The following is a 144179-nucleotide window of genomic DNA, read 5'->3' as shown; positions in this document are numbered from 1 at the left end:
GATGACCTTGTTCTGTCTGAAGCTAATGGCTTTAATGTATTATATGAGTTAAATCTAAGATGATTCTCAAATGCTTTACCAATAAGCGTTTATAACACAAATAAATACAGCAGACTAGAGTTAGGGCCAGCCGTCAGAATGTTTATTACTGGAGCAATTTCTGTCTTCACATAAATCAAAGCACTCAAAGTGCCATATGATACCAAATGTTCAGTTTAACAGCATAAAATTGAACAAAAATTGTGTACAGTACTTTATAGGGGCTATAAAATCTGCAGGCTTGTAATCACCCTGATCTATCAAAGATCACTCAGCATTCCAGATAATAAATATTCAAGTAAGAGAACTCCTGGAGTTATTTTTTTTTTAAAAAATCATGATTTTTAGTACAGGTGTTGCAAAATATAACAAGCTAGAAATGTAGCAGCAGTAGCATTTTCAAAATATTGAATACCATTTTCTGCAGCTTTATTCAACTTCATTGGACTTTCCTCTGACAGAATGGTAACTATTAGACTGTGCTTAAACATCTGTACTTCTTTGCACTAGCAATTACTTCCATTGACTTGTTTTGTGTTTGAGTAAATGTTTGAATAAGTGTTTACTTATTTTTTAAAATGGATTTATATGTTGTCCCAATCTATTATGCTTCTGGGTTGCTTACAAAATAGCAGTTAAAAACAAAGAATTACACCATCCGAATGTGAAAGTCAGAAAAAAATGCCATTCACAAAAACCTAAAACATTACTCAAGGTCAAAAAGGTCTAAAGTGAAGAACCAGGTTTTAAAGGTTCATTTAAGTAGTGCTAGGATGGAAGCTACAAAACTGTTGTGTTGTGTGAGCCATTTTCTTGAAGGGCAAGCTAAAGTGACACTTTGTATCTGATGAACTACAAGTATTATTTTGGAGGAAGCAACTAGCATAGAAAGAAAGACAGAACGAAAAACGGCCTAATTTTATTGCCAAAATCTCCCTCTCTCCCATTTCCCCCTTAAGCAGTAAAATTGCCTAATTTTACTGCATAAATCTCCCTCTCTTCCCATGCTCTATTTCCAGACTGTTTGCAACTCTGCAAAGGCATAATTATCTGCCTTACATGTGTCTGCCAAATCTGAATGATGGAGAAGGGTAAAACATCCCTTTCATCTCATTCTTTCTTATCTCTCCAGACCTCATTTGCAAGTGTTGTAGTTTTGTGTTGGAAATTTCAACTTCAAGCAGTGGATGGGGGGGGGGCAATATGCTGACTCTGTAAACTGCTTAGAGAGGGTTGTAAAAGCACTGTGAAGCAGTATATAAGTCTAAGTGCTATTGCTAAGAGGAGGAGGAGGAGGAGGAAAAGAAAGATGAGGTGGAAGAAAAAAAAACATGGTTTAAACCAGGGGTCTCCAACCTTGGCAACTTTAAGACTTGTGGACTTCAACTCCCAGAGTTCAATTCTGGGAGTTGAAGTCCACAAGTCTTAAAGTTGCCAAGGTTGGAGACCCCTGGTTTAAACAAGCTAAGGAAACATAATGCAATTATTTGAAAATTCTCTTGATGTATTTTGTTTTAAAAGCCAATCAAATATTATTAAAGAACATACTAAATTAATAAAGTTAATAAAAAAATTCTGCATTAAGAGATGTGTTTTAAGGAAGGGGAAAAGAAAAATAACATTCCATGCTGTCCATCTTTGAATGATAGCAAATGGAATTGCAAATGTGATTCCATACAGATGTTAAAAGGCATAATCCCTGTGGCCCCTCACTTGTCAGAGGCCACAGGCAAATCTCTCCTCTCCTACCACAGAGTGAAACACCCACTGAGCAGAATCATTATGAAACAGTGTCTCCAATCTCTGATCTTTGCAGCAAGAGACCATGGCTGATGATATTGAAAGCTGCTCAGGAGTCTAAGTGGTCTAGGACAGGTGAACTACCATGATTCTGGTCCTGACATAGGACCATAAGGAAGCAACCAATGCAATCTCAGTCCCATATCTGTGCCTAAAAGCTGTCTGTATGAAGTACAGCTGAGTGTCATTAGCATTCTGATGACAGCTTATGCTGAAATTCTGATGCATATCCCCAACAGCTTCCTAGTGGCGCTGATGACAGTGATGAGGGACAAAATAATTTACAGCATAGCTGCTGGAGAGCACGAAAGCAGTCACCCAGTACTGTTCTCTGAACCTGCTCCTCCAGTTGAAGTGGAGCCATTCTAATACAATGACTCTCACTTTGTCAGGTGCAGGAAACCAAGAGCCAGGATAAAGTTCAAAGCACGGCAAGTTTATTCCATGAAACTTGTACACAAGAATCTGATCTACTAAGAGTCAAGACAAATTGGCGCCAGCCTGTTCATTTGTCCAATGAAGGGACTTCAAGGGGGCTGGACCTAGGACTCTTCCAGGGCAGTAGGGACTCTAGAGCAGGGGTCTCCAACCTTGGCAACTTTAAGACTTGTGGACTTCAACTCCCAGAATTCCTCAGCCAACAAAGCTGGGAGTTGAAATCCACAAGTCTTAAAGTTGCCAAGGTTGGAGGCCCCTGCTCTAGACTGATGATGCATTTGACTTTTGGGCTCAGCCTGGTCATCTCCTACATACTTCTAGGCGGGGTAGGCTTCAAAAATTTTAGCAAGAGGTTCTCTGCCTGGTTGCTGGGTGGGCATGGCCTAGTTGGCCTCCTGCACCATGGCAGGGGGGAGGTGTTTTTGCCCTCCTCGGGCTCCGGAGGCTTTCCTTGAGCCTCCGGGAGGATGAAAACAGCCTCCCCAGGCTCCGGAGGCCCTCTGGAGGCCAGAAACAGGTCCATTTCTGGCCTTCCCAAAATTCTGGTAGGCCCGTTTTTCACCCTCCCTGACCCTCCATGCACGCCCTACACTTACCTGCATCCAAAACGGGCCATGTAGGGACTCCTGGAAGGGGAAGGGTGGGTGGGGCCGGCCAGGAGTGGGATTTGGGGGTTCTCTGAACTGCACAGAATCTTAGCTTGAGGTTCTACCGAACCCCTGGAAACCCCCAGCAGCCCACCCCTGCTTCTAGGGATGATCATAATTAAAGGGACCAAAAAGCCAGGATTACCAGACACACAGTCTCTGTTTTACTCCTACAAAAAGCAAAGCAACTACTTTTAACTACACTTACTATACTTTAGGTAGTGTTGGTTTTAATTTATTATTCCTGCTCTGAACTTCAAGCAATAAAGGGGTAAGTACCATAAACTCAGTTCAATAAAAATATGAATGTAAGCATGTATCTCGTGTAAGTTACATTTAAAAGTTCAAGAAAGATTGGATGTCACTATTTGAAAAGAAAAAAAAAGGCAAGCTATCATTTTTCTTAGCTTCCTGTAAATAGATATTTAAAAAAAAACAAAAAACCAGGCAGTAGATATTACTTATAAAGTTAAACAACCCACGATAGTTCAACTAAGCATTCATGAAAGGAAGGTAGGATTCATGATATGTAATTTCTAACCAATCCACAAACCACCTTAAAACCTGCAATCTCCTTTGCAACAGAACAGATTTTCATATTTATTTTCTGCACAGGAAGAAAATGAAAAATATGCTAACAGAGCAACACAATCATAAAATATTTTATTACTCTTAAGGTATGTAATTCGGGGACTGATTTAAAATTTTCACTTCATACAGATTATATTGCTCTACAATATTCTATCTTGGAGTTCATCACACATTCTTTAGAATCCCCAAATAACATAAATATAGTTCATGATTAGAAGGAACGCATTTATGCAGTAATTCTTTATACTAAAGGACAATTAATAAAATAAATCAGACCAAATAAATTAATCAGCACACAGTGTTTCTTTTTAGATGATGGATCTTAGGTTTAATTGCATTATCTTATGGCAGGCCAATAAATATGAAACCAGAAAGCTATGTTTTTCTGGGCAAGATTCTAGAATATATTTTCTTGATGTCCCCACATGAAAGTATTTAAAAATGGAACATGATCAAATAAGCTAATATATTTTGCATCGTCCAGTATGTGTTTTTAATTGCGCAACTACATATCTACTTACTGCTCAAACTGAAAATTTATGTTGCATTGTAACATCATCCTTTGGCCAGAAAGCAGGGGTGAAATCCAGCAAGTTCTGATAGGTTCTGGAGAATCGGTAGCAGAAATTTTGAAGAGTTCAGAGAATCTGAATGGAAATTTTGAGTAGTTTGGAGAACCGGCAAATACCACCACTGGCTGGCCCCAGAGTGGGGAGGGAATGGGGATTTTGCAGTATCCTTCCCCCAGGAGTGGGGAGGGAATGGAGATTTTGCAGTATCCTTCCCCTGGAGTGGTGTGGGAATGGAGATTTTGCAGTATCCTTCCCCTAGAATGGGGTGGGAATGGGGATTTTGCAGTATCCTTCCCCTGGAATGGGGTGGGAATGGGGATTTTGCAGTATCCTTCCCCAGAGTGGGGAGGGAATGGAGATTTTGCAGTATCCTTCCCCTGCCATGCCCACCAAGCCACAGCCCACCAAGCCACACCCACAGAACAGGTAATAAAAAAAATTGGATTTCACCACTACCTGAAAGCTACAGAGATACATAAAAATGGCAAGTCTGAATGATTCCATACATTTGGTGTAGGTTGTTCACTAGGACAAACTTCTTTGCAATGGGATATTTCAAGTTTAGCAGCTTTGGTTCTTTTAATCAAATACTAGCATGGATAGGATCATAGTATCTGGACATTTTAAGAACTGAAGGTGAAATAATTGGGGGATATTAGCATGAAGGACGTATAGTGGGGGTAACTGCCATGGGGTCATTGTTTAGCAACTTCAGTTGAGACCAGCAACTCAATCAGCGGCGTTCGATACCATCGATCATGGTATCCTGCTGCGCCGGTTGGGGGGATTGGGAGTGGGAGGCACCGTATATCGGTGGTTCTCCTCCTATCTCTCCGACCGGTCGCAGACGGTGTTGACAGGGGGGCAGAGGTCGACCGCGAGGGGCCTCACTTGTGGGGTCCCACAGGGGTCGATTCTCTCTCTCTCTCGCCCCTGCTGTTCAACATCTACATGAAGCCGTTGGGTGAGATCATCAGTGGTTTCGGGATGAGATACCAGCAGTACGCTGACGACACCCAGCTGTACTTTTCCACCCCGGACCACCCCAATGAAGTTGTTGAAGTGCTGTCCCGGTGTTTGGAAGCTGTACGGGTCTGGATGGGGAGAAACAGGCTCAAGCTTAATCCCTCCAAGACGGAGTGGCTGTGGATACCGGCACCCCGATTCAGTCAGCTGCAGGCGCGGCTGGCTGTTGGAGGCGAGTTACTGGCCCCAAAGGATAGGGTGCGCAACTTGGGTGTCCTCCTGGATGATCAGCTGTCGTTTGAAGACCATTTGACGGCCGTCTCCAGGAGGGCCTTCCACCAGGTTCGCCTGGTTCGGCAGTTGTGCCCCTTCCTTGATCGGGATGCCTTATGCACAGTCACTCACGCGCTCGTTACCTCTCGTTTGGATTACTGTAATGCTCTCTACATGGGGCTCCCCTTGAAGTGCGCTCGGAGGCTTCAGTTAGTCCAGAATGCAGCTGCGCGGGTTATAGAGGGAGCTACGCGTAGCTCCCATGTGACACCCCGCCCGCGCAGACTGCACTGGCTGCCTGTGGCCTTCCAGGTGCACTTTAAGGTGTTGGTTATGACCTTTAAAGCGCTCCATGGCTTAGGACCTGGGTACTTACGGGACCGCCTGCTGTTACCTCACGCCTCCCACCGACCCGTACGCTCCCATAGAGAGGGACTTCTCAGGGTGCCGTCCGCCAAACAATGTCGGCTGGCGGCCCCCAGGGGAAGGGCCTTCTCGGTGGGGGCTCCCACACTTTGGAACGAGCTTCCCCCGGGTTTATGCCAAATACCTGACCTTCGGACATTTCGTCGCGAACTCAAGACTCATCTTTTTATCCGCGCGGGGCTGGCTTAAATTGGGATTTTAATGTTAAATTTATTAATTTTAAACGGGGTTTTTTAGTATGGTAAATTTTTAATCACTGGGCTAATTTAAATAAGTTTTTTAAATCGTATTTTAAACTTGTATATTGTATTGTCGGTTTTATTATGCCTGTACACCGCCCTGAGTCCTTCGGGAGAAGGGCGGTATAAAAATCAAATAAAATAAATAAATAAATAAATAAATAAAATCATTAATCAGTTGCTAATTGAAAGTGTGATTGTGCTTATGATTTCATTTCAGCTTTCCTTTGCTTTATAGACCTGTGAAGATCATAAATGCAAGGATAGACTGCAAAGTTATATTTTCATCACCATTGTAACTGCAAACAGTCGCTAAATGAGACAATGGCTAAACAAGGACTATAAAGGGCCAGATCAATGGAGGTTACATAAGAGAACAAATAAGATTAAGTCTCATTAAGAAAATCATCTAATTTGCTTCAAATGTCAAGTGTAGAAGATAGGGAAAGTTTGGCAAGCTTGTACAATTATTCTTTCCTATATAAGACCAGCCAGATGGCAGCCCTAAACCCATGTCAGTTGATCTCAAAAGGTTAAGTGGGATTCATCTCAATTAATACCTGGATGGCTTACAAGCCTGTAGGATGGATTAGGAAACTGGAAACAAACCCCACAATAAGGCAATGGTAAACTATTTCCCTACTGCTGACATAAAAATTATGTTCTCTGGGTTTTCAGTAAAAAACAACAACAACATCCACTAATATAATTACAACTTGAATAAAAACATGCAATTGTGCTGTCACACATAACAGTGGTTTAGTGGGTTTATTAATATTCCCCAGCAATTCCTTTCACCAAAAACCCAGAACTGTCTCAATTAAGTTCAGCCAGCTGTAGCCCAATGCCAGTCCGCAGAACAATGGCCAATGCGTCCACAAGACACTTAAAGGTTTCCCAAGATAAATCCACCAGGCAAAATTAAATCCACAACACAAGAGGGTTCACCAGGCAAGAAAAGCCCGGAGTTCACAAGGCACAATCCAAAATAAGGCAGGAATCATAACGAGTAGGAAACACACAGATAAGAAATAAACACATAGTTTCCAGCATCGTCTCCATCCATCTGCTGCGCTAAATAGCCAGCTTTCAATGCAGCCCATCAAGAGGGATGAGGCTGCCTCCTCAAAAGTAGTCGGGATGACCTTCACTGCTCCTGCCTTTTCTCTCCCCTACATGTTCTGGGATCATGTACAGAAGGCAGTTCTTCCTCATCACTGACTGGCTGCAGCCCTGTGCTTTCCCCACCTGAAGCCTCAGGACTGTCTAACTGCAGCTGTACTTCAGTCAAATCACTCTCAGCCAGCTGCTCGTCCAGTTTCTCTCCCATCAAACATTTCCTCTCACTTGGACTTGCAGCCCCTGCCTTGGAGCTATTGGCCATCTCCCCTCCTGACGTGCCTGGGACATCCCCCTCTTCCAAACTGACATCCAGAGAAGCATCTGGGGAAGTGTCTGGGGAAGTCATCACCGCAATATAGGTGGTCTTCATCTTAATTGAATGCAGAATTACAGTCTTAAGTCATAGTGGTTGTTAAGGGATCACTACTTAAGCAACTATGGTGGTCATTAAGCAAACACAGCAGTTGAACCCATTTTTCCCAATTGGCATTTTATGCCTGAAACTAAAAGTAAATATCAGAAACCAGCAAAAAAAAAAAAAACAACCCGTAAAAAATATGGTCATGCAAACTACAGAGTGCTGCAAATGTGAGCTGGTTGCCATGTACCCAAAATGTGATTTACACAGTCATGGCTGGATGGGGGTGGTGGTGCAGCCATTCTAACTTTGAAAAAGGGATGTAAGTAGTACAGGGGAGATTGTCATAACGTCAGTGGTCACTAAGCAGCCAGTTGTTAAGCTAAGACTATTTGTAAAATCATTGATTTGTCTGTTAAGTCACCAAAATTCAAGTTTCACTGGAAGATGTTATCTTTTTTCTCCTATGAGGCAAAGTGGCCGTCATGGATGTGGGGAAGTGAATGATGATAAGCAATTACTTAGTAAATGATAATTACTTGGGGCCTTCCAGATATTTTGAATTACAATTCTCTGAATTTTAAGAGTTATTGTCAGTGCATAACTTGAGCGGCATGAGTGCCTATTGGTGAAGATGCTAGCCTGCCACTCGGAAAATTGAGAGTTTAATCCAAGGTAGCGGCCAATGGTGGGTTTCCCCCGGTTCGGATCGGTTCGTAAGAACCAGTAGTAAAACTGGCGGGACCCGGACGTCATCAGGAAGCTTCTGTGCATGTGCAGAAGAGTGCGCGAGTGAAGCAAACGTGCGTGCACTGTCCCATTGTGAACCGGTAGTAAAGGTAAGTAGAACCCACCTCTAGTAGCAGCAGATGTTTCTCTCTGAAGCGCAAAGAGAAAATATCTGCTCTGCAAACTCCACATAAGCATCAGAAAAGGCATCCAGCTGGTACATTCTCAGCTGCAGCCACTCTCCCTGACTCAATCCTAAATTAAGGGACTACAGGGTCATTAAAAGGGAAAAAACATTGTGCATAACTAAAAACATTTTGCAGATGATTAAAAACGTTTGTAACAAAACTGGAAGACGGAAGGTCTTATATTACTCTCAGCTGGAGCTCAATAGAAGGGCAGTTCCTCAAGTCTCTTGGAAAATATTTTTTGGTTGGACCTCCTCTAAAAACTCTAATCAGTAGAAGGAAGGCAATGCATCAGTTGTGCATCTTTTCCAAGGCTGCCTCAGAGGTCTGGAATGTCTATCCAGGGGGAATTTTGAAGGCATATTAATTTTTGGGAGCCGTGCAAAACAGATCTATTTCATTTGCTATTGTATGTTTTGGAATGAAGAACCTGAATTCCGATCGTTGAACTGTTTTGAACTCGATTCTTTGATATTAGTTGTGGTCTTTGAAATGCGGTTTGGGGTATTTCCTTGAGTCGCTCTGTTATGATTTTCTTTCTTCATCTGTTTGAAGTATGCGAAAGAACAGAATTCTGAAAGACTTAACAGCTGTTTTCTTCCATCTCTTCTTCATTAGTCAGATATTTGAAGAGCAAGACCTCTAGCTGGGGAAAAGAACTACTGCAACTAAGTCATAAAATGAAAAGCCCACACATGAAAATAGCAGGACCTCTCCATCAAAAACAAGGAAAAAGTGAGTTTGAAATTCACCTGACATTGGATAGCCTGCAAGGGGTTCCTGTCTAAGATATTTCAAACTTGCTGTTATGGCAGTATCTTTGCTAGGCTATCTTTTTTTTTTAGAGCAAAATTTTTTATTTTCCATAATAATTCCCACAATTTGACCAGTGTACAATACAATCACTTATCCAACAATCGATCCTATACTCAAATTATACTCCATCAGGGCTGCTCGACCGCCACTCCCTCCCTTAATCCTTTCTACCCTTCTCATCCTTCGACTTTCCCCACCATCCTTCTCCTCGCTTTCCTACTTCCCCACCTCTTTCCCACTTCTCACTACCATCCTTTCTAACCCTCTATCTTCTCCTCCTCCTCCTTCTCCTATCCTTTCTTCTCCCTCCCTTCTTTCCTACCTACCTACCTACCTACTTTCTTCCTTCTTTACTCCTCTTTCCTTACCCTTTCCCTTCGGGAGTGGTTACCGAGCAGTCCCGACTTTACACCATTCCAACTATCTTAATGGTGACAAGAAACCACTGGTGCAAACTCCAGTAGAATTTTATCCACTGTATGCAATCCCTGTCAAAATTGAGATTTTATTATAGGCTCAAGGTTCTGTTGTGTCAAGATATCTTTACCTGAGAATTTTATTATACTTTTATTCTGGAAGTTCGTTGTCAGCCTTAGTCACTTCTCAGCAGTGACGAACGTTGAAGAAATGTCTTCTAGAAATTCTTGTTTTCAGAGTTAACTTTGTTAAGTGATAGTGACAAAAAAGATGTCTATGGTAAATCACCAGTGGAAAATATGGGTGACATAGAATAGAAGCATATATACAATAGTGGTTATTATCTGAAAAATGTGAAAATAACTCTAATCTTTAACCATACAGTACTATCAGTTGTTCCATTGGGGAAGATTTGGAGAGACGTGACAAATCTTGCTTCCCCAGCTAAATAGGCCAAAAATCAGTTCAGATAATAATTTTATACCACAAATTTAAATCCATGTAATAATTCTTTCCCAGATTTCTAAAATATACTGCCAGCATTCCCTTATCATACTTTCATCCCAAATCATATCATCACTTTTATTGATTTCATTCATTCTGCAAGAGGCTTCTTGTTTAGCCCTCTTTAGTCACTTGCAAAACAATTATTTTCAATAAAATCATTCTGCATTTTCTCTGCCTCTTCTCATCTTAATCATTCTTTCTCTGTGACTGCAGTGCATTATTTGCAACTATATTATTCCTTCTATATGTGTTAAATAAAGGACAAATAAGAAAGATTCAAAGATGGAAATCCTGAACAGAAAAAAACCGGATTGGGTGGATTGGAAAATTCTGAAAAAAAGGGATATTTAAAGATCCAAATACAAGCAATACCAAAGTGAAAGAAAAATGGAAAACATACCTATAAAGACTCGTTTTTACAGGTATGGGAAGTAGAGAATAAATTAAGGTTTTCAATGAAGAGCAAAAATAACAAAACAAAAATAACAAAAGGGTTATTTTAATATGTGGATACAAGAGAAAAGCCAAGGAAGGCGTCAATCCAAAGACAGGAGAAGAAAGCAAGATGGTGATGACCATCTAGGAAGAAGGCCAAACTTTAAATCCTATTTTTCTTTCGTTTTGTTTTCAAAAAGTGGTCTAATTATCGGATTAATATCATACTTTTTTTCCCAAACATATGAATACATTAATGTAGTACAACTAAACTTCAGAACGCATTTGGTAAAATTGATGATAACTATATTCTTGACAAAAAGGACACATGTGGGAAAGATGGTCTCACTACCACATAGATTCACAGTTGGTAGAATCATTGGGCCCAATGCATGGTCATGAATGGACCTATTATCTATATGAAGGAAGGTATGCCGCGGGATATATTAAGCTTCTGTCTGAGCCTCATGCTGTTCAACATTTTATATATGTTTTCAATGAGGGAATATAAACAATACTCACCATATTTGCAGATAACAAAAAAGTGAGGGAATTGCTAATACCTCAGAAGACAAGTTTAAGATTCAAAAGTAATTTGATAGACATTGGGTATAGAACATTCAAAAAATGATGTTTATTTAATATAAAAGATTTGTAGGGCTACCCATCTTAAAACAACTCTTGACACATCACTACAATAAATGTATAAAAACCATTATAATTATATTATAAGAGAGAGAGAGAGTGAGTTAACTCAAGATGGTGAACTCAAGGTGGTTAACTCAAAGTGGTGAACATACTTAATACTCCTGCTTCCTATTTTCTCACCACAACTGTGAGGTGGGTTGGGCTGAGACAGAATAAGTGGCCCCAAAATTAGACGCCCAAAGAGAGGCATATTTTTAAATTTATATTAATTATTTTGACATGTGTCCCTATGAATAAACTAATGATTAAGACAGGACTGAATGGCCCAATATTTTTTCTATAATCTCCAATTTTACTAACCTGGAGAAAATGCATGCAGCATTCCCTGCTAAATTAATATAAATCCATTTTGACCAATATCCTACAAGTGCAACCAGTTTGACTCCAAGGATATTTATACTATTCTGTGCAAGATAGCATCTTTCATCTAAAACTTACCTTGCTAAGCAACATTCTGCTGCCTGCTTCTCACCAACTACATATGCTACATACTGATATACAGTCAGATTAAAACAGGATCTGAAACGTGGATGAATGCCCCTTCCATGATTTAATACATTTTAATCATCAATTAAGTTGTATAGCATGTACATTGTTAAATGTCAGGTCAATAAAAACAAATCTTGAGTGTTAAAAATGATTAAGAATTAATTAATAATATAATATATTATTATATTATAATTATTAAATAAATAATAATTAATGATTAATGATTAATTATTGCAGAGTGACTGGCCAAAGCTAAGAACAAGAACTGATGACATTGGGAACTCAATATTTTAATATCTGAATGATGTACTGTATAAATGCTTATTATTTATTAAATTATAATTTCTGCTGGTCAGAACAAAAGTGTGCCTCTTCAACTTGTGTAATTTTTTTTATTGAAAAAGTTTTAGAAAGCTTTTCCTCCCCTTTCTCCCCTCCCCCCTCCTTTCACAAACCCCCCTCCCCCCCCCGACTTCCCGGAACAAACACAAGGTATAGTTAAAGATAAAACAAACATATGCTAAAAAAAATTCCCTTCTAACTCAATTATACTCCTACAGTTATCATCAATTCCTAACCTCCCCCAAAACAATCAGAAATAATACATCCTAATCATTCAAAGCCAGTCTGATAATTCTTAGTCTGATATCTGTTTTGGATATAGTCAATCCATTTTTTCCATTCATTTAAATATCTTTCTTGCATATTGTCTTTCAAAAAGGCTGAGATTTTTGCCATCTCAGCCAAATTAGCAATTTTCAATATCCATTCTTCTATTGTTGGTACTTCTTTTTTCTTCCAATACTGTCCTATCAATAATCTTGCCGCTGTTATTAAATTTAAAATCAATTTAGAATAGAATAGAATAGAATAGAATAGAATAGAATAGAATAGAATAGAATAGAATAGAATAGAATAGAATAGAATAGAATTTTTATTGGCCAAGTGTGATTGGACACACAAAGAATTTGTCTTGGTGCATATGCTGTCAGTGTACATAAAAGAAAAGATACGTTCATCAAGGTACAACATTTACAACACAATTGATGGTCAGTATATCGATATAAATCATAAGGATTGCCACCAACAAGTTATAGTCATACAGTCATAAGTGGAAAGAGATTGGTGATGGGAACTATGAGAAGATTAATAGTAGTGCAGATTCAGTAAATAGTTTGACAGTGTTGATGGAATTATTTGTTTAGCAGAGTGATGGCCTTCAGGAAAAAACTGTTCTTGTGTCTAGTTGTTCTAGTGGATGCCGGCATCCCGGTACAGTCAGCTGAGTCCACGGCTGACTGTTGGGGGCGAGTCATTGGCCCCGATGGAGAGGGTGCGCAACTTGGGCGTCCTCCTGGATGAACGGCTGTCTTTTGAAGATTATTTGACGGCCATCTCCAGGAGAGCTTTTTACCAGGTTCGCCTGGTTCGCCAGTTGCGCCCCTTTCTAGACCGGGATGCCCTATGCACGGTCACTCACGCCCTCGTGACGTCTCGTCTGGATTACTGCAATGCTCTCTACATGGGGCTCCCCTTGAGGGGCATCCGGAGGCTTCAGTTAGTTCAGAATGCGGCTGCGCGGGTGATAGAGGGAGCCCCTCGTGGCTCCCATGTGACACCTCTCCTGCGCAGACTGCACTGGCTGCCTGTGGCCTTCCGGGTGCGCTTCAAGGTCTTGGTAACTACCTTTAAAGCGCTCCATGGCATAGGGCCGGGCTATTTACGGGACCGCCTGCTGCGACCGAATACCTCTCACCGACCCGTGCGCTCTCACAGAGAGGGACTCCTCAGGGTGCCGTCAGCTAGGCAGTGCCATCTGGCGACACCCAGGGGAAGGGCCTTCTCTGTGGGGGCTCCCACCCTCTGGAACGAACTCCCCCCAGGACTTCGTCAACTTCCGGACCTCCGAACCTTCCGTCGCGAGCTTAAAACACATCTATTCATCTGCGCAGGACTGGATTAGATTTTAAATTTTATATTGGTTTTAATGGGTTTTATTATTTATATTGTTTTTTAAAAAATTGGGCCATGTAGAATAAGCTTTTTAACTGTTATTTTATTTTGTATTTATATGTACCTTTTTATTTGCCTGTGAACCGCCCTGAGTCCCTAGGGAGATAGGGCGGTATACAAATATGATAAACAAACAAACAAATAAATAAATAAATAGTGTGCAGTGCTCTATAGCGTTGTTTTGAGGGTAGGAGTTGAAACAGTTTATATCCAGGATGCGAGGGGTCTGTAAATATTTTCACGGCCCTCTTCTTGATTCGTGCAGTATACAGGTCCTCAATGGAAGGCAGGTTGGTAGCAATTATTTTTTCTGCAGTTCTAATTATCCTCTGAAGTCTGTGTCTTTCTTGTGGGTTGCAGAACCAAACCAGACAGTTATGGAGGTGCAAATGACAGACTCAATAATTCCTCTGTAGAACTGAATCAGCAGTTCCTTGGGCAGTTTGAGCTTACTGAGTTGGCGCAGAAAGAACATTCTTTGTTGTCCTTTTTTAATGATGTTTTTGATGTTGGCTGTCCATTTTAGATCTTGAGATATGATAGAACCTAGGAATTTAAAGGTTTCTACTGTTGATACTGTGTTGTCTAGTATTGTGAGAGGTGGAAGTATGGAAGGGTTTCTCCTAAAGTCTACCACCATTTCTACGGTTTTGAGTGTGTTCAGTTGGCTAATCGTTCGACCTCTCGTCTCAATTAGTGTACAGTCCGTGATAATTCCCAGCAGAAAAAATTGCGGCAGGAACTTTATCTTCTTTTTCAGAACATTTTGTAGAATCCACCAAATTCTTATCCAAAAAGCCTTAATATTCTTACAAGTCCACCAAATGTGAAAATATGTAGCGTCATCACAATTACATCTCCAACATTTTGCTTGCATATCTGGATACATACATGATAGTTTCTTAGGATCTAAATGCCATCTATAAAACATTTTATAAAAGTTTTCCCTTAAATTCTGTGCCTGCGTAAATTTAACATTTCTAACCCAATTTTTTCCCAAGTTTCCAATAATATTGGCTCCTGAAAATTTTGTGCCCACTTTATCATACAGTCCTTTACCAAATCCCTTTCAGAATCTATTTCAAGTAATACATTATACAATCTCTTTATATGCTCCTGAGATTGATTTCTAATTTGCTTTACCAAATTTTCCTCATTCTGGACTATACCAATTTTCTGATCTTCCTTCCATCTAGCACATAGTTGCCTGTATTGCAACCAAGTATAATTTTTCCCTTCTTCTTTTAATACGTGCAAGGATTTTAGTTGCAAGCTACCTCTTTCAGTATATAAAAGATCTTTATATGTAATCATTTCCTGACTCTGTTCTAAATTTATATTCTCTACTGTGTGTCTAGGACTTGCCCACATAGGAACCTTATAATTTAATTTATAAAAATATTTCTTCCAGACACGCAAGAGAGCAATTCTTAACACATGATTTTTAAAAGCCTTATCCACTTTTTTATCATAAATTAAATATGCATGCCATCCATATAGTAAATCATAAACTTCTATATTCAAAATTCTTTCCTCCGTTAGATTAAACCAATCACTTATTGCAGAAAGAACAGCTGCTTCATAATATAATTTAAAATTAGGCATTTTTAAACCTCCCCTTTCCCGTGAGTCTTGAATTATTTTCATTTTAACCCTGGCTTTTTTACCTTCCCATATAAATTTATTAATTCCAGTCTGCCACTCCTCCAAATTTTTATCTTTCTTAATTATTGGTATCATCTGAAAGAGGAATAAAAATCTAGGTAAAACGTTCATTTTAATAGCAGCTATTCTCCCCAACGACGATAACTGCAATTTTTTCCAGACCATCAGATCCTTCTGAACTTTTTGCCATAACACCTCATAATTATTTTTGTACAATTTCACATTTGATGGTGTAATATAGACCCCTAAATATTTAACCTTTTTTACAATTTCAAATCCTGTTATTTCCTCTTGTGTAATTTTTGTGGTGGGATTTGAGCTAGAGAGTACATCTACTTGTAATTTGAGAATGAGTCAGAAGAAATTTAAATAGAGACAATGAATTTTCACTTCTGCTTTTTTAGAAGAAAAAAATGCAACATATCCTACCCACAAGAAAGCCAAGGACTAAAATTCTGAAATTTTGTTTTACTTAAGCAAAGATCGCTATTTCAAATGGATGTGGAAGTTTTTTAAAAAAAAGATAATATTCTGTTCTTCTGTATATTTTTTTTCCTCAGCTATTTTCAGCTTTGGAAGTAGTCTTCATTTTTAATCCCAGCCTTTCTGGGAATCCATAATGAGTGGTTTTTCATGGTGTCATATAGCCAAATTTAATTTGGTAGATAATGTATCACAGAACAAAACAACTATCCATGGACAAATGGTTTTATTGCTAGTCAGAATAATGCTTCACCCAGACCGTCCTTAATTAATCACACTTATGCAGAAGAATTGAAGTGAATGTGGATGACTATGTCATATTCATAAGTTAGTTAGTCATCGCCAAGTCAAGTTGAATTCATGCTGATTACATAGATAAATTATAACCCATTTCTAGCAATACCTTGCAGCCTTTTGATTTCTACTTTCCAACCTTCTCCAGTTCTTCTCTTTTTTCTAGTTTCTTCAACTTTGCCAAGCAGACATTTTTTTTCTAATCCATAAACTGTTCATATTACATTCCCCGGTATGCAAGTTTCTGTTTTATTATCATCACTCCAAGATGAATATAAACATGAATGTATTCTCTCTCTTCCAATGTTTCTACGATTTTAAAATCACATTAGTAAAGGGTTTCAATATATTCTTTTTCATTTCCTTTAATTGCATTTGCCTTGTTAGATCTCTTCCATAATTATTTTTGACTATTCCTAACTGAGTTGTACATTTTCCTTTTATTTGTCTTCTTTAAAAGAACCCTAATTTTCCTCTTATTATTATCCTCCCTATATTTATTGACATTCTGGTTGTTTCTTACTTGACACTAAAAGTTTGTATACACTATACTTCTTTCCTATTGCCCAGGCTTTCAGACTTTGCCTTTCCATAGCTATCTTGACAGCTTCGGAAAGCCTTTCAGATATTTCCTACTTTATTTTTTTCTGCTTTGATTTTCACAATGTTTCTTGCCCTTTCTCATACCAACTCAGATTCAATTTTGCATACATTAAGTATATTAAACCCATTCCTTCCTTTGATCTTATATTTTGACTTTAGCTTTTTAAGTTTAATATTTTGACACAAATAATTCATGGTTTATTCACAAAGCTGCGTAGAGAAGTGTCCTGGCTGACTAAATTATAGAACTCAAATGTTCTGTTTCCCACAGAATAAACTAATAGTTTCTCTTCAATTCCAGTGCTGTCCATCTGGTGATGTCTAGTCAGCCCTAACGAGGCACTAGCAAGTGAAATGATTTTCCGCACTTCGCCTGCTTTTCTCATTGCTTCTGTCTCTGACGATCAGCTGTGTTTAGAAACTGGCTTTTATCCCTTATCATGCACCTGTGAGCATAGCAAGTGCGTGCACGTGCTCAAAACCAGCGAACTAATGGGCTGAAGCTGACCAGACTAAGGACGCTACCAGATGAATACCTGGTAGGCAGAATTTTTTTCCCTATTTTCCTCACCAAAAAATAAGGTGTGTCTTATACTACAGTGCATCTTATATTCCGAAAAATGCGGTATATAATAGATATGGATGAATGGATATGGGTATGTATGTATGCATGTTATATATGTATGTATATATTACGTACATGACACTCCATTCCTTTATATGGGCTTATGTAATGAATAATATGTCATGTGTTCTCTTAAACTAGAGGGCCATCTCAGAACACCTAGTGATAAAGGAAACAAGGAAGGGCCCAAAATGATGAAACACTGCTGCGGTAAATTGTGATGAAAACTGATTCCCTTTTGTAGATGTGTTGCAATAGCTAGTACATACAAAAGAGATAGAGCTTGTGTCTTAATAACACAATGTTGCTTTATTATTTAAATTAAAGTAGGAAGCACCTTAAGATGCCTCGTGGGTGTATCTATATTGACCTATTTTTAAAATTCCAATTTTATTCATTTATGCTTTAACTAATTCAAATTTTCCTTTATGCCTGCTTTTCACATTCTATGTGGAATTGTGGGTATCCAAAGGGCTTATTTTTCAATACTGACATCATTAACCAAATAGCTTTCACAATGTCACTTCCAGATTTATTTGTAAAAATTCCAAATTAGAGGAATGTCTTCAGAGCTAAGATCATTCATACAAAATATTACACACACACACACACACACACACACACACAATTTCTGTATTTTTAAATTACATATATATATAAAATTTAAAAATACAGAAATAGTATGCTACTTCCCTTCTTCCAGGTTTGTGGTTCCTTCTTCTAGGTCAATTGAGTTCTCCAATATCTCCAGCGTCCACAATATCTCTTAGTGTTCTCCTTCTCCTTTCAACCTTATACTTACCTTGTCAATCTTCGATTTGTAGAGCTACTGTGAAGATGGTATTCTATAGGAGGGCAACTAATCAAGTGGAAATGATTTGAACAAAACCAAAAATACCTAACTATATGAATAATGAGAATCCTTTGTTAGAAAAAGTTGGACAGTCATCTGTTGGGGTTGTTATAGTGGTAGATTTCCTATTTCATTGAGAATAGGAAATTCTCAATTTTAGACCATTGAGAATGGTCTAAAAAATCCCTTTCAGCTATATTGTGCCTGCATTCACATGAATGGGTTTCATACACTTCCTTAGTAATGTATGAAGAATTATGAAAAAAGTAGTCAGAGATATCATAGGGAAAGATGAAATGGTCACAAGATGCAACCATCAATCTCCGATTTCTTCAATATTAGCAACTTTATTGTCTGAAGAGTTGTTTTGCCTCAATATAACAAACTGGTAATAAATTGAACACTTTGTTATATGATTATTATTTATGAAGTTTAAACTTCAGATTATTTAGATCAGCGGTCACCAACTGGTGGTCTGTGAGAAAATTTTGGTGGTCTGCTTAAAAATTATTTGCATTTTTTACATTGCACTAAATTAGGGGTCCTCAAACTACGAATCCTGGGCCGGATAGGTGCAATGAATGTTTGTGTTGCTGCAGAGAGTCTCCCCCTTTGGAGTCTTTTTGTGCGGATTGGAGGGGGGCAGAAAATCTGACTTGGGGTCTGCTTCAGCCTTCTGCTGCTGGGCTTTTGGAGAAGGATGGAGGGAAGTGTCGCTGGTGGCGAAGAGCTGGAGGGTCTTGTTCCAGTGTGACTGCATCATGACCTGAAACTGGCTGACCATCTCAGCCCACTGAGTCTCCAGGCGCCAGTACCTGGCTTTGCACTCCCACAGGTCTTCCCTCTGCTTGGAAAGCCTATGCTCATAGTCCTCAGTGAGGTGCTTCTGCTGAGACTCCTTCTCAGTCAGATCCAATTTGAACTGAACCAGCTGTTTGCCAACTTTTTCTCGTGGTGGCTGCTTAGCTCCAACAACTGCATTCTGTTGGGGCCCTAAGTAGCCCGGGCAGGGAGGCGAGGAGTGGCCGGCAGGGGAGGGGTGAGTAGAGGGCAGTGAGGCACCCCTTGACATGAGTTACATCGAGTCGTCCACGCCCACCCAGTCACATGACCACCTAGCCACATCCACCCAGTCATTAGGCAGATCATATTAGTAGTCCACGGGATTTAAAATTATGAATGTAGTGGTCCCTGAATTCCGAAAGGTTGGTGACCCCTGATTTAGATGACAGAATATAACAATTTGTGTATTTGAACAAGTGCTTCATACCTTACAGTAAACATCTTGTCAAATTCAACATTCATCATAATTCTGAAAAAATATATCTTACAATATACTTCCCACTGGGCAGACAAAGTACAAGTATGCTGTTATCAAATAAAATAATATTTCAGAATTCTAGGGCCAATTGTGGCTAAGGAATGAAAATCCCAATTCCTGATCAAAAACAATTGTTGAAAATAGTATATTCCAAGTAGATGGATGTTCAAGGAAGAAGTTCTGAGGTCCATTTCTTTCACGTGCCTCTTAGAATATTTGAATGTGGAGCATGGATACTGACTCTGAGTGACTGTCTCCTACATCTTAACTAAACACATAGCTAGCACAATATAACCCAGAGTATTAACTAGTGGCTCACAAACATCAACACTGCTTCCTTAGTGCCAGATTCGTCAGTGATGTCAAAGGCAGAAGTGAAAGATTTAAAAGAAGCAGCATATTAAAAAAGGAAAGTCAAAACCATTAACCTTTGTAAATAAATATTTTTCACCCTTATTTTTCAACTGTTTCAACTCCTACCCTCAAAACAACGCTATAGAGCACTGCACACTAGAATAACTAGAAACAAGAACAGTGTTTTCCCCAACGCCATCATTCTGCTAAACAAATTCCCTCAACACTGTCAAACTAGTTACTAAATCTGCATTACTATTAATCTGCTCATGTTCCTATCACCCATCTCCTCCCAATTATGACTGTATGACTGTAACCTTGTTGCTGGTATCCTTAAGATTTATATTGACTGTTTCCCTGTGACTATCATTAAGTGATGTTCCTTATGAACGTATCTTTTCTTTTATGTACACCAAGAGTGTAGCCACCAAGACAAATTCCTTGTGTGTCCAATCACACTTGGCTAATAAGGAATTCTATTCTATTCTATTTTGCCCAGTTCAGTAATTTCCTAACAGGGCTGGAAAGAGGCTGATGTGATGGATGTTTTGACTGTTGACTAATATAGTTGCCAAAAAGCTGATAAAAAAACTTAGAAAAACAGATGAAGTTCTGGCTGCATATGCCTTGGTCTCAGTCTAAGAGGAAAGGTGGGAGTTTCCTTGGCAGGGAGCAAAAAAATTTCCTTACCCAATGAAGAATGTTGTTTCAGCTGCAAATAGTTCTTTGAAACATAGCCTGCCACTTAGAGGCAACATGCCTTCTGCACCTCTAATATGAAACCCTAGTGGTCATTCTGCTCCCATGATGGAAAGGTCCTAAAGACAATGCAGTGGAAACAGCCTTAGTTCTTCATTAGACCTTCAATGTGACAGGGAAAATCTTTCCCATATGACCCAAAGGTGCTTTTTTCAAAAGGCAACTGGACTTTCTTTGTTTTTGGCTGAAGATGTTTTGCTTCTCATCTAAGAAGCTTCTTCACTTCTGAAGAAGCTTCTTGGATGAAAAGTGAAACATCTTCAAGGAAAAACAAAGAAAGACCAGTTGCCTTTTGGAAAAAAAAACCACTCTTGGGAAAGCCATGACCTGGATTACTGAGAATCTCCATAAACATTCCCTATCTGGCAAAGATTTGGCTCTTGTAGGATTTTTTTAAAAAATGCAAGTGAAATGCCAGTCCCAGTATTTAAAAAAAATACTGGGACTGGCAGGAACTCACCCAGCCTGCTCCATCTATCTGGGATTAGAATTGCCATATTAGGGGACTCCTTATTGAGACAGAGTTATGCTCTTGTAGATGTTCATTGATACATTTATGCACTGACAATCAGTGACATCATAAAAAAACTATAGTTACCTCCCAAAAAAACCCAGCCCTATAGGTCTGACATGTACATTTGTCACCCACTGCTTACTCATCTTCTTTCATACATTTTCATATTTTAACCACTGTTAGGATGAATGAAACATCTCCAATATCAAATTAAAATGTTTAAGATTGGGGTCAACTTTTTAATAATATACCGGAAATTAAAGCATTGCAGTTCACAGTTAAAACTATTACAGCCACAATGCAAAACAAACAAATAAACATAAAACATTTAAAAAAATCATTTCTGTACTTAAGATATTACAGTTTTAACATCTCCTTTAACATCTCTGAAGGTAAACTGGAGTTCTGAATTTTATTCTTTTCTTGCACTGTATGTGACTTTTGGATGTTGCAGTTCTGTCTTTGCCTCTAAATACATTTGCTCTAAATTCTTTGCCTCTAAACGTTTTCAGAATTGTTATTATTTCACAAGGTTTGCTTGTTTCTTAAGAAAATTGTGGCCAGACTGAGTTGTCTTAAAGGAGTAGTGAGTCAGAAGGTTTCACAATGTCATTGGAATGGTTAGTCATTGTTTTCAGGAAATGTCATTAGAAAACAAAGTGGAAAATACAAATAAGCAAAAATTGTGTTCCGGTCATTCAAAAGGAGCCTAAGCTGCTGTTTCAATTTTACTGGAAATTTACTAATTTTGGGCTTTGCATAAATGAAAAGAGATTTCACAAATTTATTTTAGGGGGAAAAAATCAGTGGTATAATCCTTTCTTAGACTAGCCTGCCCCAGTTGGTACTATTCTTCAAGAACAGTATTTTTGGAATATCCTGTAACCAGTGGTGGGATTCAGCCAGTTCTCTCCGGATCGGGCAAACTGGTAGCGACTACTGTGGGAGGCTCCACCCACCAGCCCGGACGTAATGCGCGAGCACTGCGTATGCACAGAAGGTCATGCGCATGCGCAGATGCGCACATGCTCACATTTGCAAATTGGTAGGGAAGGTAAGTGAATCCCACCGCTGCCTGTAACTTTGTAGAACAGAATTTGGGAATTTCTGTTGTAAGGCGCAAGAGGGGCCACTATGTGTATGAATGGAAAATCTGTGGCAATTTTCCTGCCAATTTTGTACTCCCGGATTGCACTGCCAGCTTAATTTCACCTCACCCAAACATTCTAAACATAAGATGCAAAGCGAAAAAGAGCTCTGCCCTTATCCACTTTTGTCATAGCCCACCTCATCCTTGATTTACAAACATTCGTTTACTGACAGTTCAAAGTTACAACAGGACTGTAAAAAGTGACTTACAACCAGTCTTCACGTTACAACTATCTCAGCATCCCATAATCATGTGATCAAAATTCAGATACTTGGCAACCGGCTTGTATTTACTGTATGTTGGTTGCAGTATCCCGGGTTATGTCATCATCACCATTTACAACCTTCCCAGCCAGCTTCTGACAGGCAAAGTCAATGGGGGATGCTGGATTTGCTTAATGACTATGGATTTAACTTAATAACTGCAATGATTCGCTTAGCAACTGTGGCAGAAAAGGTCATAAAGGCAGGCAGGAGTCACTTAACCACTTTGTTTAGCAACAGAAATTTTGGGCCCAATTGTGGTTGTAAGTTGAGAGCTACCTGTAACTCAAGAAAGTGTCCTTTAAGAAGGCAAATGGCAAAACCTTTCTGTGTTGTTGCCGAGAACATTATATGGATGAGTCAAATTTCAAATTCAGCTAGAAGGAGACCTTGTTTACTTATCAATTTATGTTATTCATCTGAATTGTGTTAATTCACTATAATTCTTTTTTCAATTTGCACTCACTGGAAGAAGAAACAGGCTGGTTTTTTAAAATCAAACATGCACACATGTTTGTGAATGTAGTAAGAGCAAAATAATACATCAGTAGGTACAGTCTACTCTCTTGACATTCTCATGCTGAGAAAACTGCTTACTAATCCATGCATATTTCTCCAAAGGTGAAATTAGTCAGGTTGGTATAGTGGTTAAGGTGCTGGTCTGGAAAGCAGGAGACTACGAGTCCCAGCTTAAATATGAAAGCCAGCAAGGTGACTTTTAGCTAGTCCCTCTCCCCCTCCCTCTCCCCTCCTTTCCCCAATCCACCTCACAGAGTTATTGTTGTAGGGAAAATAGGAGGAGAAAAGAGTATTATGTATAGAGTATATGTTCACCATCTTGAGTTACATATAAAGATGGGAGAAAAATCAAACCAGTAAAGGAATGATAAATATCTTTGTAATGGTATACGTAATTGAGAGTGGGAAAGGAGCAGAAATGTATTTGAAGACCCTCGGCTCTGAGATACCAATATATTACCAATATATTAAAATGAAACATCTTCTCTGGCCATTCTCAACCGGTTGCTAAGGGAAAGGTCTTGTTTATGCCAAACTTCAGAGTCAATCACAAAGTTCCTATCCTTTTCCTCTATTGCTGTCTCAATGGATACATCACCACAAAACTTGCTGACAGTTGCTTCCCCTTTTCTTTTGGCAAGCAACACTGTGCCTCACAGACTGTGTGAAAGTGTTGTCACCAGGTTCTTCTTTCACTCCACAGAACCTTTTCTCTTCTATTTGGCATTCGGCCCTTCCCAAATTTCATTTGTCTTATCAACAGCACCACACAACCCATTCATTTAGACAAATGCTTTTCAGAACCGAGTACAATGGCTCCTGACAGATTATTGTTGCCATGTCTGTAAATAAATTGAAATGTCAACGGCTCAGGTTTGCTACTATCCAGAGTTTTTAAAGAAAAAAAAAACAGTTAATGCCAGGGAGCACCAAATTAATATTTAAGAGTGTTAGATTCAGGCAATAACGAGGCAGGAGACCAGATGAATGACAACAGCTCTTTAGTTTATAGTGAACCCAGCAAAAAACATCCGGCAAAACCCCTCTTTATATACAGTTCTATGGGAAGCTTTAACCAATCAGCAACGTGCATTTTCCCGCCCAATTTTCCCTCCAAAAACCTTAAAGATACATTACACTCCTTCCCTCCCAGAACGCATTGTACCATATTTACATAAACATTTACATCTTATTTTTCTACGTAATCACGCAGGTAGACAGGGCGTCTTCTAATTTGTTCAGACCTGCGCACTTCATTTTCTGGGAGTGAGTCGAGCTGGCCGGAGGGATTGTTAGTTCCTTCCAGCTCCTCCTCCTGGCCATCCGGCCCTGGATTATTTGCAGAATTTTCCCTGCTTTCCTCAGAAGGAACCAGTGGGCATCACTGGACTTCGACGGACTCAGCTAAGTCCCCCGTTCGCCCCGGGTTTGAGTCAGCTGTGAATTCAAACATGTTATAGTCAGGGCCTGGCTGATTTGTCTCTGTTGTATTTGCAATGCGTTTTCTTATTTGGTCTATGTGGCGTCTCCAAACCCGGCCATCCTCCATATCTACCAGATATGATTTTGGTCCGGTTACTCCAATGATTGTTCCCTTTAACCATGTTGGGCCCTCGCTATAATTGTGTGCCCACACCGGGTCGCCTTCTGTCATTTCTCTTGTTTTACTGTGTGCCCCCTTGTACCCATCTGGGGTGTATGTTGGATTTAATCTGTCTAGTGGGCACCTGAGTTTCCGCCCCATCAATAGTTCCGCCGGGCTGCGGCCAGTTGTCACACAGGGGGTTCTATGTTGGACTGCTAAAAATGTATCGATTTTAGCTTGCCAATCGCCTGGCCTTATCCTAGATAACGCTTCTTTGGCGCTCCGGACGAAATGTTCTGCAAGTCCGTTCGTCGCTGGGTGGAAAGGCGCCGAGAGGACATGTCTGATGCCCTCCTCTGCTAAATACCCCTCAAACTGGGTTGCCGTGAATTGCAGGCCATTGTTGGAAACTAGGGTGTCGGGCAACCCATGGGTTACAAATAGGTGTCTCAGGACTGAGATCACGGACTCGGCTGTCGTGGATCTCATAAGAATGATTTCCAGCCATTTGGAGTAGGCATCTACTACCACTAGAAAGGTTTGCCCGTGGAATGGGCCGGCAAAATCTATGTGTATCCTAGACCATGGCCCTTGTGGTTTCTCCCATTCTCGAATTGGGGCTGTAGGGGGTAGTGGTCTTGACTCTTGGCAGGGTTGGCATTTCCCTACCGTATCACTAATTTCCCTGTCCATCAGTGGCCACCAAACATAGCTCCTCGCTAGACTCTTCATTCTGACAATACCCGGGTGGCCCACATGCAACAATTCTAACACACTTTTTCGCAATTTCTCGGGGATAACCACCCTATCCCCCCATAACAAACACCCCCCTTGAACCGACAGTTCCTCTCGTTTCTTTGCAAATGCGTTAAAACGCTCGCCCGGCGCAGCGGGCCATCCCCTTTGCACCCAACCAATTACAGTTCTTAAGATAACGTCCTTGTACGATGCCCTAGCCACCTCCTTAGATGTGACTGGGCCAGAGTCCAAAGAGTCAATTAGAAGGACGGGTGTCCCCGGGGTTGGGTCCTCAATAGTCTCTGGTAACGGGCATCTGCTCAGAGCGTCTGCATGCCCCAGTTCTTTTCCCGGCCGGTGGAGCAGTCTGTACGAATATGCCGCCAGGAAGATAGTCCATCGGGTCAGCCTGGGTGACAAGGCAGCGGGTGTTGGGCGGTCGCCCGCTAGGAGTCCTAACAGGGGTCTATGGTCCGTTACGATTTCGAAATCTCGTCCGAATACGTATTCGTGAAATTTCTTCACCCCTGAGACTATGGCCAACGCCTCCCTATCCAGCTGGCTGTAATTTCTCTCGGCCGAGGACATTGTGCGGGAATAATAAGCTATGGGGGCTTCCCTTCCGTTCGGCAACCTATGGCTGAGCACAGACCCCACCCCGTAGGGAGATGCATCGCAGACTAAGACCAATGGCAACGTTCCATTGTATTGAATGAGTAGACTGTCACTGGACAACAGGTTTTTTACTCCTACGAATGCCTTAGCTTCCACCTTTCCCCAGGACCAAACAGCTTTCTTTGTCAGCAATTTGTGTAGCGGCTCGGCAATTGTTGCCTTGTTCTTTAGGAACACCGCATAGAAGTTGACCAGACCCAAGAATGCCTGCAACTCTGTTCTATTTTTGGGAGTAGGGGCCTTTCTGATGGCCCGTACCTTGCTCTCCGTGGGGTGAATTCCGTCCCTGTCTATTCTGTAGCCCAGAAATTCTACGGACTCAACCCCTATCTGGCATTTATTCAGCTTCACTTTAAGTCCGGCAGACCGGAAAATGCCCAAAACTTTTCTTAGTCGAATTCCCAATTCCTCTAAATTTTCCGCTGATACCAATACGTCGTCGAAGTATGGTACCACCCCTGGCAGGCCTTGCAAGAGTCACTCCATTAGGTTCTGAAATAACCCTGGAGCCACACTCACTCCAAACTGGAGCCGGGTGCATTTAATTGCCCCCCGGTGCGTTACAATTGTCTGCGCCTCAGCTGTGCTGCTATCTACGGGTAGCTGTTGATAGGCTTGAGCCAAATCAAGTTTGGCGAAAACCTGCCCTTGCCCTAACGAGTGCAGCAAGTGTTGCACAACTGGGACGGGGTATGCACTCTTCTGTAGTGCCTTGTTGAGCGTTGCCTTACAGTCAGCGCAAATCCGGACCGACCCGTCCGGTTTGACAGGGGTGACTATAGGTGTCTCCCATCTTGCGTGATCAACGGGCACTAGTATCCCCTGGCTTACTAGTTTGTCCAATTCCCGGTCAATCTTGGGCTTTAGGGTGAATGGAACCCTCCTAGCCTTTAATCTGATAGGGGCAACTTGTGGGTCTAGATTGAAGGAAATAGGGGTCCCCACATACTTGCCCAGGCAATCTTTGAAAACGTCCTCGAACTCCTTCAGCAGTTCACTCTTGAGGTCGGTTTCATTTCTAAAGACCCCGGTCACTCCCATGCCCAAAGCTCGGAACCAGTCAAGTCCTAGTAAACTTGGTAAAGTTCCATCGACTATGGTAATCGGCAGGGTCTTTTTTAATTGTCCATACTTGACGTGGACTGACGTCACCCCTCGAACAGGGATTCGATTCCCTTGGTAGTCTTGCACTCTCAGCTTCTGGATCCTTAGCTGGCGCTTCGCGACGGCTGGCAAGTCTTTCACCAGGGTGTCCCAGGCCATAATTGTAATTGAAGAGCCGGTGTCCACTTCCATTTTGCATGGCACCCCTTCAATGTGTATCTTTGTAAAAATCTTTTTCTCGAGTCGCGTCGATGCGAGGCCCACTCTCACAGTGGTCTGATTTAGTTTCGCGCCCTTTTTGAATTGACCAATCCCGGGCCGCCTCGCGGTTCCCGCGCTCTGATTGGTCGGTTTGAATTTTTGGCGGGAAGGTTGGGGAGCCCGACAGGCCTGCGCTATGTGACCCTTCTTCTCGCACCGCCGACAAATCGCGTCCTTAAATTTGCAGTATTGTCGTTGGTGCTGGCCCCCGCAGCTCACACATTCAATCCAGTCCCCTCTCTCCGGCCTCCCGGTGTGGAAAACCTCTTCCTCTTCCTCACCGTCCGATTCGGCCTGGACTTTCTCATTGTGGACCGGTGTTGTTTTTGCTCCGGCACTTGGGGCGTTCGGCTTCTGCAACGTCTCTGCCGCTTTGGTGGACATCTCGTGAGCCCTGGCCTCGATAGCAGCCGCCTTTGCAAACGGATGTCCCTGACCCCGCAAATAAGTTGCTCGAGTAGGGAGTCTTCCAAATCCCGATACTCGCAGTGGTTCGCGGCTTTCCTCAGCGCAGCCATGTATTCACTGATCGACTTGCCCTCACGCTGTACCCTCTGCCTCAGCTTGAACCGCTGGACGAACTTTGAGGGCACCGGTGCGTAGTGTGCCCGAAGTGCCGTTTGTAGTGTTTGCCACGGTACCGACTGTACCGGTGTTGGCTCTGAGAGCGACTCTGCGGTATCGAACACATCTGGACCGCAATGGCTCAGGAAGTACGCCCGCTTCCTATTATCTGAAACTCCTTGAAGTTTGTTTGCCTCGAGGAAACACTCGAAGCGAGCCATGTATGACCCCCATTTCTCTTTGGCTGGGTCGAATGGTGCTGGCGGCGTGTAGCTGGACATCGCTGACTATCCGCCCTTGAACTGGCTGGGTTCGTGCCTTCTTTTCCCGATCTCACTACCTCAATATCCCATCCTCATCGCCAATGTTAGATTCGGGCAATAACGAGGCAGGAGACCAGATGAATGACAACAGCTCTTTAGTTTATAGTGAACCCAGCAAAAAACATCCGGCAAAACCCCTCTTTATATACAGTTCTATGGGAAGCTTTAACCAATCAGCAACGTGCATTTTCCCGCCCAATTTTCCCTCCAAAAACCTTAAAGATACATTAAAAAGAGGGCAGAGATGCAAATTTGATGTTGGGAATTGGCAGATTTGTACTTGCCAGGCAAATGTGAATATGTTGCACAATGAGGCCATGATGTTTTTGATTGGAAAGTTTGCCAATCCATCTTTATTTGCAATACTGAAACCCTCTTGGGGGATGTGTAACAACATTTCATAATAATCCCCTTCCTGCTCCTTTTCAACATATTTCTGTGTTGGTGGAAATGAGCTTTAGTCATGCAGAGCTTTTTTTTAAAGTATCTGTTATACCAAAAAGAACACAATCACAGCAGTCTAACAATTCTTATTTTTTTTTATTCAGCATCTTCTCTATAACAGGAGGCTGAGAAGGAAACTTCCATTGTTCCACTACTGTGTCTCATCTCTCAAATGAGTCCAGTTATCAAGTTTTCTCCATGCACCAAATTGTACTTTGACTTTGGCCCTGCTGGTTGGGGATCATGAATTTAAAGTCGAACACTAAAGGATATCAAGTTGGAAAAAGTAGCCTTAGACACTTCTCCTTCCTCTAAGTAGCACATATCTAGCTTAGTTCTTTTAATTGCACCTTAATTTTGCCAGATAAGTTAGGCTGATGTCTCAAGATCATCACCGTATTTTAGAAATAATAATAGGAGATAATATACATAATTTGATCCATTAAGATTTCTAACTGAAATTCTCTTTCTGCCTTTCTGTCTCCCAACCATCATCTGTCTGTCTGTCTGTCTATCATCCATCTATCATCCATCTATCTATCTATCTATCTATCTATCTATCTATCTATCTATCTATCTATCTATCTATCTATCCTCTATCTATCTGCCATGGTGGTGCAATGGTTAGAATGCAGTATTGTAGGCTAATTCAGCTCACTGCCAGGGATTCGATCCTCACCGGCTCAAGGTTGACTCAGCCTTCCATCCTTCCGAGGTGGGTAAAATGAGAACCAAGATTGTTGCAGGCAATAGGCTGACTCTGTAAACCACTTAGAGAGTGCTATAAAGCACTATGAAGAGGTATGTAAGTCTAAGTGCCATTGCTATTGTTATCTATCTATCTATCTATCTATCTATCTATCTATCTATCTATCTATCTATCTATCTACCTACCTACCTACCTACCTACCTACCTACCTACCTACCTATCTCTATCATCTATCTGCAGTGTGATAGCATAAAGAAGAAAGTCAACAACTTAATTATTGAATTAAATAATTATGGGTTGAGAAGAGACAAGGAAGCTCACAGCTCATCAATGCATGACTTTGCAATTGTGTGAAATAAGCAACTATTGGGAAAGGAATTGTGATGGCTTATACCAAAGTCACCAAAGCTGAACAACCAAAAACTGTAATTAAAAAGGAAAGCAAGGATGATAAAGTACAGTAAGACCTTGATAAAACAGATGTTGGGAAGAAAAGAAGGGGAAAGAAGAGGCATCTATTTAAAGCAGGATGTCATTAAGTTGGAAATAATCTTTTGAACTTGCATAAAAAAAGGTTTTCCATTTTGTACATCTGTAAAAATATTCAGCTCTCTCTCTAAGCCCCACTCTCTAAGGAGATCCTTTTCACCCCAATATTGCCACCAACATGCCCAGGGTGATACTCCTATGTTCTTCCTGACAATCTTTTTATGGATCTGGTAACTCCCCAATCTTTCCAGCCTTTTCCAGAAAAACCCTGGTTAAACAAACCTTGTCTTTTATTTGCAGAGGATACCTAGCTTCAAATGTTATCTGTGGCATCCAAAAACTGTTCTATAGAATTGTCCATTAAATCAATATAGAATGGAATAGAATATAATTCTTTATTGGCCAAGTGTGATTGGACACACAAGGAATTTGTCTTGGTGCATATGCTCTCAGTGTACATAAAAGAAAAGATATTTTAAGGCAATAGCTGTAAAACCTATAATCTGCCCTCAATTATGCTGGATTCAGCATAATTGTACAGCATAGACAACAGATTTGAAATAAGGTAATGAACACATTTTTTTATTACAGATGTGTTTCACTATGTATCCAAATTGTGACTCTAAAGTAGGGTGGTGGGGTTTTTTGGGGGGTCTTATCATAACCCTGTGAGTTAAAGAGAGACATGGTATTACTCCAAAAAACCCACAGTTTTAGATTTATGGCTAAGTCTGGATTTTGTACATCCAAACATAAATGTAATCCCTACAGTAAAATACACTACTTTCCAAATACAAAATTAATATATGTAAGAGTCAGTTATATCTGCATCTGTAAATCAGTTTTACATTTAAACTTCTTTACCCACAGACTGACTTAACGGCTCTTAATCTTTGTCTTAAACTGTCCTGACACCCCTACAGGGGAGATAGCAACACAAAAATTCAATAAATAAGTAAAACCGAATAAAAGAACGTTACTGGATTGTATATGTGATTTCTATTAAAAAAACATGTTTCCTGAGGAAAATTCTGTTATTCTTGTAAATGTCATGGAGATTCTCAATCGTCCAGGTCATGTTGTCCTTTTTCAAAAGGCAATTGGACTTCCTTAGTTTTTTTCTTCTTGATAATGTTTCACTTCTCATCTAAGAAGTTTCTTCAGATAAGAAGTAAAACTTTTTCAAGAAAAAAAAACTAAGGAAGTCCAGTTGCCTTTTAAAAGTACTTTTTCCAAAGTCTCAACATCTTTTTTGTAATATGGTGACCAAAACTCAATGCAGTATTCCAGGTGTGGTCTGTTCTGTTCCCCCACCTCAGTCCGGGAGACACGTGAACTGACTCAATTAGCCGACAATTTAGTCCACGGCAGCTATCAGCTCTGGCAGCAAACCAGTGATCGTCTGCCAAGGTTTTCTTTATCTTCCTTGATGCCGGTATGTCAGAAGCTTGTTACCGGAGCAACCAGGAAGTCAGGAACAAACAGCAATCCAAGCCAAATGCTCAGTCAAATAGTTTAGCTCAAGTTTTCTCCAGTCAGTTTGCTTTGTCCATCACGAAGTAGTAGAGCAGCCCCTCCTGCTTTTATACCCTGTGGGGTGTGACTCCGTGACTCAGCACTTTCTAGGCCTGCTCCACCCCTTCTTCTGTTGTTCCCGCCTCTCTTTTCTATGAAACCGGGGATCTAACCAGGACTGATTGTCCACAGCTGGGTCTGGAAGTGTTGCCTGGGCGGGGGGAGATACAGGAGACAGAGGCCTCGTCACCTCCTCCACCTAGCCTGCCTCTGGCTCCTGGAGTTGAGCTACAGAGGCTGGCCCTGCAGAGGGGAGCCCTGATGGCCCTTCCCCCTCACTCTCTGAGTCACTTTCTGGCAGGGGGCCAGGCCTGGGCGGGGGGCCGGAGCCACAACATGGTCTCACGTTATAAAGCAGCACTAATACTTTGTGTGATTTTGATTCTATGCCTCTGTTTATACAACCAAGGATTGTATTGACTTTTTTGGCTGATGCCGCACATTGCTGATTCATGTTTAAGTGATCGTCCACTAAGACTCCAAGGTCCCTCTCACAATTACTGTTTTTGAGCCAGGTTTCACCTAATCTGTACTTGTACCTTTGGTTTTTCCTGCCCAGGTGTAAAACCTTGCTTTTCTCCAACTTAAATTTCATGTTGTTGGATAGGACCCATTATTTAAGTCTGTCTAGATCTTTTTGGATCCTGAGCTTTTCTTCTGGGGTGATGGCTATTCCTGCCAGTCTAGTGTCATCTGCAAATTTGATGAGTTTTCCTTCTATTCCATCATCTAAGTCATTTATGAAGATATTGAAGTGAACTGGGCCAAAGACAGAACCTTGTGTAACTCACTGCTTACTTCCCTACATGCCATCTCATTGAGTATGGTTTGTCAGCCAGTTTCAAATCCATCTGGTGGTGATGCTGTCTATCCCACATTTTTCTAGCTTACCAAGTAGTAGGTTGTGGTCTACTTTGTCAAATGTCTACTTTGTCTGCTTTGATGAAATCTAAATATACTATGCCCACAGCATTTTCCTGGTCTAGTAATTTAGTCACTTTGTCAAAGAATGAAATAAGATTGGTTTGGCATGATCTGTTTTAACAAACTTGTGCTGGCTACTAGTTAGAATTTTGTTTGTTTCTAGATGTTCGCCAATCCGTTTTTTGATTGACCTCCAAAGTTCGAATTTTGTGAAATAAGGAAGTGCATGGAGAGACACCAGGGCAAAAATAGCTGGAGAAAGAGGCAGATTCGCCTTGATTGTGCAACCAGTGAAGTTGTACAAAGGGAGAACTGAAACTGACCATCTGCTAAGCAATCAACCACCAGTCTTACTTCAGGAACAGAATCTGATTGAAAAATGTGAATACAAGGAAATTAGCAAATAAGCACAAGCACATCTCTTTTCTTTCTCAAATAAAAAAGTGGAGCTCTGCTGTTTTCTCCTCTTCCTTGGTCTCTAAAAGAATAAAAATAGGTGATGAGTACAAAACTCATGAAACAAACTGCTGATGGGGAGGGCAAAAGCTGACTGAGGAATGACTATACTCAAGGCTGATTATTAGTGAGGAGAGGGAAAGACTACATCAAATACATCTCTGACCATCCAACTGGTCATCGGAGTCAAAATTAAGCAGGAAATGCAGCATTTACTGTAAACTATTTAAAACCTATTAAGAACATAAACCAATCTCATCATGAGTTGAGAATGAGATGAAAGACTCGGTCTTTCGGTTGGAGAAGACTCGGTTGGAGAAAAAGCAGAAAGCTGTTTTGGGGCTAGATTGTCCCATGTCAAGTAGGGTGTTCACCAAAAAAAGGTACATATTTAACAAGCCTGGCAATTAAAAGGAAAGTCTTCATACCAGGTTGAGAAAAATCACCGGAGAAGCTCCTTTGTTACTGAAATTCAAGCAAGACAAACCTCAAGTGAAGGAGGGGCCAAAGGGAGCTTTATTGTCTCTTGCAGTAGTTCCATCCTTCTCCATTGCTTACACAAGGGGAACAGAGATACCCAGTTTGGTGTTGTGGTTAAAGTATCAGCCTAGAAAAGCAGAAGACCATGAGTTCTAGTTCCAGATTTTAGGCATAAATCCATCTGGGTGAGCTTGAGGCAGTCAACTTTCTCTTAGTCTTAGGAAGGAGGCAGAGGAAAATCACGTTCGTAATCTTGTCAAGGAAACTGCAAGGGACTTGTCCAGACAATTGCCAAGAGTCAAGAGTCAACACTGACTCATAATCACCAAGTGCTCCCGGTGCTGGAAGGATAACTTATCAGTTAATTATGTTGCACAGATGTATGTACACTGACACAACTAATCTTTTCCGATTCTTCTGGTGCTGAATTTGAATGAATCTTGACATACCAGATTTTTTTTTTTTACTTCTGAAAGAATAGTTTATCTGATTCTTGCGGTAAAGAGGATAATCTTTGTGAGTTCCGTCTCTCATTGATCTTAAACCATGTATGTTGAAAAGATCCTCTAGTCCTTCCCCTTTCCCTTAGTTTCCTCTTATCTTCTTTCTACTGGTACCTTTTTTTTAGTGATTTCAAAATCTTAATGAGGCATCCTGAAGTGAGAACTTGGTTTTCTTTTCTTTTTTTTAAATTTATTAAATTATGCAATTACAATATTAAAAAGTGGACTGGGTCCATTCCTTAAACTCCTATGGCTCAACATTATACAATCTTCAATATGTGTCTGCTCCAATGATGCATATGGAATGTGCCTAATTTTAGATAAATAAGTGTAATTTGCAAAGGGACGTTGCCAATACTCAGCTAAATAAAAGCTCCCTGATAAAAATGTTTTCAAAATATTCTCTGTGATTCACTATGGAAGCAAAATGTGAACTTAAAAGAAAAGAGTTATAGGAAGAGCCATTGATACCTTTGAACTTTGGTGTTGGAGGACTGTCCTAAGAATACTGTGGAAAACAAACCAATGGATCATTGAATAAATCAGTCCAGAGGTCTCACCTGAGACACATTATTTAAAATAGTAAATGCTATTTGAAAGCTGATTCATCCTGTTTAAAGAGATCTTCCTGGAACTCTTGAGTAATCTTTTTTTACATGTGTTAGCTGATCAATGTGGTGTTCTAATCAATGCTGGGACTCTTCCTGCCCCCAAGATCCTTTAGTCTGTTTTATGAGTCCTTTTGCATGTAGAAGCCAATATATTTTCCAGTCTTACAATGGATGTGTTGAAGTGTTGCATCATAAAAATGACACTAAATTCAGAAATATTTTTGTTCTTGGATCGGAATTTGTACAAGTTGTCTCATAAAAACTAGATGTTTACACGATCATTTGAGGAACAGCATGAGTAAGTAAATTCTCCTCTCCTCTCCTCTCCTCTTCCAAATTCTATTCTTATTGAAGTCTTTCTTTTTAAATGTAACAATGCAAATATAGTTTGAATGGCCACAAACTTACTCTATATGTAACACCATTTCTCTGTTCTTTATTTCCAGGATTTGCTATTCAAAAATGTAGTCATTTTGAAAATGAAAGGTCTCTTTAGTTATAACGTATTTTATGTTTAAAATATGTAAGCTATCCTTCAAAGATGGATTAGTGTCTGTTCTTCTTTAGAAAATTAAAAGAAAATTTTGATTCTGTTTGTTATCAGTAGAAAGAAAAGCAGGCATCTTGGAAAGAAGTTACGAATGAGGGAAGTTACGAATGAGGGAAGTTACGAAGAAGACATTGAAAAAACATTATTCCGCAGAATCCAGTTATGAAATGACGAAGAATGCATGAAAATGTTGGATTTTGTCCAAATAAATTCTGCAGAATTAGAAAAACATGTGCTAGCCATTATGGGGTAAGCTGCTTGTCATAATATTGTTAAATATTTTTCTTAGAAGGAAGGAAAGGGAATGAAAAAACAGAATCAAAACTTTCAAGTGGGAGTTAAACTTAATTAATCATTGGTAAACAAATATATACAGTACTGTATTTTTCGGACTATAAGACGCATTTTTTGTCTCCCAAAAGAGGGCGAAAATGTCTATGTGTCTTATGGACTGAATATTGCCAAAGCCCCATCAATACGCCAGCCATTTTTTGGCCTCCACACGCCCTGTTTTTGGGCCTCTTTTCGGCCTTTTTCAGGCCTTTCTTTTGGCCAATTTTTGAGGCTTCTTTCGGTCTGTTTTTGAGGCTTTTGTGGGCCCATTTTGGAGGCTTTTTCAGCCTATTTTCGAGGCTTTTTATCCCATTTTCAAGGCTTTTTCAGCCCATTTTTTCCTAAAAATGGGCTGAAAAAAGTCTTAAAAATGGGCCAAAAAACCTTGAAAATGGCCCCAAAAAAACTCAAAAACGGGCCAAAAAGCCCACAAAATGGGGCAAAAAAGCCACAAAAAAAGCCAAAAAAAGCCCTGGAAACAGGGCAAAAAAAAAAAAAGACTGGAAAAGGGCTGGAAAAATGGCCTGAAAAAAGGGAGGTCAAAAACTTTTTTTGTTCTTTTACTCTTCTAAATTTATTTATTTATTTATTTATTTATTTATTTATTAATCATATTTATATACCGCCCTATCTCCCGAAGGACTCAGGGCGGTTTACAGGCACTTAAAAATACATAACACAAATACAATATAAAAACAATTAAAAAACTTATTCTAAAGCCCGTTATTAAAATATAAAAACAGAACCCAATTAAAACCCATAAATTTAAAATCTAGTTTAGGTGCGTTTATAGTCGGATGTGTCTTATATTCTGAAAAATATGGTAAGTATGAGACCATGTGCAAAAGAATCATAAAATAATTTCCAGAAGCCCAAGCTGCCGATCTTGTATAGGTATTTGTTGACCTATGCAATAGGAAACTATTAAATGGGCCATTGACTTGATTCATCTTGTAGGTCACGTAAAGCTTGAGTTTTCTCCTTGGTTCTCTGGAGATCTCTATATAGGCAGGAAACAGCCAGACAGAAAATATGGAAGATCTTTGAGGACACATCTGTATCTCTTGCATGGAGTCGATAAGGATTGTCAGTCATCCAGGTAAAGTTGTCATGGCAATTGGACTTCTTGTTGATTAAAAATGTTTCACTGCTTAACCAAGACTGAAGAAGCTATTTCAGAACCAACAAGAAAAAAAGTCCAGTTGCCATGACTCAACTTCCAGATTCTTGCATGGAGATAACTGTATCCTCATCCAACAGGACTCTTCACACACTTATAGTCAACCGCCCCAGAAAAGTAATTGTTGAAGTCTTCAAATACCAGCTGTGATGAGACTGTGAGGCACTTTGACGATAAAATGGTTATGATTTTTGGCCAAACAGAAAACAGATACAATATATACAATACACTATCTGGTCCAATTGTATATAATCAGTTGAAAAAGACCAATTTCATGCTCAAGGTCATTAGGAAAGCAACTGAAAATCAACTGCACAGCCAGTAATCTTATATAAATCTATAGTACATTAGATACACTAGAGAACCTCAGCTGGGTTTTATTTCAAACTAGATTTTAAATCATCATCGTCACCATCTTTGGGAAAGACTGAATACATGGATAAAAATACCAAATCTAGTCTAAGCATGTGGCTGCCTGTGCGACACAAATCCTAATACAACAGTTCATTTAGTGACCATTCAAAGTCACAACAGATCTGAAAAAAGCAACTTATGACCATTTCTCACACTTACGATCTTTGTAGCATCCCCTGATCAGTGGTGGGTTGCTCCCGGTTCAGTCTGGTTCTATAGAACCGGTAGTAAAACCGGCAGGAGACTCCGCCCACCTGCCATGATGTCATCATGAGTGATCTGTGCATGTGCAGAAGCATGCACGCGGTCCGGTTGCAAACTGGTAGTAAAGATAAGTAGAACCCACCCCTGTTCCTGATCATGTGATCAAAATTCAGATGGTTGCAACCGGTTCATATTTATGACCGTTGCAGTGTCCCGGGGTCATGTGATCAGCTTTCATGACCTTCCGACAAGCAAAGTCAACAAGGAAGCCAGATTCCCTTAACAACCATCTTACTCACTTAACAAATGCAACAATCCACTTAACAACCGGGGAAAGTAAGAAAAGTCCTAAACTGAGGCAAACTCGTTTTAACAAATGTTTGACTTAGCCACCTAAACTTTGGCCTCAATGGTGGTCCCAACTCGAGGACTACCTGTAATAAACCTGGAAGAAAATAGAAAAGATGAGAAGAAAAAGAAGGCCTATTTGAAGTTTTTAAAATTTTCTTTTGGGGGAAAAATGAAAACACTAGAACCAGGCAGGTGAGCCTCTGACACCCGGCTAGTGGCACTTTCAAGCAGGGGCGAAGGATAAATGGCACCTGCTTTACCAGGCTATAAATAAATAACAGTAACAGAGTTGGAAGGGACTTCGGAGGTCATCTAGTCCAACCCCCTGCTCATGCAGGAGACCTGTACTATTCCAGGCGCTGAACTTTCTGATCGACAAGCTCAGTGCCTTGGCCACCGAACCAGGGTTAGGGTTCAATACGAACCTCGGCCATACGAATCTCACACATCTGGACAACATCTGGCCGGGGAAGTCAGCTGAGGAAACGAAAGCTAACTGCCTCAGCCGATCTTCTCCATTCCTGGGAATAGAGGGGTGGGGGAGAGAAATGGGGATGATCGCCCATTGGTGGAGAGCCGAGAACTCGGTTTGGCTCGGGGGTTGGAGCAGCAGCGAAAGGGCAGCGAAGGGCCAGAGGAAGGAGTGGGCGCTACCCAGAAGGGCGCCTCCTCGCCGGGGCGGGAGGCTGGCCAAGGAGGGGCCGACCCTCTGGGGCGCTACTTGAATCTGGGTGGCTTCCGCGCCGGGTCCAGCTCCGCGTCAGCCCCTCACCCGGTCTCGTTGCTAGGATGCCTCGGATGGCTGCGCTCGTTCTCCTGCTGCTGTTGGCCGCGCTCGGCTCGGCTCGACCAAGCGCCGGTCGGGAGCCGGAGCAGCTGCTGCCTCTTTCCCGGGGCAAGCTCGATGCCTCCGAGTTGCAATTCTTGCGGGTTGCCCAGACGGCCGTCCAGTACCTCAACTACCAACAGGGCTCGCCCAGCTTTCTCCGGAGGGTCGTGCACCTCGGGAAGACCTCGGTCAGGGTAGGTAAAGGGAAAAAAGATATATATCCTTGGATCCTATGGCTGCGGGGAAGGAAATCCTCCCGGCACGTGTTTCCCACTGGCCCTATCCAATTTCTTTACGCACAACACTCCCCATCCAAAAAAAAAAATTCCAAGTGGGGGCTGCGAAAATGACTGCACGTCTCTCTTAAAAGACTGGGTTATTGTCCGGAATTGTATCAGTTCTCCTGCTTCCGCGGGGGGTTGAACTAGAAGACCTCTTAAGGTCCCTTCCAATTCTTGTTCTTCTGGATTCCGCTTCGAGGAATTTACAAGGGGAAACAAAGCTGCCAACGTTGCTTCAGCGTCTTGCTGCGTACGAGGCAGCTTACAAACTAGTTAGACCAGGGGTCTCCAACCTTGGCAACTTTAAGCCTGCTTCGGCAGGGGGTTGGACTAGAAGACCGCTTAAGATCCCTTCCAACTCCTGTTCATCTGGATTCTGCTTCGAGGAATTGCAAGGGGAAACAAAGCTGCCAATGTTGCTCAACAACTTACTGCATATGAGGCAGGGTATAAACTGCTTAGACGAGGGGTCTCCAACCTTGGCAACTTTAAGCCTGGAGGACTCCAACTCCCAGAATTCTGGGAGTTGAAGTCCTCCAGACTTAAAGTTGCCAAGGTTGGAGATCCTTGAGTTAGACTGTAATCCTTAGGAAAATTTGTCTCTTTAAACCTCTCCCTCTCCTCACTCTCCCGAAGTCCTTCCAACTTATTATTCCATTCATTGGCAAAATTCTGTGTAAAAGTTTGCCTGCGTGAAAAAGACAAACCGCATCTGACTAGCCTGGCCTCAACTTCTTTTGGGGTAAGGCTAATCTGACAATCTGATACCCTGAGGAACTATGAGAGTCCCACACGCAGGATTGGGATGGGGCGCAGATGGCTTTGGGGAGTGTGGCTGGGTTGAACTAGTGACAGCAAATCCTACCAACGCCAACTCAATACAAAGGAAGAATGACTTCAGTCTTGGCTCCTTGAGGGACTTTGTTGTTAAAGAACAACCTGCCTTCCATTGAGGACCTGTGTAATGCATGAGTCAAAAAGAGGGCTGTGAAAATATCTACAGACCCTGCACATACTGGACATAAATTGTTTCTTCTACCCTCAAAACAACACTATAGAGCACGGTACACCAGAACAACTAGACACAAGGACAGTTTTTTTCCCAAATGCCATCACTCTGCTTAACGATTAATTCCCACAACCCTGTCAAATAATTTACTAAGACTGTATTACTATTATTCTTCTCTTCCTTACTAATATCTATCTCTTTCTACTTATTATTATAACCATGTTTCTTGTATCTTTCAATGTATATTGTTTTTATTTCCTAGTATGATTTGATAGCTTATTAGTAACCTTGACTATCACTAAGTGTTGTATCTTTTTATTCTTGATGAATGTATTTTATTCTCCTTATGTACACTGAGAGCATATGCACCAAAGACAAATTCCTTGTGTGTCCAATCACACTTGGCCAATAAAGAATTCTGTTCTGTTCTGTTCTGTTCTGTTCTGTTCTGTTCTGTTCTGTTCTATTCTATTCTATTCTATTCTATTCTATTCTATTCTATTCTATTCTATTCATTTTTCCTGTTAGAGATTGTGATTGGTTATGTGCGGTCAAGTTGGTGTTGATTCCTAGTTACCATGTAGATGGATTTTCTCCATGAAAATCTGACCTTAACTTGGTCTTTCAGGTTTTTCAACAGTATTGTTGCTGGTTGTAATAGTCTCTCCTTTCACTCTTCAAAGCATTAAATCCTGTTCCTAGAGAACTAGATCTTCACATTGTGTGTCTGAAGTAGGATAATTTGACCCTGGTCATTGATGCCTCTGGGGTGAGGATCCATTTGTTTTTTTAGCTGTCCAAGTATTCTCAAGAATCTTCTCCAACACCAAAGGGCCAAAACTCATCCTATCCTGCTTCTTCAAAGTCCAATTTTTGCTTCCACATGAACTTCCATTTGCACCTGTCAGTGTCACAGAAAATACCATCGCTTGCATGATTCTGATTTTTGTAGATAAAATTTTAGTACATCATGGTATCTAAATATCTTCTCCAAGGCTTCATGGCTAGTCTACCAAATGGCATATCTATGGCTTATTTCTTGACAATGTTTCTTGTTCTTTTCTTTTGATGTCTATGGAGATTCTCAGTCATCCAGATCATGGTTGTTCCAAAGATGCTTTTTCAAGAGGCAACTGGACTTCTTGGTTTTTCTTTGAAGAAATTTCGCTTCTCATCCAAGAAGCTTATTCAGTTCTGTTGATGTTCTTCAGACTCTGTTTTCTGTTGATGGTTGATCCTAAAAAGTTGAAGTTATCAACACTTCGATAGCTCCATTTCAATTCTAAGGGTTGTGGTTCTATCTGTTGCCATTAGCTTGGTATTCTTCAACTTTAATTTTATTCTAATTTTTTTTACTGTGCTCCTTGACTTTTATTACTAGAGCTTGCAGATCCTTTGCATTTACAACTATCCAGACAGTCTCTTCAACATACCACAGGTTGTTTCTTCCTTCAGTTTTAAAACCATGTTTATCTTCTTCCAATCCACTTTCTCTTAATATGTAAGATAACCATGGGGTAGACTGCCTACTGCTGAAGAGAATGCAGAGTGCCCTTGAAAAGAATTGTATCCCCTAATCCTCTTGTTTGACTTTTCATTTGCAAGTCTTAAGCAACACAGTTCTGTAAATGGAGAGTTAGGCATGGATGATGGGGAGAGAGTGGCACATCTACTTATTCAAATAACTGAGTTCTTACACAAAGAACATTGTGATGCCCTTTCATTAAACTCACTTTTGCAAACAACGTGTTTGGAAATGAATGTGGCTAAGGTAGAAACGAATACCGTACTTTGTGAGACTTAGTGACTTTGTCACCTGATGAAAAACATGCTTAAAATCTGAGTCCCGTGTTTGGCTTTTAAGTGGCTAACATTGCTAACAAAATAACATCAAAAATAGAATAAATGTGCTAACAGCAGTGATTGCAATAATTTACCATCAACTTGTGCAGTAATATTAAAAACGACACCATTTTTTTAATGTTTTCCCTAGTTTTGTACCCTGCCCACAAGCCACTGGAGTTGGTGACCAATAAATTTAAATAAAATGTTGATACTCTTACAAATAACCACCCCTCATTTAACTGGAAAAAAGAGAAGTTTTTTTTTCTTGAAGGTATTTAATCATCAAATCTTAAGAGCTATCTTGCTTTCAGCAGATTAGAGATAAGAAGGCAAACAGGGTGATTGTTTCTAGCTGATTTTCCACCAAACAATCTGGAAACTCAGATAAAATCTTAAGACTATCAAAATCAGCCAGCATCCTTTGTGGTTTTTGTTCTTAGTTGCAGCCCCATGGACAAAGTTCCTCCAGGCCTTCCTGTCCTCTACAATCCCCCAGAGTCCATTTAAGTTCACGCCGACTACTTCAGTGACTTCATCCAGCCACCATATTCTCTGCCGTCCCATTCTTGTTTTGCCCTCAATCGTTCCCAGCATTATGCTCTTCTCCAGTGGATAAGCCTTCATGAGTTCAGAGAAGGTCTGCTCTCCTTGGTCCAGAAGCAATAAGCACAATCTGATGGCATTTCTTTCATTCTGAGCTTCATCTCTAAGAACTCAATTCTTTCTAAGCATTAGTAATACTACTGACCTATAAAGGATCCTTATGGCCATATTATTTTAATTCTAAATGGGTGGGCTTTACCATAGACTTTTACCTATGTAAAAGTGACCACAAGCTCTAGACAAGTCACTTTAGGACCAGTTCCCACAGCTTATTAAAAGCTAGATCACCAAGTTGTTAAATCTGAATTCATTCCTGGTTGGCTACACTGTTTGAACTCTTCCCACTCATTTTAACTTCAGAATTCCCAGCTACCCTAGCCAAAGGGAATTGTAATCTAATTAACACAGTTGGCCTAACACATTCTAACAGAAATGCTGGCTAGGGAATTTTGAGAGTTAAAGTCCACAAATCTTAAAATTGCTGAGGTTGAGAAATACTGATCTAAAAGTGACTAGTTAGAAGACTGAATAGTGTGGCTAGCCTTTCAGCCAGTTAGTCACATTTTTTCTTCTTCTTTGCTGATTAATTGATGATTAAACAATACTTGGAACACAGGGAAAAATTAAACTTTAAGCATTAAACTTGGTTTGTGGGAATGTAATTAATGCAGTGACTTATTCTGTCCAGGAAAAAATACGTTTTCTTCTGTCTAGAAAAAAATACGGTTTTTCTAGAAGCAGAATAAACCAGCACTCTATCTTTTTGGGATTCCGTAAACCTAACAGTTAAGAGACAGCAAATTTGTACCACCTATGAAGCTGTCATCTAGGCTTACACGTTGTGTTTATTCAACAAATTATAGTAAAGCAATATTGTGATGTCAACAGAAAGCAGATTGTCCCTGGTGTTTCTTAAATTTTCCATGTTGTAATTTGACAGGTTTAGGTTCACATATAGTGCTAAGCTATGGTTTGTTTAATCATGATTTTAAACAGCTACTGCTTGCATTCAAAAATACCAACCCCAGACTAAGCAGACTTCATTATGGGTTAATGCAGTATGACCATGTTTCACATAATTGTGAATTTTAGTCATATCTCCTCATATCATATCTCCTCATCCGTCATATCAAGCTTCGTGAAAATATCAAAGTTTGAGTGCCTACCTTATCGAGAAATGCTACATTTAAAACCACTTTCAGGTTGTACCCTCTGCCTGTGTATCTTTTCTTATTTGCAATAACCTGCACAATATTATATAAATTCTCTGTAGAAACATTTTTGAAGCAGGCAGCAAAGACTGTGAGGTATTTTCTTTTTACTTTTTACATTTACAGAAGAACAAAAGATAAAAGTAAGCAATCTCTGAAATGTTTTACAAAACAAACCAACTGGCTGGCCAAAACTGAAAGAGAATATTTGTTAACATTTCCTTTTCAACAGATGTGTGCTTTTGAATGCAATGTGCACTGAAGTTATTCTTCTAAGGAAAATGCCATTCCTTGATTTAAAACAAAAAGTAAATGCACCACAGTTTTATGGATTCAAAACACTTTTTGAGTTTCAGCTACTTCTTTGATGCATGTTCTGCATAAATTGTTGAGAACTATAAAAGTTCTGTATCTTTTACATTTGCTTGGCGTAGAAAAACTTGGGACGTCTGTTGGCTGAGCCTTGCTTTATTTTATGTTTCTTGGCTGTCCAGGAAAGGATTTGTCCAAAATATTATTCACAATACTATTCAGCTCATTTCATGGATTGAAAAAAGTTGTTTTTGGTTACTACTGGGATTTATTTTGGTGCATTTACTGACTTCAAACAAGGAGCCCAGTGGCTTACGTGGTTAGGACACTGGGTTGACAAGCAGTGAGTCTTTCTTTGAGACCCGAGTGCTGCCATGGGCAGGGTGAGCTCCTATCCTTCGCTCCAGCTTCTGCCAGGTACATGAAAGGAGCCTCCAACTGGGTGTCCCCCAGGTAATGATGATGTCAATGGCTTATCCTTTTACCCTGGAAGTAACTTGGTGCTTCTAACACGAGTGTGATGTAACCAACATCAAAAACCCCATACCGTAATAATAAAAGTGTTAACGTAGGTGTTTCCAACCTGTGGCCCTGGACAGCTAGTAATGCAGCTTCTGCAAGACCGTAAACTTTTAGCATCATTATGTGATTTCTAGCAATATTTATATACATTAATTATATATTTTAATATGCTGCCCGAGACACGTCCTCTTCATTCAGTGCAACCCAGGCAAGCCAAAAGGTTACAGCCCTGTGTTAATGTTTAAGAGCCGCGGTGGTGCAGTGGTTAGACTGCTGCCTGCTGGTTGCAATTTGGCAGTTCAAATCTCACCGGGCTCAAGGTTGACTCATCCTTCCGAGGTGGGTAAAATGAGGACCCAAATTGTTGGGTTGCAATATGCTGTCTCTGTAAGCCGCTTAGAGAGGGCTGTAAAGCACTGTAAAGCAGTATATAAGTCTATGTGCTATTGTTATTAAGTTGACTCAAGGCCTTGGACTGATTTTGCCGCAACAGACTAAATCTGCTGCTTCTATTTAATCTGGGCAGGGTTTCCCTCAATTGTTTCCACTGGAGGAAATCTGATTGCATAAGCCAAAATCACTGTATTACCACTAACAGTTTCCTTCACTTTTCTCTGGAGTTAAGCAGAGGTATATTTGGGTATAGAATAGAATAGAATAGAATTTTTTATTGGCCAAGTGTGATTGGAAGGCACACAAGGCATTTGTCTTGGTGTATATGCTCTCAGTGTATATAAAAGAAAAGATACGTTCACAAGAATCTTAAGGTACAACACTTAATAATAGTCATAGGGTACAAATAAGCAATCAGGAAATAATATAAATTGTAAGGATACAAGCAACAAAGTTACAGTCATACCAGTGGTGGGTTGCTCCCGGTTCATTCCGGTTCTGTAGAGCCAGTAGTAAATAGCCGGATAGCTCAGGCTGGTAATAGCCTGTTATTAAGAACACCGAAGCCTGCAATTATTGCAGGTTCGAGCCCGGCCCAAGGTTGACTCAGCCTTCCATCCTTTATAAGGTAGGTAAAATGAGGACCCAGATTGTTGGGGGGGCAATAAGTTGACTTTGTAAAAATATACAAATAGAATGAGACTATTGCCTTATACACTGACTTCAAACAAGGAGCCCAGTGGCTTACGTGGTTAGGACACTGGGTTGACAAGCAGTGAGTCTTTCTTTGAGACCCGAGTGCTGCCATGGGCAGGGTGAGCTCCTATCCTTCGCTCCAGCTTCTGCCAGGTACATGAAAGGAGCCTCCAACTGGGTGTCCCCCAGGTAATGATGGCCTTATACACTGTAAGCCGCCCTGAGTCTTCGGAGAAGGGCGGGGTATAAATGTAAACAAACAAACAAAAAAAATCTTCTGGCGTTCGGAGAACTGGTAGTAATGGCTGGCTGGCCACGCCCCCAAACCAGTTCCCCGATCATCAGAGGTTTGGGTTCTTTTACTTTTCTTTTTTTTTTTATTTGCATTTATATCCCGCCCTTCTCCGAAGACTCAGGGAGGCTTACACTATGTCAGGCAATAGTCTTCATCCATTTGTATACTATATACAAAGTCAACTTATTGCCCCCCAACAATCTGGGTCCTCATTTTACCTACCTTATAAAGGATGGAAGGCTGAGTCAGCCTTGGGCCTGGTGGGACTTGAACCTGCAATATTGCAGGCAGTTGCTGTTAATAACAGGCTGCATTAGCCTGTTGAGCCACCAGAGGCCCTTTTAAAAGCATCTTTTCTTCAGCCCCCCAAAAAAGGCTTTTAAAAGTTTAAAAAAAACCTCTGATGATCACACAGCTGAGCAGGGATCATCAGAACCCTTTAAAAGTTTTTTTTTTAACAACCTCTTCGGCTGAAGTGGTTGTTAAAACAAAAGGTTTTAAAAGGCTTCTCTGGCGATCCCAGCTGAGTTAAGAGCTTCTGGGCTGCCATTAGGCAACTTCAGCTGGGATCCTCAGAGGAGCCTTTTAAAATCTTTTTTTCCTCTGGCCCACTGAATCCCTCCTCCTCACTTACCTTATTACTGTTCCTTTTGGGCTGGCAAAGCCATGCTTTACATCAGTTGCATCAGCTAGCAACTGAATCTGCCTGCCTGGAAACCATCTCCTCAGTGAGCAACTGCTTTGCTGGCTGAGGAACTCTGGGAATTGAAGTCCACAAACCTTAAAGTTAATAAGGTTGGAGACCCCTGATTTAAAAAATATAAATAAAATAAAATAATAAAATAAAATATTTGTGCAGTTTTCTGAGATTTGGTGTGTTTCTGTAGTGTTTCACTCTAACTACACAAACACACAAAATCTCACAAAGCTGTATGTGGCATTTTGTGTGTGTGTGAGAGAAAGAGTCAGTTGTAATGTTTGTGTGTAAAGTGTGAAAGTTGGTTTTTGAGCTTTTTGTGGCTGTGTGAGGTTTCTGCTTGTTGTAGGGGCCATTTTGGGTGAAGTGCAGCTGCTTTTACATTGTGTTTGAGTCAGTTGTGTTGTGTTGTGCTGTGTGTGTATAAAGTGTGAAAGTTGTTTTTTGAGCTTTTTGTGGCTGTGTGAGGTTCCTGCTTGTTGCAGGGGCCATTTTGGGTGAAGTGCAGCTGCTTTTACATTGTGTGTGAGTCTGTTGTGTTGTGTTTTGTGTGTGTGTCCCTTCGCAAGGACTTGGAGGCAGCTTCTCTGAGGAAAAGAGGAGGCGGCGAAGCTCTGGCTGTCCCCTGGGAGAAATCGCCTTGTCTCTGCAGCACTAGGGCTTACCTAGTGGCATTGAGGGAAGCGAGGCGTAGCTACGCCTCCTCCCTCATTGCATCGGCAGATAACCGCCCAGCCGCCCTGTTTCGGGTGACTCGTTCCCTCCTTCATCAGGGGGAGCGGGATGACCCGTTGCAGGGACGTGCTGAGGAGTTTAACGGTTATCTATACGATAAAATGGTTCAGCTTCGGGACGGTCTGGACCAGAATTGCGGTGACTCAGATGAGGCGTCTGAGGGTGGTCTTGATGACATTTTGTGGGATGAGTTTGACCCTGTGGCTCCCGAGGACATGGACAGGTTGTTGGGTAGGCTGAATGCTACCACGTGTTTACTGGACCCGTGCACCTCCTGGTTGGTACTGGCCACTCAGGAGGTGACACGAGGCTGGCTCCAGGCAATTACGAGCGCTTCCTTGGTGGAGGGAGTCTTCCCGGCCGCCTTGAAAGGGGCGGTGGTGAGACCCTCCTCAAGAAGCCTTCCTGACCCGCTGTTTTAGGTAATTATCGTCCGGTCTCAACCTTAAGCCGGCGAAGGTTGTAGAGAGTATGGTGGCATATCAGTTTCCTTGCACCTGGAGGAAACTGTCTATCTAGACCTGCTCCAGTCCGGTTTCCGCCCGGTTACAGCACTGAGACGGCTTTGGTCGCGTTGGTGGATGATCTCTGGAGGGCCAGGATAGGGGTTGTTCCTCTGCCCTGGTCCTATTAGACCTCTCAGCGGCTTTCGATACCATCGACCATGGTATCCTGCTGCGCCGGTTGGGGGATTGGGAGTGGAGGCACCGCTTATCGGTGGTTCTCCTCCTATCTCTCCGATCGGTCGCAGACGGTGTTGACAGGGGCAGAGGTCGGCCCGAGGCGCCTCACTTGTGGGTGCCGCAGGGGTCGATCCTCTCGCCTTCTGTTCAACATCTATATGAAGCCGCTGGGTGAGATCATCAGTGGCTTCGTGTGAGGTACCAGCTGTACGCTGATGACACCCAGCTGTATTTTCCACACCGGGCCACCCCAACGAAGCTATCAAGTGCTGTCCCGGTGTTTGAGGCCGACGGGTCTGGATGGGGAGAAACAGGCTCAAGCTCAATCCTCCAAGACAGAGTGGCTGTGGATGCCGCATCCCGCACAGTCAGCTGAGTCCACGGCTGACTGTCGGGGCGAGTCACTGGCCCCGGCGGAGAGGGTGCGCAACTTGGGCGCCCTCCTGGATGAACGGCTGTCTTTGAAGATCATTTGACGGCCGCTCCAGGAGAGCTTTTACCAGGTTCGCCTGGTGCGCCAGTTGCGCCTTTCTAGACCGGGATGCCCTGTGCACGGTCACCACGCCTCGTGACGCCTCGCCTGGATTATTGCAATGTTTCTACATGGGGCTCCTTGAAGGGCATCCGAGACTGCAGTTAGTTCAGAATGCGGCTGCGGGTTATAGAGGGAGCCCTCGTGGCTCCGTGATGACACCTATCCTGCGCAGACTGCACTGGCTACCTGTGGCCTTCCGGTGCGCTTCAAGGTTCTGGTAACCACCTTTAAAGCGCCCATGGCATAGGGCCGGGCTACTTACGGGACCGCCTACTGCTACCGGATACCTCTCACCGGCCCGTGCGCCTCACAGAGAGGGACTCCTCAGGGTGCCGTCAGCTAGGCAGTGCCGTCTGGCGCCCAGGAAGGGCCTTCTGTGGGGCTCCCACCTCTGGAACGAACTCCCCAGGACTCCGTCAACTTCCAGACCTCCGAACCTTCCGTCATGAGCTTAAAACACACCTATTTATCTGCGGGACTGGACTAGTTTTTAAATTTTAAATTTTAAATTTTAAATTTTATAGGGTTTTAATTGGTTTTAATATTTATATTATTTTTAATAATTAGGCTTTCTGAATATGTTTTCTTAATGGTTTTCTTAATTTGTATATATATGTTTTTTTATCTGCCTGTGAACCGCCCTGAGTCCTTCGGGAGATAGGGCGGTATATAAATTTGAATAAATAAAATAAAAATAAAATAAATAAATTGGTCATGTGACTGAGTGGGCGTGGCCAACTTGATGTCACTCACAGCAAGGTGCTGTCCCACCTTGCCCTGAGTGACTTCAAGTTAGCCACGCCCATCCGCTCACATGACCACCAAGCCATGACCACCAAATAAGCCATGGCCACAGAACCAGTAGTAAAAAAAATTGGAACCCACCCGAGTCATACAGTCATAAGTGGAAGGAGATGGGTGGTAGGAACGATGAGAAAATTAATAGTAGTGCAGACTTAGTAAATAGTTTGACAATGTTGGGGGCATTATTTGTATACACAGATAGGAAACCATATAGAAGTTCCAGGGTTTAGATGAAAAATATAAAAGATAACTTTTGCGATGTGGTCACCAAGACACAAGCTTGACTTGAGACTGTCTTTACATTTTTAACTAAAATTTTAATTTTAATTTTCAAAAGCAACTCTTGCAGTTGTGTGTATTGTTTTAGAACACACAACAGGACTGTCACATAAAGCAGGGGTGAGAAGCCTAAAATTTTATTAGTTATATGAAAAGGCAGGCCTGAATATTTGACAAATACCATTTTCATTTTAATCGATCAATTGCTGCAATGATCAATCCTGAGTCCACTCCTCAGTATTTTCGAATTCAAATATCAACTAAAGTTTAATAATGAAAAATAATAATTCTGCTTTGATCATCATGGTATGTGAAATACCATGCCCAGATCTAGTACTGCACTGTAGGAAGAATTCGGGGAAATCTGGATCAGATTAGGAAAAGAGAACTGAAAATGATTAGGGAACAAAAATATAAGCCTCCTGAACAGAAATTGAAGAAATGGTTTAGCCTGGAGAAAAGATAACTGAGTGAGGACTGTTTATTTAAAATATTTATATACACTTTCTGTTTAAATAAAGAGTTTAAATAAACTGCTTAAATAAAAATTACTTTTATGGTTTAAAACAATAGGTTAAAACAATTAGCATATATTAAAATGTTCCAAAAAATCAAACGCACCATCCCAGATAAAATCAGCATATTGAACAATAACAGGCTTCCACTGAAGAAGCCTGCTCTGAGATAGACCCTTGTTGAATTCAGCATAAAGGAGGGAGGATTATACTCAAATATTTGAAAAGCTGATCCTTAGATGGCTAGGACCTGTTCTGCAATTTTAGATTACATCTAGAATTGTGGAATGATTTTGAATTAGAGAAAAGCAGAGTTGGATGCAATCTTAGCAAAAACTTTTTGACAGAGCAATTTGACATTGGGATTGAGATAGGCATAGACTTCCCTTCTACAGATATGCTCCAAGAATGCTAGACAGCCATCAGTCTGGCTTCCTGCACTGAGCAAAGCAGCTAGATTCAGTTCACTTGACTACTTTAACATAACATAACATAACATCAGAGTTGGAAGGGACCTTGGAGGCCTTCTAGTCCAACCCCCTGCCCAGGCAGGAAACCCTACACCATCTCAGTCAGATGGTTATCCAACATTTTCTTCCAGATGTATGTTTCCAAGATAGCAATAGCACTTATATACCACCCAACAGCACTCTCTAGGCAGTTTACAATGTCAACATATTGCCCCCAATAATCTGGGTCCTCATTTTACTGACCTGGGAAGGATGGAAGGCTGAGTCAACTTAGAACCCATCAGGATCGAACTCCAGGCTGGGGGCAGAGTTAGCTGCTAATCCCTGTTACTAACCCTTGCAAAAAAAATTAACAGCTCTTAGCTGCATTTGACAATACAGGTAGTCATCTACTTATAACTGGTTGGTTAATATACTGGTAAATGACTGCTCAAAATTACAATAGGCCTGGAATGGGTGTTTATGGTTCTACAACACTTCTGGCCATCCTAAAATGTCATGCCACACAAACAGCCCCCCAAGTACCCACATATGCATGATTGTATTTGAGTACTTGACAACTGGCTCATTTTAACAACTGGTTGCAGCCTCTCACAGTCATGTGACTGCAACTTGCTATGTTTTATGACTGCAATCATTCACTTAACAACTGCTATAAAAATGACATAACATCAGATCTGGGTGCATGATTTATGTCCATAATGACTTCTGGCCAGAAATCAGGTCCAATTGCTGTTGTAAGTCAAGGACTATCTATACTCTAATGCTAAAGCAACCCTAAATATTACATGAGTCTGTAAAAATGAGATCACTTCCGTAAATACAAAGTCCCAGGAATTTTTCAGAAGGAAAAACTAGTAGGGAACAAATACAAGATGGCTATTCATTACATAGAAGTAAGTGCTTAATGTTAAATATTCGTCATTTGAGCTTCATTATAAAAGTAATGAGTGACTTGTTTCAGAATACTGAAATATATTTTTCTAAGAATGATAGGTACAAAGCAGAAAAGACTCATTACATCCCAACCGTGTACAATTTTGCTAACATTCCTGAAATGATGGAAAAGGCATACACAACAGGACTACTGCATAAATGCTATATTGTATTTTAATGATCTGCCACTTTAAAAGGTGTTTGTGCGGGGTGTGCCATACATATTGTGAAGTGTAACTTTAGCTTCTATGTCTTGCAGAATATCCCAGGAGTTGGACATGAGTACTCCGTGCGGTTTTATACAAAACACATTCAAACTGGGGTAAGTGGATTGTTTTACTTTCTGTAGAACGATTTCTGTAATAGATTTTTTTTTTCTGGCATCAATGCACCAGAAACCAGCTATGATACCTGCTCTCTTCAGCAGCATATCTAACAAATTACGTAGAGTGCTTGGATACAGTGGGCTCCTTATTGTATGGCTAAGCAAAGTCCATCCATCCATTCATTCGATTTATATAGTCACACACCTCGTATAGCAACTCTGGGAAGCTTACAGTATGTAAAAACAATGCAAAACATGATATTAAAAAAAACCTGGCTCTGCCAACTGGCCTGTGGCCCTATGTGACATTATGGAGGTGGCTAATGGAGTAGAGAACACCCCACCTCCTTTCTGTGCCCTCTGTGCCCTAGCTCTCCATCCTGCTTAGTTTTATTTTCATTCAATTTTTAAAATTTAAGATCTTTATTTCTTGTTTTATTCTGCATTTTACTCAATGTCTGTAAGCTTCCTAGAGTTGCCTCTGGCGAGATGGGCAACATGCAAGCTTGATAAATAAATAAAGCACAGCAACACGGGTAGCAGCTGAGAAACTAAATCAATGTAAACTGTGTAGTACAACCCAGGTTTTCATGCTTGGGAATACAACCATGTCTTAATGGCCACGTGAAAACCTGAGAAGGTTGAGAAAAATCTAATCTTGGGAGGAATGGTGTTCCAAGTGACAGAATCCCCATAGATAACCATTTTTAATAACAGGACCTGCAGAATGCCTTCTCTGTTGGATCTAGTAGGGTGAGAAGACACAAGTGGGGGAGAGGTTGTCCCACAAATAACTTAATTCTGGGCCCCGGAAGGCTCTGTTCATGACAACCAGCACATATGTAACAGTGGTGGGTTCTAACCGGTGTTACCACCTGTTCACTTCGTGCACACACTTTGTGCATGATCGGCTTTGTGCACAATAAACTTTGCACGCGCTTTGCATGCGATAAACTTACGCTTTGCGCAAGCGCATTGACTGGCTGAACAGCTGAGGCATTGCAATCGGCTCTGCCACACCTTTCAGCAGAGCTAAAAACGGAGGAGGTAGGTATAGCGCAGGGGCGGGCGAGAGGGCCCAGATGATGGTCAGAGCGAACCAGTTTGCTGTCACTGCAACATCTCCGTTACCGGCCCTCCCGAACCGGGGAGAACCGGTAGCAACCTACCACTGATATGTAACTAGAAGCACATTGGCAAACGATTTAGCTCATAGAGCAGAGCTTTAAGATGCTCACGCAGAGGCATTTTCATAGTTTTTTTTAATTTATTTACATTTATATCCCGCCCTTCTCCGAAGACTCAGGGCGGCTTACAGTGTGTAAGGCAATAGTCTCATTCTATTTGTATATATACAAAGTCAACTTATTGCCCCCCCAACAATCTGGGTCCTCATTTTACCTACCTTATAAAGGATGGAAGGCTGAGTCAACCTTAGGCCTGGTGGGACTAGAACCTGCAGTAATTGCAGGCAGCTGTGTTTTAATAACAGGCTATCTTACAGCCTGAGCCACCACGGCCCTTGGTATAGTTATCTATATCACAACATCTGCATCAACTGCAGCAGTGCCACGTGGAGTGCACTGAAGTCGTCCATATGAGAGGTGATTTTGAGCAGAAACTCGGGCTAAGAAAGGATACATAAGTTGAAGTTGTACAAGAAGCTTCCTGGCCATGGCTGGCAGCTATTCCTTAAACAGGAGCTGCAAATCCAGGAGAATACTCAGAATGTGCAATCAGTTCTGTTTCGGGCACTGGAACCTAATCCAGAACAAGAGATGTCAAATCCTTGGCTCCATGGGATCTTAATATCCAGCCACAGTCTTGCTAGGATTGAACTGAACCTGTGTCGTCCCCCCCACTCGCATACAGATCCCCATAGCCTCTAAACACTAAGGTAGGACCTCCAATGCATCATTTGGTCAAGCCAAGGGCAGAGATGTGATGCTGGGTATCATTAGCACTCCGTTGGGTCCTGAGACACCCAGCAAAGCGAGAGTTGTGGGCTAGATAAAGACTATGGAATCACTTCACATTGCCCCCCCACTCCCAATTGAAGGGGCAGAAGACATGGCTACCCACATTCCATGTCACTACTGGTCAGAGGAATGCAGTGCCAAGCATCAGTGATTTATACCTATTTAGATGCCTCCATTAAATGGCTGTGTGGAGGTACTCTTATAGCAATATTTGCTTCCCTGATATATGGGATTGCAAATGGAAAAGTTGTAGGGTTTAATTCTATGAAAGCTTACCTTCCTTTCCATGTATCTACCTCTGACCAAGCTACATTTTTCTCACTACATTATGCTTGAATGTCCCATATCTTTCAGATCTCTTCAGAAGAGATAAAGTGCAGATAGACCTTCTGGTTACCCCTGGCAATAGCTTCTATACCTACAGCAGAGAAATATTTGTGTCAGAAATATTGTGTGTGTGTGTCAGAAAATAGCAGTGAAAAGGACATCCAAGTCAGAGCAGTGATAATATAAATACTGATTCTTTTTTCTCTCTGCAACATTCGCTTCCATTGCCCCTCAAGTTCCACTTTAGAAGTGGCATTGTCCATTCCGTAAACAGTTTTTTCTTTTTCACAGTCTGCTGCTAGATCCAGGTAAGGACAACATAGCAAGGAAGTTTGGAAGAAAACAACCCCTTATGTTATTTTCTTTTGTTTTAAAGCAAAACCTAGGAAAATGCAGTGCAAAAGTGCTCTATCAGAAGAAAACTTCTAAGCCAATGATTGAAATCAGTTGCACAGACAACAAAGGTGCAGACCAAATCAGGAAGGACGACTTCAACCTATATAGAAAACTTAAAGGTACATCCTGGGCAGGGAATCTTTTTCACAACCACCCAGGACTGCATGCCTCTCCCCTAATTAACCAATTTTTAGATTTGCACAATACATTGAGCAGTGAATTGACCCAACGATCTGGTTTTGCAGAATGCACAAAGCTGGGGGAAAAAATGAGGCAACATTAAAACTAACCAAATCTAGCATGTTATGTCTTCCACTTATTTGTGTTGTATAAAACCAGGCAACAGATTCTAGATCTATGATGCTTCCTTACTTTCAGTGTTGATCTGCCAAATGTAAATATCCAAAAGCTGAATGCAGGTAGCGTTTGAGCTTGGTTGTAATGGAACCTGCCGATTATGGTCAGGAGGGCCATTAAGTGAACTGTCTCACTTAATGACCCCAATCCCTGTTCTCCCCAATGTATCTGTTAAATGAACACACATGTGTTAAGTAGAGCCTGGGGTGTCTCAGGTGGGAAAGACCCTGAGGAGCCTAGTGCTGGCACAAGCCCACCTACCTGTGGTCTCCCAAGGCGGTTCCCTACCCTTTGATATAACCCATGCTCCACTTCCCATCCCTTGGGGTCCCTACAGCTATTTGGACTTCCTCCCCATCCTCTGTCACCAATTGCTCAGTTATTTTTCAAAGTTCTCCAGAGCTGTGAAGATTGGGCTGGGGAAGGAGGACAGGCCAGTCTGTTCCTGGGCCACGTGGCACAATCCCACAAACAATAATCTTTTCCTGAGTGAAAAATAATGCTGGAGGAACTCTTGGTTTTCTTCACTAACGCTAGCCTTAGCCTTGCCAGCCTCACTCAGAAAAAGCTGGCCACTTGTGGGATTGTGCCACGTGGCCCAGCAATGGATCTGTCCTCCTTCCCTCAGCTCTGGAGATCTTCAAAAAGGTGAGTGATCAGTGATGGAGGATGGGGAGCAGCACCAACGGGGTATCGAAACCGGCCCAATGCATTTGGGGACCTGACAGGCCAGGATGGGGTCATGGAATATGGCGAGGTGGGGGGAGTGCAGCATCTATGCAGTCAGTTGTAAGGGTGAATAACCACAGGATTCTGCAATGAACATAATTTTGGGATTGGGTTGTAGGTAGCTTTGGGGAGGGTCTGTTGTAAGATTGAGCAGTCGCTAAGTGACTGGTTTTAAATCGAGGACTTCCTGTACTGGATTATTAATTTGATTAGCAATCTAGCCTTTTAAAAACAACACACATATAGTGACACAACCACATCTATGTGTTTAATACTTTGACTCTGTACCCAAATAATGAACAGTTCTGATTTTTTTTAAAAAAATTACACTTTTCCATTGAGTTTTGCAAAAATGACACTTATTGGAGATGATATAAATGCTAACTAAGAATGTATCTCCAACTTCCATCGAAGGGCTGAGTGGGTGTTTGCAAATCAGATGTAGCACATCTGCCTCTTAATAAAACATATTAATGATAGATAGAAATAATCTTTGGACTCTGCATGAGAAAACCTTGAGCTTGTATAAAACAGGTAACAACCCCCTCAAATCTAGTTTGACTCCTAATAAGGCAGGGTTATTTATAGAAATATTACTTTATTTATTAGTTTCTGTCCCTCTTTTGTTACCTCTCCTCCCCCCCCCACCCCGCCGCAGCCACATCATCATCAGATGAATTAAAATATTTCGCCAACATTGGCAGCAGTTACATTGCATGGAAGCAATCAAGTGAATATGTGGGTTATGCCATGAAGGAAATCAAAGATGCAAAGAAAAGGGTAAGTGGCAAGAAAAGCTATATTTAAGAACCACCGGCCAAGTTCATCAACAGTTAACACTGAACAACAATCACATTTTAGCCTACCGTGTTTAAGGTGAATCTTTATGTTTAGTTTGTGGTTCAATGTGTTTCAGGGAAAACTCCCGTTAAAATAAACGCCTAAATGAAAAATGTATAATAATAATTTGTATGACTAAGAACTAGTCAGAGATTAGAAATTCATTTTTTAAGACGCTGGTGGCTTATTAAGTACAAAGGCTTCATAATCTTAATCTCTGGCCTGGTTCAGATTTAACACCAAGGTTTTCAAGAATAGATTGGACAACTGCTTGACCAGGACAGTATAAGGTCTCCTACCTTGAGCAGGGGGTTGGACTAGAAGATCTCCAATTGCCCTTCCAGCCCTATGATTCTATGTTCTATGAAACACATGTTTTGAGAAAGCGAAGGACATTGACAGTGGAGGGGTAAGGAAAGGAAAAGAAGACACTGGGAAAGTTTATGAGTTGATGATGGGCCAGTTAGATAACTACTGTTAATGTCTTTGGCTTCAAGCACAGCGTATCATACTCACCACATGTTCCCCTGCTCCTCCAAGCTCCCTAGGGCAGCCTTCCTTAGCTGCCAGTGTTTTTAGCTTGAAGCACAACATTAAGAGAGAGACAGAGCTAGAAAGACCTGAAGAGAATGATGGTGCAAGCTCACAGATTCTGTGGAAAAAGAGGGAAGGTACCAGCCCTACTTGCTCCTTAAGACACTCTGGGTTTTGTTCTGGCCCAAACCTGGAAAAACCAAAATGATCCAGGCTTCAGGTACTACCAAACCCATAGCCCGCTTGGGATGGTTTGGCAGAACTTCTGTGGTACACCTTCAGTGCTATGGGACATTGTAAAGAAAAGATGGTTTTACTAAAATATCAGGAAACGTCCAAAGAGCATAAGCCATTCTGCACACTCAATACAACAGGGATCTCCAACCTTGGCAACTTTAAGATTTGTGGACTTCAACTCCCAGAGTTCCTCAGCCAGCAAAGCTTCAACTCTGGGAGTTGAAGTCCACAAGTCTTAAAGTTGCCAAGGTTGGCAATACAACATTGATCTCAGCATAATGCCCGAATGCTAAAAAGATGCTGTTTAAAATATAATTATCTTGTCCAGCCTTTATTCCAACCATGGTTTTTTTTCCCTTCCTACCCAGGTACGTGGTAACACACTTGAATTTGACTATACCGTTTTGATTGGTAGTGATGTCTCAAAGGTATGGAAGCTTCAGTACTCAACAGTTTTGTTTTTATAAAATAATGAGCCTTTTATTTTATTTTTGCAGTATTGTTTCATTAGGTGAGTTAAGCCCAGTGACTATATAATAATCATTCCAATCTATTTTGTAAGGGAAGAAATGTATAAAAATAATTTATTAAGACAATTCTATACATGCTTATTCCAAGGTAAATCCTGCTAAATGCAGCAAGGTTCATACCCAAGGAATTAAGTTTAGGATTGCAGCCAATACATACCCACTCTGAAATATTACTGGAATCAATGGATTTCCTCCAAGTAGACTTACTCCTGTCATTGATTATTTTTACAGGATCTTTACTGTCATATGAATATTACCTGGAACCTGGAGCTGCCAATAAAAGTGAAATATGAGTGTTTTACAGAAGACATTTCTGCAGAATCCGCAGATGGCTCTGGGGAAGAGTCAGGTTCCTATGATTATTTCTTTGAATCTAATTTTTAAGTAGGGAGGAAAATCTTTCCATCTGATGCAGTTGTAAACATTTTTGCAAAGGTGTAACACATCTTTTGTTAATATTCCAAATTCAGTATTGAGAATCTTCTATCTAAATCAATGCAATTTGTCTGGAAGCTTTGCACTTGTCACTTCTGATCTATCGTAAATATCTCTTTGCTAGTTAATTTCATAGAAATATTCATTTTTACAGATATTTCTATTATATGGAAAAACTGCTGATGTGTCACTAAGTTTCTGGCATTAGAAGTAACTCATAAGGCATTTTTTAAAATTTATATGAACGACGGTCTTTGAAAATTTAAAAACTGCCATTTTAAATAAATATTTGATAAAATATTTTTAAATTTTGGGAAATATTTGATGCTGAGATTTAATTTATCTTTAATAAAAGGACAAGAATGTATTTTGTCTGTGTCATGTCATGTTGTACCACCTGAGCTACAATATTTCAAAATTTCCTTTCAATGCTTTATATAAGGATGTTTAAACAGGGTAAAAAGTGAAGCTTGATTACTTCAAGTTTTTCTGAGATATACGAGTCCAAAGCAAACCTCTGCCAGCAGCCTTCTAAGTATGTAATTTTAGGGAGGTTAAACTAAAATTTACTATACATTCTTCACCTAATTGAACTAAAATTTACCATAAATTCATCTCTAATAATTATTGTGAAACATACAGGAAAAAGAACTTACAAGTAAATTTTGCAGAGCTGAATGCCTTAGCTAGAAGATGGGGAAAAAAGCTAATAAATAAAATGTCAGTGTCAATTACATAATATTTTGAAAGACAGATTACATCTGAATCTTTGTGTAAGCAATTAAGACTTTTAACACAGTCCCACAGCTCAGCTCCAATCTTCTGCATCTACGTGCATTTAGAAGTAAGGTGTCTGATTGCAAGTGGTACTTGCTTCAAATGCAAACTGCAGCTGTGCACAGCCTCAGCTCCACTGGAACAAAAGGTGTAGAGATCATTGAAACGCATACATTACAATTTGAATCCTACAGTCTGAGGCTGGTTAATTTTTTTTAAAAACCACACATTTGTTAGTTGCAGAAGCTCTATTCCTACTTGGACTGAAAGCAACCTAACTCATGCCCTTAATTGCAATGGGGATTTGTATACAATTCATTTCTTAGATCAGAACAAATAACTGATTTTAATACTTTAATTTCCATCGAATTTAACCTGGAATAATACTTGACCATCGTTTTCCCTTGATTATCTGTGGAATCATATTCGCAGGTAGAAGCGGAACGCTACCCGACTTCCAATCTTTGCAATTTATCATGGTCAATGGTGTCAAATACTCACATTTAGATACAGGCAGTAAACCACCAAAGCAATCAGTTCAATTTCCATCTCATTAACAGTTCCAAACAAGGAATACAAGGGTATGAATCCCTGTTAGGGATTCAGATAATCCATTTTTGATACAATTCTTATAGTTGGATACCTAGAATCTTTTCAACAATCATTAGCAGCAGCAGCATTTAACGACCTCATAATCCTTTGTGGGGTGGAGTCTGGGCAACTGAATGGAGCTAGCAGAGTGTTTACTGGCCGGATGCCCTTCCTGATGCCAATGCGGAGATTTGTTCATATATTCTCATTGTGCCCAGAGATAAGTATCTGCCTCTACCTAGGATCGAACTCGCAGTCTCCTGATTTTGAGGCGGAGCTCCACCTCTAGGCCATCGCATCACTCCTAGAATCTATTCCCCAGAAATAGACTGGAAAAATGGTCAAAAACAGTTGGATTCAGAGAAGGCTTAAGAAAGGGTGTACTACCGCTTTCTTCCAGACAGGCAAGCGGTATAAAGAGATTTTGACCATTTCTTAATCCAGACACTCCCAGCTCACAGGACTACCCAAAGGAGATAGAAGGCACCTGATCTAAATCAAAGGTGTCCAAGTTCATATCCTAGACAATCCTAATGATTTTTTTGGGGGGGGGGTTAGGGAGTTTTGCTTTACTTTCAACAGCTGAGAGAATAGGGAAAATTCAAAAGGAAAAAAAATAATTCAATAAGGAAGGACGATCAGTTCAAAATGGATTGCTAGGGTGGCAAAAACAAACACCCAGAACTGTACCCGGTTCTTGTAGCATATGTGAGATGGGGTTTCCATCAATCAGGGCTATCTGCAGACTCATAAATGATGTGTATTTATTTTTTATATCCCGCCTTTATTTTTTTTCACAAATAACTCAAAGCAGCAAACATTTCCAACACACCTTCGCCCTATTTTCCCTACATCCACCAACCTGGGAGATACCATGGTCAAACAGAAATCAGATGCTAGAAGGTAGTGCTGGCAAATCACTGCTCTACTATTACCAGGAAATGATATAGATATCTCCTTATGGCCCCCTGGATACAAGTTACTTCATATGAAGCCAAAATTATTCATTCTCCTTGCATCACATTAGGATAGTTATGAGAAAGCTTCTTGCTCTTAAGATTTTAAGAGACAGATAAAATGTCATTTTAAGCACTTAAGTTTTATTCAGATGGCCCTGCAGGCCTGTACAGTCCACCATTCCTAATAACTGAATATGTAAGTAGATGTAGAAATTGCACGGTTCTCTTCATATGGGAGGTATTGGGGAGGGACAAAATTCCCTTTGTACAAATAGGCTGAATTTTTGGGTGGGTGTTCCTCCGAGAAATCAGACATGTTTCTTCGTAGGCAACCGGCATTTTAGCAATAGCTAACATATGGCAACTGAAACAACACACCCTTAGGCTGCCTTGAGCTCATTTCAGTCAGTAACTGATGTGTCTGGCTGTAGAACAGGGGTGTCCAAACTTGGCAACTTTAAGACTTGTTGACTTCAACTCCCAGAATTCCTCAGCCAGCAAAGCTTCAACTTTGGGAGTTGAAGTCCACAAGTCTTAAAGTTGCCAAGGTTGGCAATACAACATTGATCTCAGCATAATGCCCGAATGCTAAAAAGATGCTGTTTAAAATATAATTATCTTGTCCAGCCTTTATTCCAACCATGGTTTTTTTTCCCTTCCTACCCAGGTACGTGGTAACACACTTGAATTTGACTATACCGTTTTGATTGGTAGTGATGTCTCAAAGGTATGGAAGCTTCAGTACTCAACAGTTTTGTTTTTATAAAATAATGAGCCTTTTATTTTATTTTTGCAGTATTGTTTCATTAGGTGTGTTAAGCCCACTGACTATATAATAATCATTCCAATCTATTTTGTAAGGGAAGAAATGTATAAAAATAATTTATTAAGACAATTCTATACATGCTTATTCCAAGGTATGGAAAAATAGTCAATAATATTAAAATATATTATTTGCTGCGCAATGTCTAGAAGAAGGGAAAGGGGGAAAACTCACTCTGTTTCACAATCTATCTTCACGTATATTAGAAAATTAAACTTATTACATATCTTTCAAATGTTCATGTTACATTACAGATTTGCCTTGTGTACTCAAGTTCAGGGAAAGGTTATTTAGTCTTCTTCCAATTCCGACTCGGTAGCAATTATCAAAAAACTTGGGTAGAAATCTGCTAATTCTCCTGCATTTGATTCTTTGATTAATTAAGGGAAGGCGTCAAAAATTGGAAAGAGGTATGCAAAGAGCATTATGGTGAGGTTGAAGGAGACAGAAAGATGAAAAGAAAATTTTCAGCTTAATTTAATATCAAGCCCCTAAAACAAAACATTTTAATATAAATTAAGATGGTGATTCATTCATGGAATTTCTGTACAAACAACAGTCTTTTCATGACTTTTAATAAAGTCAAAACTGATTCAGGATGAAATTGCTCTGAATTTTCTTCATTTGTTCAATTGTAAGTCTTGTAACAAATACAGCTTGTGGGCAGTTTCTTGTATAGGACCGATCTGAAGGTGCTTTAACCTTTGACCTTGCCTTTTTTCCCAGGAAGTTGTCCTGTTGATTCAAGGTATTGGTTAATTAATTCTTCCTGTGTATTGAATGAAGAGGCTTGGTATTTAGTGTATTCCATTGTGTATTCTCCTTTTCCCTAAAGAGAAAATATTCTCATATTATGAATAATTTAAACAATTTATCGATTGTCAAATGGTAAAGTGCTAGTTTACATGCATTGCATAGTGGAAGAAATTTACAAGTGTAGTTTGACACAGTAAGTAGCTGATAACTAGACTAGCAACTGAGTTTACAATTTGAAAAGGCACTGCAATTCTTTGAAATACATACACTTAGAGATAAAAGCTAGATTTTCATATCAGCTTCTAGCCTTTCTCTATTCACATCTTTGTGTCTGCACTCCTTTTCCTTCACTTTCTCTTCTCATTCCTTTTAACTAAGGGTGATAAAAAAGATTTAAACCATAGGCAGAGTCTAATTATTTATATATATATTTATTTATGTGCTGCTCATCTTGTCTAGAGGCCACCTTGGATGGCTTACAAACATTTATCTGCTCTGGTGGATCATCTGGTACAGATAGTTGTGTTTTAAATGAACCAACCAGAGCTGTCCAACTAGCACATACACTTCTTCACCAGGAGTCAACACAAAAGGAAAAAATAGGTGTAGGCAAAGAAAGAGCTTCTGCATGAATACAAAATCTGTTTATGCTACTTTTGCACAAATCCAACTTTGTCCTTGAAGTTCAAAGGAAAAATATGTTTAAAGTGGCTAACAGTGACAGTACTATTAGTCAAGCACTAATATCTGCAGCACTATTAATCAGATGGGTTTGTTTAACAGACCAGATGAAAATCTCAGGGGGGCAGAACTTAGGGTAAAGACTCATTATCTCTTCTATAAATTATTCAGTCTCATTCCCTAGCTATTCCTTTTTTTTTTTTTTTTGCTAGTTTCCTTTCCTTTCCTTTCCTTTCCTTTCCTTTCCTTTCCTTTCCTTTCCTTTCCTTTCCCTTCCCTCCCATTTCCCCTTTCCTCCACTCCCTTCAGGTTCTCTTTCTACTTTGTTACTTTAAACAAGATTAATTATTCATTTTCAGAATCTGCATCTATACCAACACTGAAAAAAATGGCATGTCCTATAGTAAAAATGACCTGAATGAGATAATGATAAATGCTGAAAAACTATAACATAGCTTTGACAAATTCAGAAAGTATCTGCTCACTTACCTCTGTACACGACCTTAGTTCTGTAGCATATCCAAACATATTGTTCAATGCCACCTAAGGAAAAAGTGAGAGAGAGAGAATTAGTAATAATTGTTTCTCTTAATTTAAGAAACATCCACAAAATTACAAATTGGGGTTTACAAGTCACTTACACACCTACCACTAACTGCACAGTAAAAGTTAGCTTCTTAGGATGAATTCAAGGTATGGAAAAATAGTCAATAATATTAAAATATATTATTTGCTGCGCAATGTCTAGAAGAAGGGAAAGGGGGAAAACTCACTCTGTTTCACAATCTATCTTCACGTATATTAGAAAATTAAACTTATTACATATCTTTCAAATGTTCATGTTACATTACAGATTTGCCTTGTGTACTCAAGTTCAGGGAAAGGTTATTTAGTCTTCTTCCAATTCCGACTCGGTAGCAATTATCAAAAAACTTGGGTAGAGATCTGCTAATTCTCCTGCATTTGATTCTTTGATTAATTAAGGGAAGGCGTCAAAAATTGGAAAGAGGTATGCAAAGAGCATTATGGTGAGGTTGAAGGAGACAGAAAGATGAAAAGAAAATTTTCAGCTTAATTTAATATCAAGCCCCTAAAACAAAACATTTTAATATAAATTAAGATGGTGATTCATTCATGGAATTTCTGTACAAACAACAGTCTTTTCATGACTTTTAATAAAGTCAAAACTGATTCAGGATGAAATTGCTCTGAATTTTCTTCATTTGTTCAATTGTAAGTCTTGTAACAAATACAGCTTGTGGGCAGTTTCTTGTATAGGACCGATCTGAAGGTGCTTTAACCTTTGACCTTGCCTTTTTTCCCAGGAAGTTGTCCTGTTGATTCAAGGTATTGGTTAATTAATTCTTCCTGTGTATTGAATGAAGAGGCTTGGTATTTAGTGTATTCCATTGTGTATTCTCCTTTTCCCTAAAGAGAAAATATTCTCATATTATGAATAATTTAAACAATTTATCGATTGTCAAATGGTAAAGTGCTAGTTTACATGCATTGCATAGTGGAAGAGAAATTTACAAGTGTAGTTTGACACAGTAAGTAGCTGATAACTAGACTAGCAACTGAGTTTACAATTTGAAAAGGCACTGCAATTCTTTGAAATACATACACTCCTAGAGATAAAAAGCTAGATTTTCATATCAGCTTCTAGCCTTTCTCTATTCACATCTTTGTGTCTGCACTCCTTTTCCTTCACTTTCTCTTCTCATTCCTTTTAACTAAGGGTGATAAAAAAGATTTAAACCATAGGCAGAGTCTAATTATTTATATATATATTTATTTATGTGCTGCTCATCTTGTCTAGAGGCCACCTTGGATGGCTTACAAACATTTATCTGCTCTGGTGGATCATCTGGTACAGATAGTTGTGTTTTAAATGAACCAACCAGAGCTGTCCAACTAGCACATACACTTCTTCACCAGGAGTCAACACAAAAGGAAAAAATAGGTGTAGGCAAAGAAAGAGCTTCTGCATGAATACAAAATCTGTTTATGCTACTTTTGCACAAATCCAACTTTGTCCTTGAAGTTCAAAGGAAAAATATGTTTAAAGTGGCTAACAGTGACAGTACTATTAGTCAAGCACTAATATCTGCAGCACTATTAATCAGATGGGTTTGTTTAACAGACCAGATGAAAATCTCAGGGGGGCAGAACTTAGGGTAAAGACTCATTATCTCTTCTATAAATTATTCAGTCTCATTCCCTAGCTATTCCTTTTTTTTTTTGGCTAGTTTCCTTTCCTTTCCTTTCCTTTCCTTTCCTTTCCTTTCCTTTCCTTTCCTTTCCCTTCCCTCCCATTTCCCCTTTCCTCCACTCCCTTCAGGTTCTCTTTCTACTTTGTTACTTTAAACAAGATCAATTACCGTATATACTCGAGTATAAGCCGATCCGAATATAAGCCGAGGCACCTAATTTTACCACAAAAAACTGGGAAAAACTATTGACTCGAGTATAAGCCGAGGGTGGGAAATGAGGCAGCTACTGGTCAATGTAAAAAATAAAGATAGAGCCAAGTAAAATAACATGAATATTTATTTGAACGAAAAACAATAAAAGTGCAAAAGGGGGAAGGAGGATTCCCAGCTTTAGAAAATTTAGAACTACGCCGCCTTTGGTATGACCTGAGCATAGCTCATAAAATTATCTGCTACAATGTACTTCCTATCAATGACTACTTCAGCTTCAACCACAACAATACACGAGAACACAATAGATTCAAACTTAAAAGTGAACCTCTCCAATCTAGATTGCAGAAAATGTGACTTCAGTAACAGAGTTGTTAATGCCTGGAATGTGCTACCTGACTCTGTGGTCTCTTCCCAAAATCCCCAAAGCCTTAACCAAAGACTATCTAGTATTGACCTCACCCCATTCCTAAGAGGTCTGTAAGGCGTGCATAAGAGCACCAGCGTGCCTACCGTCCCTGTCCTAATGTTCCCTTTAGTTGTATTCCTTTTATGTATTCAATTCATGCTTATATTTATATAATTATTTAATATGTATTTGACAAAATAAAATGAATGAATGAATGAATAGAATAGAATAGAATAGAATTTTATTGCCTAAGTGTGATTGGACACACAAGGAATGAATGAATGAATGAATGAGTGAGTGAGTTACTTCAACAACATTGTCTCACAGAAATTGACAATACAACTGCAAGCATGAAAATGAGTCCTCCTTTAGCTTCCAAGGGACCAGGGTGCCTCTGAAGGTCAGTGCTCTAAGCACTAAGAACCCAGCACAAATCTAAGCCTGTATGCACACCAATAGTGAAAATACCCTGCACAGTGTCTCTTGGCAGAGAAGGTTAATTTTCATAGGCGTTGGGGTGGCTCTTTTTTTTTTGGCAGGGCAATAAGGGTCTCTAATATCATTAAACCCAAGTGTGAGGAAAAAGACAGCAGCTAAAATGTTAAGGCCAGTTGTGTGACCTTCTCCAATACAGTTGGCCTGGCTGTTTGCCAAAACTTAAAACACCCTCCCATCCCCCCCTCCCTGCTAAAGCTTCTTTCTTAAAACAATTGTGGTCTTTGCCTTTCATGTCGCTCAACCTTTCACCTGCCAGGTTCCTAGCCCTTCACCCTTGACCCACTGCTGTGTTTGCTTAGCATTGTGCCAATCGACTTTAGAAGTCTGTGTGTGTGTGTGTGTGTGTGTGTGTGTGAGAGAGAGAGAGAGAGAGGGAGGGAGGGAGGGAGGGAGTGCAAAAGGGGGAAGGAGGATTCCCAGCTCTAAACAAAGGGAAATCCCGGAATGCCAGCGCGAAAGGCGGTGCTCGCGTTCCTCCTCCCTTGCTCAAAAGCCCCAATAACCTTCACCAGCAAGGCAGACCCCCACGGAAGGAAGGGGCAGGCTGACTCACCGAGCATCTGGCTGAAGAGCAGCTGCTCCAGGTCGCCCAGCACGGTGAAGCACGGAGGAGAAGAAAGAATGAAAGAAGGGAGGAACGGCCTCCTTTCTCTCTCTCTCTTCCAGCGCCAAGAGAAGGGGACTAGGCACAGGCGCGCACACACACGCCCAGCTTCTGAAGCACGGAGGAGAAGAAAGAATGAAAGAAGGGAGGAACGGCCTCCTTTCTCTCTCTCTCTCTCTCTCTCTTCCAGCGCCAAGAGAAGGGGACTAGGCACAGGCGCGCACACACGCCCAGCTTCTGAAGCACGGAGGAGAAGAAAGAATGAAAGAAGGGAGGAACATCAAGTTATTTATATGTCCTGCTGTATGAACTCTAAGATTCCATAGTTTCCTCTTCCAAGGATTCAGACTCAGAGGTGTGTGAACCAATCCTGGAAATCTAGATTTCCTGTATTATAAAAATATAACCCTGATGCTCTCTTCCACACATCATTCATATGAAAGCATTAGCAAATGAACTTTAAATAATAAAAGTGCCAAAATGAACAGTTAATGTCTAATTTTAATTGAAGTTTACTTATTTAGCATATGGCAATGTAAAGAAAGCCAGGTCTTCTGCATCAAAAGCAGTAGATGTTCGGCAGCCAATGAGACCTGGAAGCAGCCACCAAGGTACTTCCTGGCTGAGACAAATTAGCCAGTGAATTACCATTGCCCAAGAGATGCCCAATGGAGGCTCCCCTCTTCCGTCCAGGTTCCCACCAAAATGGTAACTATTTATCTACTCGCATTTTTCATGCTTTCAAACTGCTAGGTGGGCAATTGCTGGAGCACCCCACTACTTAGTTCCCAGGTCTTAAATCCAGGCCTGATGATCATCAGACCTCCGTTCCAACCACAGAGCCACCACACCCATTTTTAAAAAGTTTTTCATAAGCATAGTAAAAACTACCATAAACTAACAAGAAGGAAAAAAATTTTTTAGAAGGTGTAGGAAAAAAATAGGAAAGAAAAAGGCAACACCCTCCACCCCCAATAATAAATATATGGCTTTCAATCTTTACACTAAGCATAAGCTAACACCTTTTCGCTCGCTTTGAAAGTTACAAATAAAAAATAACACTTCTCCTCTAGCCTAATTTTTACCTATATGAAATCCAGAAATCATCTTTTTAGTCCTGATTCAGAAAAAAAAAATCCACTAGGAATTACCAGAAATATAAAATAAATAATTTAGCTCTGATTAAATAGTCCAACTTTATATTCCTTCATTTCGTTCTTCACAAATCTTAATTTTTAAATCATTCCATCATCAATCTTCAGTATTCAAGTAGGATTTTCAAAGTTTTCATGAACTTACTTTAAAAAATAAGTAACTCAGCATCATCCAAGATTTTTCCCCACAACTGTTCCATATCTAGAACCTTTTCTTGATTTGTCTTTTGAATTCACGTTTTGGTATACATTCCATACATTCAAACTCTAATGTCTATGTCAAATAAAAGTTTAATTTTTTCATCATCTTCTTAAAAAATGCATTGTATCCAGTCCGAGATATTAATTATTACCATGTTTCCTCGAAAATAAGACCCTGTCTTATATTTTTTTGAACCCTGAAATAAGCGCTTGGCCTTATTGCCATGCGCTCAAAAGCCCAATTGGGCTTATTATCAGGGGGTGTTTTATTTTGGGGGAAACAGGGTAATATCTCAGTCCAGTTATCAAAAAACCTTTCAAGGTAAGAAAAAGTTATAACTGGCTTAGCCATTTTAATTCTTTTCTGCCTGATTTTCCCTCAAGTGTCAATCTGTAACCTTCATTAAGCCATATTCCTATATGGGTTTAACTCCATTTCAGTAGTTTCCTATAGCTATATGATTTTCATATGTTTTTCAAATCTTTCAGGAAAAATAACCAATATTCCAAATATCCCTGGTCTCTCAATCCATTTAAAACTTTTTAAAATTAATTTCCTCCCCTTTTACCAATTATATATTTTAAATTCTTGGTTTAAAATTTCTTAAATCCAAAGAAGATAAAAATTGACCCTGCCATTTTGAATGTCTCAAATGTTGATAAGATGGTTAAATCGAACATTTCCAAATGTGATTAGAAAGTAAATTGGTATGGCTTAATGTACTTATGTAAATGCTCTGCTACCGGTAAGAGTAAAGACATTGTCTTCCTTGCTTCTTGGCACTTAAACTCACAAGAGACTGCTGTTTATGGTCTCCTCACAAGAAGCTGCCATGAGAGCACTCAAGACCGATCTCCCGTTCTTACTCTCCAGAGTGCTTCAAAGGACCAGCTTACTCAACTGGTCTTTCATTCTTCACAGCAATTGTTGTTTCTGCTTATTCATGGAGATGTCTTGAGTGAGCCATGACGCATAACAGAAGCAATAGCTAATATTTTAATAACTTAACTGTTCAGTTTTGTTACAGAAAGTGTTCTGGTAAATAGATATGAATAAAATCATTATTTGAACAGTAACTTTAGATCAGAGGTCTCCAACCTTGCCAACTTTAAGGCTTGTGGTCTTCAACTCCCAGAGTTCCTCAGCCAGCTTTGGGAGTTGAAGACCACAAGCCTTAAAGTTGCCAAGATTGGAGACCCCTGCTTCAGATGACAGTAGTATACACATACCTCAGCAGTAAGAATAAAATAGTCTTCAGCCGCCTCTTGCCCCGTGATAACACCATGACGGCGATTAATCCCAGCCATGACTGGTCCTTGGAATTCAGCTGGTGCTACGACTTCCACATCCATAATGGGCTCAAGAATACACATTCTTGCCTCTTTCAGAGCTGAGTTAAAAAGGAAGACATGATACAACACCTATACCAGTGATGGTTAACCTTTTTGGTGCTGAGTACCCAAAGTGTGCACACACGCATGTGAATGCATGTGCCAGAACCCCCAAAATGCAATGTGAGTGCTCCCCTGTGACTGTGCCCCACCCTATCTGCACTCTGTTTTGGCTTCCAGGTTGGTGCAGGAGGCTTTCCTTTCTGGAATGCTGGAAAGCCTCCTGCACCAACCTGGAAGCCAAAATGGGGCATGGGGGATGTGAGAGGCTCCCCCATGCCCCATTTTGGGCCTGAAAAGCCTCCTGTACCAACCTGCACCCCCATGCATGTGCCCCATGCATGCGCACGCATCCCCCATGCATCCCACCCCCCGTGCATGTGCAGCAGAGACCCAAAGACCAGCTGGTTGGCGGGAGGTGCCCACGCATGCACAATGGAGCTGGGATGAAGCAACAGCTGGCGTGCTTGCACAGAGGACTCTCTGTGCCACCTGTGGCACACGTGCCATAGGTTTGCCATCACGGACCTATACAGTCAAATGCCTTTGATATTTACTATATAAAATCATCATCACAGAAAGTCATCTTGTAGTGAGAAAGGCGGCAAGTAAATTTAATATCATGAATGGATATCTATATAGAACGGTAGTATGTAAAGACTTGTTTTCACATCAAGTTGAGTAGTAATTAAAAAAAACCCATCATTTGTAAAAAAAACAAAAAAAGAAAAACAGTTGCATGAAATACCCCAAGACAGGAAGTTTTATGGCCATGCCAGTTGGAAGAAGCAGAATATAAACAGTAAACTGTCCTACTTAGAATCAAGAGCAGAAGTGGGTTTTAGTAGTTTCTGATCAGTTCTGGAGAACCGGTGGCGGAAATTTTGAGTAGTTCGGAGAACTGGTAGTAAAGATTCTGACTGGCCCCAGCCCCATCTATTCTCTGCTTCCCAAGTCCCAGCTGATCGGGAGGAAATGGGGATTTTACAGTAACCTTTCCCTGGATTGGGGACGGAATTGAATTTTTACAGTATCCTCTCCCTGCCATGCCCACCAAGCTTGTTAAAGACTGCTTAGTGGATTCCTATTTCTTTACAGGGCTGCACTAGATGATCTACAAACTTTCCTAGCACATTCAATCATTCATACATTCAATCATTTTATGGAACTTACATCCACTTATTAATATAAATATGTTTGCAACAATAAGACGGGGGAAATCATGATAAGCAGATATAAATAGGAAAGAAATGAAATTCTTCAAAACATAAAGACAAGTCTAAAGTCATAATTGGTGGATAGCAATAAAAATAAAAGAACTAGATGCTTGATGTGTGGGGTTGGTTTGGATAGAAAGAACTATCCTGTTTTTAAATATTGATATAAAGATATAAATTGGGACTGGAACTGTTGTTGCTAAGCAATGGAGTTAAGTAAGTCACATCCAATTTTATGACCTTTATCACAATCACTAAGCGAAACACATGGTCATGAAATGAATCATAGTTGTTAAGCAAATCCAGGTTCCCCCATTGGCTTTGCTTGTTGGAAATTGCCTGGGAAGTTGCAAATGGCCATCATCCAACTCTTAAGATGCTACCACCATTGTAAATACATGCCAGTTGCCAAGTGCCCAAATTTTATCACATGATGATGGAGATGCTGTGATGTTCATAAGTGCAAGGACCAGATGTTTTTTCAGCACCCTTGTAACTTTAAATAATCATTACATGAACGGCCATAAGTTGAAGATTACCTGTATAAGTATTATGGATAAGTTATAAAGAACAGTAAAAGAAGAAGAGAAAGCATTTGAAAGAAAACTTCTTAGTACCTTGCCTCATGGCACCTTCAGCAGCTCGGATGAAAGACATTTCATTAGAATCCACCATGTGAGAAGCTCCATCCTCCAAGACAAATCGGACCCCTGAAATCTTGTGACCTATCAATGGGCCTTTCTCACATGCATCACGAAACCCCTATAAAACAAGACTTGGCCATTAGTGATTTCTGACCCAAACGATGCTGTAGCTCAGGGGTCTCCAACCTTGGCAACTTTAAGACTTGTGGACTTCAAATCCCAGAGTCCAGGAGTTGAAGTCCACAAGTCTTAAAGTTGTTAAGGTTGGAGACCCCTGCTGTAGGCTTTAACAGGCTGAATGTTACTGAAAATATACATATAGAAAATACGATTCAAAGCAGTGATTTGCAATCAGAACATAATTAGGCTGAACATCAATGTCCAGCACTGAAAATAAAATGAAACCTTTAAGAGATAGCGACATACTGTAAATTAAATCACTATGTGCCATCAAGTTGTTGCTGATTCTTAGAGACCACGTACATATTGTAAAATTAGGTTATTGTTAAAAAAAGAAATGAGACATTTGAAGATGCCCTTGCATGGTTTTAAAATCCTAAGAAGTGAGGGATGAACTCAAGCACTATAGTGGTCTCCCCAGATATCTACAACTTCCAAAACTGCCAGTGTTTGCTTAAAATTTGCATCTAATTCATCATTCTGACTTGAAAGGAAATCTCACCACCCACTAGAATTGTACCTCAAAGTAATTATGCTCTAAAAGGAAAACTATAACAGTATAGGGGCCTGTCTGCAATCATATTTAATGTAATAAAACTAAAATAAATATACATTACCTTTTCAATACACGGAATAAACTGCTTTGGAATATTTGTCCCAATTGTTTTGTCAAGGAATTCCACTTTGGTATTATTCTCTGGTTCTAGAGGCTCCAGATACCCTATTACTTTTCCATATTGGCCTGCCCCACCAGACTGCTTTTTGTGAGTATAATCAAACCTGCAAAAAATGAAAATATTATGCTACAGGGAAATCACATCTGTTCCTGTTGTTTAATGTAATATAATGTAAAGTAATACACATTACTATGTGTAATGGTTATGAAGACAAACAGCATTGTGATCCGTCTGTGTGATCTTCAAACCTGCAGGCAATTTTCAAATACAAACTTCTTATACAAGTGAACAGTCCAGGCTCCCTCTCTGGGTGTGTCAGTGTTGCTGCACTTAGTACTCATGTATTTTTATTATTAAGACATTTCATTTTAAAAAACTTGTTTTAGGGGGCCATCTAAATTTTTATATATAGGTTATTATAACCTGTAAATAACTACGCAATAGCTTTACAATGACTTTGGCTTATGTGAGAAGCTAACAGGGAATTAAGCAGATTTTCTCTCTTTGCACACAACGTAGAATTGAACAGAAGGATGCATTAAATGAATGCATTGAAAGTGTGACTGCAATTTGCAGTAACTTTCTGGGGAAGCTTCGGTCAAGAGCAAATCCTGCGTCCAGATGCCTCAAGGAACAAGCCAAATCAACGCAATCCTAAATTGCATTAGCAGAGGAATACAATCAAGATCAAGTGAAGTACTAATACCACACTACAAAGCCCTAGTAAAACCGCACCTAGAATACTGCATCAAGTTTTGGTCAGCACACTATAAAAAAGATGTTGAGACTTTAGAAAGAGTGCAGAGAAGAGCAACCAGGATGATTAGAGGACTGGAGACTAAAACATATGAAGAACAGTTATAGGAACTGGGCATGTCTATAGTGAAGAGGAGGACCAGAGGAGACATGATAGCAGTGTTCCAATATTTGAGGGGCTGCCACAGAGAGGAAGGTGTCAAGCTATTTTCCAAGGCACTAGAAGACCAGACAAGGAATAATGGATGGAAACTGATCAAGGAGAGATTCAACCTAGAAATGAGGAGAAATTTTCTGAGTGAGAACAATCAACCAATGGAACAGCTTGCCTTTGGAAGTTGTGGGAGCTTCATCACCTGACGCTTTCAAGAAGAGACTGGACTACCATTTGTCAGAAATGGTGAAGGGTCTCCTGCTTGGGCTGGGGGTTGGACTAGATCAGGGGTCTGCAAACTTGGCTCTTTTTAAGACTGGTGGACTTCAAAGCTGGCTGAGGAACTCTGGGAGTTGAAGTCCACAAGTCTTAAAAGAGCCAAGTTTGCAGACCCTTGGACTAGATGACCTATAAGGTCCCTTCCAACCCTGTTAATCTAATCTATTTGCTTTTCTCTGCGAGATAGGTCGGGCTATGCCCCGCCCAAAGCCCCTGGTTGAGGTTGGCTCGCTCCGTTCGGTAAATAGCTCAACGGTGGCGGGGGGAGGGAGGAGGAACCACCGGCCAACCCTTTCTCTGGATTGCCAGCGAACTCTGTTCCCTAAGTAAACGTTCTCCGGGACGGGACGGGACGTGCTTCTTTGCCCTCGCTCTCTCTGGCTGCAATCCCTTTTGGAGGCTCTTTCACGGCCGGGAAGACCCATCGAAATCCCCAAAGCCGGAACGGATCGCCTTGTTTTTCTTCCTAGAGTCGACGCCGCCCAATAGTTTGGCGGCAGAGGGAATCCGAGCCCCCCCCCCCCTCCAAAGGACGGTTTCCAATGGTTTCTGAACCTCTTTCCTAGCTGAGCTCCTGCAACTAAGCCGCGCTCGGATCAAGCGCCTTCCTGCAGCTCCGCGGAGATGCGGCTCCTTGGCAGCCCAGGAGCCCCCGTTCGGCTCCTCCAGCTGCTGCTTCCGGCTTCCCTGGTGCTCGCCGACCCGGACTGGCCACTGCGCGCCGCAACCGGCTCCGCCCAGGCGCTCCTCGGGAACTTTGCTTTCGGCGGCGGCAGCGGCGAGCAACTCTCCTCCGCAAGCGCGATGGAGATCCCGGTCTCTCATTACCCGGCCAACCGAGCCGCCGGCGTGGTGCTCCATTACCTCACCTATCAGCGCGGGAGCCCGCACAGGCTGTTCGAAATGGGGCGAGTGAACCAAGCCAGACTGGAGGTGAGCCCCGGAGGGAGGGAGGGAAGGAAAGGCGCGGGTTCGGCAAGTAAGCGCCGCGTCTCCTGTCCGACTAACCTACTAGGAGCACCAAAGGCAGCGGTTTGGTTTGGCAAGACCTGCAAAAAGCAGGCGGGAGAGACCTGGAAAAAAACAAAGGGGGGGGGGAGAAATATTGGACTTTGATCCCGAGGCGCCTCCCTTCCTGCTTACCAACAAAACAAAACTTTTCCCTCGTCCGAACTTGTCTCCTGGTCCAGGGGTCTCCGACCTTGGCAACTTTAAGCCTGGCGGACTTCAACTCCCAGAATCCCCCAGCCAGCAAAGCTGGCTGGGGGATTCTGGGAGTTGAAGTCCGCCAGGCTTAAAGTTGCCAAGGTCGGAGACCCCTGTGACCTAGTCCAGGCTGCGAATCACATCTGCAATTTTTAAGCGCCTTCCCTTGCAACTCAGGATGTCGTCCCTTCAATGGGATTTCCAGAGCTAAGGTCAATAGCGATAGCACTTCTATTTATATACCCTTTCTATACCGCTTTACAGCAGGGGTGAAATCTTTTTTTTTTTGTGCTCCCGGTTCTGTGGGCGTGGCTTGGCGGGGCGTGGCTTGGTGGGGTCATGTGACTGGGTGGGTATGGCTATGTAACCATGTGACTGGAGAATCAAAGGACAGAAACTCACTAACCATGTCCTGCTGAAGCAGAGTTGGACTAGATGACCTCCAGGTCCTTTCCAGCCCTGGATTATCTTCTGAAGCTGGGTCTAGTGCCAGGTTTGTAGTCCTTCCTTCCTCTCCTTTTCCTTCCTCCTTCCTTCCTTCCTTCTCTCTCTCTCAAATGAATCCCCCACCCCCCCATTTTTTGCCTACACCCCCCATTTTTTGCCCAGCAGGCTTCAGCTTTTTTATCTTTTAAAAAATGCTTTTAAAAGTTAAAAAACAACAACAACAACCCTCTGATGATCCTGTGGGTCAGCTGGACACGGGGGGGGGGCAGGGATTTTTGCTACTGGTTCTCCAAACAACCTGCTGCCATTGGTACTGGATCAGCCGATCCAGTCCAAACCAGGAGTATTTCACCCCTACTTTAAGCCCTCTCTAAGCAGCTTTACAGAGTCATCCTATTGTCCCCAACAATCTGGAGCCTCATTTCACCGACCTCAGAAGGATGGAAGGCTGAGTCAACCTGGAGCCGGTGAGATTCAAACTGCCCATCTGCTGGCAGTCAGCAGAATTAGTCTGCAATATTGCATTCTAACCATTGCTCCGCCAGGGCTCTTAAAAGTGAAAATAACAATGGGAAACCATTAAAAAAAAGATTGTTACAGTTGTTTGCATTCCACAAATAACAATATTGATCTGGTCAAAATAGCAACTGAAAATCACTGAAAATGTTGAGACTATACCCTCACAGCCATGATCATACATACTGGGTTATGGGACTTGTAGTCCTCAAAACACCTGAACACAAGCTGGAAAGAATGAAATAAATGTACCATGTGCTTACCCTTGCAAGGTTGCCACACTATGAATTTCATAAAACACATCAGAGTCACTTCATGACAATATGACAGTTCATTTTGTTTTTCAGTAAACAGCTTAAATTAAGGCTTTACACCTTTCCCTTCCTGTTTTCAGTAATAAATCCATACAGATAAAGAATAGCAACCTCTACCAAAATATTCAAGGTAAGCAATGTAATAATTCTCTTTTTATTTTAGGACATTCCAGGTACTGGGCATAAATACCACCTTAAGTTTGAAGTGAAACAAAGTATTCAGAATGTAAGTTTGGATCTTGTATTTTCTTTAGTATAAGCTGAATGACGTTTGGGGACTGATGTAGACGCTGGAGGCCCTAATCTGCATCCCCACCCCAAATAAACATACATAATGTGGGCAGCTGTGTCCCAAATCACTATTTTGAGGCTACTATTAGGAATGAGGAAAGCTGTTTTGAGAAAGGCAAAGGGAAGGCAGGCTGCTGGGATGTGTGTTTATGGATGCATATCTGTAGGGGCTGAGGTTAAAACCTTTCCTCTTTTCTAAGCCAACTTCCTCCTAATCATACCTTAGAAATGTCTTTTAATCCAACTACCTGCCTAGAGCAGGAATTCCCAGATCATCCACCCTCTCGTGGTTGCCGATAGCAATAATGGTGATGAAAAATTGTTTCTGAGAGACAGAAAGCAAATTTAAAGGTATTGTCATTTATTAGTCATGTTTTATGGCTTAAGCTCACTATGTACCCAGCAACTGTGGTTTATTATATAATGGCAATTAAAACCAAAACAAAGTTCATTGTTCTTCACAATCTAGGAGTAAAGGCTTAAAGCCACTCCACCCTCTCCAAATCTCTGTTCCCATCTAACACACACACATACATGGATTACCTAAGAAGAGGACAAAGCATACACTGACTCAAACAAAATATAAAATCACTTTAAAAAACAAGGACTTTCTGTGATATGATCTCAATTTTTTTTTAATGGGGACCTTGCATACTATCAAGTTCTTGCTAATGAATTATCCCCACAATATAATGCGGAGGATAAATATGAGATGGTATCTATCTTTTCTACATAAATGGTCCTGGTGACATGATAGAGCAGAAAGAAATAGCAGAACAGAATCCATCATCGAAGGGCGTTGTAAACCTTTCAGCCATTATTATTGCCCACAAACCTTAAAGTTGTCAAAGCTGAGCAACACTGCTGTAAAGCAAGACTTGATCTATCTCATTCAGGTGGCATCAGGTTTACTGTGAATTAAAATAAAGCCAAGTGATAACTCCATGCTGCTAGCAATATCTACAGAAGTTTTAAACTGGTCCAATTATTTCTGCAACAGGGCAACTCCCTGAATTGCACAGCCGAGATACTTTATCATCATGGTGGCACAACTGTCGCTCCTGAAATACATTATGCTATGGAAGGGGAGTTTGAGACACATTTGAAAGAAGCAGACAACGTTTTCTACAACAGAATTCAGCACCTGTCTGAGCCATTAGAGACTAAAAATATACCAGGTAAACTAAATGTTGCCATTTAAAGTGTTGCATTCTGAAGTTAAATAACATCTATTTATTTTTGTTTTCAAATAACCAGTGAAAGAAGACCCTAAACGTAAATTATTACAGTATATCTTCCTACCTAACAGCTGATAGGAAGTTCCAAAGATTCTTCCCTTCCTCTTAACGGCAGGTTTTGCATTTTTCTTTTCCAACATACAAAGATCTAGAGGCCTGACCATATTCCTATTCATTAGGATGTGCACCTATTTTAAATATTTTTATGAGATCTTTGCATGTACTGATACTTTTCCTTTCCTGTTTTATTTCATTTCTGTCATTCACCATTTAAATAAGGTGAGAATAAGATCTGACTTTTATTTGAACCAGTCAGTCATCATGATTGTTACTTTGAAAACTGTGTTTTGATATATGGGAATACAGAAAAAGCAAGGTTTGCACTGTGATATCATATCTCATCCTTTTCATAAAATCCATAAATAAGCAATGATATATAAATGTATTACTTGCATTTCTGACTGCAGTGTTTTTATTTTTTTTCTTGGAAACACGTAATGATAATGAACCAGGAGTCTTAAAAAGTAAATCCTAATCTATTACTTTAGTATAAAACACCATGTTTTTTAAAAAATTCCAGAATATTAACATGGGTACACACTATATTGCCCAACTTTGTCAGATGTTTCATTTTTAAGGGGGTAGCACTTCCCGGGACAAAGTTAGTGCACTATCTGGGGGCCCTTCTCTTAAATCAGTGGTCCTCAACCTTTATAGTGCTGCGACCCCTTTAATACAATTCCCCACGATGTGGCGACCCCAACCGTAAAATTATTTTCGTTTTGAATTTATCATGCCTGAAGCCGTATTTGCTAGCGATCTGAACTGCTTGCGATTGCCTTGAGGACGGAGGCATTAAAGCGGAGACTCCTTCCCTATTAAGTTTATCGCGCCTGAAGCCAGATTAGGCTAGCGATTGAGGGTGATTGCAGCTGGCTTGAGAGGGAGACATCAGAGCAAAGATTTCTCTCTCTTTTAATTCATCGCGCCTGAAGCCGAATTCAGCTAGCGATTTGACGAGCCTGCAGCTGGCTTGTGGAATCAACCATTGGAGCGCGATTCTTCGACTCGCAAGTATACTTCCCATATTTCCGATGGTCTTAGGCGACCTCTGGCAAATCATCATTCGACCCCCAACGGGGTCGCAACCCACAGGTTGAGAACCGCTGTCTTAAATGCTAGTGGCAACCCTGACCAGAGGGGCCTTTCAAGGATTTGTCTTGTGCAAGCTGAATCTACTCCTGGATCAAAGTGGGATGTGTTGTGCTCACTGTCATTCCTGCCTTAATCATTTCCCAATTGGATTACTGCACTGTGCTCTATGTTGTGTTGCCCTTGAAGCCACACCTGACATGGGGCCAGGTTACTTGCTGGACCACCTGGTCTCTTTAAGGTTTCTGGCTGTTCCAGATCCAACAGAATAAGAATGACTGAAATCTCTTCTAATGAACATTATAATCTTACAGGACCTTCTTCGTCATGATTGCTGCCCTATAGAACAATCTTGCCCTTGAGATCCGAAGAGCCCTCTCAGATCTTTCAGAAGGCTGAGAGGGCTTGGTTTTTTTCCTCAGGCATCCCCAGGATGTATGTGGGGTGGGTGCCCATAATATATCTTTGTTTTGTGAAATTGCTATTATGAAATCTTTGGATATATTTTTCTCTCCACTGGATTTTTAAAAAACTTATATTGGATTTTTAGTAAGGTGCTCAACACCCAGAGTTATATATTTAAGATGGGCAGCCATATAAAATTTCTAAACAAATAAATAGAAATTATTTATGGTCCCAACAATGATGCCAAACAATAATAATATTTGGCTATAGGATGCCTGTAGCTATTAGAATTATAAGTACCTCCAATATGGATCTTAAGAGTAATACGTGTCCAGTGTTGCCCACATAGTGTTGTGGCATCCAGACTTAGGTTTCTTCCCCCTTTTTTTCAATATTTATTTCAGCTACACGGCTACTAGATCAAAATCCAAGTTCCAGATACACAAGAAAGAATGCATGTTGCACATACCCAGATGAATGTTACTAAAACATGCATATTCACAATACTGCACCTAGCCCTGCATTCCTCTGTCTCAAGATTTATTTCTGTACAACTTTTACTTATATTTCCAGATAGTTATGGAAATATGCCAGCAGAAATGAAGCCTATTTTCAACTTAGCCAAGGTTGCCTCTGGATATATAGTATGGCAGAATTCGACAGAAAACACCTGGTACAATATGATTCAAATTCAAAATGTCAAACAAGTGGTAAGTCAAAGTCTTAACTGATTTCAATTAGAGTTTCTTCCCCCCCCCTCCAAAAGACACCTTCCCACTTCTACATTATGACTGTTTTAAAAACACCAACCTCACTATTTATGACTCAAAAATCACTAACTCATTTCCCCAGAGCAAAAATAATGCAATTGTCCAGCCACTTGACAGTGAGATGGGCAGCATAATAAATTTAATAAAATAAACACTAAAGACCTACAGAGTCAAAGAATAACAGAAGTCATGCTATTTGGCATTCCCCTCTTGAAAAATCAGGGATTCATAAATAACTCAGGAAAGACTAACACAAATGCCAGAGATGGAAAGGTGAAAAGGGGGAGAGACATCTATTTTAAAGGTTAGTTACTTGAAAACTTGATTCAGGCCATAGCCCAGACATTTCCACCCCAGCTTAAAAAGAACACCTCTGACTACTCTGCTGCATTTTATTTTTAATTTTGTTTTGTTCTTTTATAATACGGCTGAACAATTTTTCTGGACTGATGGTTGCACTTTTTTTTTTTTTTACAATTTGGTAACAGGTTATTTGAGGTTTGGGATAATACCAAAAACAATCATGAGATTATAGCACAGTCTAGATTAGTTCCTGCAGTATGCTGCCTTTAAAAAAAACAACAGCCTTCTATTCTGTTTTTCCCTGAAATTATAAGGAATATGAGGTCACAAAAATGCAATAAGCCAAGGAGTCACTCCCTAATGATTTAATATTATGAAAAAATAAGTAAAGAGTCATAAAATAATAAGCAAAAATAAGAAAACCATTTGCTGAGATAAGACAAGTATGTTTCTCCTTAAGAGAGAATATAACCCTCTGGGTTTTTTAAAAGAAAAAAGTTGCAAACTGTATAGTTGCTTGAGCCAGTAGAATTTTTTTTTTAAACTTGAGGGCTTTGCATCTAGGCTTATATGATTAAAAGAAAGGAAAACTAAATCTCTTCTGATTATTCAGTTCTCAAATATATGTTCTGCATATTATATAAAATTAATTATCTGTACTTAACCAAGACCTGTAGTTGCTGAATTGATTTTCCTTTTTTATGGTTTCAGAAAAGAAATGATGACTATCTTGAATTTTCCTACGAGGTTTTATTCCATGATATTGCCTCCCAGGTAAATAATATTTAGTAAAAGGGTTTTTTTAAGCGCACAGCAGATGTTATACATCTTACTTTCATATAACAACAACACTAGTGTCAAGGACACTAAACTGGATATATAAGAAATGGTTCCAAAATAGGGAGTAGTGTTGTACAGACAGCTCTCAACTTGCAATAGCAATTGCAATAGCATTTAGACTTGTATACAGCTTCACAGTGCTTTACAGCCCTCTCTAAGCAGTTTACAGAGTCTCAGCATATTGCCCCCAGCAATCTGGGTCCTCATTTTACTAACTTTCGAAGGATGGAAGGCTGAGTCTACCTTGAGCCGGTTACAATCAAACTCCTGGCAGTGAAGAGTGAGTTCTAACCTCTGTGCCACCATGACTCCTACAATCACAACTGGAAGCAGAATTTCTGTTGTTAAGCAAGGTGGTTGTTTAATGAGTCATGCTCAGTTTTAAGACCTTGTTGCCATGGTTGTTGAGTGAATTACTGCAGTTATTAGGAGACTCACACAGTTGTTAAGCAAATCCAGCTTCTCCCATTGATTTTGCTTGTTGGAAGTCAATTGGAAAGGTCCCAAATGGTGACCATAGGGCCCTGGGATGCTGCAACATTGAAAATTCATGCCAGTTGCCAAGCATCCAAATTTTGATCATTTGACTGTAGAGAATGCTGTGATGGTCGTAAGTGTGAGGATCGCTCATTAGTCATATCTTCAGTCCTGTTATAACTTTGAATGGTCAAGGACTACCTGTAGCCTGTACTCTTAAGTGCAGCCTGATCTGATTCACGTCCAGCAAAACATAAGAACAAGATAGCCCAAAGAACAAGATAACACTCTTACTTAGTCTAAGCAGATCCCAGCTTTTGCTTCCAGAATGGGAATACGGCTTAATGCTATAATTCAATGGGAGGGCAAAAAAAGCATGGAATATTTTGGCTTTTAAACCATCTGTATTATCAAAATAAAACCCCACAAGACCAGAGCCGTGAGTTATATGGTAGCAAATCTAAATTTGAAAGGGAACTCATAGTAAATATTGGGAAGAACAGCAGGGATTGAATAAGATGCCCAAGCCCAGAGAACAGTCAAACGGAAAATATTAACGTCAGATTCAAAATTCTTGGTAGGGAATCTAAATGCCTGTAAGGGTACCATTTTTCAAACTAGCAGTTACAATTGTTCTTTTACAATAGTATTTAGTATTGAAAGAAATGATGAAGACTTCACAGATGGCCATTGCTTTTTTCCTAAGCATACAATAGTTCTTACTAAAGGGAGCGGAAATGGAATTATCATTTCCTTTGAACTAGATGCCACCTTTTTTATTTAGCTAACAACTTTGGATATCCAGTACAAGTAGTCCTCAACCTATGACCAAAATTTATGATGCTGAGTGAAACACTTGTTAAGCCAATTTTGCCCCATTTTACAACTTGTCTTGCCAGAGTTGTTAAATAAATCAGTTAAATGAATTTGGCTTCCCCATTGACTTTGCTTCTCAGAAGGTCGCAAAGGGTGTTCACATGATCTGGGGACACTGCAACCTTCATAAATACAAACCAATTGCCAAGCATCCAAATCTTGGTCACATGACCGTGGGGATGCTGCAATGGTCACAAGTGTGAAAACTATGTTAGTAGTATAGCCTTTATTGTCATTGTACATCATGTATACAATGAAATTAGTTTTAGCCTCAATGGTACAATCCATGACAAAAAATAAAAACAACATAAATAGTATAAAGAATAATCCCTATGCAAGTAATTGTGGGGGGGGGAAGAAAAAGAAAAATTAGTCATACGTTTCTGCGTGTACGTGGAGTGATTGTGGTTGTGTTTAAGAGTCTGACAGCCCAAGATACCCTGTTTCCCCCAAAATAAGACATCCCCTGATAATAAGCCCAATCAGGCTTTTGAGCGCATGCACTAAAATAAGCCTCCCCCCAAAAATAAGCCCTCCCTGAAAATATTTAAACACACAGCTGAAAATCAGGTAAGATGGCAAGAGGAGCCCCATCTTGCTCCACGCATTCCAAAATAATAAGACCTCCCCAAAAATAAGGCCAAGCACTTATTTCGAGATTCAAAAAAATATAAGACAGGGTCGTATTTTTGGGGAAACTATTTTAAAAGCTATTTGTTTGGCTGGCTCTGCTTCAATGTCTTCTGCCCAATGGTAGAAGTGCGAAGAGACACTGACTAGGGTATGAATCATCTCTGAGTATCTTCCTTAGTCTGCTAAAGCAGTGAGACCTGGTCATAAGTCACTTTTTTTCAGTGCCATTGTAACTTCGACTGGTCATTACATGACCTGTTGTAAGACAAGGGCTACTTGTACATACTTTTAAGAAAATAGGGGTCACAATACTATCCCAAGCTTTAGGGCTGACCTGAAGACCAAAGAGGATCTCAACTGAGTTGAGGACCAAAATTTAACCAAACATGAATATTGTTTATTTTCCTGAACTGAATCTCAGAAACGATAAATTCTATATATCTGTCCATTTGAGGGTTATTTCCCCCTAGCTAGAAACAGGAATTCACTGTTGAATGTTCCCATTGTCAGGCCATTTCCCTGGTACAATGAACAGAAAAGTGTGGTCTCTTCCCTGTTAGAATTCTAGTAGATTACAAAGAACTGGGTATTTCGAAGGGCTTTTATGATGATGGTGAATACAGGCAGTCTTCGACTTAACGACCACAATTGAACCCAACATTTCTGTTGCTAAGTAAAACATTTGTAAAGTGAGTTTGCCCCATGACTTCGGGACATTGCAACGGACATAAATATGAGTCAATTGCCAAGCATCTGAATTTTGATCATATGACCATGGGGATGCTACAATGGTTGTTAAGTTTGAAAACTGGTCATAAGTCACCTTTTTCAGTGCCGTTGTAACTTTGATCGGTCACTAAACAAACTTTTGTAAGTTGAGGACTACCTGTACTTGACTGACTCCTCAAGATGTAGGAACAGGTTGTGGCTGGGTTATGTTAGTTACAATCCTGCCAGCTGGATATGCTTATATGTTTTATCTAAGTATTACCATTTGGCTCCATCATTTTTCTTAAAAACTGAGTGAGACTGAGTGCTGCTACTCAGAGTTGAACATATTAGAATGGCACATAATTCAGAGTAATCAATCATTCTGCTGGATTTAGCCCAATATTCAAGCCTGTCAAGGACATTTTGAAATGTGGCTTTGCTCTCTAAAGCTTTAGCCTCTCACTACATTTTAATGTCATATGCAGGTGGAGTCCTTTTGTACGATGTGAGTTAATTGCAAGGTTACAGCAAAGTCTACCTCCTACGCTTTTCCTAAAAATACGATAGCACTACAAGATAAGTGCTAGCCAGGGAACCCACTTTCAGGCAAACCCGAGATATGGGAAGACTCAGCAGTAGTACAGCATATCGTTCAGAAAAGGCAGTGGGGGAACTGAAATAGCAGAAGTACAAAGGACAAGGTTGGAGATACATACACAAACACAGGTGCACATTTTCACTCAATTTTTCATGATCCGCAAAGTTCAACTTACTAGGGCGTTGATGGTTAACCTTTTCTGGACCGAGTGCCCAAAGTGTGCACATGCCCGAATGCCCAAAACCCCCCAAAATACAATGCGCGTACACCCCCCCACGCAAATGCCTCATCCCCGTATGCACCCTGCGCACGCGACCCCCTTGCACGCCACACATGCGCGGCAGAGACACAAAGACCAGCTGGCCAGTGGGAGGTGTGCGTGCATGCGCGACAGAGCTGAACTGGGGTGACAGCTCACGTGCCCACAGAGAAGGCCCTGCATGCCACCTCTGGCACACGTGCCATAGATTCGCCATCACGGTACTAGGGGGCTGTGAAGTTCCTCTCTTATTTTCACCCTGGAAGCAATTACAGCAGCCTTGCAAGCTTCTTGTTTCACAATTCAAAAACATTACAGATGTAGCTTTCAAATAAAAGTATATCAGACTATGTTTTAGGATTTTTTTCTGTGATCCATATTCTGATTTGCCTGGTCTATAGATCAATAACCTTTATGAATAGGAAAAGAGAAAAGAAACGGAACGTGGCATAAAGTACCAAGAAGAAAAAGAAAAAAAAAAGGAGCAGAACTTTGGTTTTGGTGCTATACTCAGAAATAAAATATACTTCTCAGATTTCCCTAAAACTTTAATATTTTTAATATTTTGTGTTTTTTATTTGCAGGAAATTATTCCTTGGCACATGCAAGTTCTATGGCATCCACAGCATGGAGTGAAAGTAACACAGAATAGTCGCCAGTCAAAGTGATATTAATTAAATCTTACATGTCCTTAAACTGATGAGGTAAAATAACTACATATACAGTAACTATTAAAAATATTACTTGGAGGTTTTAGATACCTTCCAATTAGACTGAATACTTACGGTACAGTGGCCTCAATGCTCTCTCTGAATGCTACTTTAGGCTTTCCAGTCACACAAGGACAACCGTATTCTCTTTCCATTCTCTAAACACAAAGGACACAAAGTTTTTATTGATTTAAATGCACTGCCAAATAGATACATCTTGACTAAACAGCCTAATTTAATGCTATTAAAGCAGTAGAATTCCAACAGTGCTACCACTGAAACAAATGCAAGCCAAGATTGGGGAGGCTGAAGATACTTCGATTTCTCCCTAAACAGAATATCATATGTAACAGATGCAACCTTGTCTCATAATGTGTAAGTGTAGTTTTTTTTTTCTTTAGTAAAAATGCATTGCTCCAAAAATTGAAACCTGGACTTCAGATATCGTAATACAAGAAAATGCTAGCAAGGGTTACTGAATGATTTATTTGGTGAGATATGGAACCAGTCACTGTACTTGGTTCCAACAGGCCAGATTAAAGAAATATTTTTGTCAAGTGACAGCACAACAGAATCATTCCCAGTGTAAACTTAATACTCACCTGAGCATAGATTTCCAGGTGTAGTTCTCCCATTCCTGAAACAATTGTCTCTTTGCTCTCAGTGTCAAAATGGACTCGGAAAGTGGGATCTTCTCTTACAAAACGGTTAATGCCTTTTGCAAACTTGTCATCATTCTAAAAGGAGAGAGAATATTTATTCAATTTTATAGGGTTACCTAATCAAAGTGACTCAAAGTACTACATAGTGGATTAAAAACATGATTTAAGAAGTCCCACGACCAAGTTCACTAACAGTAGTGCAACAAAAGTTAAATACTAAACGATCAGGTGATTTACTAACTGCCTGCCGAGAAAACATTAAAACCAATCATGAAGGTCATCAGAGAAACCTCACAGGGAATGCTGTTTTAAATTTAGGTGTAGCACTAGAGAAGGCACACCCAAGGGATGAAGGCCTGTGGAAGGTTCATAGCTGTCATGATGGCCATGAAGAGCCAAGCTACTTCAGATTCTGGACCAAACATGGGCAAGTTAGTCTCCTAATTCCACGCATACGGCAGATTTCACCATCAGCCTTAAGGAGTTTAGGCAGAGAAGCCATTGCACGACAGGAAAGCCAACACAGCAGTAACAATCTCAACTGATAAAGAATCTGGCTATCTGTGAAACACTCCTCTTCAATACAAAATCCAAAAGAATTCACATTTTTCCATTCATTGAATAAATAACAATTCAAAAAGCTGAATTTCAGTCAAGGCTTATTCTGGAGAAGGACATAAACATATTTGCTACAAATGGAGAACTACTTACTCAGGGTCATGTTAACTTATCTAGGAACACGATCAGGAATGTAAACAAAAATCTTATACTGATATTTACGATATCAAGCCTATCAAAAGTTTATAGAGCGGGGGTGTCAAAATGGCGGCCCACAGGTCGGATGTGTCATGCACAGGCCACGCCCACTCCAGCTCTGCAAAGGGGAAAAACATCACAATACGCTATGTGATGGCAATGTGACGCCATGAGTTTGACACCTGTGTTTTAGAGAGTACTCAAAATGACCCACTTATCACTGAAGTTATGGCACTCGAGTGGTACTTTTGACTGATCCTCCAAATTCTGGTCAAAGCACTCTTGTGGTCACATGATCATGAATCAGGTGTTTGACAACTGGCTCACACTTGAGACTTGCAGCATCCTGGAGTCATGTGATCGCTGTTTGCGACTTTCCCTGCTGACTTCCCGCAAGCAAAATCAAAAGGGAAGCCAGTAGTAAAAGCTGCAAGCTCTCTGTTGTGGTCCACCAACAGTGGACAGTGAGGAGGCTGAGGAGGACAATGGGTCAGTCCTGGAGTCAGGGGAAGGCGTTGGAGGGGGCCAGGTCCATCTGGGAGTGATGCGTGGATTCCAGAGCCTCCAGAGGTGGACAGCAGAAAGGAACAGGAGGAGCCTGTTTCTAGTGCATGCATGCAAAGAGCTACCAGAAGGCAAGAGCAGCTAAAGCAAAAAAGATGACTCTGGAGTAAGGCCAGGAGATGACTGGTCCCTCCCATAAGGCTTAGAAGAGCAGCAATGGCTCTTGGGTGCTTTGTAGGAAAGCAACATTGCTACAATTGTTTCTTGTCTCCTGTTTCTGAACTTCGTGGGGTTCTTGCCAAGAAAAGCCTTTGGCAGGGTGCCAAAGAAGATAAAGGTTTGTGATAAGGCTGAAGGTCTTTTTATGAAGGACTTTGTTTTGGACTTAATTTGGACTAAGCTAAGAATGAAGTTGTTGTGACTCGTCCTCCCTCCTCTCCTCAGCCGGGCCCCTCCCATTTCCAACCAGGCCTGTTATCAGACTCCAAGTCTGATAATGAAGATGAACGGCCTGTCATACCTCCAGCCCCCGGCCCTGGCCCCATGCCCGGAGAGGATGCCAGGAGTGAACAAACAAGCCCAATAAACTTCACTCCTACAGCGTGTGTTCCTTTGGCTCAGCCATCAGAGCAAGAAGGCAGCCAGGTGCAGGAATTACTCGGCCCTACTCTCTCTGACCCCTCCCTTTCCCAGAAGCTGCCAGCAGATCCAGAGTGGTAGGACTCTCGCTTCCGGAGAGCTGAGAAGCGACACCAGCAGAAGGAGGGGTGGGGCAGGCCTGGATAAATGCTGAGTCATGGAGCCACACCCCACAGCCTATATAAAGGACCTGCTTTTGGCATTCCAACCTTGAGTCAAGCAAGGCCTTAGCTAGTTTGCTGATATCGGACTCTATCGCTGAAGTCACAACTTGGACTCCCTGCTCTGATAAACCTCGAAGGGACTTGGCAAGCTGCAGAGGCTTCATTGCCAAGTTTGCCACGGACTTCCTTGACTCGTGCGTCGGAGTGGGAGTGGGACACGACAGAACTAATTCTCAGCTGTTCTAATGAAATATTTTTGTTTAGGACTAATAACTACTTGGGCCTGGGTCACAACATTCTCCCATAAGTGATCCTGCTGCTTTTTCTATTAAGGAACTCTGCTATGGAGTACATGAGCCCAGAAATCTCATATTCTGTAATGTGCAGCTCATCGCAGCAGCACCACTCTGCCCACATGCCTGCCCACACTGCAGCAACCCCTCTGCCACCCAGACATGCTCACACCAGATTGCAGCACCTTCTTGCACTTCATAGCACTCACCTGCCTGCTGGCCTGCTTGCAAGGCACCAAAAGAAAGGTGACCAGAGCTATGGAGAGTCTTAGTTGTCCAGGTCATGGTTGTCTCAAAGGTGCTTTTTCAGGAGGTAACTGGACTTTGGGGTTGTTTTTTTTCTTTGAAGATGTTTTGTTTCTCATCCATTATGCAGGTGACACAGAGGATACAAGTGGCCTCAACAACTCTCTAAAAAGATGCAAATGACCAGCTGTCTGCCAGGAATATAAATCTTTCCATTCCCCACCATCCAGTCAGAGCTGAAGAAGCTTCTTGGATGAGAAGTGAAATGTCTTCAAAGAAAAAAAAAAACAAAACAGTCCAGTTGCCTCCCGAAAAAAGCACCTTTGGGACTTGTGACCAGGATTTGTAGCTTCCTGCTGGCTTTCCCATTGCTTGTCCTAGTCTATGAGGTCCTCACTTAAGGAACTCTGATCCTCATAATGACAGCAGTAGGGACTGCCAGGATTGATGTTGCTAAGCAATGTGGTCACAAAATGTTGTGCTTTATGACTTCACTGCTTTAGCAATGGAAATTCCACTTGCAGTTACCATTGTTAAGCAAGGACAATCTGTAGCAGAAAAAGAGCTTCCACGCTGAAATGTTTTAATTACATTTGAAGACAGAAGGGCCACTATACTCTTGCTTACTGCTATCAAAAAGCCCCAATCAGATCACATAATTTATTCCACTAGTTTTGTTTTGTTTTTTTACTTCAGATCCCTACCTTGTTGACTGGCTTCATTGTTATGGAAACAACAGGATCAGGTACATGAATGGGTTCCTATAAAGAGAATCCATAGAAACAATTTCTTAATATAAATTTTTGGGAAGTCATCACTGTTGTTAGACTAGTCTTTCCAAAGATTAAAAATATAATAAAATCATTTATAAGATAAACATGCATTTTCTTGAATATATTTCATACCCATTATATTGTACTAACAGGCTAGTTTTAGAATATCACTGTACTGTCTTCCTGCATTTCCTATAATTCAAAATGTCCAGTGTTAGATCCTTATTATTGCAGGACTATGTAATGTTTGAAGAGTTGGGCCCCACTTGATGATTCTATATTATCAGAAACAATAGGGCTAATAATTTACATCTGTGCTTTGGGGAAGTTAAGGTGAAAGGCTTCTAAGATACAAACTGCTCCAACTCCAAATATTACATAACTCCTTAAAACATGAAATCATGCTGCTGAAATGCAACTATTTTGATGGGTGTGCTTTGGGATTCTACCCCACTTGCGTTACAGGATCAAATCTGAAGACTTCAGGGAGGGAGAAATGGGAAAAATCTAATTAAATAGACACCAAAAGCTTTCGATTATGGCATGCATGAAGAGACTGGATGATTTTAGGTTACTAGTTTACAGCTGGCCATGAATGTATCTGAACACATCCGATAGTTCTGGTCTTTTTAAAGTCAATATCGTATATAGACAGACAGAATCAGCAAGATCCTCCACAAACATAACATCAAGACAGCATTCTGCACAAACCAAAAAATATCCACCATCCTAAGAAACCCCAAAGACAAAATTGAGTTAGAAAATCAAGGAGTATATGAAATCCCATGCACCGCCTGCCCCACCACATACATCGGACAAACCAACAGAAGAATAAGTGCACGCATTGAAGAACACAAGAACTCAGTCAAAAAAGAAGAACCAACTTCTTCCCTGGTCCAACACCTTAAAGCCACAGGACACGATATTGACTTAAAAAAGACCAGAACTATCGCCAAAACTGAACACTTTAACAACAGAATAATCAGAGAAGCCATCGAGATAGAAAAACGCCCACACAGCATGAACAAACGAGATGATACCTCCCGCCTACCAGCCATTTGGAAACCCGCCCTTATTGACAAATGAGTCCCTAACACGAGGAATGACACCAGACCCACACTCACGAGGTCCACACAGGATGTCACCACCACACATCCACCCAGAAAGCAGACCCAAACCCACACTGATCAGGAAGCACGACCAAGGACCAGAAGCCAGACCGCAGCTGCAACATTAGCCATTTCAAACCCCTCCAATCCATACATACAGCAGACAGACACCCACTATGAAGATGTAGCACGACCACAAACACGAAGCCAAACAACAGCAATGCAACTCACCAGCTCAAATCCCCCTGCAATTCAGATTAATCTGAGCACAACCAAGCCCCCACCCAAACAGGACACACCCCCAGCCAATCAGAGCACAAAAAAACCCCCATCCAATCAGAGCACAGCCAAGCTCCCACCCAATCAGTTCAAACCCCCACTAGCAGTTAAAAAGGAAGAAACAGCTGCAATCACACATTGCTCCCAGAAGCACGAAGCTGAAGCCTGAAGATGACGAATGAGACTTCGTCGAAACATCGCCAAGACACTTCCAATTTTACGCGGGAGAAAACCCGAATAACCAAAGACCTACATATATATGTATATATATGTGTGTGTGTGTGTGTATATATATATATATATATATATATATATATATATATATATATATATATATATGTATGTATGTATGTATGTATGTATGTATGTATGTATGTATGTATGTATATATGTATGCACAACATGGTTAGACATGGTCATATTTGGACATGAGATTGTTAAGAAAAAAAAATCCCAAGACTACAGGGGAAACATGAAGATTAAACAAAATTAGTGGAAGAAGACAATGGCAAACCACTCTTGTTGCTATGAAAGTTACATGAATATACTGTTGTCAGGAAATCACTGGGAATTAAACTCAACTCATTGGAAAAGTTAGTTTTTATGCTATTGAGAGAGAGTTGTGATTAACTGAACATATGCTGATAACAGGGGAAACCTAACTGGTTTACGTTTAAGAGCATTCATAAAATGATTTCAATTGTTATCAGATATGGATTAATTTCTTCAGGGGCTGTGTCGGTGATTGTTTATTTACTGGACTTTAGTTAAGGTGTGGGAAGAGGGAGAAATGTGACACAGGGAGCATGCTCCGGGATTTTACTTCCCAACTTCCTTCATTATACAGGAAAAGCTCAAAACAAGACTAAGAATAATAGAATAAGCAGAATAATTTGAGATGTCCCTTGTTTCACAAGGAGCTCAGAGAAAACTCTCAAGCCTCTTTCCGAATCTTGGGAGATTCCAAACACTTTCCTTTTAGAGGAAGTCGTATTACCCTATATATAAACATGGTTTACATTCACCTATATATTTACCTTATTGAGTTATAGCCTACTTTTCCTCCAGAAACTCAATAAGGCAGTAGCTCCCAACCTTGTGGGCACCAGGGACTGATTCCATGGAAAGAGGTTTTTCCACGGACTGGAGGGGGCATGGTTTTGGGTGCTGCCTGCACTCTATGGATGGGGCTTCGCTTGTTTGTGCAGCCTGTTTCTAGCGCGTCATGGCCCAGTGCTGGTCCACAGACTGGGGGTTGGAATAAAGAACTTCCTCCTTCTCTTACAACCACCCTATGAGTGGTTGGTCCAAAGATATCCAGTGAGTTTCCTTGAGTGAAGGTGGATTTGAATGTAGGTCTCCTTGCTCCTAATCAAATACTTTAACATCTACACACTATTATAACTGTTTTTAAGAAAAAGATGCAAGAAAGAGTGACTGCATGATTTGTTTCTTCTTATTCCTACTTGACCAGAGGGCAGGACTTCTGTTTCTATAAGCTTAATGTGTTTATAAAAGCTTGTATATAGCAGGCTAATATATTGATAAATGCACGTACACAAATATTAAGAAAGGAAAGACACACACTCGCCACACGCACAATTTGAAATATTCAAAATATCTTTTGAAAAATTCACATTTATGGATAAGAGGAAAACTGGGACTAAACATTTAAGACTTTAAAAAGCTGCAATAGTCCGGCTAACAACTTACCATAGAAAAATCAATATTGTCTTTCTCTGTGAATGTATCTCCACTAGCACAATCAATGCCAAAAAATGCACAGATATCCCCTGCGTAAATCTCGTCCACATCCTAGTAAAATAAAGCAATGTTTTAGATACTTATTATAGTAGGCATGTGGCATGAAATAGTGTTGGCAAACAATAACCTTAATAAACAGATTATATATATAATCTGTTATATATATATATGTGCACTATATATATATATAATCTGTTATATAGATATAGATATATGCACTAATTTTATATAATATATGCACTAATATGTATAATATATGCACTAATTTTAGTGCATATATATAAAGTTACATAATTCAACATGAAATAAAATTTCAGAATTTCAAATTCATTTACATAGGTAAGTGCATTGTTTCTCCAGAACAATGAAAAAGTGTACTGCTATATCAGAGAATCTGGATGATTTTGGCTAGTGGGGACATTACGCCTTTTGAAACCCTATTATGGGCCATCTTAGAAACCATTTGCCATGGGGAGATGGTGGCCTGATCATAAACTGGCTGCCATGGTATCTTCAACCAGCCATAAATGATCTGTTTATCAGCAGAAAATCTGGTAAGATTGAAAAAAGTGGCAAGCAGCTCCCAATAGGGTGATTACCATTCTGGATTCATGAAAAAAAGTGTTCAAGATAAACTAAGTTAAGCGAGACTCCTACTCTGTAACATATTAAGGTGAAGAATTATGGGTTATATTTGTACTTCCAAAAGTACAAGATACTTCTCAAATTTACGTTTACACTCCTCTAGCCATATAAATGTTGTTCCTCTTTCCTTTTTTTCTTTGTAAAGGCCCAGCAATTTAAATGAAAATGGTCTTGCATTCCAACGGATATTTGCTATTTCTTGAAAGCTGTTCTGTTTATTTGCTGTACAAAGAAAATGGGAGTCACCAAGAAGAGAATGGGGAGAGTGCATTGGCATAGATCAGGGTTGGGGAAAGCACAGGACAAAACAGAATGAGCCAGGCAGATGATAATTCTTAAGTCTTCAAGAGGTCACATTCTTAGATAGGCAACTTCTCCATATTTTGAATGGAGACTAGACAATGGAACAGACTCTGTTGAAGAGTGATGAACTCTCCTTGGAAAAAATAGGACAATCACTGATGAAGCATTAACTGATTTTCTAGAGTAGCAGGAAGCTATGTTAAATAAATAAACTCAAAGCTCTTGCCAACTCTCTGATGAATCATCTCCTCCTCCTCCTCCTCCTCTATTCAGCTGAGAAATAAAGTGCATTTGAATCATTCCACTCCATGGAGAACAACTGAGGCACCAAAAAGGCAACTATGCAAATTAGAGCAAAAGAATTTTACACCCCACACAATGTACATAATATACAGCTTGCTTTGTGTTTTTACATTTTGAAATCTCTTTTGACTACAATACAGTGGTGAAATGTAAAATTTGTTACTACCGGTTCTGTGGATGTGGCTTGGTGGGGGGGAGGGTAATGTGACTGGGTGGGTGTAGCCAACTTTTTTTTTTAACTTTTATAGCATTTTTTCTACAACCTCTTCAACCGAAGAGGTTGTAGAAAAAATGCTTTTAAAAGGCTCTGACTATCCCAGCTGAGCCGCGCGATCATCAGAGGTTTTTTTTTTTAACTTTTAAAAGCATTTTTTTTGGCCAAAGAAAAAATGCTTTTAAAAGTTAAAAAAAAAAAAACCACCTCTGATGATCGCATGGCTCAGCTGGGTATGGGCGGGGGCAGGGATTTTTGCTACTGGTTCTCCGAACCACCCGCTACCATCGCTACTGGATCGGGCGATCCAGTCCGAACCGGGAGCATTTCACCCCTGCTACAATATATATGTAAAATAATAGATTATTTGCACTGGGGAATAGCTTAGAAAGAGGTGTCCTTCCTTTTGATCAGAAGCAAAACAAGGGTGCAGGAGACAACTAAGGGAAAGCCAAGTGATTCTCATCTTTCAGGATACTTGCTGTTTATTACTCTATGACAGAAGTGACCAGAGGAGAAACAGAATATTCCACATACCGTATATACTCGAATATAAGCCGATCCGAGTATAAGCCGAGGTCCCCAATTTTACCCCAAAAAACTGGGGTAAACTGGGGACTCGAGTATAAGCCGAGGGAGGGAAATGAGGCAGCTACCGGTCAGGGAAAGCCTCCCTCCCTCAGCCGAGAAGGCTGGCGGCTCCCCCGCCCTGCCCTCTCACTGCACCGGCAGGGCTTCCCCGCGCTAATGCAAAAGCCCGCCAAGTTTGCACCATCCGGTATAATGTGAAAAAAAGAAGAAAAAAAAAAAACTCGAGTATAAGCCGTATATACTCGAGTATAAGCCGAGGGGACGTTTTTCAGCACAAAAAACGTGCTGAAAAACTCGGCTTATACTCGAGTATATACGGTAGTTAGAAAATGTAAGGTGAGTTTTATAAGAACAGAGTCCCCCATTGTGCAGATAAGGGACTCTTCTCTTCAATACCCTTGCTTTGATACAGACTCAATGCAACAGCATCCTGAGTTACTTCTGCTTATTAAGGAGGAGAGTTTCACTTGCTGAAAAAAAGTCTGCATAAATTAGAAAAGGCATGTCCTAACACCTCACTCACCTCCAGCTTGTCTGCATGCATGCGGGCGAATCTTTGTACCCGCGTCTTTTTCTGAGTCCTGGTGTTATAGATATAGCTACCTTTCTTTAGCATCCCTTGATAAACACGAACATATGTCAGCTGCCCAAAACGTCCAGCCTGGAAGTAGCAAAAACCAATCGCGTAGAAGGTTAAAAAAATGTAAGACTTTCGCTCCAAATAATGTAATGTATCCTTAAACATCTACTAGGTGTAACAGCCATACTGATTTTCATAGAGGAAATACTTTTCTGATAATTGTATATTTTATTTTATTAAATAAAAATACAAACTTACCTCAAGTTTAAATGCCAGGCCCAAAAATGGCTGGGAATCATCTCTGGAATTACCTAGCAAAATCCTGGATTTTTCCGGATTATCCCTTCAGCAAAATAAAACTTAGTTTTAATGCCAGTTTTTTTAAAAGTATTTTATCAATCTGTTATTATTGTGGAGCTTTAATGTACATAGTAACTTAATGCACATTATCACACGTTATGAAGACCTATGTAAGATAAAGAATTAGCATTTGAGCACTACGTAGTTTGGACTATCAGGTTCTGTGGAGTTGGACAATAGTAGCATAAGAGAGCTGGAGATGGTATGGAAGAAGCATTGTCAACAGACACCAGTTATTCTAGTGTCTGAAAGACCCTGCATTTGAAAGAACTGTGAAAAACTATAAAGCCAATGTTCAGGAGATGTCCTCCCAAAACAATGCCTTTATTTTATGCACATCTGCAAGTGCTTTACATTGTAACCATAGAAAGAACATCAACACAGGAAGTTTAATATAATCAACTCTCGTGGCCAATGATGAACTATTATAAAAAGCTTCATCTATACTAGCTACCATTGCAACAGCAGATGAGATGGCTGTTTGAATGGGCTGTGCAATGCTTTTAATTTGATTCAGAAGGGCTGCTTCCAATCATACAAGAGTATAAATACAGAACCTGCCTGTCACTCCTTAAAGCAGCTGCATCTGTTTCCAGCAGGGTATGGCTACAGCAGAAGTCCAATGTGTTGCTTTAATGAATGAAGGATGGTGTTGCATTTATCTTCCCACATATTCTGAATCAAATCCAATCTGAAGCTCTATATAGCCCTCTTCACTTCACAAGTTCCTGACGGAGCTTGGGCCGTTTCCTGAGGATCTTACCCACGGCACGACTGAAGAACTGGTTGCGGCTTGGGAACGGGCCGCGGCTGGGGCTTTGGACCGTGTCGTGCCTTTGCGGCCTCTGACCCGGCGTAGATCTCAATTGGCTCCCTGGTTTTCCGAGGAGCTGAGAGAGATGAAACGCCGGAGAAGACGCCTAGAGAGTATCTGGAGGTCCAGCCGTTCCGAGGCTGATCGGACACTAGTGAGGTCTTTTACTAAGGCCTACCTAGTGGCAATGAGGGAGGCGAAACGTTCCTACGTTTCCACCCTCATTGCATCGGCAGATAACCGCCCGGCCGCCCTGTTTCGGGTGACCCGTTCCCTACTTCAACAGGAGGGACGGGATGACCCCCTACGGGGACGAGCTGAGGAGTTTAACGGTTATCTATACGATAAAATCGTTCAGCTTCGTGATGGCTTGGACCATGATTGCGATGATCCAGCCGAGATAGCAGAGACACTTGTTGAGGTTATTTGGGATGAGTTTGATTCTGTGGCTCTCGAGGACGTGGACAGGTTGCTGGGGAGGTTGCATGCAACTACATGTTTACTGGACCCGTGTCCTTCCTGGTTAGTGCTGGCTGCTCAGGAAGTGACACGAGGCTGGCTCCAGGGGATTATAAATGCTTCTTTGGTTGAAGGGGTCTTCCCCGCCGCCTTGAAAGAGGCAGTGGTGAGACCTCTCCTGAAGAAGCCTTCCCTGGACCCAGCTATTTTGGGAAATTACCGTCCAGTCTCCAACCTTCGCTTTCTGGCGAAGGTTGTAGAGAGTGTGGTTGCATGGCAGCTCCCCCGGCACCTGGAGGAAGCTGTCTATCTAGACCCGTTCCAGTCCGGCTTCCGACCCGGCTACAGCACGGAGACGGCTTTGGTCGCGTTGATGGATGACCTCTGGAGGGCCAGGGACAGGGGTTGCTCCTCTGCCTTGGTCCTATTAGATCTCTCAGCAGCTTTTGATACCATTGACCATGGTATCCTGCTGCGCCGGTTGGAGGGATTGGGAGTGGGAGGCACCGTTTATTGGTGGTTCTCCTCCTATCTCTCCGACCGGTCGCAGAAGGTGTTGACGGGGGGCAGAGGTCGTCCTCGAGGTGCCTCACTTGTGGAGTACCTCAGGGGTCGATTCTCTCGCCTACCCTGTTCAACATCTATATGAAGCCGCTGGGTGAGGTCATCAGTGGTTCGGGGTGAATTATCATCTGTACCCTGATGATACTCAGCTGTACTTTTCCACCCCGGACCACCCCAACGAAGCGGTCGAAGTGCTGTCCCGGTGCCTGGAAGCTGTACGGGTCTGGATGGGGAGAAACAGACTCAAGCTCAATCCCTCCAAGACGGAGTGGCTGTGGATGCCGGCACCCCGGTACAGTCAGCTGCACCCGCAGCTTACTGTTGGGGGCGAGTTAGTGGCCCCAAAGGAGGTGGTTCGCAACTTGGGCGTCCTCCTGGATGGACGGCTGTCCTTTGATGAACATCTGGCGGCCGTCTCCAGGAGGGCCTTTTATCAAGTTCGCTTGGTCCGCCAGTTGCGTCCCTTCCTTGACCGGGATGCCCTATGCACAGTCACTCATGCTCTGGTTACGTCTCGGCTGGATTACTGCAATGCTCTCTACATGGGGCTGCCCTTGAGGTGCACCCGGAGGCTGCAGTTAGTCCAGAATGCAGCTGCGCGAGTAGTAATGGGAGCCGCTCGTGGCTCCCACGTAACACCACTGCTCCGTAGTCTGCACTGGCTTCCTGTGGTCTTTCGGGTGCGCTTCAAGATTCTGGTTACCACCTTTAAAGCGCTCCATGGCTTAGGACCCGGGTACTTACGAGACCGCCTGCTGTTACCGTATGCCTCCCACCGACCCGTACGCTCTCACAGAGGGGGTCTCCTCCGGGGGGCGTCCGGCCAACAATGTCGGCTGGCGGCCCCCAGGAGTAGGGCCTTCTCTGTGGGAGCACCGACGCTCTGGAATGAACTCCCCCCTGGCCTACGTCAAGTGCCTGATCTTCGGACCTTCCGTCGTGAGCTAAAAACATATTTATTTACTCAAGCGGGACTGGCATAATAGTTTGATTTTATATTGGGGTTTTATTAATATTTTAAATTTTAAATTCATTTTTAACTATCAGCCGTTTAGTAATTGCTATATTTTAATTCCTTTTAATTGTATATATCTTGTATTTTATTTCTGGCTGTACACCGCCCTGAGTCCTTCGGGAGAAGGGCGGTATAAAAATTTAATAAAATAAATAAATAAATAAATAAATTCACTAATTTATCACTAAGCTCAATAACCACTAGCAATCCAGTTTTTTTAATTTGTTGCCACCTACAGGCTACTGCGATGTATCTATTAGTTCAGGATATGATTGTATAGGTATTCTTAACATGAAGCATACTTCACAGTATTTTGGCTGGGTTTTCCAGGTTTCCACTTCAGTTTTAAACTGGGATCACTTTGAAGTTTCACCCAACAGCATGCTTTAAATCTGGATTAGCCACCATGTTAATGAATCTCAAATTTACTTTTTAAAAAACATGGTGACAAATCTAGCCTCTCCTTATTTCCTGCTAAACTATCCAAGTCACACCCTCTATCTATAGGCAAGAAATTCTGCAGTAGTACAGATCTAAGGATATCTCTCATGTTTTATATTCAACAGGAAGAGAGAGAACTATAGGTACTACAGTACTGGCTGGAATTTCAGGTTCTTAACTTTTTTTCTTAGTTTTTGAGCAGCTGGTAGAGTCAAGATCATGCCCTGCTTTCAGTGTATAGGCATTTCTTAGGGTAGGATGTTCTACACCCTGGGATATCATAAAATGACCATATCTCTATGCCAAGGAAAATGATTTTGTGAAACAAAGATTTGTAATAAGTGATTCTATGCCATGGACTTCTTAAAGCCTGAGAAAATAGATAGTGCTTTATAAAATAGCTTTCCCCAAAATTTGAGTTGGAAAATAGCTTTATATGTATGAATGTCAATGATAACTGGAGTAATATATTTTAGATTAAGTAATATTAATAGTCCCAAATCCTATAAGAAAGCAAACTGCGTTATCTAGTTTCTATCTATCATCTCCAAGGTGCAGTGGTATATAGTCATTGGCGGTGATGTTTGTTCGTTTAGGAAAAGGTCTGTAAAAACTAGAGTAGCTTTCCATAATCTGGTACTCTCCCAGATGAGCTAGAATTACAAATTCCCAGATTCCCAACCATGTAGTCCCATCTTAGGGGAACCATATCAAGAAATATAACATCCATTCATTCTTAGGACTTACTTCTGGTTCAATAATGCATAATTCTGCACTTCTGATGGATTTGGGAGATATGCCAGAACAGCATCCAATAGAGGTTGCACCCCTTTATTCTTCAGAGCACTTCCAAGCAGTACAGGTGTGAAGGTCTTACTGAGTGTCGCTCTTCTTACTGCAAGCTAGAAAGTATCACAACATTTATACGTCATTATTAACAATTGTTTGCAGCCACTTGTCCCACCAAATAAAAAATCTGAGTCTTGGCATATGAAAAATATTGCAGAAATGTTACTTCATTCACCATGATTGGCAATAAGTTCATCTTTTAAATTGGGCATATCTTCATTTTAAAAACAAAAAAACTTCCCTGAGGTGGTGTTTTCCCCCCCCCATTTCTCAAGATGTAACTAAGTCTATTCAGAATACACTTACTACCCTTTTCTTCTTCTTGATGGAATTGCCTTTGGGTTGTACAGATAGTCATCGACTTACAACAGTTGATTTAGTGACCGTTCAAAGATACAATGGCATTGAAAAAAGTGACTTATGACCGTTTTTCACACCTACGACCTTTGTAGCATACCCCCTGATCATGTGATCAAAATTTAAATGTTTGGCACCTGATATACTTATGACCGTTGCTGTGTTCCAAGATCATGTGATCTTTTGCAACCTTTTGACAAGCAAAGTCAATGGGGATGCCCGATCTACTTAACAACCGTGTTACTAACTTATCGACTGAGGTGATTCGCTTAACAACTGGGACAAGAAAGGTCATAAAATGGGGCAAAACCCACTTTAACAAATGGTTCACTTAACAACATAAATGTTGGGCTCAATTGTGGTCATAAGTCGAGGAACACCTTTAATAGGAAAATCTGATTAAAGATGGGGTGAAGGATGAAAAAAACATAGTAAGCAAAAAGAAGTTCTGTACAGGAGTTCTGGGCTTCAATAAGTTGAACAGAGGACAATAAAAGTTGAAGAATGAGCTCAGCTTCAGCTCAGAACATTGCTGGAGTCATGACTCTATCAACTGAGCGGATGTGGGTTTCAGCGCAAGATATCCTATCTTAATGGCCTACGACAGTGATGGCTAACTTTTTCCTGACTGAGTGTCCAAAACGCATGCATGCACCTGCAAATGCACACACAAATGTGCCTGCCCCCCTGCTCCCCCAAATGCAATGCACGCACAACTCCTGTACATGCGCACCCCCGCGCATGCGCTGCAGAGACCCGAAGACCAGTTGGCCGGTGGGAGGCACACGCGCATGCGCTGCAGAGACCCGAAGACCAGTTGGCCGGTGGGAGGCACACGCGCATGCGCGGCAGACGGTTCGCGTGCCCACAGAGAGGGCGCTGCGTGCCACTTCTGGCACGTGTGCCATAGGTTCACCATCATGGGCCTATGATATAAAGGAGGCTGAAATGAAGCAAGAGTCAGTTCAGAAACTCAAAATCCTACCCACTGAATCTAGGCTTGTTCAGTCCTATGATTTGATACTGTTTATCAATCATGGGACCCAATGATTCAGTTCCAAAGTTGGAGAATGAAGATTCTGAATGCCTGTTAGTTTACTAAAGTTAGCATCTTTAAAGCTTCAAAATATAAAGCCTTGTCAAGCTTCTCCTGACAGCTTGGTTGGAACCAATTAAACAAGAACACAATAAATTAGGAAGTTTTGGTAAGTATTTCATTTGTTGAAAGGCTAAGAAGTTACTACAAAAAATTCCAACGACTCCAGTATATCAAATTCAAGACCTAGTTATGGTGAAATCAGTGTTCAGATTCTTGCATCTCTTTCTCCTGCATGAACTATGCAGGTCCCTCTTTCAAATAGGAGGCCTGATTTTCCACCTCTCTCTTCTTCCAACAACAGATATATCAGATATCCATTGTTTTCCTCTTACCAGGAGAGCTAACTCTCAGAACGTCCAGGTTAAGCTCTTAAATTTCAAACCTCTTTTTGCCCCTTGCATAGGGTATCTATGAAAGAGACAGTTCTCCCAACTAAAAACATCTGTTCCTATTCCATCCATTTCAACTTCCCATCCTTGCCCTTATACTTTGACAAATTACTTTTGTTACTTTCCATCTCAGGGTGTGGCACAATAGCCAAACTTTCATTTCAACAGCAAATTATATAATATGAACACAAAAACAGTAATTTAAGCATTTGCCCTTTAATAAACAAGGAGAGCTTGATTCTTGGTGACTAAGTGGCCATGTTACTTTCCAGGCAGTAATGCAGAATTGTTTCTACTGCCTCAAAAGATTTCAGTTTTTATTTTCCAAATTTGGTCTATAGCCCTGAAAATTCCTGCTCAGCTTTTTTAGATCAGCCAAAATTGTTTTAGTGCTGCCATCTCCTGTGAGGCTTGCTAAAAATAAACATCCAGCAAGTTTCTCCATAAAAATAATCTAGATCACCTGGCTGCCTGCCATGGTGTAAACATTAATCACTGTGAACAAATTAGCTCAAACAAGCACAATCTTTGGTCTTTCTCAAATCTATTAAACAATGTAAAATCAGCTAGCCATGGTATATGCTGTGATGGGGGAGACCCAAGTATTTTTCATCTATTAAGCAGGAAAATATAGATGACTATAATACTTCAAAACTCAGGCTAAAATAATGTACACTTTTACTTTAATAAACTGATCTGAAAGAAATAACTGCATAAAATAAGAAATGCTCCTGTTCTGAACAACAGTTTTAAGTTACCTTCCTATACCCTACATCTATGATGCTACAATTTATAAATACAGCACAAAAGGCTGTAATTTTGCTTTGATTTTGTTGCAAGCATTGTAAGACGTGTGAATGTGGAAGTCTTATTACAGCACCCAGGTAACAGGAGTAGACACAAACAGCATGAAGCCATAGCAAAATGTTTATCTCCTCTAGCTGCCAAGAGGAACAATCCTGCTAAAGGCTTCATCTGGAAAGGAAGATGAGACATATGGTCCTATTCAGGCCATAGCTGTGCTAAAAGTAGCAAGGATCAGGTGATGAAAAGGCTGTATTTAAATAATGGAGAGCAATTACTAGTCAGAGCTGAAAATAGACTAGATAATTTTAATTATATAATATCAAGTTTCAAGTTTATGATTACCACCACCAAATAAGCAATGACAACGCTGGAAAGTAGGAAGCAGAAAATGGTATTCTATTTTCTTACTTTCCTTCTGAAAATTGCCTACGTGCTGAAGAATAGTAGAACATCTTATTTTAAACCAATACTGGACAATTTCATTTTTTTATTCTTGCATCTTCTTGGTGTTTTCCTATTTAATTATTTCACTGTCAACTGGCAGTTCAACATTCTTTGCAATGTGAAAGTTGACAGGCATTTACTGATCCCATGCTTAGAACTGAAATGATGTAATTTACAAATTTATATAATCCTGAGATTTACAAAATGATCTGAGTTTGTAGAAAAACGGATATTTGAGTGAACCCATTTTCCTTCTAAATTCATAGGCATCTAGTCTCCATAAAATCATTTAAACTCTTTTTAATGTAACCTAATTAAATCATCCATTTCCGACTTTGTGGTTACAAATTCTATAAGTTAGTTGTGCATTATGTGAAGAACCAAAACATGTTTAAAACTGAAATAGGCTGAAGAGAATTCATCCTATTTTGTACTAGTTTTAGTTTTACATAGATGAAAAGGCACAAGTAATTTACTTGAGTGGGATGAACATGTGGACATTTTCCAAATTAAGACGAAAGACTTCAGCCCATTGAGGATTTTACTGAATTTAAGTAGTTACTTTAACATTAAAATGTTTAAGATCAGCCTGTACATATTTCTGCTAGATTTTCGAAGTATTCAAATATTGAAGTATTCAAAGAAGTTTAGTAATTCTCAACTGAGGTGGACATTCCAAATTAATTCTCCAACCGAAATCCTGGAAATCCTATAATATGATCTTGGGACCAAATGATTATGTAAGAGCACTTAACATGGATCGTAACCTTTTAACTGTCATGTCAGAGACAGGATCAAGCAGAAAATTGAATAACCAATAGCATGCAACAGTTTCCCAGACTATAAGTCATCAGAATTCTAAGAAGGATAACAGGAGATGACTTCCAAATACCAGAGCCTCTATTTTCCAGGCTCATCAAGTCTTTCAGCCAAATCAGTCCTAAACTAAGCGAGTTCAGCTGTGGTGACACAGTTTCCATTTACACTACTCAATTTATGCATTAGAGGAAGCAATTAAAAGTAAACTGTCAAGAATAAGCCTGCAATAAAATATAGTCTTTCAGCAGAACAGTATGTGTTTTCTGGGAAGCAACTATCAATAGTTAAGTCCCAATATCACACCCCTACTCATTAGACAGAAAAGCAAGACTGGAAATGATGACCTCTAAGTTCTGTCACAACCTTGTCTATCACACTAAACAGCTGGTTTCCTTCAGGCAGCTTCCTTACCCTCCAGTCATTTGTAGCTATTAATGACTGGTTGCAAAAGCTTAATGCTTCCATGGATAGCAGCAAAGTGTCATGAGAAAGATATTGCAGACATATATATTTTCTAATGCTGCAACTTAGTTCAGCTCTTAAAAGTAATAAAATACAATATTTCTACATTCAAAGTAGTAACAAATGAATGCTGGCTGCCTCAATCTCCCACAGTATCATATGAAGTGTTAATACCAGTTTATAATGCTTTGGTAAAACTACTCTTGGAATACTGCATCCAGTTTTGGTCGCCACAATGTAAGAAAGATGTGGAGACTCTAGAAAGAGTGCAGAGAAGAGCAACAAAGAGGATTAGCGGACTGGGGGCTAAAACATATGAAGAATGGTTGCTGGAATTGGGTATGTCTAGTTTAATGAAAATAAGGACTGGGGGAGACATGATAGCAGTATTCCAATATCTCAGGGATTGCCACAAAGAAGAGGGAGTCAAGCAATTCTCCAAAGCACCTGAGGGCAGGACAAGAAGCAGTGGAAGGAAAGTAATCAAGAAGAGAAGCAACCTAGAACTAAGAAGAAATCTCCTGACAGTTAGAACAATTAATCAGTGGAACAACTTGCCTACAGAAGTTGTGAATGCTCCAACACTGGAAGTTTTTAAGAAGATGTTGGATAACCACTTGTCTGAAATGGTATAGGGCTCCCTTTCTGAACAGGGGGTTGGACTAGAAAACCTCCACGGTCCCTTCCAACTCTGTTGGATTCTATTCTGTTATTTATTGCAGTATTAGTCAGTTAGTCATAACTTTCTGCTAAAAATTTTCAGAATTTTAAAACTTCTCATATATATTCCCTTACAATTAACCTGCAGGAAAAGTGTTAAACTTTTCAAACATCAATCCCAGTCATGTTTCCTCTTGCTGATTGATCAATTCATGGTCTAACTCGGCAACCTTAATTTATAGCTGAAACTAAGATAATTATTTACTCAATATAAACAAGTGAAGCAGATTAAATTTCAAATGGCAGGTAGAGCCATTCTGGATTATGGAATATCACTGGGTATCACCAGCATTAGTGCAACAACTTATTATCACCATGTTGCATTAATATCTTTCTCTTTGAGTGGAAATTTAGGATAGTGTATACAACTGGAAAGAGGGGTATCTGACTGAAATTTTAACTGGTAATCAAGAGACATGCCTGGATTCTACCACAATAATACTGGCAGCTGTTGCTCTGAGTAACTATACAATTTCACATATTTTCAGGACAGTCTGTCACAAAAACAACAACAAAAACAACAAGAACCCACAATTGCAGTTTCAGGAATTTAAAAGACTATTTTAAAAATGCTTGTTTTTGTGAACACTCTAGGGTCTACTCCAAAGCAAATGAATTTCTCAAGCCTGAGCATTGGTATACAAATCTTATAGTTTTCTATTCAAAATATGCATTTGGTCTATCTAATCTAGTACTGTCAACAGAAAGTTAAGGAGCAAAGCTGAAGTCCTTGTCAGCCTTAACATTTTGAAGAATCTGGGCCTGGCTGCAGGTAATCCATGATCTCCATCCAATCCAATCCAATCCAATCCAATCCAATCCAATCCAATCCAATCCAATCCAATCCAATCTGATTCTTTATTTACCATCAGAGATCAGCAATAGATAAAATTGATAAAACCAGATAAAATCCAACAAATAAAAGAAAGATTGTCCCACTATATTTAATATTAGTTGTTGCCTTATTTTAACCACTTTGGTTATTGTGTGGGTGGTTTAAGTCAGACCAGATGGGTTATAATAGTCCTTTCTCTCTGATACACTTAGTAAAAGGTTTTGATGTCCTTTGAAGATCCTTCTAAAAGTTACAATAAAAAAGGACATGTTAAATTTTCGTGATCTCATTGGTATCATAAGGGCAAGAATGCCCAGTTATACTTGCCAAATAATAGCAGGGAATTGAAGGATGTTATGCCTGGCTCTGAATGCATCCAATTTCAAAGTCCCTGGTGTAATTCAACACTTTCCCTGTAAGTATCCTGGCTCTCCACTCTATGTAAAAATATAATTTAGTCCAGACATAGCTCAAACATACCCACATTTTCCTTCTTCCTCCTGTCAAGTTTGCCTCATAACAATTTGCTTCTGCCTGGTGAAGATTCATTAGAAACTCAATTATCTTGTAAACTTTCCGATAATGTTATATGAATTACTACTCTCTCTATTCTTATGTTTCAACGTCAAACAAAAAACTGTTTACCTTTGTTTTAAAAAAAGAAGGAACCTTTTTCTAAATGGCAACGAAATGGCTGAAATCTCCAGCAGCAGAGACCCAGGAAAAGTTCATCCACAGAGTATATATATCATTTCCCCAAAACTTTATATCACTACAGTTATTTGAGTGCCTGTGTGTATTGATTCAAATATTATTGAGATTAAGAAAATACAAACTATATCAAATACTCAAATCGTTCTATGTTATCACTGTTTTAGAAAGTATTACATTTAAGTAAATTGTAGAGTATGAAATCATTTTTACCCTTATTCTTCAATGATTCCTATGAAAGTACCTATTTTGTTTTGCTTTTGTCTATGCGTAATGCCACTCTATACTAATAGTAGAAATACTTATTACAAAGGCCTTTCGTAAGTTTTCAAAAAAGAAAAGAACGATTAAATTCTCTTACTTTCAAATCAGTCACTGTTGGGATTTTCTCTTCAAGAAAAAGCTCTCCAAGTTTTTCATCGCTGTTTGCGACACATTCAATCAGTTCCTGGCGGCGATCTGAGGACTCCGCTCTGAACTCAGGAGGGATATCATCATATTTAACAACCTGGCTACAGAAACAGGAAAAATAAAAAGGTCATTAATATTCAGCTTCCGACTGTACAATCTGGTATTTTGGACAGCTGGCTTGAAAAGATTTATGGTCCCTAGCAACACACATACTGATAAGTTTTAATTTTCATCTTCATTTAATTTCTCCAGTTTAGGAAACCTCAGCCCTATGAAAGGTGATTACCAACTATTCAAATCTACAGCTACCTTTGGTGATTTTATCTAAAGGAAATGAATAGCAAGCTTTAGATCTACAAACTAATTTTTGCATTCTCCAGCTGTGCTACTCTTCTGATTTCCTGCAGCTTTTTTGTTAGCCAGCAACAAGAAACCATTATTGAGTACCCAAATCCAGTATTTAATCAGTAAGACATCACAGATCTTGAAGCCAATATGGATGCAATGCACCAATTTGTTATAATTAAGACATCTAGAACATGGGTTAATCTGCTTTCTCCTCCCAATGTCTCACTTTTCCAAAGATAAATGGATTATGGATTAGATCAAAAGACATTGAACTATATAATGAGCCATGACTAGGTCCATATCCCTCTTTCAATGAAGAATCTGGAATTATTTGTTTTTGCTAAACAAGGTTTACTGCATTGTTGAGATCTTTAATATTAATTTTGATTTGTTTAAAACTAGCCATAGTTAATCCATTGGTCAGCATTAACAATGTAATAAGGTAACAAAAACATTTTAACTCTTCTTTCTCAATAGAAAAAGAAATGGGGAAGCACATAACTATGTCTGAAGATTGAGTCATTGCAACTAGAGTTGTGTTTTTTTTTAGACTTTTTGCTGTTCATCCAAGCAGCTTCACCAATCAGTGCAAATTAGTTGGGCAGAGATCCATTAGAATGCACCAACTCCTCCCACACCAACCTCAGGGGTTCCCTTCCCAAAATAACTTGCTCTGACAGATGAAACTGCTTGGATGAGCAGTGAAACGTCTCAAACTAATAAGAAAAATAAGTCCAGTTGCCATGACTCAATCTTCAGACAACTTTACCCTGATGACTGAGAATGTTCATTGACACATAACCCATTAGCTTTCCTAAACCTCAATTACGTCATGCTAAAATAAGGTTTAGAGCAAAATCCAAACAAAAGCATTAGACACATACTAAATTTAAACTGAATAATTCTATTGTGGCCTGTTGGCTGCCAGCAGAGCTAGCTGCAGTCAGATGTGGAGGAGGTGGAGGGAGAGCCTGGGCCAGCTTCAGAGTCTTTGGAAGGCTCTGATAAGGAAACAGCATCAGATAGAGGCAGAGCCGGGGCTTTCCATCCTTCTTCCCTAGGTGGAGAGGAAGCTGTTTTCAAGGCCTGAACTGAGTGAGGGTGAGGAACAGATGGGGCCCATCCCAGATGCACTTATGTGCAGAGAGGAAAGGAGAGGAGAGCGAAGGAAAACAGTAAGCCAGCTCTCAGGGAAAGGCAGATGCAGATGATAGCCAGCCCCTCCCTGGCTGGGAAATAAATAGGGAGGGGTTTGTGAGTGGCCAGTTGTCACAGACAACCATTTGTTTCTAGTCTACCGCAAGCAATTTGGATTTCTTGGCTAAACCCAGGTTTGTTGGGACTACTTACGTTTGATTTTTTTGTTTATCCATGTGAACAAAAGAGTGTTACTGTACTGTTCGTTTTACTCGTGAGTACAAAAGGGGTTTTACTCGCGAATAAATATCTTATCACTACTTGCGAAGGCTGGGTTAGAACAAATACAATTGGAGCTTGCTAACAGACTTTCTAACACACTTCAAAATCTGATTAAGATGAGGATCCTTCTTGATGTTGGTTACCCATAGAAGGTTCCAATGCAACCTCCTGTGATGGTTAAAATCAACATCAGAAAATCCCAATGACAGGTGGACAGGAGGAAGTATGGCCAGGTTCAATCGAATACAGAGTTTATTTTAATCACCCGAATGGCAAGCTTCACATTCAATCTTAAGCTACCCCATCACAATAGAAATCACAATATATGGATTCTTGCTTAGGCAAAGCCAAACAAATTACACTAGAGCTCAACTCAGTGTGTGAACCCAGATAATACATTATAGTTAAGAGATAAGAAATATTATGCTGTGCTATTCCTAGCTTGTCGTTCCTGAATAATCAAAATTACTGAAGTTTACTTCTAGAAGTAAAACTCTACCTGAAGGACATGAAACATGTCCCTTGCATTAGGAAACTTTAGCACCTTACCCAAAGTCACCATCGAAGTATATAGCCTTTTCTTCAATTAAATCAATAATTCCTCTGAGTTGCCCTTCCAGTCCCATGGGAATCTGAATAAAAGCAGCATTCTGCTTTAGCTTGGATCTGTAAAAATTAAAAATACATACAATTTCTATACAAACCGCAAGCATAAATAGTCATGAACTCTATTTCTCCCATTATAAGTCCATCGAGCCTGGAAGAATGATTGTGGAGGTCTATAAAAATTATAAAGTTGAAGATGAAAAAGGTAGAGATAATCTCTGACCTCTCCATCATGACTTGTTCTCTAGCTTTTGACAGCAGCTGAGCAATCTCTTTGGTACAAATTCTGCATATCTGGCATGAATTAAGAATCTGAGATATATCTAGGAAGAGACATGCACAAATGATGATAGGCTTTTATTTTAAAACTGAAACAGGATATATTTGCATTCTTCAATTTACAGTCTTCAATGTAAATATCTGCAAAATTCTTGACTGATAGAACATTCTAAATGTTTACATATTTTATTCAGAAAAACATAATCACCTGTTAGTGGAATTGTAAAAGTCAGATGAGCAAATACTACTATTACTATTAAATTTGTACACTTCCCAATTCTCAACAAGTTTCAAACAATGAAACCATCAAAGGTCAAATCATGGCTGAGAAATTTAGGATGTTTCCATTATGATTTTGTGGCATTTATATCAAGTGATCATCAGCAACCTTATTTCACACAGCCTTGGCAGAACTAGAGAAACTGTATTTATATTCACAGAGAAGTTCTGATCTCAAAGACACAATTTTGTCCAGCTGACTTCATAAAAGGAACAAATGACTGCATTTGGTGATCATTAATTCAAAATGATTATCTAATTGCAAGATTTAGACAGTGAAATTAAGCAGCTGGCTTTAAGGGTCTTTTCATAGTTTATAATGAAATTATTTGTATACAATAATGAGGAAATCATTTCTGTATCAACTTACAATAGCCTTGATACGAATCAGCAGTGATTTCTAATCATTTCAACTACTAGAGTTTTGAGAAGGCAAATCACAAGTCTGGTGACAGACAGGTGGGATGCATTTAAATTTAGAAGTTCCTACCTTAATTGTTGTATGGCTCTGTTTGGATTTGAGCCCGTGCGATCCAATTTATTGATAAAGGTCAAAAACGGAACATTATATCGCTTCATTTGTTTGTTCACCGTCATTGTCTGGCACTGAACCCCTCCAACAGCACACAACACGAGAATGGCCCCGTCAAGAACTCTCAGTGACCTTTCCACTTCAATTGTGAAATCAACATGCCCTATAAGTGAAATAATTGTATATAAGACTTTTAAACCACCTTAAGATTCACTGCTGTTACTGACTTCACGCCACGTTTCCTATTTTTCATGGTTTTCAGAAATGGCAAGAGACCAATCCAAGCTAAACCAACATTTAATTGAGCATGTCACTGACTGACTTCCAAAAAACTTCCATAAAACCATACTCTATTAACAGCAGATTTTAATTTCCCAACTGGCTGAGAGACTTGAATACTATTGGCTAATTGACAAAACCATCAATCAAATGCCAAGACAGCTTTTCTTGGAATAGATTATATCCTGCAATTGTACCTTTAACATTGATAGAGAATATTTGTAACACAGGGTGGAAATGAGAGGTCCTTGGTGCTCTCTGAACTTGGTTGTTTTCTTGCAGATGTTTCATTTTACCAGACAAGTAACATCATCAGTCCTACTAACTAAGCTCAGAAGCACCAAGTACCCCTCACCTTCAACACCATCAAATCTGCCTATCCCAGGTCCTTAAGGACTCAATGGGTGGATATAAAAATACCAAACCCAATCTGAAAACCTGGATGGCTATGCGACCAACCGTAATAATGTACTTCAGTAGGAAGTATTGTATATGTGCTACCAATGAATTCGAAAGGGACGCGGTGGCTCAGAGGCTAGGACGTTGAGATTGTCGATCAAAAAGTCGGCAGCTCGGCGGTTCAAATCCCTAGTGCTGCCGTGTAACGAGGTGAGCTCCCATTACTTGTCCCAGCTTCTGCCAACCTAGCAGTTTCGAAAGCACGTAAAAATGCAAGTAGAAAAAATAGGGACCACCTTTGGTGGGAAGGTAACAGCGTTCCATGTGCCTTTGGCATTGAGTCATGCCGGCCACATGAGAGACGTCTTCGGACAGCACTGGCTCTTCGGCTTTGAAACGGAGATGAGCACCGCCCCCTACAGTCGGCAACGACTAGCACGTATGTGCGAGGGGACCTTTACCTTTACCTTTACCAATGAATTCTGATATCTAATTTTCAATGTAGTAAGTGTCTTAGTGCTGCTGGAAAGGGGAGCATAGATATGCTGAGTAAAATTGAGAACAACCCAAATCTAAACATATAGGTGCATGTCAGCATGTGCTCATTCATATTCACTAAAGTTAAGAATACATTCAAAATCCCTTTCACAATTATCTTACAATATAATTACTCCAAACTGATGCGCTTTAAATATAAGAATGTATTTATTAGACTTCTATTCCACCTTGCATTTGAGAGCCCAAGAAAATATATATAGTATTTTCTCCTTTTATTTTTTCCCACAATAACTTAGTGGGTAGGTTGGACCAAGAGTGTCTGACTGGCCCTAAGTCATCCAGTGAACTCTGGGGCTAAGAATGGACTAGGACCTGGTCCTGTCTGCTCCTAAACAATATCTTAATCATTGCATCACACTTTCTAGACCACAACTCTTAAATTCTCAGCCAGCAATTTAGAGGAAATCAGATTGGGAAAGATTGCTGAATGACATGATGGCCATATAAGTTTATCACAATCAGCCTGATGAGCCAGGCAATACAAAACTGAAATGAATATGAACACGGCTAATCCAAATTCCACTTTATATATTTAGAAGAATTCTGTTTAAAAACAAGACTAGCGTGAAGTTTCATACTGCCAATCCTATTTGCTAATCAGTTGGAAAAAAAGATCGCAAACTAGATTTGCAAGTTATTAAATAGGTGTTCTTTTTTTTTACAGTAAATAGAACTGAAACATGTGAAAAATTAATATGATATGCAAGGACAACGCTACCTGGGGTATCAATTATGTTAATATTTGTGTCTTTCCACACGGTGTATGTAGCAGCAGATTGAATAGTGATCCCTCGCTGTCGTTCCAATTCCATGGAATCCATCACTGCACCGATCCCATCTTTCCCCTTTACCTAATAGGAAAGAAAGCAAATCAATTTATCTGCATACGCACTGCTGTACTTTATATAGAATAAAGCTGTTGAAGTCACTTGCTTTAGCCCTATTTTGATTTTCCAGATCAACATCTAATACTAAATACAAGAGAGGGAGGGAGGGAAGGAGGATATATATTTTTTAAAAAATCACAAAAGAGAATTGCTTTTAAATGATATTTAAAATGACAAAAATTGATGAAGAGTTTGTGTCTGATTTTAAGCTAACAAGAAAATGTGGTACAATGATTATATCAGCTTTTATACATCCCCAAAATACTTTATGTCTAAATGGGGAACAAGCCAATTAAGCTTGAAACCTTCATACATTTATTCATAATAGCCAGATTATTAATAGGAAATGGAAGTATAACTCAAGCCATGTAAGATTTTATAGACTGAATTGGTCTTGCAAGTAAACAGGTCATTAGTGTTACTATTTCTAGACAGCCTGGATAATCTTGTCTGAAGTTCAGATGCCCACAAAACATTTTTTTTCCTTCAAAGTCAATCTTTTCAGCTCATTCTTGAAGTTGGGTATAAACTTCAATTTAAATGAAAAAAAAGAATACCCAGAGACAATTAAATGCACTTCGTTTTCATATTTTCAGGTAGTAACATTTTTTCTATAATAGTATAAAACATATTAACTCTTTTGGATTTTTAGAATTTGCCACTGAATTCTGGCTTAGTAGGTAAGAGACGCTGAGCTTGTTGATTGAAAGGTTGGCAGTTAGGCGGTTCGAATCCCTAGTGCCGCATAACGGGGTGAACTCCTGTGACTTGTCCCAGGCTTCTGCCAACCTAGCAGTTTGAAAGCATGTAAAAAATGCAAGTAGAAAAACAGGGACCGCCTTTGGTGGGAAATTAACAATGTTCTGTGCGCCTTTGGTGTTGAATCATGCTGGCCACATGACCACGGAGATGTCTTCGGACAGCGCAGGCTCTTCGGCTTTGAAATGGAGATGAGCACTGCCCTCTAGAGTCGGGAACGACCAGCATGTATGTGCGAGGGGAACCTTTTACCTTTACCATAGACATATGAAAGGAGTCTATGTGAACAACAGGATCAAAATTTGATGCCCATTTCATTTATTTCATAAGCAGCCATCCAAAATGTAATCTGCAAATCACCCCCTCTACATTCAGTGAGCAGCCTATCCCAATATTGTCTGTTCCCCATGTTGAACTGCTTCAGTTCAACAGCAACTGAAAATTTTATAACACAAAATACAAAATGTGTTGAAGTGCTGCTACACATCTACAAAATTATGATCTAGGCCTTTGGGGGAAAAAATATTTGTACTTTTTAAATCCATTTTCTTATAAATGTACCATCTACACTTCAATTTTAGCTGGTACACAAATGGGCTGATAGTTATCTATAAAGTTATCTGGTTAAAAAGATGAAATTATTTATTCAACTGTGACAAATCACCTACTGAACCACAATATCATATTAATGCTCTCTTCATATTTGACACTTGAAAAATCATGAATGCAATGTTTGGTTTCTGCCAGATTTTACAACATCCTATGCAGCTTCTCTTCTCTCAAATTCTACTTCTGATTCATTTGTCCAAAGAAAAATTTATCCAGCACTCTAAAGATCCACATAACAAGCATCAAACTTCGTAAACAATGGTTTTTATACATAGGTTTGTTTTCACCCAGGAATTTCAGAAAAAGGAGCCACAAATACTGATTATAGCCAAGGAGACAAAAGTCCCTGGATGTTGCTGTAGGGTTCTGACTTCTTGGATAGCCTTATACCATTTCCCTATGATTCCGATAGGCAACCATGCTTGGAAAGATCCATTCTTGTTCAAAATCTTCTCCATTTAAGACTAATTAAATTGATAGAGCCCCAGATCTATAGATATTATTTATTATCCATCTTTGTTATATTTTTAACAATAGAGAGTCAACTATTGCCTCCAACATTCCTATATGTTCTGTTTATTTCATGCCCCCTGCATGCATGTCAACTTACATTTTATACAGTGTTCCTGAAAGTTGACAATAAAACAGATACAATGAAATTACGGAATAATGCCAATCCTCCCCATTGATACCAATGTATTCATAAATACCTCATGCATTTCTGCTATCTTTCCTGTGTAAAATAGAATACGTTCCGTTAATGTAGTCTTTCCTGAATCAATATGTGCAGAAATGCCAATGTTCCTAATTTTTTCATTGGGAAAAATTCCTGAAGAACACCATCTGCAGTTGTATAACATGAGCTGGGGGAAAAAAGCATGAGCTGTAAGCAATAATGTAATATATATTAAATACAAAATAGGATTCATATACATTTTCAATGTAATCGCGTATTCAATAGTTCTGGTATGACAGCTCCCACCCTTACAATGAATAAAACTAATAGTTTCATTGGGGTTAGGGCTGGGCAAGAAATTAATATACTGTCATTCATCCATTCATTTAATCAATCAATCAACCAATTTCTATAGCTGTCCATCTCAGTCAATGACTCTAAATGGCATACAATTCAAAAAATTCATTATAATTAAAAATACTAAAAATATTTTAAAACACCAAAAATATCCAGATTAAATATACATAGGAGCAAGATACTTGGCCTGTTAGCAATACAGCCAGGAATTATTTTTAACCCTTATACCAATAATTAATTATCAAGTAAATTTTACAAATTTTATAAACATTTTATAAGATTTTTTCATTGAAAATGAAATTTTTTTTTTTTTTTTTTTTTTTACATTTATATCCCGCCCTTCTCCGAAGACTCAGGGCGGCTTACAGTGTGTAAGGCAATAGTCTCATTCTATTTGTATATTTACAAAGTCAACTTATTGCCCCCCCAACAATCTGGGTCCTCATTTTACCTACCTTATAAAGGATGGAAGGCTGAGTCAACCTTGGACCTGGTGGGGCTTGAACCTGCAGTAATTACAGGCAGCTGGTTTTAATAACAGGCTTCTTATAGCCTTGAGCCACCACGGCCCCTAAATAAATTTAAAATCTGCATTTTAGTGGAAAGGATGAAATTGCTGAATTTTGTGTTACTATTAAAATTTATATTTTTGAATACTGTTACTCTCATATTTCCCCCCACATCTCTTCTGGATCAATATTTGCTCTTTGTAATGGCAACTCTGGAAAATCCTGTTGGCTTATTCAGCCTAAAAGGAGCATGTTTTGATAGCAACAAGTTTTGTTTACACCAGGGGTCTCCAACCTTGATCCCTTTAAGACTTGTGGACTTCAACTCCCAGAGTTCCTCGGCCAGCTTGGGAGTTGAAGTCCACAAGTCTGGGAGTTGAAGTCCACAAGTCTTAAAGGGACCAAGATTGGAGACCCCTGGTCTACACAATCTATCAGATTGTTCATGTAAAGAAGGAGTCCTATCTGAACACAAGCAAAGCAGGAATAATTTCTGGCAATGATCCTGCTTTGCATGCCCAAGTCCCAAAAGATTTATGACAACCTTCAAATTTGTTCACAACATCCTGGAGGGCCTGTAATCTACAGTTTGAGAATTTGGCTCAAGTGTAAAAGTTATTTTAAAAAGCATTTGGTAATTTACTAAATTACAAGCGGAATGGTCTCAGGTACAGTAGCAATGGATACATCACTGAAAGGTCCAAAGAACTTGAAAATGAATCATGAAAAAATGATTGCTAATATTTGACCTAAAGTTGACAGGCTTATTCAACTAACATACTGTATTAAACTTGGACCCGCTGAAATCAATGGGACAAATTAATCATGATTTATTACAGATATTACATTAGGAACTATGCAGCCATTTCTAACCACCTTTCAAATTATATGCAGGGAGTATCATTACAAGATACTGTATGGGGGGGGGGGGGTGTGGGGTGTGGGGGGGGGTGCATGTAATTTGATCCTCTGATCAAATGGAGATGTAGTAGGCAAACATATACTTATTCAAATCCAAGATGCATTTCAAAAGTTTTTTGAGAAAGAAGGAAATTTCCTAGATTTTGACAATACAAAGCTCAAATCCTCTCTATAGCTATACATTGCGTCAGCTGTCCAAACAGGGAGACATTAAAAGTGTGAGAATGATTGCAAAATATCATCTGTGTTAAGAGCAAAAAAGCATTAGGCAATGAAGATGTTCCGGCATTCTTATGTAAGGGTTAAAATATACCTTTTCCATCTGCACTGAAGCATGTTCAATTTGCTTTTAATGGGGGAAGATAAAGAATTCATATTTGTATATACATTAACAAATAATAAAAGCCTAGAAAACATATTATAACATTAAAAGATTTCCCATAATGAAAGCTTTCATGGAATTGTGACCTACTTATCAGATTAATCCAATAATGGATAATGTACACTGGGTAAAAAAAGATTAATAGCCACCTTATAGACCTATGATGGTGAACCTATGGCATGCGTGCCACAGGTGGCAGGCAGATCCCTCTCTGCGGGGACACAAGTCATCACCCCAGCTCAGCTCTGCCGTGCATGCGCATGGGCAGGGGTCATGCAGGGGACGCATGTGCATGTGTGGGGGGTGGGGTGCATGTAAGGGGAGCACTTGCATTGGATTTTGGGGGTTCGCACATACTTTGGGCACTTGGTGCCAAAAAGGTTAGCCATCACTGTTATAGAACAAGAAAAATTCTTGCTGCGCAGCATTTGTTAAGAAACATTGCTAGTGGTATAAGAGAAATTCAAATTTTAAACCTCTTAATTACGAATACGCTTCCGAGTTAATTTTGGCTAGAAAAAAGTATTTTCAGGCACATGAGAGATTTAAATTTATTTTTAAAATCTGAATATGTCATTTCAACCATTTCAGGCAATACTGTAACAGTCATTCCTTACAAATCAAATACTGTGTGTGGCAAGAACTGTTATGTTGCAACAATAAACAAATGCCAACAAATGTTAGCAAATAACTTTAAAGTAAAACTGAAGTTGCAAGTTCAAAATTGCACAGTCCATTGAAAAAAGGTGAATATCATAATTTAAGACTTTAGATAAGATCGATTTTAGAAGATGAAATGGAAATGGTTAAAAGTATTCATTCAAAACTAAGTTGCCAACTCACTGGTTAGTTTGGAACAATTCTTGCTACAGAACTGGGGGGAGGGAACCGTTTCATATTGTGTAGCTAGGCCTTCTACATTGTTCCATTCCTGTTTTTTCTTGTTTTAATCAATTTGCTTGTTTTAATCAATTAGGCAATAGGTATTATCTGTTATATAACAATGTTCCTGGCATGTTTGAATACTGTTAAAGAATATATCAGAGTGGCATATTCTTTATATTAATTGTATTAATGATAACCAAATGCTGGCTACCTTATCTGGAATAGCTTACCTTCAAATACTCAAACTGTATTAATTAATTAAGCTTTCAAAGAACTGTTAAAACAAGGCTCCTCCAAAAAGCATTTAGGGATGAGATGGAAGATTATCGATACTATGATCTATTTTGGTAGGGACAGGATTTTATTGTATTTTAACTGTTCTTTGTATCTTTGTATCAGCTGTGTCAGCCAGTAAGAGACTCCTTGATTGGAATGGCTTATCAATGTAGTAAATATATAATTCTGAATGACAACTGTAAGAAATGATCAACATTAACTGCAATTTTGGGCTCCAACAACAAATTATATTTTCTGTACTGTAGTGTATTTAGTCTTGTAGGAATGACTGGCATATTTCATAACTATTCTCATGCTATTTACTTCATTTGCCACAAATAAATGCCAGAAGAGTTACAAAATCCATGAAAGAATATGTTTTGAATATTTGCTCTTACCCTTTGTTTGCGTTCATAATTAAAAAAAAGCATTTTCTTGAAGACTGTTAAAACGATAGAATTTAGCTGTAATTTGCTCAGTTATCTTTCCAAAGCTCATCATAAATTTTTAGCATTCTGAATTTGCACAACTATTGCCTGGACTTCATAGGATTGGGAATTAAATATAACAGGCACGTTACCATTCAGAATCGATAACTATCTTTTCCGAAAGAAACAAATTAGCTCAGCTTCTTTCGGATTACCTAAAGTTTGCTAAGACTTTAAGACCTTTCAACTCAACTCGCAGGACGCTTTGAAAGCAGATCACTTACACGTTTTAATCCTTCCCCACCCAGGTGAAAAAGATTTAATGTCAATCCAATCTGACCCACTTTGTCTCCAATAACCCATCTCCTTTCAAGAGGCGTACAGCAAGCTGACCATTACTGGGAGTATTCAGCTGCCAGGTTTTAAATCTATCAAAGAGCTTCCCCGTAGCAAAGAGATTCTGCATTTAATGACAAATCAAATTTCCCCGCGGAGCCTTTTAAACATTCCCCCCCCCCACCCGCCCACCCAACCAGGCGCAGAAATGTAGGCACTCCTTCCCACTCAGCCTGCAGCTGCTCTGACTGAACCCACGGAAGCTCCCCGCTCCTACCTGTTGCCGAGGCAACGCCAAACCTAAGAGTCGCCGACACCTCAACATCGTGAAAGCGCCGCTGCCTTCCCTTCCAGAAGTCACGCCGGGCACGACTCTTACAACTCCATTTCCGGTCTGAGCCGGGTAAATGCTTCCGGAGCATGGGAGAGGGTCATCGAGGCACCTCCCCGTCCCGGAAGCTACAAGTTCTACAGCGCCCCCAAACACCCGGAGGTGGGGGAAGCGCTTCGAAAGAGCTGATGAGAATCTGAATCTGAATCTGAATCTGAATCTGAATCTAGCTGGGAAAGAACCTTGGAGGTCTTCTAGTCCAGGGGGCTGCAATCTTGGCAACTTTACGACTTCTGGACTTCAACTCCCAGAATTCCTCAGCCAGCATGTGCTGGCTGAGGAATTCTGGGAGTTGAAGTCCACAAGTCGTAAAGTTGCCAAGGTTGCAGACCTCTGTATCTAGTCCAGCCCTCTGGTCAAGCAGGACAGACTATACCATTTCAGACAAGTGGTGTCCAGTCTCGTTAAAACCCCCAGTGACCATTTTTGACTTACAACCACAGTTGAGCCCAAAATTTCTACTGCCAAGCAAGACAGTTGAGTCTTGCCCCACCCCATGACTCTTCCTGCACCAGCCAAGTGAATCCCTGCAATTGCCAAGCTAGTTATTAAATGAATCTGGTTTCCTGCATTGTTTCCGCCTATCTACCGTCCCTGCCCTAATATTCCTTTTTACTTACTCTTTATCCAAATTATGTTTATAATTTTACCTGTTATACTTTTACCTGTTATCTTATATATGATTGACAAAATAAATAAATAAAATAAATAAATAAAGGGAGATTATATGACCCCAGGACACTGCAACTGTCAAAAATACATGCCAGTTGCCAAACATTTGAATTTTGATCAGGTGACTATGGCGCAATAAGTCACCTTTTTCATGGTCATAAGTCACCTTTTTCAGTGTTGCTGTAACTGACAGATGTCACTAAATCAGAGATGTCACTAAACGAATAGTTGAGGAGTGTAACTGTACTGAACTAAAATAAGATTTCTAAAAGTGTGGTTGATCATTTCTGCTATCCCAACGGCAGGTTGCGTGGAAGAAAAGACTGTTTGTGGTCTTGGGTGCACTTCTAAAATATAGAGCATGGGGCTGATTTTCTTGTTTTAGTCCCGAAATCTGTTTTCAGTATCTAGGGAAGCCTGCCTGACAGATGCATTGGTCGAGGAAGCTTCCTTACACGCCGCCCTTACTAGAGGTCCTTTCGGAATAGAGCCATAAATAGATTTGAAATCTTGAAATGCTAGAAGCTGTAACCACTTGATCTTACTTATGCCCTAGTAATTTTAGCTGGTCTAGAAACAAGTTGAGCAGGGGCAAGCCTGATTGGACCCTGATTGTGATACTTCCAAGTAATCTCAGGGTTAAAGCCCAGTTTGGAAAACTTCATATTTAAGATAGGTGGCAAGTATAGGTAGTCCTCAATTTACGACCACAATTGAACCCAAAATTTATGTTAAGTGAGAAATGTGTTAAGTGAATTTTGCCCCATTGCCACACTTGTTAAGTGAACCCTGAAGCTGTTAAATTAGTAACATGGTTGTTAAGCGAATCTGGTTTCCTCATTGACTTTGCTTGTCAGAAGGTCACAAAAGGCAATCACATGACTCTGGGATATTGCAACCGTCATAAATGTGAATCAGTTGTCAAGCATCCCAATGTAAATCGTATGACCATGGGGATGCTACAACGGTTGTGTGAAAATTTGTCATGTCACTTTTTTCAGTGATGTAACATCAAACGGTCACTAAATGAACTGTTGTAAATCAAGGACTACCTGTATGTATAAAAACAGCTTGGAGAAAAAAGTGATGGAAAATTATACCACTGGTAGGAAAACCACTGGACCACATCCATACTCACAGGAACTGAATTTGACTTGAGTCAGTCCTTACTTATATATCAAATCACTACTAAAACTCCAAAGATCCTGTTTTATCTCTCCAACCATATATATGTAATGAAAGTTCAAAGAGAGTGATCAGCCCACATTAATTATCCAGGTGCAAATAACCATACACTGCAAATGAGTCAGATACACTGTAGATTCAGAAAATAGGATTACCTCTGTAATCGTGCTTGATGATGAATTGAAAGGTCATATTAAATTTTAATGAAATTTTCCAAAGACTTCCCATCAATGACTCCACTACAAAATTTATCATGAGAACATACTATATTGGACTAAGAATTCTAATCTTATTCCAAGGTAGATTTTTCTTCTTTACAATGACAAAGACACAATGTGATTTAGAGCCACAGATGTAGCCGATGTTGTATCTGCTGATTTCGAAATGAAGAAAGGGTTATATTTTGATTTTGTCCGTATTTGAATTCTTTTTTAACTCAGAGAGAACAGTGTAGCTAGGCAACATGAGCCAAATATTTTTTTCAGGCAGAGAATCATCAGCCACACCAGTCTATGTTTGGAACTTCTAAACTGAGAAAGTGGAATGCCACCAACACACACATAACTGATAGAGCTTTTGAGCATCTTTCATATTTAACTGCTGCCAAAGACCCAGAAATGTATCTAAAACTTTTGCCAACAGTTTACTCCATACTATACATTAGAATATTTCTCAAGTCAGACAATTTTAATCCCCCCCCCCCATGACCATACAAATATCTGGCAAGCACTCCTAATATTGGTATCATACTATTCAGCTAATTGCTTTAAAGAAACCAGTTAACATACACTTGTAAAATGAATTGGTACTTTTCTGGGATACAGAACCACAAAACTGAAACAAATGTAGAACATCTGTTTTACAAGTATGCCTAAGTCTTACTGACAAATTAACAGCGGGGAAGTATGAACTAAGTGGCAATCTCACTTTGTATGTCTCTTGCAATTTTTGGCTTGACCTCACCCCCCAGGATATAAAGTAACACTCGACTTACCACCACAATTGAGCCCAAAATGTCTGTTGCTAAGTAAAACATTGGTTAAGTTAGTTTTGCTCCATTTTACTACCTTCTTTGCCACAGTTGTTAAGTGAATCAGTGCAGTTGTTAAGTTAGTAGCCCAGTTGTTAACTGAATCTGGTTCCCCATTGACTCTGAAGATCGCAGAAGGCGATCATATGCCCTCAAGCATCATAAATATGAGCCAATTGCCAACCATTTGAATTTTGATCGTGTGATCATGGGGATGCTGCAACGGTTGCAAGCTTGAAAAACGGTCATAAATTATTTTTTTTCAGTGCTGTTGTAACTTTGAATCATCACTAAACAAACTGGCTTTAAGGACTACCTGCACATAATCTTAAAGCCAGAAGTGAATAAACCTGTGCTGCAATATTTCCCAACCATAGAAAAGACTTATGTTTTCAGCAACAGCTATTAAATCTGAAAAGCTAAAGAACCTTAAATAATTTATTAATATGTTTACACTATTTTGTTCTTTTATATTTGTACTCTGGCCAGAGATTTTTTGAGAATATTTATTTTATTTTATTTTATCAAATTTTTATACCGCCCTATCTCCCAAAGGACTCAGGGCGGTTTACAGCCCAGTAAAAATACAAATATAATACAAGATAAAACACTAATTAAAAAACTTATTTAAATAGGCCAAAATTTAAAATTACAATTAAAATGATAAAACCCCATTAAAATTAAATTTAAAAATTAAAATTCTAGTCCAGTCCTGCACAAATAAATAGATGTGTTTTAAGCTCGCGGCGGAAGGTTCGAAGGTCAGGAAGTTGACGGAGTCCTGGGGGAAGTTCATTCCAGAGGGTGGGAGCCCCCACAGAGAAGGCCCTTCCCCTGGGTGTCGCCAATCGGCACTGCCTGGCAGACGACACCCTAAGGAGTCCCTCCCTGTGAGAGCGCACAGGTCGGTGGGAGGCAATCGGTGGCAGCAGACGGTCCCATAAGTAGCCCGGCCCTAAGCCATGGAGCGCTTTGAAGATAGTTACCAAAACCTTGAAGCGCACCCGGAAGGCCACAGGCAGCCAGTGCAGTCTGTGCAGGAGTGGTGTCACATGGGAGCCACAAGGGGCTCCCTCTATCACCCGCGCAGACTAACTGGAGCCTCCGGGTGCTCCTCAAGGGAAGCCCCATGTAGAGATAGAAAGGGTTAACAAGCTTATAAATGCTGGTTAAGGGAAGACTATAATTTCAGCACTGCATTGCACCATTTCTTCTGCAAAAAACACACACATTTTGTTGAATAGCTCTTTATTATCAAAAAAGTGCCAAGTATTAATGAAGAACTCTCTTATGAAATCTGAAAGATTGATGTAAGTTAAAATTGTCAATCTAATATAGCATAGTGTTTATTCAGTACGAAGAATGGCATACATATACATATCTGTTACATACCTTGAAAGAGGAGAGGTACATATATTTTACTTAGTAAATATTTAATTAGATATCACAATATTAGAACTTTTAACACAGAAGCTCAAATATCAAAACTATAATGTTTCCCAGTTATCCCTACAGAGCAGCAATATCTAAACCGACAAGCCTTGATAATCAATGAATCCAAATATTCATGCTTTAATATGACTTTGCATTAAAAGATGCTTTATCAATTTGAATTGCTTAAATCGTCATGTTGACAAACTACATTCAGTAAATCTGTATTTTTGTATTTTTCCTACTGCAACAACTTGCACCTCTAGCTTACCCTTCAGCATCATGAAAATGAACTAATTAATCAGTAAACGAACAGAATAATTAAGAAGAGGAAAATATATCTTCAAGAGAAAGGAGGAGAGTGGCACTCAGAACAGTCTTAAAATGTATTGATAATTCAGAAATTTTCCATCACCTGATGTCAGCTGTGCACCTTTTTGCTCCAGTATGGAATATGAAAACTGAAATGAGCTTCAGATATCACTTTCTCTGCTGAATTCCTGTTTGCCCTTTGAATGTTACATTGCTATTGATCTGACCCAATCTTAAAAAAACCATTTTTCTAATGATAAATCATTGTTTGCAAAACTTAGTACTTTTTTCCTATCAAAAAAATAATTAGAATGTGGAATTAAATAATTTAGAAGAAAACTTTCAATCAAAGCGGAATAATTTTTTTTTTTTACAAATGCGAAGAAACCAAAATGGATTGGGTTAAATATTTTACGCAAAGATGGCAGAATCCCCCTTAGTGAAATGCTTTAGTTCAGATTCATGGTTTTGTTGGTTGTTTGTTTTGTTTTTGTTTGTTTGTTTGTTTTGTTTTTGTTTTTCCCAAAATGTAACTAAGGTACTGATTCTGTTCAGGTAGTATATTGGGAAAACTAATTCTGGGTAGAATTCGGTGATAATAAGAAAATTGACATTATGTTCATTACGTAATGGCTAATGACTTTGCAGTTCAACTGTAATCTAGGCTTCGAAAAACTGGCCTTTTGCCAAAAGCATAGCAGTATTGCTTCTTGAGTTACAAACAATGCATTTATTTAAAGTCCTTGAAACTGGCACTATCTTTGTAATGTTAACTTTGTCCCCATATTCGTTAGAGCAGTTGGCGTTAATGAAAATAGCTGTAACATTCTACATTTTCTTTTAAAATGCCATAAAGTACTTTTCAGTCTCAAGTGTTTTTCATTTACTGTTCAGAGCCGAGTGTTACCAAGGCGCTGAAGCTGACATAAACATTCAGTAGTCAAAAGGAGAAAAAAAAAAAGAATCACTAATGCTAGGAACAGAGAGCTTGGTCTTATTTGTTGATCCAGAATTATTGTGTCCTCTCCCAAGACATCCATATTAACATGAAAACCAACACAATTATTTTTTGCTGGGTTTGAGAGGAACATGTGATCCCTTGACACTGAGTTTTTCAAGAGAAGATACAGGTCTCCTCGGTCCTTCTATTGCTGTTCTTGGGTGCATCTTCTCCCTGAAAAAACCAAAGATACCAAAAAGGGAATACTTAATGTTTGTTTTATACATTGTAACATCAGCTAAGCACAGAAAAAGCCTTTTTTAAAAAATTTGAATTTATATCCCGCCCTTCTCCGAAGACTCAGGGCGGCTTACAATGTGTTAAGCAATAGTCTTCTCCGAAGACTCAGGGTGGCTTCATCCATTTGTATATTATATACAAAGTCAACTTAATTGCCCCCAACAATCTGGGTCCTCATTTTACCTACCTTATAAAGGATGGAAGGCTGAGTTCACCTTGGGCCTGATGGGACTTAAACTTGCAGTAATTGCAAGCAGCTGTGTTAATAACAGACAGACTTAGTCTGCTGAGCCACCAGAGGCCCTTTAATCATGCATTAAAGAAACAACTTATATCTAGATGCTGTTTTTCAGATGGCTTGCAAAACTAAAGTGTAATGTCCCAACTCAATTTGTGTCACCTGTAATCCAATGAAGATGGAGTCATTCAGATCTGGGGAAAACAAAAATGCAGGGGACCAGGACTGCACCAATAAAGGAGTGGACAACTTGTGGTACACGAGATACTTCTAATTCGTTAGCAATTAAATAGTAAGGGATATCCAGGACTGTAATTTATCAATGTTTGTAGGACATGGTCCTTATCCCTGCCTTGGACAATATTGTTTTCCCACAGATTTTCTGTTATGATATTTTTTTTTGTAGGTTTTAATTGAATAGTCAGCAGACAATATTAGTGCCAATATTTTTATATTAGGATGCTTAAGGTATACAGTAATTGAATGCGTTCTTGAAAAATAACCATATCGATTACCTAACAGAATCCTTATACACATATGACATCTTAAAGAATTCTGACTCTCTCTCTTAAAATAGTATAAGGCAAAACAAGAAAGATTGCATTGTATACCTTCTTGGAGCATCCTCCTTGCTAACATGATGAATACTTCTATGTTTTGGGGACTCTATATTGTGTCTTCCTCCAGAGGGCTTAAACTTCAGAATCTCCTTTTGCCACTCTTCATCAAATGCATGAGCTTCTCCTGGCAAACAATTGCAATTTTAAATTATAAATTTCTTCAATCAAAAGTGTGTATATATTTGTATATATGTATCTCCATATTTTGCACTAATAAACACATAATTATCTATAAAATGCACAATACGCAATTTTTATATGCAGGTATATGCTTATGGCGCCATCCAAACAGCATTGACAGGTGATCATATGAGGGGGGGGGAGGAGGAGGAAATAAGAGTCCAGCAGCATGGCTAATTACCTTCATCTAAATTAATGAATTCTTGATTCAATTCTTCATCACCAGTTTTGTTGTTCTTTGCCTTCTGAACTACATGAGCACGATCATGAATGTGATGACCCACAGCCATTTTTTCCAAACCGCTTTCAGAATCTCTACAAGCTTTTCTGATTTCTTTAATCTGAATTAAAGCAAAAACAAACAAGTAAAAAATGTAATAAGAAGAAAATGTCCTAATTGGCTTTCTGGAGTTCTCCTTTCAAGTAAACTTTTTACAAATCATGGAAACGTATATATGAAGCTTAAATTAATCATAAATTAATTTATGAAGCCTAAATTAATCACCAAATAAACATGCCAAGTGCAGAAGGCTACACTATGAGCACATATACAAAATTTCACTCACTATGCTTCGGAAGTTATACTTGAGGGTGGAGGTGGAAGAAAGCAGCTGCAGCAGCAAAAACCACACGTGAAACAATTCAGTTGCATGCACAATCATGCCTCTGAATTATGGCATTAGCATTCATGTTGATTCACATATAGAGAAACCAGGCACAAATTCCAGTATTTTAAAGTTTCAACATTGTTTCATGAGAATGGTTCAAAAATGGTCATAACCTCATCTAAATATAGACAGTGAATGGAACTTTTCAGCTACAGAGATAATGAGTGTTCTGCTATTTGCCACATGAAAGGAACACTAACTATCTCGGCAATCTTGGCTACTACTTATCAGCATGCCCGTAAGTATATTATTAGAAGCTTTTTGATAAAGAAGTACTGGCTGAGCTCTGAAGCGATTTACTGTGGGCTATTTTCAACAGTTTTATCTTGCTTGCATGCTGTGTTTCATGAACTTGACGTTAAGGTTCAAATTCAAACATCTTAGCCAAATTAGATGGCAATGCCTATGAGCAAAGCAATGAAGCGGCTTTTTAAACATGATACCATCACTTCAAAGTCAAGTTTTAATTTCAAACGTTTATACTAATTTTCCAATGTTTTGTCCTATTGCACAATAATACATTTATGCCTACTGAGTTAGAAGCACATACCAAATTAGAGTAATACTATTATTAATTAGGAGAGGATTCCCAAAATATTATCGTACCCCTCCTGGAGCAGTCCGTGTCTGGGATGAAGCTTGGAAAACTTTTGGCGGTTCGTCACCCTTTTTACAATAGGTCATCACTGAGGAAGAACTGTATGAGTGAGCATTTGGATCAACTGCCATTTTATCCTGAAGAAAATAATTTAAAAACAAGTAAAAACTACAATTAGAGTACAGAATGGAAGCCAACATTTAATGGATATTTGTAATCCTCTATCTATAGATTACACTGGGGCGGGGAGGTGGGGGAGAAATCCTGTAAGAATACTACGGCAACCCACATCGACAGAACTGACTTAATATCCCAGGCCTGCAAAATGTTCTGAAGCATTATACAAACTTGCCCATTCACTTGGCAAACAAGTTTAATTTAATAAAAGAGCTGATTTTGGAACTGTCAGATGCTGGAAATGAGTAAAAGTCTACTCTAGTGCAGTATAAAAGAAAGTTCTTCAGAATTAATTTCTTTCTTTCTGGCAAACAGTCAAAAGCTAATACAAATATGCATGGCTGGGTAGGCATTTCTAGCCATTTTTTATGCATCAATTAGATAGATCTAAGGCTAGCATGGGTGGTGGGTGGTGGTGGATGAAACTGAAGAGAGTACCACATTACATTGTGAAAATGATTCTAACAGGAAATACAGATAAGCTCTACAATTCCTTCATTACAGAAGACACAACTTAGACTGAAATTAAAAACGATCAATTGATAATAATTCACTCTTTCTCTAAGGCAGTGTTTTCAGACCGGTGGAGGCGGCGGGGGGGGGGGGATGGTTGTGTGTGCATGTGGGCTCTCACCACTTCCATGACCTGGTTCAGAACAGGCTAAGGTCCTGCACCAGGCCGTGGACCGGGGGTTGGAGACCCCTGCTCTAAGGAAATATATTTTTTCCTATTTTTTTAATGATTAATATTCATAACAAAATTAACATAAAAACTTAACAACTTACAAAATTTCTTTGCAATTCCATCATACCATTTTTCATGTTTGACATCATTCTGTCCATTGCAAAGAATGGATTTCTGAAATTCATGTTCTGCTTCAACAGAGAGGAAGAAATAGAAACAATAAAATGCTTCAAAACTCAAGAAATTTTATTACAATTCTTTCATGTACAGGTGGAGAAAAGCTTACTTTTGCAGACATCAGAAGACAGGGCAAAGATATAGCAATTATGAGGAACAACGGTAAAAAAAAAGAAAAGAAAATGAGAGTGATGCTTGGTCTTTTATGAAACACTCCTCTTTTGCTATTATACTGTTCTCAATTCAAACTGTAATCACACAAGACGAACCACCGGAAATTTCTCTAAGCTAATACAAAGTAGTGTGTAAGAATAGACTGCTAGAATATGTTAAGCCACATCTTCTAAAGTGTCACTTCCAAGTTTTGTCAGTAGGTGAAATTCCAAACTGTGGGACAGCCAACATCGCATCTTGTTTGGCCCTTAGTCAAATATGTTCCTAGAGAAGATTGTCGGATCAGGCATACAAATGCATGTCTATAGAAGTATCAGAAAGACTTTCCTTATTAACTTTAAGTAAAATTGAATCAAAAAACGATTTCATAGATTTTAAACTCATTTCCCAGCCATTAAGTATTTAATGAAATAACTAGTTATCACAACAATAACTATTTCGCAAACATATGAAAAACAAGTTTATACCATTAGGTGAATTGAAATATCACTATAATCTGTTTAACCAAAAGGAGAATTTAGAATGCAATGGCAAAGCCTTGTTTCTATCTCAGCACTTCTGATTATGCTTGTTACTATCAAGCTAAAGAACACAAAATGAAACCTTCACTACCCTATAGTTAGCCATGTGCGGAAAAAAATGTTTCTTTTTGTGTGGATTACTTGAATGGCTACCTACGCGTGGGTCAATTTAAGAGCTGATTAATCACTCCATAAACCAGATTCTCTTCTGTGATTTGGAATATGCAATTTAGGAATACAATTATATATGAAAGAAGATACAGACTAATGACAGAGCACAACACTTGTATGGCACACTCTTGACTCGGTTCCATCGTCTAAAATGGGAATGCAGTAACCATGACTTCTGTTTACATTGCTATCACATGTTACTAACAGTCCAGCCAAAGCATTAACACCTTTGCAGAGCACAGGGAAGGCTACAGAAGCAGGCAAAATGTTATAGGAATCCCAGTAAACTCACTGAGAATATTAGCACGTAAATGTATGGCTCACATACAAAACGAAAAACACAAGAAAGCAAGAATGGAGAAAACTGAACGAAACCACAGAACATCCAACTCATTGAAATATCTGGCATGTGCACTCTCTCACTTTCTTTCTACAGTATATTTTCCCCAGTGCTACAGTTTCATAGAATTTGGACATTCTCAAAATTGGATGAGAGGAAGTAACAAAAGGTAACAAAGGGGTTGAAATTTTAAAAACCAGGACTACAGCGTTTGTGCCATTTTTTTATTTTTTTGTTGTTGATTAGAATAAAAATGGTGTCTCCCATTCCTAATATAGGTATACCAATAGCTCGGTTGGCCAAATTATTCCAGGACCCCAGAAGAAACGTTAACAATCCTTTTTCTCTGACAGTAAAAATATAAAAATCATAAAGTTATATTTTAACTGACTTCCCAACATTTATTAGGTAATAAAATCTCTATCTCTTAAATTATCATCTACAATTATGAAAGTTAAGCAATATTTAGGAACCATTGATGGAATTGTATCTAATGTCGTCTCTCCGAATGGTTTTGCTGACACAACACATTGTCCCTTCTCCTAAACCTGCTCTGAAATTTGAGAACCTTTAGTACAGTTAGAGGGAAAATCCAATTAATGAACAAAGCATGCATTCTTTCATAATGTTGGTTGTGGCTAAGTACTATATTTCTTGTATTCCCAATTAGCAAACCCAATAGGATACTACATAAAGATCATATAAACATTTCTATATGAATGGTATGCCAAAGAGAACTGATAGCAACTGAAGCAAAATGTTTTTATTGGAAAAAGAATTTAAGAATTAACGATGGAAGCATAAGGCCTGCAGAGATATTCAAACAATATCTTGGCCTTATTTACTTAGATTGGCCCCAGTCTCCATTAAAAAGTATGGGCCAATATACTCTGCATACAGTAAATTATGGAAGAAGAAATTAATATTTTGATATTTTGCAATGGAGGAAAAAACAGACTAATGTGCTGCATTTTTAGAAAAACATTTTAGAAGGTTTTTTTTAGAAAGAAACTACAGTAATGTAAATGGCAGAAATGTTCACTGTATTGTAATAGGAAATGCAGGAGAACTTCACAGATTTTTCACTGCTTTTTTTCAAACAATATAAGTCCTCCTTTATTGAACTCCATGCTAAACAACATCGAGCACCAAAAGAAAGAGGCACAAGATCTTTCACATCAATTAACATATTTCAAACATCATCATGGTGCAGCATCATTCACATATTTCTTATAATGGTCTTGGATAGAAAAAGTTCGGCATACTTTAGATTCAAAAAGGACAAATAAAAGCATATTTTCCCTGCAGCAAATATGCTTGCTTGAAATATTCTGTGACAAAAGAGCCAAAATATGGTCAAAGAGCCCATGACCTCAGTATATAACTGACCCCAGTTTTAATTGCTACCTGCTTGGTATATATTGTTTTGTTTTCATTTGTTGAAATGATTTAGGAAGATATGGCTGAATGACACAAATAACTATATTATGAATATATTAATAATATATTAAGTCTCACTATATAATATATAAGAAAGTCATTGGAAGGGGGCCGGAATAGCTCAGGCTGTAAGGAGCCTCTTATTAGAACACAGTAGCCTGCAATTACTGCAGGTTCAAGCCCGGCCCAAGGTTGACTCAGCCTTCCATCCTTTATAAGGTAGGTAAAATGAGGACCCAGATTGTTGGGGGGGCAATAAGTTGACTTTGTAAATATACAAATAGAATGAGACTATTGCCTTATACCAGTGGTTCCCAACCTTTTCTTGTTTGAGGCACAACCTTTTCTTGTTTGAGGCACCCTTGGAAAGCCTTTCAAAAGTTCCCGGCACCCTTATAAGGAAATAGATATTTAAAATCTCCGTAGCTCAAAAGTTCCCGGCACCCTCAAAAGATCTCACGGCACCCCTTAGTGCCGCGGCACACTGGTTGGGAACCACTGCCTTATACACTGTAAGCCGCCCTGAGTCTTCGGAGAAGGGTGGGATATAAATGTAAATTAAAAAAAAAAGTTGAGTTTCTATTCCTGTTCTAGTTTTATAAAAGGAAAATAAAAGTTAATAAAAGAGATGCCTTTGGAAATTGTAGCATCATTTTAATATCCACCTACACTAAATTAGTATTTTAACAATGATTTCCCCAAAAGAGAAAAAAAAACACAAAAAAGTTTCACAAAATGAAACAAGCATACTAAAATGTACTCATAAAGCAAAATGCAAGATGTTTAGTTTTAGAACAAGTGAAACAGACATGTCCACATCACCAAAAAAACAAAAAACAAAAAACTGAATTATGTGTGTGTAATATACTAACCATGCCACCAAAACAGCCAAAAGGCATAAGCGGAAAACTCATGGCCTAAAAGAAAAATTGTAGATCGTATAAATTGCAGCATTAATATTATGGCCTTAAAATCTGACTGAATGACTGAATGAGAGTGCATCTGGAATCAACTTTCTTGAAATCTGCCATTAAAATAAGTAAGAAGCCTGCACATTTTCTAATATCAAGGTTACTTCTTATTATTACCTTCCGCATTTTCACCACATTAAAAAAAAAGCAAAAGTTTTGTATTATTAAGCTAGCTAAGAATCTTGCAGTCCCCATTTCTATCATCTAACATCTTTTTTTTACTGAAATCTTAACTTTCCTATTCACCTTTCCTTTTTTTAAAAAAAATCACCTTTTCACTTCAAACATTCATAAATTTCCACCTACAAATATATTTTAGCATAAATTAAATTTAAACTACGTTTACTACTTCATAATCCCAATGCACTCAAAAAGTTTTCTTAAGATTCCTTGGGAAAAAAGACAAGAATACTATAACTGGAACGGTCAAATCATCATCAACATCATCATCATTATCTTTAAATCTGTCTTATTTTTTCTTACTTATATATTTTCTTCTTTGCTGAATGTATCCTTTTTTTAAAAAAATCTATATTATTATTATTATTATTATTATTATTATTATTATTATTATTATTATTATTATTATTATTATTATTATTAATAACTATTAATTAATAATAATTAATATTATTAACTTTTATTCACCAAACATGAAACTCAATTATTATTATTATCATGTTTAATGAATAAAAGAATAATAATAATAATTGAGTTTCATGTTTGGTGAATAAAATTTAATAATAATAATAATATATGTAGAATTTTTTTTAAAAAAAGATTCATTTAGCAAAGAGAAGAAAATATATAAGTAAGAAAAAATAAGATAAATTTTAGGTTTATTTCTGGACAAAAGGGAAAAGTAACAAGAATGCTAATGCCCAGTGCCCATATCACCAAATCTTAGTAATCTTTGTTGTTAGTATACTGACCGTGCCACCAAAAGTGCCAAAAGGTATAAATGGAAAACTTGGTCCCTGAAAGAGAAGCACCAGTTCATTCAAAATTGTTGCACTAGTATGGTTTAGAAATAGTTATGGTTTAAAAAATTCAAGTAGAAAATAGGCATGCTCAGATTAAATTTGTGTTGTATGTGTATACTAACCATGCCACCAAAACTGTTAAAAGGCATAAGGGAACAGCTCATCGCCTGTAAGAAAAACATCAACTTATGTAAATTGCTGTAAAATTATTGTTGGAGAAGGATGCACATTTCATAGATTAAAATCAAGAAATTCTCCGAATCAATCTTAAATAATGAAAAATCCATGCAACCTCTTTAAATAAAAGGCGCAATAAGGAGCTTTTTCTGTAGTAGTCCAAGCTCTATGGAACATTCTCCCTTCAAAGTTCAGAATGGCCCCAACCCTATTAGCCTTTTGTGAGGCTCTAAAAACCTGGCTATGTTCCCAGGCCTGGGCACTAAAATGTGTCAAGGGTACCAGATGGAATCACCGTTTACTGACCATACTGCTAACTGACCAAGTATCTTGCTCCTATATGTATTTAATTTGAATGTTTTTAGTGTTTCTATTGGTTTTATTGTTTATTGTTTTAAAATGCTTTTAAAATATTTTTAACCGTAACTTGTATGTTTTGAATTGTAAGCCACCTAGAGGCATCAAGATTGGCGGCCATAGAAATTGAACAAACAAACAAACAAACAAACAAATAAATAAATTTCCAGCCTTCTTATAATCCAGGAGCCAAGTTTCATTTTTGTTTTCATCAGAATTCAGACACCCTGGGACAGAACAATTCCTGAGGCGTTCACAAAGGCAATCTGTTACGTGCCAGGTGTGAAGGAAGGGAAAGTGATCACTTCTCCTCAATTTGCTTGTTTTCAAACTATAATTACAACTCCCACTACACTTTCACCTGGTATGAACAAATATTGCAGCTTCTGCCACATCTAATTTGAAACTGAAATAGACATGCTTAATGACTGATTACATTTTAAGCATCTAAATCTATCTTTAAAAAAACTTTTAACCACCTTTGAAGTATCAAGTTAAGCACTTTACACATCACTTATGTTTCCAAATATTCAATTCCATGTAGATTCAGTGGAGATTAGCCAGTTCAAAAAGAAACTTTGAATACATCAACATACTTGCTCCTCTTCAAGACATAAATTTGAATTAATAAATTATAGCAAGCTGAGAAAAATTGCAGATCACAACAATTAAATAATTAATCTGTTACAATATACAGAATATTTTGGCTTATAAATCCACCATGAGTAAGTTACTTGCCAGTACACGTATAAAAAGATGAGGCTATAAATACTACTGAATGCAGGTACATTCACAACACAGAGAACAGACTTAACTATGACTGGATGGAAAAACTATCAGTCAGACTAAACGACTGCAGAGACTGAGACTTCAGAAGAAATTAGCAGTAGTAGTTATGGAAAGTTGAATAGAAATAGCACAGCCAATCTTCTGTTTGAAACAACATATATTATGTAAGGAGAATGATGTATGCCACTTGAGTTATGTAAATGAAGCAGTCTACAAATCCTTAAAAAATAAATTAGAAGTACACCAGAATGTCCAGAAGCATGGGTGAAGGATATAGTTATACTAAAGCATCATATGAAAAATGTATTTATACTGGTCATTCTGCACGTTTTCAGCAAATTCACAGTACTTTATATACAATGCACTTACAAGATCCCTGTTTACAAGTAGAATCACTCAACAATTCTACTCATTTATAGCTTCTATCTCATGACTCATTTATCTCCGCCTATTCCCTTGAAAGCCTAAACTTTACGTCTACTCCTTTTTACTTTCATGACCCCATATTTTTTAAAAATCTCATTTTACTCAGCATAACTGACTTCTACAATTAAAATGTGAAGTAAATATGAATTTTAGCATCCAACTGAAAAATTTTCCTTACACACAATCAAACTGGAGAATTTACATGGTGCTTATACTGAGGTCTAGGCACTACTCCAGACTAGGTGCCTATGAAATGTTGGGGTATATTAATTTTTTTATTAATACATGGGCTAGGAACTTAGCAGTGGCAATAATCTGCTGTCAAAGTATAAGCAGTTTCCAGCAACTTTAATGGTAGCTAACTGGAGAGTATGGAATCTGTATTCCAAAATGTCTGAAGGCAATCAAATTGCAACTTTTGTGATTAAGCCCAATGAGAATATTACTACAAGAAATATGAGGAAAGGATTATTCCATGGGTCTAGGGCCGTGATGGTGAACCTATGGCACGCTTGCCAGAGGTGGCATGCACAGCCCTCTCTGTGAACACACACGCTGTTGCCAGCTGCTCTTCTGGTTTCCGGCATGCGCATTCATGCCAGCCAGCTGATCTTCGCATGTGCTAGAGCCCCGGAAACCCGAAGACCAGCTGGCTGGTGCGCATGCACACACTGAAAACCAGACCTGGTGGCGATGGCATGTGTGCCCACATGGAAGGCTGGTCTTCAAGTTCCTGGGGCTCCGGCACGCACACATGCATTCCAGTTGGGCACTCTGTGCCAAAAAGGTTTGCCATCAATAGTCTAGGATAACTCACTGTGGCTAACTCACTACTGCCAGCTCACTACCGCCAAAATGCCTGTACCAACTCACAGGTGCCAAGTTGCCACACATGGCCAACTCACTCCATAGGTGGCCAGAGAGAGAGCCAAGCAGGTGGAAAAGCAAGAGGGTGGGCAGAGTGCACAGTTCATCGGGGAGGGCTGCTGGGGGCTTCCCATTTTCACACCTCCCACTGCTGTTGTCAGAGCTTGGCATGGATCGGCACCTGGATCAGCAGCAGCAGAGGCAGCTTCAAGCCCGGAGCAGATCAGTATCTGCACTGGGCTCGGAGCCAAGCATGGTGGCAGCAGTGCAGGTATGTGAAAATGTCGAGCTGATTTAAAGAAAAGAAATGTAGCAAACCAAATAATGCACAAAGCACCATAATCCCTGGAAACGGCACAGGCTTCCTTTGTTCAAAAATGGAAGAAAGCAAAGAATTGATTGTATAACAACCTAGAACACTGTAATTTTCTAGGGAAATGAATGCAGTAATACAAAGACTGTGCAAATTTAAGAACAACAGTAGATTTAGAGCCTACCACCACCGGAAGAATTCTACTTCCTATAACAGATAGCTTTTTGGCTGCATAATCTATCATTCAGCTTCTGAATGACTGTATACATCAAACAACAGGAGATTGCAACCCCTCCCCTAGTTCCTGAGAAAGAATAGCATTCTTAATATAGCCACATTCATGTTTGCATTCTGTCATAATTTTATGAAAGGTTGAGATGCTCTTCAGTGCCCTTATCATAAGGCAAAATATCACAGTCACAAAAATTAATGCATTTGTCTGGGTGAATTAAATTATATGTAGAATAGTCAAAATGCCAAGATACTTCAAACATATGACATGCATTTTAAAAGTAATAAGATAAATCTAAAGAATCTAAAGAGATATGAATAAAATGATGTTTGTTTCTATGTTAGCTCTATGATCTATCACACTGTAGCTAGGAAGTTTGGCCTGGAATATTGTCGTGTCCCACTCCTCCGCTAACGGCCGGGTCAGGGAAATCTGAATCAGGCTTGCCTCTGCAGCTCTGCCCAAAGTCCTAGCAAAGTCCTCAGAGCAGGCAGGAGACCAGTAAGTGACTTCAGCAAGATAAGTTTGACTTTGCCTGACTCAGAGACTGCCAGAAAGCAGATCCTTTATATAGGCCATTGGGTGTGGCTCCATGACTCAGCACTCATTAAGGCCTGCCCCTCCCTTCCTTCTGTTGCCTCCGCCTATCCAATCTTCTGATGCGAGGGTCACTCCAATCAGCAGTTGGAAGTAAACTTTCCTCAGGCTCACATGCTGTGGAGGAGGGGGAGGGGTCTAGCTGCTCCGTTTGCCTGGGCATGGAGCCAGGGCTGGGGCCGGGGGATGCTCCCTCCTCTGCAGCTTGTCTGGGCATGGAGCCAGGACTGGGGCCGGGAGGCATACATTCCTCCGTGTTCGGGAGCAGATAAGCAGACCCCGGCTGCGGTGAGAGCGGACAAGACACAACAAATATTCTGGGCAGGGTTACTTTCTCCACATTGTTGTGTCCCTGCACACTCCCAATCTTACTGTATCTTCCTTCTATCCCGTAGCTTCCTTTAGCCACAAATATTTCCTCCATCAATGACTTTCCCTTTTTTTCTACTCTTCCCACCTTGGAACACCTGTGCCCAGAATATGAATATTTTGCGTCTCAGTCCAGATAAAACATGTACATTACATGTTAGGCAAGACTGTCCAAAACTGCCTGTTCCATGCTGGTGATCATTTCATCTATTTTGCCAATTCCCCCAAATCTTAAACTAACATAATGTTTATAGGAACATGTTATCAAGACTTTGACTATAAAATGCTTTGAGCTGATGTAATGATAATTGATGTATCCTTTTTTAAAGCCTTACCAAAATTAAGTTTAATTATAGAGGAAACTGAGTTGACTTTTGAAAACATATAAAGTAAATTTGGGTCATTTCCAACTGAAAAGGCAGGTAAAAAATGTTGTAATGATAACATGTACCAACAATGTTCTATCCCAGTTAAAGATCTGTGAGATTTTTCTTTCTGGATGCTGAGCAAAATCCAATTTGGTAGTGTTAATACTCATACACATCATGGGCTTTGACTCAACGCACCCCTCTTGCTTCTTTGCCCTTTTCTCCATTCCTCAAATCTCCTCCAGAGGTTGGGGCATCCCTCTGGAATAGACTTTTGAAGATGAGCACATTGTGAAGTTGCCTCTCTGCTAAACTGATCAAAGTCAATCTGTCAGCAGAAAGGATTAATCAGGAATCATAGAAGCAACTCTGTGCTCCTAGCGACTGAGTTACTGAGTCTATTCATACTAAGAGCAATTCAAAATGGATGCTATTATTGTATTGTCCTTCCCAACTAAGTTAAATTAGAGTGCTCCAACATTTCTGATCCACTGAGAAGGTGAACTTCACTGCTAAATAAATCGTTTCACTCATTCCCCGGAGAGTGATGCAGATGTAATAATATTGTCTAAGTGCATGCCAGCAAAGACATTTGGATTTTTGTTATTGTCATTTAATGACAACCAAGAGCCACACAAAGTGCAGATATTGTTCTAGACACATTTATATATATCACTTCATAGTATTTTCTGGAATTAAACAGATATTTAATATAATATTTTAAAAAAACAAATTTGGAGACGCATCACATGTATTTTTATTTACTTTTTTTACAGGTACACAATCCCACAATTATAATTAGAACAAAACAGCAAAAGGCCAAAGGCATAGTGACCTTTCTATATCTAGGAAAAAAGGAGTAACTCTAGCCTAGAAGGCAGATGGGGTATTTCTATTTCAAAGGATGTCCCTGAGTACAAATGTAAGAATAAAAAAAAAATCGGGCAGTTACCCTTTTGACTTCCAAGTGACAATTTCTGCTGCTGTAAGCTTATATCAGTTTCCAGTGCATAGATTACAGGACTTGGCACTGTCCTTCAACCCCTGTAGTATTAAACTAGGACATAAAGTCCAAAGATTCAATTATATCACTTTGTGAGAAAAGAAAATAATTCAGCAATAAAATAATGGTTTAAATAAATGTGGTCTTTCAGAACTAAAAATCAAGTAAGAGTTTTATAATATCCATATTCTCTATCAAAACACGATTTTCTCCCCTACAAAAGTAGTACAGTTGAAACTGACATTATCTAAAAGAAGACATACCTTGTCATTGTCTCTCAAGGCCATTTGAGAATTGGGATGTCCTCTGTGATGTAGACCTCCTTGTCTGTCTTCAATTGAAAGAAATGGATCTCGCCCAAAAGGTTCAGAAAATAAATGTCGTACATGTTCATTATGGGCAGAAAATGTATCCCTGAAAATAAAACAGGATAGCTAGAGAATATCTATCTCTGCATTAGAGAACATACATTGTAAGCCGCCCTGAGTCTTCGGAGAAGGGCGGGGTATAAATGTAAACAAAAAACAAAACAAAACATGCAAAGTTCTCAAATACAACATATAACAAAAGCCACTATTTACAGAGTGTTTACATAGTTTTCACTGATCACATTTTATTTCAGAGTTAACTGGTGCATTTTACATTATGATACCCAAGAAAGATTAAAAGAGAACATTTAAAACAAGTAAAACAGTAAAACAGGGAGTGTGCATGATCTGAGTATCCACTGTAGTAAGTTCATTCAACCACGAAGCCAGAAAATTTGACTTATTCTCAAAGTCAACAGAATGAAAAGTATAACTGAGTATATTTTCTTTGCAATATACTAATACCATACAAGTTACATCAGTATGTTACTTAAATATAATTGAAATGCAGAACATTGTTTTCATTGGTGGCGCTTATACATCTATTACAAAGCTGCCAGTTTGCTATTTTAGATATATATTATAGTGTTTTCTATTTACAAAATTATTAGAACATTGATTTGGTACAAGATACTGTCCCAGTAGTGAACTTTACAAAAATAGTTTCACAGAGCAGGCTTTTGCAGAAGTGAAATTGTTTCTGCACCTGTCTACACTATTCAGGAAAAACATTGGCAGGACCAGAAAACCGTCTGAGATCTAGTAAAGCTTCCCAGGAACAGCTGTGTAATCAAGGAGACATTTATAAAACCAATTTTATCCTAGACAGTATTTCTGGTCTGTCAATTCCAAACTTCTCCTTCTGAGGCAGAGGAAGCTTTTATACTAGTTTACTATTTTAGAAGTTATCCCCACGGCGAAGTAGTGCTAGCAATTTGCATGATCTACAGAATGCAAAATAGTACTTCTCAAAAATGAGAATTAGTACTAGATTTAGATTATACTTTCTAAGCAAGAAAACAGACAGTTTATGACTAATGTCATGCAAACCTCACTATATTTTAGTTTTATTTTATTTTATTAAAATATACCCATGACTACCTATTATAACAATATCTAACTCTTGGTTACATTTCACCAAATTTCCAGCATATTAATGTATAGGAACATAAACACCTGCTTTGCTTCTCCATGCCACTCCATGCTTCTATTTTTGCAAAAATGCTCAAGGGAGTGCTTGCTATGCATTTTTAAACTCAAAGTAAATAAAGAGAAGAATGGGATGATAATTATACTACAAGGAAACCAGATGTAGTATAATTAGAGGTTTAGAACTTTGGGGACACAATCCAGAAGGGCTACTGTAGTATGGTAGAGAAAATAAACCTATCAAACAAAATGGAGGTTGTACCCTTTTCCTCCTTGTTCTTTAGATGCAATCAGGGTCAAACTCAGTTTATTGCTGCCTAATCCTATCAGACCCAAATTGAACTTTCCTGCCCCCAGATAAACTTCCCTAAACCAAAGAACAGAAGCCTCCTCACCAGTTTACAGGGTAGTGCATATAAGGGAATTGCAACATAAAGAAGTGTTTTATCCCCAACCAGTTCCATCCTTAAGATTTAACCTTCTACAAGAGATGCTGCTCTTCTGAAAGTTTATTTTATCTAACAATTGAACTCATCCCAAGTACCTACAAGGACCTGCCTTGTTTGCCCAAACTGAATAGCAAATCAGATTCCTAGGATTTCAAACCTCAAACTTTTATGAAAACCTTTGCTTCTCCATTGTTCGGGGTCCCTATTTCTTTTAAAGGAGATACACAAAGGAGTTCCCATAAGAATGGTTCTTCTTCTCAGCATTGTCGTGCTCCTTATTCACAATGAATCTATAATAGTAGGCTTAATTCAATATTGTGTATGAGGACATCCATTTGTCCAATGGAATTTCCTTCTCTTCTCCTTTATACGTTTTCTATGGCCTCTTGGAACTGAGTTTAGTGGCTTCTCCAACTTTTAGAGCAGAGCTTTAAGGAGCATGGGCAACAGCAAGAATAACAGGAAATTGCTCTCCTTTTCAATATCACTTGCAAAAGTGATTTGATCAGCATGATGGATTAACCCAACAACCAACATTTTTTTAATATGGAGTCACACGTGCCTTTGCTCATTTTCAGTCTACTAATCTTTTTAAAGAAAGAAGCAAGTTACTTTCTGACTTCTACATGTTGACTAAACAAAATTTTGTTTTAAAAGGAAGACTAAATGCCAAGGAAACAGCCTGTCTGAGCATGCAAGTCTCTGGATTCATGCCACTGATTTTATTACATTAGAAGTTGGCAACAAAACTGACATAAAGTCTTAACACCCTGTCAGAGCCACCAAAACAGCTGCTGACATTGAGTAAAATTGTCCTCTGATTTCAAAAGTTGTATAACTACTGTATAATTGTAGCTTACATATAATCTGTAACTAACGTACAATTGTACCTTAAGCAGAGAAATTACAGTACTGCAAAATTAATAGCCAAACATATTGCTCCTAGGAAAAAAGTTAGAAATGGGCCAGATTAATATACAAGCCTGATATAATGAATTAATCCACAAAATTTAATATGTGTGTGTGTGTGTGTGTGTGTGTATGTGCATGTGTGTGTGCATGTATTTATGTATTATTTTTCTTTAACTGTTGTATAACTGCTATAACTTCTGTTACACCACAATCGAATTTATCATAACTTTTGGCAGCTTACAAAAGAACAATAAAATATACAATGTTACAAAACCTATAAAAGACTGGAGACATTAGTCAAACTAAAACCAAACCACTTAAAGTCAACAACTACTCTAGTCCAAGGCCTGGGGGAATAGCTGGTCTTGAGGGCATGTTGAATAAGGTTGGGGGTGAGGGGCGGGGGCTAATAAGAATTTCAGGGGAATGTTGTTCCCAAAAGGCGGTATTAGGACGAGAAGGCCCAATTCCTGAGTTCCACAAATGACACTGATCAATGGGACTCAGAGTAGGACAACTGCAGGAAAATACAGTGGACAGGCAGTTTCTCAAACTAGAAACTATTTTCTGACTGAGTACTCCAATGCTAAATCAAAAATGGCATCTGAAAATTATCTTTGGCTAAAGCAGGTCATACAGATAAAAAGTTTCATCACCATACAATTCCAAGTATGGTAAAAGTCTTCAGGACTTTTTATAAATATCCAATTTAAGAATATTTGTAAACAATTAGTAACCCATACTCAAGAAATACGACAATGGATTTTCACTGATGCTATATTTATTGTGAAAGCAAAAAGCTTACATTAACATAAAATATTGGAATTTAGTTTTAAACAGATTTAAATGCAGTTTAGATGTTAAAATATTACTTTTACAACCTGATATTAAACAAAGAATCATTAAAGTTTCTAATGGGATTCAGACTTACAGTAGGTCTGTATATAGTGACCTTTAGCAGAATTTAACATTGCAGAAGTTCAGAATGGCTAACTCTCTAAAAAGAGTCAGTGATTACAAGGTATAAATTTAAACTCTGAGCTCAAACAGACCTTTAAAAACAGATCATTCAACATATATGAAAAAGCAGCAAAAACTTTGAGAATTCCAAATACTTTTAGCAAAATTAATGTAATGTTTTATTAAAAGCAGTTATTTTAAGGTATAACAAAAACCTTGCCTCTTTTTTTTGCACAACATATGAGAATTCAGTTTCATCTTTGAATTTTCAGAATCTATTAATAAAAATTTAAGCCATAAGGCAGTTTTCTTAAAACAACTGTTTATAGCAGTATTTATCAATATTCTCTAACAGCTTTAATATGAATGAAATCAAAATCATATGTCTATAAAAATGTCATTTTCACCTTCAAGAACGCCTACAATGAACACCTTTTATTTTGGCGGTGTTTCAGAACATTGCTCACCAAAATATAAGCTGGAAACCTAAACTTGAGAGTAAAACATCTGCAAGGAAACTCCAACATGCTGCAGCAAGAACAGCTTTCTCTCATTCCATAGAAGAAGGTCAATGGCAGTTTCATAATGCTGGTAAGGTTGCAGAAGAGCAAACCAAGTTACATTCTACACACAATTATATGTAAACAAGCACTATGTACCGTGGAGATGCTTACTTCAAAGCAGACATGAAGAGGCCTCTAAAAAGTCAGTAGACTCTTCATTGCCTAAAGCCCTTTCCGACTTACACCAAAAGTGCAAAATGTATGGTTTGTATCTGGCCTACCATCATTCAATTTGCAGCCTCATGGGATCCTGAGGAATTTGGCCTAGAGTTTTGCTTGCCTTGGGAGGGTCAGCAACTGGATTTTAAGACTCAAAATGTCTACCTTAAACATAGGTTCTTCAAATGCCCATTTCAACTAAGGTAAATTCAAGCATCCTTCAGAACAGAACGAAAATGTCTGTGCAGATTCTTAGTCATTCAGGTCATAGATGTCTCAAAAGTGTTTTTTCAAAAGGCAGCTAGACAGTTTTTTTTCCCTTGAGGAAGAAGAACATAACGTTTTGCTTCTCATCCAAGAAGCTTCGTCAGTTCCCATGGTGGAAAAGAGAACAAAAACCACTTTGAATTATAATCCTCTCCATTTTGGGAGTTGGAGGGGAAGAGTCTGCCTCTTGCTAGTATGGCTTTATCTGCAAGCGCATGCACAGGCATGCACTCTGAAGCCCAACAAGTCACCAAGTGAAGGAAAGGCCCACCAAGGGAAAGGGGGGGGGGGACGGGGGTGTTGCACCTTCACTTAAAAGAAGGGAGACAAGGAGTGACATGATAGCAGTATTCCAGGATTTGAGAGACTGCCACAAAGAAGGCGGGGGTTAAATTATACTCCAAAGCACCAGAAGGCAAGGCAAGAAACAATGGATGGAAACTAATCAAGGAGAGAAGCAACCTGGAATTAAGGAGAAACTTCCTAACAGTGAGGAAAACAATTAACCAGTGGGTAAGGCTTGCCTTCAGAAGTTGTGGCTCTTTATATCACTAGAGGCTTTTAAGAAGAGACTGGACAGCCACTTGTCTGAAATGGTATATGGGTCTCCTGCTTGAGCAGGGGGCTGGACTAGAAGACCTCCCAAGGTCTCTTCCAACTCTATTTTATTTTATTCAGATCCTGCTAGCATGAACATGCAGGCATAGGAGTATTATCTTTGGGGGACTGGAGATGGGGCATGGAGGTGGGGGGGGGGCAAAGCGGCTGCATCTCTGCCGGCGCATTGAGCAAGGCGGTCCCTCCTCTTCCTCCTCCTCCTCCACGGTTCCCCCTGGAAGCCCATCCTCCGCACGCCGCCTCCCGGATACCTATGTCGATGCGCCTGGTTCTCGAAAAGCCACGACGGCAGGCGCGGTCGATCTCGGGGGGCCGCCAGCCTCTTGGTCCTTACAGCGGCTGCCCCTCCGCTGGAACCCGGACGGCTTCATTCAAGGGGAATGATACGCCGCTCGCCTTCGCCCGCCTGCCTTCCCCCGCTCAGCCCCACCGCAGCTCAACCCAGGCCGCGCCTGCTCACCGAAAGAACGGATCGTCTTCGAAGACCCTGGAGAGCCCGAACATGATTTCTGCTCCGGAGATGCCTCTGCCCTCCTCCTCCTCCTGTTTTTTCCGCCTTCAGCGCCGCTTCAACGCCAGATCTTTCCGTTGGGGCCGCCCGACGACCGGCTCTAGAAACGAACCTCCTGCCCGCTCCCGCCCCGCCCCTTTCTCCATGGAATCCCCGCCTCCTCCTTTCCCATTGGCTCCAGCGAGAACGCAGTATGGCGACGGACGATAATAGAACAGAGCTGCTGCTCCCATGGCAACTGGCTCCAAGGTAATATACCTCCAGCTTGGATGAGCTTTTTGGCAAAGGGAGGGCCGGCTTTCGCGCGGCCGCTTTGCCGTGTTGCTCCCGATACTGGTCTCCCTTTATTATTCCTTATTTTTATCCTTTATTTCCCGCCCCCAAAAAGCCATACTGCACAATCTCTAAAAGAAAGGCACACCAATTGCGTCTGGAAAAGCATCAGCCGCGTTAGAAACGGCAAATGCGCAATGAAGCGCATTGAAGTCATTGAGGCGCTGATGTCTG

At 39.8% G+C, this 144179-nt stretch overlaps 4 protein-coding genes across 9 annotated transcripts; 2 read left to right on the top strand and 2 right to left on the bottom strand.

Moving 5' to 3' along the window:
- The first annotated feature begins 38269 nt into the window (after nt 1-38269).
- Nucleotides 38270-58355, top strand: LOC131201122 (ovocalyxin-32-like). The gene is made up of 6 exons (XM_058188742.1): nt 38270-38672; nt 51559-51621; nt 54307-54445; nt 56071-56192; nt 57392-57451; nt 57785-58355. Exons 1-6 carry the CDS (start codon nt 38439-38441, stop codon nt 57935-57937), a joined length of 771 nt encoding a protein of 256 aa, XP_058044725.1. The 5' UTR covers nt 38270-38438; the 3' UTR covers nt 57938-58355.
- Nucleotides 58356-61598: 3243 nt separating this feature from the next.
- GFM1 (G elongation factor mitochondrial 1) lies at nt 61599-118407 on the bottom strand. Its single transcript, XM_058188350.1, has 18 exons — nt 118292-118407; nt 113955-114107; nt 111708-111840; nt 109712-109916; nt 108607-108723; nt 106241-106391; nt 99135-99289; nt 94993-95077; nt 94678-94815; nt 92048-92149; nt 88878-88934; nt 85512-85646; nt 84985-85067; nt 71915-72077; nt 71091-71235; nt 69095-69255; nt 63065-63118; nt 61599-61967 (listed from the first exon to the last, which is right to left on the bottom strand). The coding sequence occupies exons 1-18, from the start codon at nt 118337-118339 to the stop codon at nt 61836-61838; spliced, it is 2217 nt and encodes a 738-aa protein (XP_058044333.1). The 5' UTR covers nt 118340-118407; the 3' UTR covers nt 61599-61835.
- LOC131200935 (latexin-like) lies at nt 73712-89050 on the top strand. Of its 3 annotated transcripts, none has more exons than XM_058188352.1 (7): nt 73712-74096; nt 75810-75872; nt 76938-77115; nt 79306-79442; nt 80517-80579; nt 84784-84903; nt 88870-89050. In XM_058188352.1, the coding sequence occupies exons 1-6, from the start codon at nt 73788-73790 to the stop codon at nt 84865-84867; spliced, it is 834 nt and encodes a 277-aa protein (XP_058044335.1). In that variant the 5' UTR covers nt 73712-73787; the 3' UTR covers nt 84868-84903; nt 88870-89050. The 3 variants fall into 3 exon arrangements, with proteins under 3 accessions (XP_058044335.1, XP_058044336.1, XP_058044334.1); XM_058188353.1 differs by lacking the exon at nt 88870-89050 and adding an exon at nt 88304-88841; XM_058188351.1 differs by lacking the exon at nt 88870-89050 and having other exon boundaries at nt 73713-74096; nt 84784-85487.
- A 4116-nt stretch (nt 118408-122523) lies between the features above and the next one.
- On the bottom strand, nt 122524-143807 carry MLF1 (myeloid leukemia factor 1). 4 transcript variants are annotated; one of them, XM_058187372.1, is made up of 10 exons: nt 143622-143807; nt 137980-138130; nt 132341-132385; nt 132168-132212; nt 131137-131181; nt 127543-127629; nt 126588-126716; nt 125495-125654; nt 125125-125257; nt 122524-124209 (listed from the first exon to the last, which is right to left on the bottom strand). In XM_058187372.1, the coding sequence occupies exons 1-10, from the start codon at nt 143663-143665 to the stop codon at nt 124098-124100; spliced, it is 951 nt and encodes a 316-aa protein (XP_058043355.1). In that variant the 5' UTR covers nt 143666-143807; the 3' UTR covers nt 122524-124097. The 4 variants fall into 4 exon arrangements, with proteins under 4 accessions (XP_058043355.1, XP_058043356.1, XP_058043357.1 ...); XM_058187373.1 differs by lacking the exon at nt 132168-132212; XM_058187374.1 differs by lacking the exons at nt 131137-131181; nt 132168-132212.
- Between the last annotated feature and the right edge of the window lie 372 nt (nt 143808-144179).

Source organism: Ahaetulla prasina, chromosome 6, assembly GCF_028640845.1.
Source record: "Ahaetulla prasina isolate Xishuangbanna chromosome 6, ASM2864084v1, whole genome shotgun sequence".
Taxonomy (NCBI): domain Eukaryota; kingdom Metazoa; phylum Chordata; class Lepidosauria; order Squamata; family Colubridae; genus Ahaetulla; species Ahaetulla prasina.
Note: the sequence above shows the minus strand (reverse complement) of the source record. Positions and strands in the feature narration are given on the sequence as shown.

Coding starts and splice junctions, on each gene's coding strand:
- LOC131201122 (XM_058188742.1), top strand. CDS start 38,439: ATGCCTCGGATGGCTGCGCTCGTTCTCCTGCTGCTGTTGGCCGCGCTC. Junction 54,446..56,070: donor CCTATATAGAAAACTTAAAG/GTACATCCTGGG, acceptor ACCCCGCCGCAG/CCACATCATCATCAGATGAA. Junction 57,452..57,784: donor TTGGTAGTGATGTCTCAAAG/GTATGGAAGCTT, acceptor TTATTTTTACAG/GATCTTTACTGTCATATGAA.
- LOC131200935 (XM_058188352.1), top strand. CDS start 73,788: ATGCGGCTCCTTGGCAGCCCAGGAGCCCCCGTTCGGCTCCTCCAGCTG. Junction 75,873..76,937: donor TGAAACAAAGTATTCAGAAT/GTAAGTTTGGAT, acceptor TTTCTGCAACAG/GGCAACTCCCTGAATTGCAC. Junction 77,116..79,305: donor AGAGACTAAAAATATACCAG/GTAAACTAAATG, acceptor TTATATTTCCAG/ATAGTTATGGAAATATGCCA.
- GFM1 (XM_058188350.1), bottom strand. CDS start 118,339: ATGTTGAGGTGTCGGCGACTCTTAGGTTTGGCGTTGCCTCGGCAACAG. Junction 106,392..108,606: donor TACTTCGATGGTGACTTTGG/GTAAGGTGCTAA, acceptor CTGTTTCTGTAG/CCAGGTTGTTAAATATGATG. Junction 94,816..94,992: donor GCCTGGCATTTAAACTTGAG/GTAAGTTTGTAT, acceptor TGCTACTTCCAG/GCTGGACGTTTTGGGCAGCT.
- MLF1 (XM_058187372.1), bottom strand. CDS start 143,665: ATGTTCGGGCTCTCCAGGGTCTTCGAAGACGATCCGTTCTTTCG. Junction 126,717..127,542: donor TGGAATTGCAAAGAAATTTT/GTAAGTTGTTAA, acceptor TATTTTCTTCAG/GATAAAATGGCAGTTGATCC. Junction 125,655..126,587: donor CACGGACTGCTCCAGGAGGG/GTACGATAATAT, acceptor GCTTTAATTCAG/ATTAAAGAAATCAGAAAAGC.